The following is a 144,179-nucleotide window of genomic DNA, read 5'->3' as shown; positions in this document are numbered from 1 at the left end:
ACAAAAATTGAAGAAGAGGGAAAGGATTTGTTGAACTAGCAAATTTGAACTAGAATACAAAAAAGGGAGGTGCGAGGAAGTCAAGGAAATAAGCAAATGAAAGATAAGATATGAAATTTGGATCTGTGTTTAAATGTTTTTGTTGTATTGTTGTATTGTATCTTTTTTATTGTTGATGTATTGTCTGTTGAATCTATGTATTGTTTTTCTTTACCTTTTTTCTTTTCATAACTATAAAACATCTAATAAATATTATTTTAAAAAATAATAATAAAATGCAAAACAGCATCAAAGACAGAAGATATATTTAAAACAAAACAAAAACAAAAACAACACAAAATGGACCCACAGAGACCTATTCATCCTGCTGGGGAAAGTTTGTTGGAATAAAAATGACTTCAACTGTATCCGGAAAGTGCAGATCATAGAATCATAGAGTTTGAAGGGACTCGAGGGTCATCTAGTCCAACCCCTTGCAATGCAGGGATCTCAGCTAAAGCATCCATGACAGATGGCCATCCAACCTCTGTTTCAAAACCTCCAAGGAAGGAGAGTCCACCACCTCTCGTGGGAGTCTGTTCGACTGCTAAACAGCTCCTGCTGTCAGAGTTTTTCCAAGTGTTTAGTCGGAATCTCCTTTCTTGTAACTTGAGTGGGCTACCTGTTGTCATATCTCAACAGGAACGGTATCCCGCAAAACAGGGGCAGCCATATTGAAAGCTTTCTCTGAGTCACTGTGGAGCAGGCTTCTGAGATTTTGGAATTTAATGTTCCTGGAGGTGAGAGGGGGCTTTTCTACCAGCTCTGAAGATTTTCCAATTTTACTACAGCTTATGAGTTACTAGAGGGCAAGGAGTTGGCCTCAATACTCTGCTTCTGATCAGAACCAAATAGTCCTAATTTTGCATCTGCCATTCTTCTTTGGAAAGGGCCATAGTACTGTGGCAGCAGGACACATGCTGAGCTTCTTGGAAAAGGAAACACTGGGCTAAAAGGCTCAGTGGCCTGTCTCAACATGGGGCACTTCCATATCTTTATATAATTGCCTCCATCTTTTTCTCTGCTGCCCAGCTGGCATCCCCTGTGTAATATCGCCATCTCCCTACCTTTGGCATGTTAAATGTACTGTACACAGACCGATATGCAGCTTTTTCCCATACCAAATCTGAGATATCCAGATGCTGCTGCCAGCATGTAGTTCTAGCAACCCACACTGTATACATTGCTGCAGATTTCAGGGCACACACAGGGCATTGTGATGGTTTATATTCTATTTGCACAATCTATTAACTTTTAATTGCTTTCCAAATAGTATGCCTTTGTGATGGGGGGGGGGGGTAATGTCTGCTCATGGGAGCTATAGAATATTTTTGGCCTCAACAAAGTATTTCATGAAAAACTACGGGCTCTGTCTTTAGAATTTGTGAAATTAAATCATGAATATTGGGGGGGGGGGGGTTCTTGTAACTATAGCAGCGCAGATTACACTGTTTTACAATATGCCACAACAGATTGTTCATATGTCACTATTTTTAAAAAGAAGTTCCTTGGCAAACTTCCCCACAAGTAAACAAGTCAAGAACAAGGCTTGCAAAATGGCCGGTGGAAACCCTGCGGCCTTTTGGATAAAACCTGTCCCCAAATCCACTTTGATCAGAATCATCATGCTCTGAGGCCTACAGTTTTGAGCTGCCTGTTCCATGAGGGTGATCGGCGGCTGTGGTTCGGTGCAGCCGGAGCAGTGCTGGCCGGTCTTCCAGCTTCAGTGCAGCCAGAATGCATCCTTTGGGGGTGTGGCAGGGGGTCCAAGGCAGCTACGGGTTCAACACAAACATTTGTTGTACCACTGTATTTTAATACTTTGTTGGAAGCCGCCCAGAGTGGCGGGGTATAAATAATATATTATTATTATTATTATTATTATTATTATTATTATTATTATTATTGGATTAGCCCCGAAAACTGCAACAGCAACAACAGCACCTCCCCTGGTGCACAGGGGGCCCAGGACAAGAACCTCCTTGCAGGGTTTGGCACATGCCCTGGAGACTATAACTGGGCGTCTCCAACACAGAGAGGCTCAAAATTCTGGTGTCTCTGCGTGGCCACCCCCCCCCCCGCCCCTCCTGTAGTAGTTGAATTCTGGCATTTGTGTGTACACAAAAGAGTGTGAAAGGAGAGGAGGACTCAGAAAACACCTTATAACATAAAAACAGAGCGAACTAGATTCTAAGGCCATTGTCTATGTGCCAACAGTAAGGTAAAGGGATCCCTGACCATTAGGTCCAGTCGCGGACGACTCTGGGGTTGGGGCACTCATCTCGCTTTACTGGCCTTCCGGGTCATGTGGCCAGCATGACTAAGCCGCTTCTGGCGAACCAGAGCAGCGCACGGAAATGCCGTTTACTTTCCCACCAGAGCGGTACCTATTTATCTACTTGCACTTTGACGTGCTTTCAAACTGCTAGGTTGGAAGGAGCAGGGACCGAGGAAAGGGAGCTCACCCCGTCGCGGGGATTCGAACCGCCGACCTTCTGATCGGCAAGCCCTAGGATCTGTGGTTTAACCCACAGCGCCACCTGCGTCCCGCTATGCCAAAAGTAATTATCACTAAATGACTGGAAGGAAGACCAACATTTTGTATGTTAGCGTTGGTGGTTTACTCCTTTGTTGGGATCTTTGCAAAGGCTACATGGCTGACCCAGGCAAGATATTGACATTGTACCAGCTTTTTCAAAACTTGCTCTTCCCTTTTATCCCCTTCCTGTTTGCCCAATTAATCTCACTGTTACTTTGCATTCCACACTCTTACAAGATCCATCACGTTGCACTAAGCAACATACATCCTTTCATGACAAGCTAAACCTATCTGTCATTTCCCCAAACGCCGCTTTCCTATCCTGCAGATATAAATAGGCAGCATTTAGGTCGCAAAACACAACTGTAGATTTGTTTAACTGATAACAGCAATTGAAACTGCACCTATGATATAGCACAAAGATGATGGTGTTGAGGCAAGTGGCATAGTTTTGAAATTAAGCTCTCTTCTGAGATCCAGCCCATTTCACATCAAGCTACAGACAGGTTTAATGAAATGTTTTCTATTGACCTCCTTTTCTTCCTTTGTGGGAAAAGATGCCTACCTTCCCCACTCAGTACTAAAACAATTGCCTGGAATATCTGAACTAGGGATAGGGCAAATGTAAGTCTCAAAATCCACTCTGGTAAAGAAGGCCATCCTTGTTGAAATCTCTTTAATTCTCACATTAAGTCTAAATTAAGATAGCAACATTTGAATTGGAAAATTCAGATCTTGCCTTTCACTTCAAACTAGGCACCCACACTTTAAAAGGGTAAAAGGTAAAGGTAAAGGGACCTCTGACCATTAGGTCCAGTTGTGACTGACTCTGGGGTTGCGGCGCTCATCTCGCTTTATTGGCCAAGGGAGCCGGCGTACAGCTTCTGGGTCATGTGGCCAGCATGACTAAGCCGCTTCTGGCAAACCAGAGCAGCGCATGGAAACACCGTTTACCTTCCCGCCAGAGTGGTACCTATTTATCTGCTTGCACTTTGATGTGCTTTCAAATTGCTAGGTTGGCAGGAGCAGGGACCGAGCAACGGGAGATCACCCCATCGCGGGGATTCGAACCGCCGACCTTCTGATCGGCAAGTCCTAGGCTCTGTGGTTTAACCCACAGCGCCACCCGCATCCCATCTTTAAAAGGGTAGCTCAATGGTAATAGGCCAGGAAGGGCAAACCTGTGGTACCCCAAATGTTGTTGGACTCCAGTTTCCAACATATCTTACAATTGAACACACTGCCTAGGGCTGGCAGGAGTTACAGAGTGCAACAGAGTCTGAAGAACCAAAGTTTCTCCATCTCTGTAGTAGACTCAAGGCCTGAGGCTGTTATATCTGTTGGCTGCAGGAAGGAAGGAAGGTAGAGCCCCCCCCCTCTCCTTGACTCAAATACCCTTCCATTTCACATTTTTCAGAGGAGCAGCAACAAAGTGTCTTGCAGCTCCTTAAAGACTTAAGGTTTTTTTTCAGGCATAAGCTTCTGAGGACTCAAGCCCACTTCGTCTGCTGCAGTGTCCACAGAAACTCAGGCCATAATCAGTTTGTTAGTCTTTAAGGTGCCACAGGACTCTTTAAGGTGCCACAGGAGACAATGGGAAGATCTACACTCAAGGTTTATAACGTTAATAACGCTTTATTAAAATGTGACACTAGAAGGCGCTGCAGAGCAGCAAGGGAAAATGTGTGTTAAACATTATAGAACGTTATATCTAATATTGTTCTAGTAACGTTTAAAAGATCAGTGTAGATTCAGCCAATGCTGCTGACATCACGGAATGAAAGCAACAGGAGTAGTATATCGACGGATGGTCATTCCTAGATCAGAAGGGTTCCCTTCTGATAGATAAATGACCAATTAGAACTGCTTTTTATGTATATGTAATTTTATTATTTTAGCTTAAATTTTGTAATTGGTGATTTTATCCTAATACTGGTCATTGACCATGATAAAACAACTAAACTAAACTAAAATGTTGCTGCTGAGGCCCGCCATGTCAATCTCTCATTCTCCGTTGACTCGCCCAGCCCAGAGTTTGCATCACTTTCTGTCTCCTCCCCCCGCCCTCTGTAGCTTTGACAGAGTAGCCTGTAAGTTTGCAAAATTCAAAACTCTAACCACACCTCCAGTTAATCTATTTAGGCCCAATCCAGGTGTGGCTTTTCCTACCATAGTGAGGGGGCGCATTGGAGAAGTTGCACATGACAGAATTTTCCCTTCAACGAAACTCTTACGGGTATGGTTGAAGGTCACATTTTGCAGCCACCTTGCCAAAGCTAAGCAAGTTTGGATCTGGTAGAGGTCTGGATATGAGACCACTGGGAATATTCCATTGAGTTCTATGAAGGAAAAATGGCAGGATATCAAATATTCTCCATTAATCAGTATACCGTATTGGCCCAAATATAAGCCACACTTTTTTTCCAAATTCTGACAGTGAAAAGTTAAAGTGCGGCTTAAATTTGCAACCTTACAAAAACTGGCTTTTACGATATCGCTGTAGGATTTTCTTCCACATTTGCCATTTACGGGTGTGAGTGCCTGCGGAATTTTAAGGGAGCGGCTTATCTTCGGGTATTGTCTTTTTTTCTTTATTCCCCATGAAGGTGTGGCTTATTTGTGGGTGTGGCTTATATTTGGGCCAATAAGGTATTCTCACCAATGAAAAATAAGCAGGAGTAATGCAAAATGTGAAAATGTAAGACATGGCAGACCAATTAGAATTTGAACTGTTGTACAAAGAGACAAACAAAAAAGGAAAATCTGAAAACAGTGTTTTAAAAAATGAGAACAATGCATCAACACCTTTATCAACTCATTCCAAGCCAGAATTTATTCTCAACAAGTTGTGAGACATCACAACAAAACTGGCACACAATGTCAGGCTGGGTGAGAATGATGCGGTACTGCACCAAACCTCCCCCTTCAAACTATCAAAACCAGACTCAAAGCCCTGTTCCCAGTAGTAAGCTGCTTATTCAGAACCAGCATAAAATGCCCAGCTTTGAAGCATCCCAAACAACCAAACTGACGCCTCATAAAATAAAGTGGGAATAATGAATTATAGCACCAAACCTCCAAAGGACCTGCTTCTAGAGCCTGGATTTTCAAGGGCATTTTGGTGTCTGGAAGTACAAAAACAGAGAAATCACATTTAATAACTAACAATTTGCCTCTCTTTGACAGTTTCCAAATCTGCTGCATGACAGTGCCAGAACACTCTGTCTCGTGGTACAGCTAACTCTTTGCTCTCATGGCGGGGCTCGCCCCCCGCCTCTTTGCTCTCATGGCGTGCTATCCCTTGCCTAAATTACTTCCTCCCCCCCCAATCCGTGTATATTAGGATCACTTAGTGTCCATTCTCTGCCCCTCGAAACGTTCTGCTGCCTTAAACACTGCCCAGGTGCTTTCCACTGCTCTCAAAGGCCCAGGGCCAATTGTTTAAAAAGTCTTGCAGCACTAGTCCCCAATCCCTGCCTTCCCTCATGATGCCACCTCACCTAACTGCGTAGGCAAAGCTGTGCTTGGATTAGTTGCAGTCCCTCAGGACAGTCTTCTTCTGGACTTGCCCCTGCTGCCTGGTGATGTGGGTGGCGCTGTGGGTTAAACCACAGAGCCTAGGACTTGCCGATCAGATGGTCGGCGGTTCAAATCCCCACGACGGAGTGAGCTCCCGTTGCTCTGTCCCAGCTCCTGCCAACCTAGCAGTTCGAAAGCACGCCAGTGCAAGTCGATAAATAGGTACCGCTGCACGGCGTTTCTGTGTACTCTGGTTTCCGGCACGGCCAGAAGCGGTTTAGTCATGCTGGCCACATAACCCGGAAAGCCGTCTGGACAAACACCGACTCCCTCGGCCTGAAAAGTGAGATGTGCCCCGCACACCATAGTCGCCTTTGACTGGACTTAATCATCCAGGGGTCCTTTAACCCTTACCTTTACCTTTTCGCTCCTTGGTTCATAGAGCTGTTTTCAAAGGGAGCCCCACATAGACCATGAAACACAAATGACTGCCAATTATTTATATTGTTCTACACAGATAGTAAAGGGACGTGAGTAGCGCTGTGGGTTAAACCACAGAGCCTAGGACTTGCCAATCAGAAGGTCAGCGGTTCGAATCCCCGCAACGGGATGAACTCCCGTTGCTCGGTCCCTGCTCCTGCCAACCTAGCAATTCAAAAGCACGTCAAAGTGCAAGTAGATAAATAGGTACCACTCCGGCGGGAAGGTAAACGGCGTTTCTGTGCGCTGCTCTGGTTTCACCAGAAGTGGCTTAGTCATGCTGGCCACATGACTGGAAGCTGTACACCGGCTCCCTCGGCCAATAAAGCGAGATGAGTGCCGCAACCCCAGAATCGGTCACGACTGGACCTAATGGTCAGGGGTCCCTTTACCTTTACCCAGATAGTAAAAAAATATATCAGAGGACCTAACTAATTTTCATCTTAAGACTCAAGTTTCTGCTGATGTGTCTGCACAACCTTTCACAGTGGAGAAACCTTGGGAGGCTGTAAAACCTAGGAACCAAAGAGCCAGACTTTGACGGTGTGTTGAAGGAGTGGCGATAACCCCTGGCCATTAAAAATCCAACCCCTGTTGCTGCCTATGGCCTGTCAGGAGGGCTATATAGCTAATGGATCACTTCAATCTCTTGTAAATCTGCCATAGATATGTCAATAATCCCAGAAGCAACTTGACACAATTTGTGGCAGCAGACATGGCTATAAGTCCTTTGGACATAAGGACATTTATCCATTTGCTGGGTATGCTTCTCTTGTTTGCTTTCTTTTTCTTTCTTTCTTTCTTTTTGTCATCAGGGTAGGATACTGGGTTGTTCAGCAGTTTAAGGGAAGTTTAGAACAAAGGAAAACAGGAAAACAGGGGTGGTGAATGGTCCTGTTTCCGTTTGCTGCAGTTGTGGGTGATGGTAAGCATTCCATCATCCTCCAGAAAGTTCACACTTTCATTTTTAGCACCAGCTTTGAAGGATGTTTAATGAGAGAGAGCTCTAAATAAGATTTATTGAACCAACAACTTGCCTTCATTGTAAAGTCAGGTCATCTTTTGCTAGATTGGCTGATTAATGGGTGCAGGTTCTTTTCAGAAGGAGCACTCCAAGTACTTATGTCAAGATTTTACCTTGTATAAATATTTTTAATTAATTGGCGCCTTCATCAAACACAAGAAAAATTAAGCAGTAATGTTCACCAGAGAGCCTTACAATTAGATTGATTATCTATGACTTAATTTGATTTTCTGTCATGACTAATTCATTTTTAATAGATATCTAATTTAGTTTTATCTTCTCTCTTTTCCCCCAGACTTTTAAAACCTTTTTGTTGGGGGAGGGGGGGCGTGGGAAGGCACAAAAACACTAACAATCTAGAATCCCCCCCAAAGCAAACCAAGCTCTTCCGTAACCTTCAGATTTTCATGATGTATACTTACATTTAATTTAGTCAACGAAGGTCAAGCAAGAAAATAGATTAATCCTGAGAAGTGCCACTTGTAAGATTTAAGCTAAAATTGCTGCTGGAGAATCGCAGATTTATAAAGGACTGCATGGATCATTTACACCAACCACTACATTGGAAGGATTCACCACATAAGAACCATTAATGGAAGATTACTTTCCTAAAGAGGAATTTACCCAACCTCCTTGCGAGATTGATAATTATCCTGAGATAATTGGGACCATCTTGCCCAGAGGGGAGGAGAGAAGAAACTTGAGGAACCGAGCTTCCATAGTGGCCCCTCGCTCCCCTAGCTGGAGAAATAAGAAACTTAAAGGACAGTGGAGCTTATGAACCTGGTAACAGAGCTAATCTGCTATATATTTTGGAAGGTGATTTACCTGTCAGTCTGCCCATCCATCCATCTTTCTGTCTGCTTTCTAAGAGTTCAGATGCTTCTTGAAATATTGTCAACATTTTTGTCATGAAGGTTCCCGGGGTAAGGGTGGAAATCTTCGTCGATGTTTGGATTCCAGGCACCATTTTGAATCAAGATGGCAGACCAAAACACGATTTTGTCTGATTTTTGGAATGATAGGTCCAAACTCACAAATTACACTATCCATTTTCAAATCACAGATGTTTTCCCTACAAATTTCCAGGCAGCACCAGGCACTCCCTGATAGTAGTGAAAGTTTTCAAGCCAAAAAAAAAAATAGTGTTCTGGGCCCTTTCTCTAGTTCTCCTCCCAAAAATTATGAGGCTGAAACACTGAAACTTCAGGCTAAACCCCAAGTCGTGGAAACCCTGTTTTTGTCCCAGTTGTTCTATAGACTTGCATTTTTGTCCTGGCATTGTCTCAAATTACAGCTGCTCCAAATAATCAACATGAGCTACCCTGGCTCATGTACCCTGGCCCCCAAATATGTGCCTATATGAATAAATGCAATGCATCTGCCAGCAGACCGTGGCTGTTATCTGTAAGGACACAGAAGCCACTGCAATGTGGCTCTTCTCACGCTCCTGATGTCTGAAAGATAGTGTCACTAATATGCCATTCCAAGGTCACTAACTCCCACTTTTGGAGCAACGGGAAGTGACAACACCACGGGCCTCAGTCATGTGATTGTTGACCTCTTAACGTGATGAGTTGTGGGCACAGAAACAGCCACAACAGAAACAGCAGCTAACACCCCACTCACTGCACAAAACTACTGTTCACTTTGCAAGCCTTAATCTACAGCAGTTCACACAGGTCTACCAGTTCACCCATTAGCTTTCTCCACCTAACTTCCACACGGAGATGGAGAAATGTGTTGTGTGAATTGGCACTAAGTGATCATGTTTTGGAATACACACACACACACACACACACAAGTTTAACTTTTCACTTCTCCTGCCAAAGAAAATTTAAAACATTTTTATGTATGCAACAACGGCGGCAAGAGTCTTAATAGCACAAGGATGGAAGAATGAAGAAACCCCGACGAAAGAACTGTGGCAAGAAAAATTGATGGATTATGCGGAATTGGCAAAATTGACACACAAACTATGTGACAAGGATAACTGTGACTTTAAAGATGAATGGGAACCTTTTACGAAATATTTGAAGAAACAACAATACAAACTGGACTCTTTGACAGGTTTTGAATAAACATTCACAAAATCTTTATTGGTAATATATAGACAGATAAATTGAGGATCTTTACAACTCTATAACATGCAAATAAAAATATATGTTGAGAAAGCAGAGATAGGAGCTGAGGGAAATCAGGAGGTGGGGACGGAAGGGTGGGTTTATGTTCAGGGGAGGGGGAGGGGGGAAATGGGGGAGAAATAATGTGGATGATGTACTTTTGTTAAAATTATTGTGTTGAAATTATTAATTAAAAATGTTTTTTTAAAAAAAAAACTTTTGACTTCTTAGAAGATGGTTATCTGCTTGACCTTCATCACGAGGAAAGAGATTCTCCACCTATAAGCAGAATTCAGCTATGAGGCAAATTTTCAAGGACAAGGAAAAAGAGAGCCTCAAGCTGAAAGCAACGTTAGCTGCTCTAAGCCCTTAGTTCCACTTTGACAATCCAGATTCTCTGAGTCATGTGTAGGATAAAGCTGCCCTTGAAATGACTGTCATCTCATTGAATCAATGACAATGGATAGTATTGTTGCCCAGTGAATAAACTTTCTTTGTCAGCATGTCTTAAGTGCCAACAGAATTGGCACTTGCATAAAGAGAGAGGCAGAGATAAACAGCAACCTCTTTTTAGAGGTGACTTCTAGCACAGCAAATCTTTTATATACATCTTGTGTGATTACAGGGTATTGGCTAGAACATTGGGCTAGTTCAGATACAGTCCTAAACCATAGTTTAGTGGGACCAGACATCTCTCCACCAGCCCTCTGGGCTCATGCAGTTCCCCTTGCCATTTAGTCACAAGGAGAAGTTGAAAGCTTTCACTTCTGGTTTAGATAAACTGCTGCTTGCTATGTTGTCCAAACCAGGACAAACTGTTAAATCATGACTATAAGTCACTGGAAGGAAGCCAGCTTCAAATCGTGTTTTATAAAGCTGGTTTGATTTAACTTACAATGGGTAAGATTAACCACTGCTCAGGTTTCAAATTCCATCTTAAACCGTGGTTAGTAAAAAATGAAAATGGAGATTTCCTTGTTGTTGCGTCAAAGAACAAAAGAGGTGGGGGAGGTCTCCAATCCAGGAGGAGACTGTGCTTTTTTTAATATAGCAGTAAACCATGGTTTAGCATTATGCCCAAATACAGCCATTGTTTCAATAGCTTAAGTGTGTTATTATTATGGGGGCTTCTGTAGGACTAAAAAAATGTATAAAGCATACTTCTATTTCAGAGCATTTTATTTGTCATTTTGGGTTGTTAGATTCATGTGCTCTCAACATGCTACTTTGATTTTTATTTAAAGGGGCATTCAGTGTATATGAATGACTATAAGGACATTTTAACTGTTTTGTCATTGAACAGGGACTGCCTTATATGTGATATCTGTAATGGTAACTGATTCTCAAGAACAAAATTCACCTTGTACCAGGGTCTTGTCAGCTCCTGTCCCACAAAGGCCCATTTTCTCTTATACTTCCACATTCCAAGGTGCACAAAAAGGGAAACAGGAAAGAGGAAGACACTGAGAATTCCTAGTTGGAGGGACCTAAAATGGAGGTGTGGCTTTGGAAGGCCAACACAGTTGCTCATTGGGATCTGCCACGAGCTCCGTTTTCCTCCACTGTGTAATCTGCCTCTGCATTTGCAAATAAAGCAAGTATTAGAAAGGTGCTCTTTCACTCAAAGGAAACTAAATCTGACAGCATGCACAAAGTTCTCAACCCTTTGAAAACTGGGGACCATGTAATACTACTTTTGCATGTTAAAAGTTAAAAAAATGGATCTGACTTAGTGATAATATCAACCATATGGCTGTTAGGATATTTCCGTTCCACCTTAAAAGGGAGCAGGTTTTGAGTCACAGAGTCTGCGTATTTCCTGTTTTCACAGGATGTTTCTGTTGTGTCTTTGTTTTCGTTTCTCTCTCTCTGCCGGAAACACTGAAGCAGGCAGTCATGTTTTTCTTTGTTCTGATCAACGCTAAATAAACTTGTAAATAATGCTCTCCTGGGTGCGTCTTTCGCTGTGCATTATCTGCTGATAAGAGCGTGCATTGGCTCTGGAATGTGGGAAGCTATTTCTGGAGCTCCTGTCGCTAATTGCTGATACTGCGTGTCTACGGGAGATCAATGGATGTCTGGAGACGACGTGGAGTCATGATGGACTTTGTCTCCCTGGCAGTATCCCAACAATGGCTGGCACAGCTTTTTTATTTTTTTTTATTTTTATTTTTTTTTTTTATTTTTTTTTTTAGCTGCCCTTCACCAGAAGGTCCCAGGGCGTGATACAGCAACATTGAAAACAGTTTAAAGCAAATTACAATCACAACTAGAGTGGGTCCTAAAAACATCTCTTGAAGGGAAGCTGCATCTTCAGCATATGACAAAAGCTGCAGAATGAAGGTGCCCAATGCAGCTGTGCACGTGTTGCACCGCTACGTACAATGCATTTGTGGCGCTGCTACGTAGGGCACATGTGTGGCGTCACTATGTACAGTGCATGCGTGAGACACCGTACATGCATTGTACGTAGCGGTTTGCCACCAGCACCACCCCAGTGCCGTACGGACAGTGGCGGGATATTCTGCTTGTGGCTGCAGCCACGAACGGGGGATGCTCCACATGCGGATGCGGCAGTGCGATGGCTGCTTGCGGGGTGGCGGGGCAAGCATCCCACGGGGTGCCTTCTTGTCACCCCTCCAGACATGGCACCCAGGGCAAACTGCCCCCCTTGTGACACCACTGGTGAGCAAGGAATTCCACAACTTGGGGGCTGCAATGGAGAATGCCCTCTCTTGGAAACTTCTGAGAGCAGTGGAACTACCAAGAGGTTTGGGTTAAGGTGTGCTACTTTATTAAATGTAATTAAATATGGGTCCTGCTTTTCTACCTTCAAGGCCTTTCAAGCACCTTTGGTGCCACAATATAATAAATCTTCATATCCCTAAACTCAGCACAACCTCTGGCGTCAACAATCTTCCTTTCTCCCTCGTGAACCATCAGCCATTGGCAAGATGACTTTGAAGATGATGGACAGGCCAGCCAAGGGGGTGCTCTGGATTTGCAGTTATTCCTAAGTGTGTCATAATAGCCAATTTCCTGGGAGGGCAGCAAATGGTCTTGTACCAGAGATGGGTCGTTGAAAAGAGTTAAGAAGCATTCCCTATGTTGCCCGGAGACCCAGAGCCACTGCCAGCTTATCAGATGATTAGCAGAAAAAGACTCCAGCATAAATCTAGGGAACCATTTCGGCCCATGTGAGGAGAAAATAAAGGGGGGAAACATCAGTATTCAGGACCCTGATTCGGAGAATTTCTAATGTAAGTGAAGGATGGTGGGGAAGCCAGCTTGCTTCAGCTAAAAGTATGTCAGCAGTTCATTTCTGAATCCCATTATTCTGAGATTCATACTTTACACATAAATATCATTCACCCTGGGCTACAATATGGAATAGCAAGTCTTGGCCTGTTAGCGGTTTCCTTAAGCAGGTTCTCATAACTCTTTCCAACTATACAAATACAAGAGAAATACAAGAAGAATGTAGCCCTGGTAAAAGTGCATTTTATATTCACATGCTTCTTAGGAAAATATGCCTGTAAATGGTCTGCAGTATTTTAGTTGAATCAGGGGAAATGACCTATAATCTAAGGATAATTTTGAGTTGCTCGTGGTGGTTGCAAATGTTTCGTTCTGTTATGTGTCCATTAAGGCTGAGCTGGATATGAAATTGTTGTGTGTGTGTGACCAACACAGAATATTACATCATTTCCTGCAAGAAACCATATTGGCTGCATAATATCACATGAAGGGACAGCTCTACCAATCAGCTGAAAATAATCACCGCAAAACATTGCCACAGTCCTAGTATTGATGTGTAACTGTCAACTGTGCTGGCTACACAGAAGGGTAAAAAGTATCACCAGCAAAGCAAATTGATATGATCTTTATTCTGGGTCTGTTGATTAAGATCTAGACCACACTAACTGCTCTGAAGCCAAAATGACCGTTAGGGTATGATTCAGCAACTGCTTGCCAGTTACACCATTTGTTGCTCAATAGGAAAGTAGTTGAATGGACAAGACTGGATAGCTCAGTATTATAGTTCACTTACAGTGGTACCTCAGGTTACATACACTTCAGGTTACATACGCTTCAGGTTACAGACTCCGCTAACCCAGAAATATTACCTCGGGTTAAGAACTTTGTTTCAGGATGAGAACAGAAATTGTGCTCCAGCAGCAGCTGGAAGCCCCATTAGCTAAAGTGTGCTTCAGGTTAAGAACAGTTTCAGGTTAAGAATGGACCTCCGGAACGAATTAAGTACTTAACCCGAGGTACCACTGTATAGATCACTTTGTTCCCCTTATCAGAGAGGCAGCGGCAGAGCCTATGCCTGTGCTGGCCAGGGTGGGCGCACTCCCGAGGGGCGCGGAGGGTGCCCTCCCAGCTGCGGGATAGCCGCTCGGGTGCATGGAGCGGCACATATGCCCTGCAGTCAGGGGCGGAGCGAGCTGCCCACGGGGGCGGAATGAGCTACTGATGGCAGACATTCGGCGCACCACCCGCCCACAACTCCCAAGCCTTCCCCAGCTGTCAAAACAAAGGGGGAAGGGGGGAATGCCACCGGCAAAGTGGCGCAACTCCCCCAACGGCTCGGGGTAGGCTTGGGAGTTGTGGGTGGGCGGCGTGCCAAATGTCACACACACCCCAGCAAAGACACCCGGAGCGGTCTAGCCCCACCGCACCCCCTTCTTCCACCCCTGTAGAGAGGATGAAACATTCTTCTTGCCTCTCCATCCTATATGCAATGTTGTTTAGTCATTAAGTTGTGTCCGACTCTTCATGACCCCATGGACCAGAGCACGCCAAGCACTCCTGTCTTCCACTGCCTCCCGCAGTTTGGTCAAACTCATGCTGGTAGCTTCGAGAACACTCTCCAACCATCTCATCCTCTGTTGTCCCCTTCTCCTTGTGCCCTCCATCTTTCCCAACATCAGGGTCTTTTCCAGGGAGTCTTCTCTTCTCATGAGGTGGCCAAAGATGGAATAGTCCCCTTTAAAGTCTGTAAGATTGCAATCACATACCAGCCAGTATTGGAAAAATACAGAAGACAGAAGCACCACTTCCTACCTGCCATGACCCCACTTTGCACAAGGCCCTTTCTCAGGACAAGGGCTCATCTCCTTTGGACCCCCTACAGTGGAGGTTTTAAAAAACACAACCTAATTTGTATTTCATTGTAAAAGGTTAACTTAATCCATCACGAGTGAACTTCTTATTGGCCTCTTGGGACGTCTGTTGTTCAAATTATTTCCTTCGTGAATAAATTGTTCATTAACTTTGGCCTCAATTTCTATTTTTGAATAGCTCTTGATATTTTCAAAGGGATTAAAGGCTACTTGTGAATCATTCGCTCTAAGTCCTGCATGAGAATTTCTCGTTAATTGTGCTTGATTGGCCATCAAGCAGCGGTTATCAAGTTCTGTACACCTTCGCCCATCTGTTAATTATGACTAAGGATGGGCAAATCTGTCAATTTTGGTTTCTCTCAGTTTCTCATTTCTCCAACCCTAAATTAATTTCCCAACATTTTTGCATCAGTTAGCTATTTTTGAAAAGAATCCTTATAAAAAATTCATCAGCATTGTAGTATTATGAATTTCCCCAAGTTTGCACATTTTTTGTAAAGCAATTTCCCCTAATATGCATGTCATTTTCACTGATATACGAAGTTTTATGCCCACGACATCCCAGTATATGCTTTTTTTAATATATTACATGGCTGGAGAACTGCAGAATTCGGGGAGGTGCAAATTTCAAAAGACAACTGAGTTTCAGTTCTCATCTTTGTCATTATATGTGAACAGAATCAGATTTCTCCCCCATTCCTATTTATGACTAATGGTTAAAACATCAGAATTCAGAAAATGTACGAGACTTAGCAACAGGCAGGCTGGGGGTCAATACTCCATGGGATTCCCATCTGGGTTCAAGAATAAGCCTTCATCCCAATTCTCCCAGCACTTAACACACCTCAGGCACCTTCTCTTGTAACAGGTGAGATACAAGAGGAGGAAATCTTTAAGTTCTTCCTCTCCAGTATGACTAGTAACAGAAGTCTTGGCAAATCACCCCCTCCTTATGATAGGCTTCAAGGACACAGTCCACCATAAAGGCAAGTTGCTTGTTAATCCCTCCCCTTACAGCAATACAGGCTATGTCAGAGTCCATTTCTTATGTATCTCAACTTCTCATTTCCATCTGCCTGTGCTTTGGTGCCTACAGAGGACTAGTCAACTGCTTTGTACTTGATGATGGTTCTATCAAAGCTTCTGTTGTGCACCTAGGAAGAGCATTAGACCACTTTTTGCTTGAATTGCAGCTGGTTCAGACTGAGTCACAGGGGAGAGCAAAAGGGTTGGTTCTAATTTCAAAATTTTGACCAAGTAGGATACAGGTAGAAGTGGGCAGACCCCGTTATTCTTAAGCAGTGTTGGGGAGCCCATAGCAAGAATCCCACAAGGACATCACAATTATTTCCCACTCCTTTCATTATTATTATTATTATTATTATTATTATTATTATTATTATTATTATTATTTCAACCAACCTTCCATGTTCAGATTGAGAGATTTCTCAAGTGTATACATCCTTTACTTATAATGTAGCTCCTCCTCCCTTCCCGCTTTGCCTCTTGCTTTTGAGTAAGTTAAAACCTTCCGTTCCTATATTCCAATCATGAACCTCACCCCACCAGGTTTTGGTAATTCCATTAAATCATATTGGCCTTCCTTTAATATTGTAAATTCAGTATGCTTATTTCCCATAATCCATTGTTCTTATTTCCCATAATCCATTATGCTTATTTCCCATAATCCATATACAGTGGTACCTCAGTTTTCGAACGTAATCCATTCCGGAAAACCGTTCGAGTTTCAAGACATTCAAAAACCAAAAACTCAATACAGAAGCCTCAATGAAGAAAACTCAATACGGAAGCCGCATGGCATGTCCGACTTCCAAAAAGTGTTCGAAAACCAAAGCATTTACTTCCAGGTTTACGGCATTCAAAAACCGAAACGTTCATCAATAGAGACATTCGAAAATCGAGGTACCACTGTATTTGCATAGGGACATTGTAAACCATTGCACTCTTCCTGTTTTTAATTGCATATTAGTACATACCCAGGTCTACATCTCAGTTTCACACAGATTGCTGTCCCCACACATGATATGATGTTGTCTTCCAGAATCCCACTGCTCTCCCTTGTAGGACTTTGTGAAACTCCTGCCAAACACTATTTTCCATGTCCTCATGAGGCGACACCCATCTCTCACCAGAGGTCCTTCATCACTGACCATGATCCAAGAATCCAAACTTTTTCTGATGACAATACGGTCAGTCGCTAACTTCCAACTTTTTTGCCTCTCTTCCTAGACCACAACTTTCAATTGGAAGCAGTGATGAAAACACCACATGAGTGCCAAGGTCTGTCACCTTCATCGTCTCTTGAAATACGTTTAGAAACTGGGTTTGGAAGTATCATTTGTGGAACAGCAGGAAAGGCTTGTGGACAGTGGTCTGGATGAGTCTTGGTAAGCATTTGATCATATCCTGGGTACACTCACTAAGGAGACAATACACTTCCCATGGAAAACTATCAGGAGAACACACAGTTGCCTCTGTTCCTCTTAATTTGGAATCACCAATTACCACCAAATGTCTCCTCAACAGTTAAGTATGCAATAGTCGTTAATAGAACCTATAGGTATTTCCAACTGATGGGGGTCATGCCTTTTATTTTGCTGGACAATTCCAAGACCATCTTTAATTGCAATTAAGTGAAAACAACAACAACATCATCAACAGTAGCAACCAAGAGAAAGCTAAGCTGCAAAATGAGCTGTAGCCTAAGCACCGTAACCAATGATACAGTCATGCTATGGTTAATAATAAAATGATAATGTCATATTTCAACAAATGGCATTCTGTCTGGAACGGCTGTTGTGAAAACTCTGTGCTTGCTTTTGCAACTATATTTAGAAACGGATTGCAGATCAAAGTTAACAGCTGTATTTCAAAGTGGGGAGCATGACAGCTCGTAAAAAGAAGTGCAACAGAGCCATCTAATGGAACAAGCAGAAATCTGCCTTTCAGAGTCACTGAAACTACAAGCCTATAAACAATTCCTGGAACTGTCTCGTTAAACTCGACAGGTCTGACTTCTGAGTAGACATGCACAGGACTGCATTGCATGTATGCCAAAGGCCACTTTTGCTTTTGCTAACGTGGCTGATATATGAGTGTGTGGACTAGCTAGTTCTGTATTTCCTGGTATAAAGTTGGCACAGCCCTTCATCTGCAATTATATCTTTTGTAGCATGCTACAGGCAAACTGCAATAAAAAAGGAAAGTAAAAGTAATTCAGTGTAGCAGCACCTCCAATTTGGGACTGATATTCAAGATTGTGTCCTCACGTCCAGGTAGGCATGCCAACAAAATTAAGGTGTTATGCCTAGGATCATAGAGCTCCAATCAATTAATCGACCACCAATGAGCTATGGCATTGTTATTTAACCCGGAAGAGAACACAGCTGCATGATAGTTTCTTCCCAACTCAGTGCTTTAGTACTAAGATGAAAGACTGCAACCTGTTCTTTAAAAAAAATCTAGGGAGTAAATCCCATGCTATTTGCATTGTCCAGCCTGTACTGAATTCCACTTCCATCTATCATCACGTGAAAAGAAGGGACTGAGGACCTGGCAAAATAGGTCCTCTGAGACCCAGCTGGGTATCAGGTGCATGCATGTCCAGTCCCTTAAAAAAACAAAATAGTACAGATACACCCTTTAGTGTTTGCAGTATGGTACATGCTACACAGCAGAAAGGTGCCATGGCCTCTTACCAGCCTACCAAAGGGATGCTTCACACAGGAGAGGAATAAAGCCCTGCTGAAAAAGATGCCCATAGGAAGCCCGCAAGCAGGATCTGAATGCAACAGCATTTGCCCCATCTATAGGTAAAGGTAAAGGGACCCCTGACCGTTAGGTCCAGTTACGGACGACTCTGGGGTTGCGGCGCTCATCTCGCTTTATTGGCCAAGGGAGCCGGCGTACAGCTTCCGAGTCATGTGGCCATCATGACTAAGCCGCATCTGGCGAACCAGAGCAGTGCATGGAAACGCCATTTACCTTCCCGCCGGAGCTGTACCTATTTATCTACTTGCACTTTGGCATGCTTTCGAATGGCTAGGTTGGCAGGAGCAGGGACCAAGCAACGGGAGCTCACCCTGTTGTGGGGATTCAAACTGCCAACCTTCTGATCGGCAAGTCCTAGGCTCTATGGTTTAACCCACAGCGCCACCCGCGTCCCATTTATAGTTTCCAGCAAATGGTATTCTGCCTCTGAGATCGCGATTGTGGCATTATTCCTAGATGCATACAGTGGTACCTCGGGTTACATACGCTTCAGGTTACAGACGCTTCAGGTTACAGACTCCGCTAACCCAGAAATAGTACCCCGGGTTAAGAACTTTGCTTCAGGATGAGAACAGAAATCGCACGGCGGCGGCAGGAGGCCCCATTAGCTAAAGTGGTGCTTCAGGTTAAGCACAGACCTCCGGCACAAATTAAATTCTTAACCCGAGGTACCACTGCATAAGGAAAAAATGGGACACCATTGTGTGCCCAATTCACAAGTTTTTATTTTGCTGCATGCAGGCATGCTTAAAAGCTGCTGCACACATTATTTCCACATGGGAATGTTAGCTGCATTGCAGAACATGCTCTCCACTTATAATGGGTGACCACGCCTTATGGTTAGGCCAAGGAGAATTTAGACAAGGATTTTGAAGGAGCAAATTAATTTCACCTCTTCTGTCTGACATCCATGTATAGAAATAGCCATCCATTTGTTTCGATTCGATGGTCCTTTGCAGCGGCTTAAGCGGATACCACAATCAAAGAAACAACATGATAAGGAAACCAATAATATATCTGAAGCACTTAGCTGTGGAACAAATATTGGTTTCAGCTCCACCCCAGATGACTCAGTATCTGACTGTGGAAAGCTGCATATGTTTTGAATGGCATTTAGAGACAGCATCTGAGGAAATGTTTTCACTGCAGGCTGGCCTGCTCCTACTAAGCACATTGTTAGCTTTTGCCCCTCACAACATCATTGTATCCTATTGTTATGTTACAAGGCGCGTTCTAACCAATCGTATAAGAGTTGGTAGACGAACAGTCTAATGGCAAGTAAGCGCATGCAGTTTCAACTGTCAACGGTCAGTCCATTGCTCGGGTTTAATATTGTGTTGTCCAGTCAGTTTGGTTCTTGTGCTCCTATGAGTGAGCTGTTGTCACTGACAAATGTTGAATAAACTTAGTTGAGGAACTTATACTGCCTTGGGCTTCTGACTTTTTCCAAATATTTAACACCTATCATCCTTTTACAATCTGTTTTGGCTGCTGTGACCCAAAGCACAGAGGGAGGGAGAGTTATCCACTCTCTGTGGTGCAAAATAATGACGTTTCCATTGGTTCTTCCTTCTCTGCCAGTCCATAAACGCTGGACATTTGATTTATGGTGGGTCCCCCCTCCACTCCAATATTCCTTTTTTTATATATATAATATTTTTTATTAAGGTTTTTATGTAAAAAGAAAAAATAACAAAAAATACAAAAGTACAAAAATACAAAACGACAAAAAGAACAACACAAAAAGGAAAAGAAACAGAAAAACAGATAAAAACAATTCCATTTCATAATATTCCTTGCATTCACTTATTTCCCAGACTTCCCCACACCTCCCTTCACTGTATTCCAATTCATATATTTGATCATCAAATCCCTTCCCTCTATCTTACCTAATTTTTATCTTGATCTTAATATCTTAGTATATCTTAATCTCCTTAATATCTTAACAAATTAAAGCCTTTTAATTTTACACCTTTTAACCTTTGAATTTTCCGTACACCTTCACCACTTTATTACTAATAACCTTTTACGTTCAATCCGATGACATTCTAACATTCATTAATCTTATAATATTTCTGTAGATAGTCTTTAAATTTCTTCCAATCTTCTTCCACCGTCTCTTCTCCCTGGTCTCTGATTCTGCCGGTCATTTCTGCCAGTTCCATGTAGTCCATCACCTTCATCTGCCATTCTTCCAGAGTGGGTAGTTCTTGTGTCTTCCAAAACTGTGTGATAAGTATTCTTGCTGCTGTTGTAGCATACATAAAGTAAGTTCTATCCTTCTTTCGCACCTGTTGGCCGACCATGCCCAGGAGAAAGGCCTCTGGTTTCTTCGGGAAGGTGTATTTAAACACCTTTTTCGTTTCATTATAAATCATTTCCCAGAAGGTCAATATTCCAAGTCTTATACACAAGTATCGATGTAATAACCTACTTCTGGGAATCCCAAGCTAAAGGTAAAGGTACCCCTGACTGAGGCCGAGGGAGCTGGCGTTTGTCCGCAGACAGCTTCTACCTACCCATCAAAAGTGACAGCAAGGGGTGGACCTTGTATCCCTGACAGCTGAATCACTTGGGCAAAAGAGGTCCCTGTCTATACTACTAACTTAAACTGGTCCTGTTCAGAAGGGTTGGATGAACATGGGAGTGGGGACCTTCACATGCAAATGCCTCCTTCCTGCCAACATTTGTTCTCCTGGGTGTGCAGATTTCAGGAAACAGGGTGAGCTGATATGCATAAATTTGAGTGGTGTGCTTCGCAAAAGGTTCTGCCCATGCATTAATGCAACACATGAGCATTACTTCTAATTACTACTTGTTCATGGTAAGAGGATCAGGGATAACCTTGGGGAGATTATTCTCAGCACCCTCATCAAACTACAATTTGCAAATGATTTCTGGGAAGCCACAACAAACATGCTGATTCAAAAGCAATGTATGTTGGTAGTGCATTTTGCCTCTTCTGCAAGGCAGATTGTGCAGAGATCCTCTTATAAAGGAGTAAAAAATACTAATAAGCATGCATTAAGGTACCAGGCGTGGGACGCGGGTGGCGCTGTGGGTAAAAGCCTCAGCGCCTAGGGCTTGCCGATCGAAAGGTTGGCGGTTCGAATCCCCGCGGCGGGGTGTGCTCCCGTTGTTCGGTCCCAGCGCCTGCCAACCTAGCACTTCGAAAGCACTCCCGGGTGCAAGTAGATAAATAGGGACCGCTTACTAGCGGGAAGGTAAACGGCGTTTCCGTGTGCGGCTCTGGCTTGCCAGAGCAGCGATGTCACGCTGGCCACGTGACCCGGAAGTGTCTCCGGACAGCGCTGGCCCCTGGCCTCTTAAGTGAGATGGGCGCACAACCCTAGAGTCTGTCAAGACTGGCCCGTACGGGCAGGGGTAACTTTACCTTTACCTTTAAGGTACCAGGCAGATGCCTCATTTCTCAAAAAAATAAAATAAAATGGTCCAATGCTTTCTAGTTCTATAGATCCTCTATACCAGAGGTGGACTGGGTGGCCCTGTGGGTTAAACCGCAGAGCCTAGGGCTTGCCGATCAGAAGGTCGGCGGTTCGAATCCCCGCAATGGGGTGAGCTCCCATTGCTCGGTCCCTTCTCCTGCCAACCTAGCAGTTCAAAAGCACGTCAAAGTGCAAGTAGATAAATAGGTACCACTCCGGCGGGAAGGTAAACGGCGTTACTGTGCTCTGCTCTGATTCGCCAGAAGCAGCTTAGTCATGCTGGCCACATGACCCGGAAGCTGTACGCCGACTCCCTTGGCCAATAAAGCGAGATGAGCGTCGCAACCCCAGAGTCGCCCGTAACTGGACCTAACGGTCAGGGGTCCCTTTATCTTTACCTTTACCAGAGGTGGGAAACCTTTTTTTGCCAGAGAGGTCATACATGGCTATGGGAGGGTGCTCAGGGTTTGGGTGGCAGTGAGTGCAGCTGGCAAAGGAGATGGCCATGTGTCCCTGGTCCTGAAAGTGCTGAACAGACTGCCAGTGAGCTACTAGATTCAAGGTTTTAGTTCTAGCACACAAAGTCCTAAACGGCTCAGGGACCTAAGTACCTAAAAAAGTGCCTTCCCAGATTTCAGCCATCCTACAACCAGCATGGTGCTGTCACTGAGCTGCCCAGTTGGTGCTGACCAATAACAGGGCCTCCTAAGTGGTGGCTCCCCATTTGTGGAATGCCCTCCCTGGTGAGGTGTGTCTCTCCCACATTAGTGACTTTCAGCCTGAGGGATACTGTTCCTGGCAGCCCTGAAATCACCGGCTGAATTCCCAATGGCAACTAATATTACCCAACCCCCTCCCTGCAGAATGTTTGTAATTATTTAGCAGCAGAATGGCAGGCTGAAATTCAACTGCCGCAGAGTTTCACCTGTTGATTCTGCGCCACCCACATCTTATACAGGTGCACATCTAGATGTCTAGCTGTAGATCTATCCTGCAAAATTCTCATTATGCTATTTGAGGGATAGGAAGTTTCCTTTCCCTCGACCTCACAGCTGAAAGCCATGGATTGCAGGAAGCATCACAACTTGCTCTTGAAAGCAGTAGCTTTTTTACGAGGCATCCCAGACATCTTTAACCAGTGGTAGATGGAAATGGCATACAAGCCACCAGGTGGTGCTCATCAGGAAAGCTTAAGGGCACTGCAGAAGGGAGATAAAGAACCCCATTGTTCCCCCCAATATTTATTATACGGTAGAAAACAAAGCCGGAGTGTGTCTGATTGTTGTGATGAGAGCCGGGGCGGCAGCATTGTGTAGCTGCGCCAAGAAATGTGAATGGGGATTGTCCTTGAGCCATAAAGCAGTCACTTTGATCCTCCCTGCTTTCCTCTCCTCTGTCCATACAAGAGAACATTGGTAGATATGCAGTCTCATAACTTGCATGCAATTCCACTTGGCTTCTATACAGAAACCCCTTCATTGCTATCCTACAACCAGCAGCTTCTTCTACTAGATTCTAAACCTTACGGGATACATAATCACCAGCCTGAAAGGGACCCATCATCAAAGTTGTCCTCCCCAAATCTATAACAATAGGTTTGTAAAAAGGTAACTAATAAATAATAGTACTTCTATAATGATGGTGAAACTGATTGTAAAAAATGCCTAATGCTCTATCTTTTGTAAAGTGCCTAGGTAACTTTAGGCAGATGATTTAATATTTTTATTTTATCATTATCAGCAACAACAATAACAACAACACAGACCCTGCGCCAAGCCCTACAATCTTAAGAAAACTAGTCCAGCCCAGGTTGTCCTGGAGGGAGGGAAATGAACCTGAATATCGGACACCTGAGCCCACAAGGCTATTAAAGAGAAATCAAAGTAGAAAACATTAAAGGGCCATTCAGAAGCTCTCTCTTAAGCCCAGTGAAGTTCTTTGCGTCTTAAATTATTCCAGAAATTTCTCCAGTTAAAACATTCTACTGATACTGGTAGGTCACTTTCGTTGATGCCCACCTAACATAGGCCAGTGGCATTCAGGCAAAGCTTAAATTGCTAATAGGCTAGCATAGAAGTCAGAGGAGGTTAAAGAATATGTAAATGATTGGTTGCACTACCGCCAAGTCAATGAGATGTATAAAGAGGATTTAAAGCAAAAAGGATTTGATGATAAAAAATCAAAATTTGAAATAGAAATATTAAACAATGAATGTAAAATAATGTCCAAAATGTATAAAATACTGTTGGAATGGCATTTGAAAGATGAGGAAGTGAAATCGGTAATGATACATTGGGCAAAAGATTTTGGATATAATATACAGCTTGAAGAATGGGAAAGGTTGTAGAATGAAAGGATAAAATTTACAGCCTGTAATGATTTGAAAGAGAATATGATGAAAATGACATATAGATGGTATATTACATCAGTGAAATTAGCTAAAATGTATAAGACAAATAATAAATGTTGGAAATGTAAAGAAAAAGAAGGAACATTTCATCATATGCAGTGGGAATGTAAAAAAGTAAAGAACTTCTGGGAAATGATATATAATGAGAGGAAAATTTGTTGAAATATGCATTAAAAAAAAAAAAAAACCAGAAGCATTTTTACTTGGTATTGTAGGTCAGGACATTAATAGGCAAGATGTTAAATTGTTTTTATATGCAACAACTGCGGCAAGAGTATTGTTAGCCCAGAAACGGAAACAAGAAGAAATTCCGACGAAAGAAGAATGGCAGATGAAATTAATGGGCTATGCAGAATTGGACAAAATGACAGGAGGGATTCGAAACCTGCGGGACCAGAGATTTACAGAGGATTGGAAGAAGTATATGAATTATTTGAAGAGCAACTGTAATCAACAAATTACGCTAGTAGGACTACAAGAAGTTTTGTAAGGAGAAATATACGAAGTGTTACAAAGTAGAAAAAGATAGAGATATTGGTTATGAGTTTGAAATGTAACAGGGAAGATAAGAAATGCATACTAAGAGATTAGATTGGAAAATTTTCAGGCAGGATTGATGGAAGTCAAAAAAAATTGAATGAGATGTAAAAGTATGTTTAATTACTGTTGGAAATGATATGTTAAAAAACTAATAAAAAAATTATATATATAAAAAAAGCATAGAAATCAGAGGCGTGTCTGATATGCTTGTAAGGGTTAGAGATCCAGATGAAATAGAAACACAGAATGCAATGAAGAGGGCAGGCAACATGTTTTGGATGTGCACTTACTAAGATCCACAGTGCATGGCTCAATAGGAATCACCTTGTACCATTTCCTGGCCCTGGCCCAAAGCTCGTCTGCATTCAGCGGAATACTTATTTCTAATTAAAATTGGATTTAGCTAATGTCAGGCTTGAAATTCAGCCTCTGCAGATCAGCTCCCAGATAATCTGCAGCACTGGGGCTGCTGGCCAAAAGTGAAGAGAGTTCTAGCCAGGAAATTCAAGCAACCCAGGTCCATATTCCTGCTAGCCTGAAAACCCAAAGAATAAGGATTCTTTTATTCTTAAGTATGAAGACCAGCTAGTCTCCAGCTTTGCCCCTTCGCTGCTCTCTGGCAGCCAGCCGATTCCTGAAAGACGTCCCTTTGGGAAGAACCAAGGAGCAGGCCAAGGAAAAGGCAAGCGTCACTTCCTAAGAGGGTTAGCAGAGGGAACCAAGGGTGAAGCCTGCATCCCTGGGGCTTGGGCTCAGTGGTAAAAGGGGTGGAGAACATCAGTACGCACATGTGAGAAAAACAAAAGAATTAAATGAATGGAAAACCAGATGAGGGAACTTCCTTCTGCCTCCCTAACATGGGGCTAGAGTAGGGGTTGGCATACTAAGGCCCGGGGGCTGGATGCCGCCTGCTTTGTCAGTCCCACACGCTGCGGACGCCTCGCTGCGCGGGAACGGACTTCTGCAATGCTGGCAGTTTGGATGCGGCCTGGGTAGACCGGGTCTTCCTGTTATATACCTGCTGGGATTGACAAGGCATCTGACCCTCACCTGAATCTCACAGCTCTCCTGACAAGTACTTTGGTCTGGCCACCAGATACCAGGCACTCTACTATTCAAATTAGACCCCAGTGTTTTTGTTACAATCCCCTTCTCAATTAAGTAGCCTATACATAAATCCAGCACTGCCACCACTGCTGCTGCCAATGAGGATAACTGCCAGCTCGTTCTCTCCCCCCCCCCCCACCTCAGCAGCAACAGCGCTGGCAGGGGATCAAATCGGAAGCTGGGGTGGCTTTCGTCATTCCGGGGCTGTTCCTGGGAAAGAGTGGCACTTGAATAGTCTGCTTTTATATCTTGGGTAAACACAATGCTTGCAGATATGCTGAAAACGTTTCTATTCCAGCTGTTACAGAAATTACAGGGGGGGCACATCTTTAAAGTTGTTAAATGTTACAAATTTTATGCCTGAATGTATCCTTTCGACTTGACAGCTCAGAGAAGTTACCTAGCTTTAAAAAACATATAAAATCAACTCCTTTGCCAGTTTCCTCCATTCCAACGCTATTTTGCCCTTGAAAAAAGGACTTGAACTGATTGTTGGCCAAGGAAAGGCTAATCTCATCACCAGACTTGCCTAGGGGTCCAGACATGCAAAGGAAGTTCTATTGTACTTTGGGTGGTGGGACTTCAGAGGTGTTTGCCATGCTAATCTTATACCTGGGTCTTGAGCTGACATGTCTGCTTATGCTAATCATGAACTAAGGACTTGTCTGGACATGTTTGCCAAGGTTAAACTAGTGTAACCCCTGTCTAAAGGTAAAGGGACCCCTGACCATTAGGTCCAGTCATGACCGACTCTGGGGTTGTGGTGCTCATCTTGCTTTATTAGCCGAGGGAGCCGGCGTACAGCTTCCAGGTCATGTGGCCAGCATGACCAAGCCGCTTCTGGCAAACCAGAGCAGCACACAGAAATGCTGTTTATCTTCCCACTGGAGCGGTACCTATTTATCTACTTGCACTTCACATGCTTTCGAACTGCTAGGTTGGCAGGAGCTGGGACCGAGCAATGGGAGCTTAGCCCGTCTCGGGGATTTGAACTGCTGACCTTCTGATCAGCAAGTCCTAGGCTCTGTGGTTTAACCCACAGCACCACCCGCGTCCCTTTTAACCCCTGTCTCTCCCTTCCCTTTTGTGACATGCCAGTGATGTAAAGATAATGTATCAATGATGCCGGACGAATTGTATTCTGGAGTATTGTGGGAAGTTTTAAAAGTCAATGTCACCCATGCTCTAGGTTCTTACTGCTGTTGAACCTGTTGTGCAACAATATAGGATCTAAGCCTACTGACTGCTGTTTTGCTCCAAATTACTTGGCTGGAATTTCCTTGTTTTACTGACCACATGGACCCATGGAGGACTTGTACCTCGATGAGGTGGGCTGCTGAGTATTCTCTAAATCCAGAATTCTCCTTAACACATCAGAATGCATCTTTCCATAGTAGATGATTTCTGATTTTAGCTTTTCAACATGGTTTTTAAGGGAACCTGGTGCCTGAACGCAGTTGCAGCCCACTGTTACGGAAATTACCGGGGGGCGGGGCGAACATCTTTAAAGTTGTTAAATCTTACAAATATTATGCCTGAATGTATCCTTTCAACTTGACAGCTCAGGGAAGTTACCTAGCTTTAAAAATAAAATAAAATCAACTGCTTTGCCAGTTTCCTCCATTCCAAAGCTATTTTTCCCCTTGAAAAAGGACTCCAGGAAGTTTCCAGAGGTGACAATTGCTGGGCTCATTGTTAGCCAAGGGAAGCCAAATCTCATCACCTGACTTGCCTCAGGCTCCAGACATACAAAGGAAGTTCTATTGTACTTTTGGGTGGTGGGTACTTAAGACATATTTGTCTATGCTAATCTTATACTTGCATGTTGCCCTAACACATCTGTCTATGCTAATCATGTGTAACCCTCCCCTTTGTGACATGTCAGTGATGTAGCAATGATGTATCAATGAAGCTGTACAAACTGTGTTCTGGGATATGGTGGGAAAGTTTTAAAAGTCCTTGTCACCCCATCCTCGGGGTTCAATCTCCTTTTGAACCTGTTGCGCAATAAACTCGGATCTTCAGCAATTTGCTCCGGTTGGTGGCTGGACTCCTTCTTTATTCCGCAAGGACCCGCGAACTCTGCCCCATGTGCTGGGTGACTGAGCAGCCTCACACCTAGATTTTTCCGTAACACAGAAGAACTGATAGGTATTCCATATGGGAAGAATCCAGTTTAGCGTTTTGGAGATTATGAGTGCAGCCATTTCAGCTTGCGAGATGGAGAGATGGAATTATCTCCCCTCTCCTCCCCATGTGCTGTTCTGGGAGTTGACTTGACACACACACACACACACACCCCTTAGCCAATCCAATTTAGGGGTACATGGGTGAGGGGGGTGCCCCATTTCACTAGCAGAAGTTCTTGCGCTTGCTTTCATTAACTGAATCCAGGCTGATGTGTTTTACTGTATGTGTTTTACTGTATGATTCTCTTTGTCTGTACTGGTATAAAACGGTGATATCCATTATACAAGAAGCAAAGGTAACCATATTAACCATAAGGGGAGGACGAAAATTCATATCTTCACTGGGCCAAACAAAATGTCCGCAAAATAGAGCAAGCGAGCTTTAGAGTGCTCCATAACTCTTCATCAAGCTAGATGGTATACAAAGCAAGTCGGGGAAGGGGGAGAGGGAGTTGGCTGGTGCTGAAGCCAAGGCGTCTTGTCTTTGGTCACAGACTAAATGCAGACTCTGGATGGAATGTGGGAGGAGGTGGCAGACAATTAAATGAGGCTCCAGTGAGATTATTTGCAGGTTTCAGGTTGCACCCAGGACTGCAAGGATTAAAAAGCATAAAAACAGCGGATTCCTCATTCTTGAAAATATAAACTCCAGCTGTTACCATGTCTATCTCCTTAGGCAAAACACGCAAGTTTCCTTGGCAGGTAAAAATCAAGCGAAACTGGGCATGTGCATTATGTTCACCAGAAGAGGTCAGCATCAACCCAGTAACATTGAATTAATGTGCATTTTTCTTGTAATCCTTTTAAAAACAGACACTCAGAGACGCAAACCACTTTTTTAAAAGTCCCAACAAATCCTTGTTATTTAGACCAGAGGATTTCAACCTTTTTGGATCCACGGCTCCCTTGACCAACCACATTCTTTCTACGGCACCCCTGTGGGGCTCAGAGCCTTTGGGAGGCAGAGACGAGAGAGGGCATCGGAGGGAGGGAGAAAATGAATGAAAGAGGGACAGAGGTCAGTGTTGCCCGTGGCACCCCTGACCATCATTCAAGGCACCCCAGGGTGCCATGGCACACTGGCTGAAAACCACTGACTTAGACCGTTGGTTTTTGTTATCATTTGAAACCTTGGGGTCCTTGTGATTTAAAGGCTATGGGAAATATTTTAATCTTGGCTAATGGAATAATGTGACTTCACCACTTGATGGTAAGATGTAATGCATTTTAATCACCTGTGCTTCCACCTGCCTCTGTGATTTATGCAGCCAGGATTTCAGACTGAAGAACACTGTGTTACCTATTAATATAAGTCATCCTCAGGAAGAACCATGACTGTGCATCAGGCATCCAGTCCTGATTACCAAAATTGTGATGGGATGGTTGCCACAGGAAGTTTCAGCTGCAATTGTAGGGTAGGGTGGAACAAGGCCAGTCCTCTAGGACATTCCTGCTACAGTCATTGGGCATCATCCGTAACAAGGGGAAAGGTCAATCCTCAATTTTTTATTGACTTATCATGACAGTTGTCTTCATAAGATTCTTGTGTTTATTATAATCAGCTTGTATGGAAAGATGAGGTAGTCTCGGTCTCTTATTTATCCAAAGGAAGATAAAGTTATGAATGTGATCTTTCATAGCCATAAGTAGAAGCTGTTGGCATCTGTCTGTCTTGAGAGACAATGGAGTGCACCTCCAGGGGTGAAGCCAAACCACTGGAGAATCACAGTGCCTGCTCTGGCTACAGTGACTGTGAACTCATAACTGCTGCCTCCCAGGAAGGGACCTCTCTAGGGTGCAAGCCTGGGCAGTGTGTCTGGAGGTCCTGGGCTGCCCAGACGACAACCTCTCTCTCAGTCTCAGTGGTTCAAAGGAAAGCAGAGCAATACGTCTGGCAGCAGCTGGGCTGCAGGAGTTGCCAGGAGGAGGCACACAAGCCATCATCTAACTGTCTTAAGGACTCCACTCTGGATTTGTGTAGGGTTTATTCCATAGCCTTGAATTCATCCCTTCCTGCCTCCTGTTGAGTTGCTTCACCATCGCAGGTGACAGAGATGCCACCAGACAGCTGAAAGGAGAGAACAGCAACGGATGGCAAAGTCTTGCTCATTCAGTCAATGTGAGGAATAGCAAGAACTGTACTACTTTCACATAGGGGCGGAGACCCTCAAATGCTACATCCTTCTAGAATCTGGAGCAAGGAAAATGACGTGGCTTGTAAAAAACCTCCAAGGAAGGAGAGTCCACGACTTCCTGCAGGAGACCATTTCACTGCCAAACAGTTTACTGTATAGGCAAAATATTTCATCTATTTAAAAAAACCCTTCAAATCCGATACACATACAGACAGGTGTGTGTGTATGTGTGTGTGTGTGTCACACAACCACATGAGACAATACAGACATTTGCAGTCCTTTGTTGCATTTTTATTGTTCTTTAAATATACTGCAACCTGACTTATACCTGCAGGGTATATAAGTACTCCAAGATAACTTATAGGACAGAAAACAGAGGAAGATGGAAAGGAATCGCTGAAATAATTAATAGAAGTGGAATACAAAAAGGAAGGTGTGAGAAGGTCGCTGAAATAAGTGAATGGAAGATAAGATATTGAAATTGTTTGATGTGTTTTAAATTGTTTTTGTTTTGTTAGTTTAATGTGTTAGTGTTAGGTGTTAGTGTTAGTGTTATGTAGTGTTTTTGTATTGTATTGTCCATTTTTATTTCTTCTATGTAGTGTTTAAATTGTTGGAAAAGTAATAAATATAATATATATATATATATATATATATATATATATATATATATACTCCAAAATAAATAATAAATAACTATGTGTTGCCCTATGAAGCTGTGGAATCTAAAATACAGGGCGTCCAGCAGTAGTTATAGCTAATCATGCCAACTGTCCCTGATGGGCTTCCTGCTGATGACAACTGTCAGTGCAACATGCACGTCTTCTAGCCTGTGGGCATGAAGGAATGGGGCCAGAGATGGAACGGTGCAATTTGAGGCACAGCTTCCCCATATGGTTCCTTTCTGCTCCACTCCAAGCAAAGAGAAGAAAGGAGATGGCACCGAAAGGTCAGGGCTTTAATAATAGCAATAATAACAACAACAATAATAATAATAAGTTATACCCCGCCCATCTGGTCGGAATTCCCCAGGCACACTGGGCTGCTCCCAACCAAATATTAAAAACATAATACAGCATTAAATATTAAAAACTTCACTAAACAGGGTTGCCTTCAAATGTCTTCTAAAAGTCAGATAGTTGTTTATTTCCTTGACATCTGGTTGGAGGGCATTCCACAGGGCAGGCGCCACTACTGAGAAGGCCCTCTGCCTGGTTCCCTGTAAACTCACTTCTTGCAGTGAAGGAACCGCCAGAAGGCCCTTGGAGCTGGATGATGGTGGTGGAGATGCTCCTTCAGGAATACTGGGCTGAGGCCGTTTAGGGCTTTAAAGGTCAGCACAAACACTTTGAATTGTGCTCAGAAACATACAGGGAGCCAATGTAGGTATTTAAGGATCGGTGTTATATGGTCTCAGTGGCTGCTCCCAGTCACCAGTCTAGCTGCCATATTCTGGATTAGTTGTAGTTTCCAGGTCACCTTCAAAGGTAACCCCACACAGAGTGCATTGCAGTAGTCCAGGCAGGAGATAACCAGAGCATGCACCACTCTGGTAAGACAGTCTGTGGGCAGGTAGGGTCTCAGCCTGCCTACCAGATGGAGCTGATAAAACAGCTGCCCTGGACACAGAATTGACCTGTGCCTCCATGGACAGCTGTGAGTCCAAAACAGGACTAAGCCCAAAACCACCACACCAGGAGACATGGCAGCTCCTTCCCCAGAACTGTGATACCTTTAGCCAATGCCCCGGTCCCATGATGGCAATGGCAATGCTGTTGCTAAGCGACTAGGCTGAGGTGACCCAATGGGCTTCATGTCTGAGTATCAGGGAATGGCTGGACACTGAGGAGCGGTGTCTGGGTTCTGGATTCTGATGAATGAGTTCTGGATGGGCACTGGAAGAAGGCGGGTTGGAGACTGACTTGGAAAAAGGGAACAGTGACCTGGGGGAGCCTGTAACCTGGGAGACGAGAGGCAGAAGAAGCTGCAAGATTGGAGAGTGAAGGTGCAGGAGGAGGGGGAGAGAGGTCAGGCTGGTGTAGAGACAAGGGCTTCCACACCTTCTCCTGTCTCCACCTCTCCTGCTTCATTTTCTCCCAGGACCAGGTGAGAATTGAAGTGGGAGGAGCAGAACCAGGTTACACGCAGATGCAGTCTTCACCTGCTCAGGTGGGGCAGACACATAAGCCAAGGTCAGGGCCGGGGACTCTCTGTTGCGGCCACTGCCTCATCAGATGCACACCCAGGAGTAGCTGAGAGAGCTGAGAGACATAGGACTGAAGGGCATGCCTTTCCCTAACTTGTAAGTGTGCTTTTGACAATAAAAAGTAAGTTCCTTCCTCGGGACCTTCCTTGCCTGGCAGCACCAGGACACCGAGCCAGTAAGGGCGGCCCGTTTCGTTTTGCCACCCGAGGCAAAATGAGAATGTGCTGCCTCCTGCCCATGCACCGCCTGCTCCACCACTTCTGCCACTTCTCAGGTAGCGTTCTGCAAGGCCTTAGCACTTGTCTTCTCCACCTCAGTGGCAGGGAAGATGAGCGCCAAACCCGCCTGAGGTGGCTGCTCCACCTCATCTAATGGGTGGGCTGGCTTTGAAGCCACTCTTACTCACATGCCCCCCACCACCCCAACCCCTTGGATGCTGACCTCCAGACACTCCTCCACCCCATTGTACACATGAATGCACAGGCATGTGAATAAACAAACATCACTGCTTCTAGTTTTGCCATCACTTGACTAAGAGATGCGCTATGCTTTGAGACCAGGAAATAAACAGATTAGTTTCTCAATTAATTTGGTTTTGCCAAATCATTTTGGCTTTTGCATATCTCCTCAGGTGTTGGGTGTCCTGGGCGTGGGTGCTGGCGAGACTCAACCAAACAGCTTGGGAAGCTGAAGCCCAAGCACAGCATGCTCCCTCCAACCATGTTACTCCATTCATTTGCATGAGTGGGGCTAACCCTATAGCGCTTGAGTCATGCAGTTGCACAACTGAGGTTCATTCCATAAATGCCGAGTCAGGGGAAGCGCAGGGAGAGCGATCCAAACCACTGGGTCAATGACACCAAAGGCTGAGTTTCTCATCGTTGTTGTCAAATGAGCCTCACCAACTCGAGGAACACCCAAAGATGTTCCTGTACATGATCTCAGTGATCCAGCTGGAATATAAGGGTTCAGGCGATCCCTGGGGCACATGATTCAATACTCCACTGATCAGGTGGTGGTGGTTATTTTCCCCCTCCCCTCTTCTTGTACAGGATGTGATGGATCTTCTGGCAGTGTACCTGGCATAAACATGAGTACAGAATTGCTCTGTTTGAAAATTACACCTTTCTTCACTTTTAGAGAAACACATTAATGCAATGGTGAAGCATTAATGCTGTAGGATAGGTGCCTGTTGCACAAGAAGTTAATTTAACATTTGCCACTAATTACCATAGTGAGACGCTTAAGGTATGATTTGGTACATTTTCTGGACATGCTTTCAGCCAGACAACATTGTGCCAGAAATTTTATTGCGTTGGGTCAAGTGAAGGGATGCCCATGTTTAATATAACTTGATTCCTTGTTACGAACACTGGTGGTCGGTTTATGTTTCTTCGGAGCTACTACCTGAAGGCGTGCCGTGGTTTGTGAAGATTGCAGAGGATTATTTTAAAGAAGGGTTGCATTCATCACTTTCACACACTCCAAATACCTTGCAAAGAAACACTTGAGATTTGGAAAGGGGCCAAAAAAGAAGGCAGCAGTTGGAGCTTTGCTGCTAACTTGGAGGGGTTTGTCCTGTTTGCTTTGAGGAAGAAGTGGTGCTACTTTAAATACATGTGTTTGCCTGGTTTCTTGCCAGCTTCCTACATATATATATATATATATATATGCAGGTTTTGGTGTCCTCGGGTGTCTTCCCGTGTAAAAGTTGGGGTGTCTAGGCGACGTTTCGACGAGGTCTCACTCGTCATCTTCAGGCTGGTGCTTTCGGCTTCTTGTTACTGGAACAGAGCAGGATCTCAGTGTTTGAGTTCCTATAAATACTGTTGAGGAGGTGTGGTGTATAGCCTCCAATGTTCTGGGCAGAGAGGAGGTTCCCAGGCTGGTGTGCCTTTTCTTCTTTTGTTCCTTAATTACTTGAGGGATATCTTGAGTGATTTCTTGAGTGATTTCCTGAATCCCACTTAGGTGGGTCATTAGGTGTGGATTAGTTGCTAAAGCCTTCGTGTCTTGAACTCTTGAACTTTGTGAAGAGTTTTTCTGAGAAGATGGCTGTACTGCACTTGGTTGTGCTCTGGCTTGGCTTCGTGTATAGGGGCGAGCTGTGGTTTTGTGGCCTGTGCCAGCCAGATCTGTGTAGGGATTGCAGGGGGGTGCAGCATCCGGAGGTGCCACCCTGGTTTGGCTACTGGATGGTGTCTGTAATTTATCTGTGGAGAGGGTCTGGGTTTGGGTCTGGTGTGGTTGATTGGTGATGGCGTTCTGTGTGCCTCTGGATCTGGTGTCAGATTTTGTGGGGAGGGCTAATTTCCAGATGTCTGGCAAGCGGGATGTGTCGTCACGCTTGTTCATGTTGTGAGGGTGTTTCTCTATCTCGATGGCTTCCATGATTATTCTCTTGTGGTGATGTTCCATGTTAAAGAGCAATTTGGAATCTGCAAAATTAATTTCGTGTCCTGTTTCTTTCATGTGTTGGAAAAGAGAGGAAGTTTTTTCTTCTTTTTTGACGGCATTCTTGTGTTCTGCGATCCGTGCATTTATTCGTCTGTTTGTTTGTCCAATGTACGTGGCTGGGCAGACTTTGCAGGGTATTTCATAGACCCCTTGGTTTTCCAACTGAATTTTATCCTTGGGGTTTCTGAGGATATTGGCTATTTTTTGGTTGGTGCAAAAGGCTGTTTTGATATTGTGTTTATGGAGGATTTTGCTAATTTTATCTGTAGTGCCCTTGATATAAGGAAGGAGGGCTATGCCATTGTTTTCTTCTGTGTCTTGGTTTTTGGGGGGTGTTTCTTTTTGGATTAGCTTCGTAACCCTGTTTTGCTGGTATCCATTGGCAATTAACACATTTGAGAGATTCTGTAACTCAGTTGTCAAGTGGTCTTCGTCAGCCAGGCGTTTGGTTCTGGAGATGAGAGTCTTGGCTACGGAGTTTATTTGTGCAGGGTGGTGGTGTGATTGTGCATGTAAGTAGCGGTTGGTGTGTGTTTTTTTCCGGTAGATAGTGTGTCCTAGGGAGCCATCAGGTTTTTTGTAGATTAGGACGTCAAGGAAGGGAAGTTGGTTGTTGGTTTCTATTTCCATAGTGAATTGTATTTTGGGGTGTAGGCTGTTGAGATGTGTGAGGAAGCTATCCAGTTTTTCTTTCCCGTGTGGCCAAATTACAAAGGTGTCGTCAACATATCTGAGCCAAAGTTTGGGTTTGTGTTCTGACTTGTCTAAAGCATTGGTTTCAAAGTGTTCCATGTACAGGTTAGCGATGACCGGTGAGAGGGGTGATCCCATAGGTGCTCCTTCTATCTGTTTGTATCTTTGTCCATTGTGGATGAAGTACGTGTTGGTTAGGCAGTGGTTGGTCAGGTCCAAGATGTATTCGGGGGGATTGTATTTGTTTTGAATGGCTGTCAAGGCTTCATTAATGGGCACTTGTGTGAAGAGAGATACAACATCGAAGCTCACAAGTAGGTCATTGGGTTGTAGGTTTTGCTTCTTTATTGTTTCTATGAACTGGAAGGAGTTTGGAACGTGTGAAGAGATGGATTCTGCATAGGGCTGAAGTTGCTTGGCGAGAAATTTAGCGAGATTTTGTAGAGGTGAGCCTATGGAGCTGACTATTGGTCTGAGTGGTGTTCCTTCTTTGTGTATCTTGGGGAGGCCGTAGAGTTTGGGGCATCTGGATGATTTTTCTCTGGGGATGATTCTTAGCTGGATTTCTTCACTGATAGGAGAGGCTTTTATTTTGGATTTGGTGGTTTTTTCCAGATAGGTGGTGGGATCTGTTTTTATAGGTTGGTAGGTAGGGTCTTGGAGTAGATTTGATAGTTTTGCTTGGTAGTCCGATGTGTTCATCACAACAGTGGCATTACCTTTGTCTGCTGGGAGAATGATTATGTTGTTGTCTTTCCTCACCCCAACTTTTACACGGGAAGACACCCGAGGACACCAAAACCTGCATTCCTGTACCCGTGAAAATCTACGAAAGCAAATATCTCACCTCTACGGGGAGGAAACCTTCCAGCTGACAAGAACCTACGAGAAACTAGAAATCCGAAGAGCCACCATCTTATGTGATCTCTTGTTCCTACGCAACTGCCGAGACAACAACTTAATTCCCACATGCTTCCAACTTAAATTCCACTCTAAAACCCCAGCTACCGAAAGGATCCTGAAACGAACTGAACTATCTCTAATCAGAAACGAACTACACAAGAAAAGATACCTACTAAACCAAACCAACAAAGATCTACTCACTCTTCACCTCAAACTCTGTAACAAAATCCACCCTGCACTCTGGGACAAATGCAAACAACTAGCCGTCTGGAGAGCTGAAACGGAGACCTCACACAAGACAGACACACACACCAACAAACTCCACAAACTAGAGAAACGCCAGAAGCCCAGCCACCCTCCACAACAACCCATGAAACAAACAGTACATAACATATCAGACAGGATCCTCACCTCAACTGAAACCAAAGTACTCTCCAAAGGTTTCAACTTTGCAGTCGCCCCGAGACGCATCCCCACGGAAAACATCATATGCGGAGTCGAAGCTAGCCTAACCAAAATCAATCCAGATGAAGCCAATAAAATCAGACTTGAAGTCACCAACATCCTCTGCTCCAGCAAACCACCCAGAAGCAATTTACACAAAGAAGAACAGAAAGCACTCACCAACCTGAGGAAAGACAACAACATAATCATTCTCCCAGCAGACAAAGGTAATGCCACTGTTGTGATGAACACATCGGACTACCAAGCAAAACTATCAAATCTACTCCAAGACCCTACCTACCAACCTATAAAAACAGATCCCACCACCTATCTGGAAAAAACCACCAAATCCAAAATAAAAGCCTCTCCTATCAGTGAAGAAATCCAGCTAAGAATCATCCCCAGAGAAAAATCATCCAGATGCCCCAAACTCTACGGCCTCCCCAAGATACACAAAGAAGGAACACCACTCAGACCAATAGTCAGCTCCATAGGCTCACCTCTACAAAATCTCGCTAAATTTCTCGCCAAGCAACTTCAGCCCTATGCAGAATCCATCTCTTCACACGTTCCAAACTCCTTCCAGTTCATAGAAACAATAAAGAAGCAAAACCTACAACCCAATGACCTACTTGTGAGCTTCGATGTTGTATCTCTCTTCACACAAGTGCCCATTAATGAAGCCTTGACAGCCATTCAAAACAAATACAATCCCCCCGAATACATCTTGGACCTGACCAACCACTGCCTAACCAACACGTACTTCATCCACAATGGACAAAGATACAAACAGATAGAAGGAGCACCTATGGGATCACCCCTCTCACCGGTCATCGCTAACCTGTACATGGAACACTTTGAAACCAATGCTTTAGACAAGTCAGAACACAAACCCAAACTTTGGCTCAGATATGTTGACGACACCTTTGTAATTTGGCCACACGGGAAAGAAAAACTGGATAGCTTCCTCACACATCTCAACAGCCTACACCCCAAAATACAATTCACTATGGAAATAGAAACCAACAACCAACTTCCCTTCCTTGACGTCCTAATCTACAAAAAACCTGATGGCTCCCTAGGACACACTATCTACCGGAAAAAAACACACACCAACCGCTACTTACATGCACAATCACACCACCACCCTGCACAAATAAACTCCGTAGCCAAGACTCTCATCTCCAGAACCAAACGCCTGGCTGACGAAGACCACTTGACAACTGAGTTACAGAATCTCTCAAATGTGTTAATTGCCAATGGATACCAGCAAAACAGGGTTACGAAGCTAATCCAAAAAGAAACACCCCCCAAAAACCAAGACACAGAAGAAAACAATGGCATAGCCCTCCTTCCTTATATCAAGGGCACTACAGATAAAATTAGCAAAATCCTCCATAAACACAATATCAAAACAGCCTTTTGCACCAACCAAAAAATAGCCAATATCCTCAGAAACCCCAAGGATAAAATTCAGTTGGAAAACCAAGGGGTCTATGAAATACCCTGCAAAGTCTGCCCAGCCACGTACATTGGACAAACAAACAGACGAATAAATGCACGGATCGCAGAACACAAGAATGCCGTCAAAAAAGAAGAAAAAACTTCCTCTCTTTTCCAACACATGAAAGAAACAGGACACGAAATTAATTTTGCAGATTCCAAATTGCTCTTTAACATGGAACATCACCACAAGAGAATAATCATGGAAGCCATCGAGATAGAGAAACACCCTCACAACATGAACAAGCGTGACGACACATCCCGCTTGCCAGACATCTGGAAATTAGCCCTCCCCACAAAATCTGACACCAGATCCAGAGGCACACAGAACGCCATCACCAATCAACCACACCAGACCCAAACCCAGACCCTCTCCACAGATAAATTACAGACACCATCCAGTAGCCAAACCAGGGTGGCACCTCCGGATGCTGCACCCCCCTGCAATCCCTACACAGATCTGGCTGGCACAGGCCACAAAACCACAGCTCGCCCCTATACACGAAGCCAAGCCAGAGCACAACCAAGTGCAGTACAGCCATCTTCTCAGAAAAACTCTTCACAAAGTTCAAGAGTTCAAGACACGAAGGCTTTAGCAACTAATCCACACCTAATGACCCACCTAAGTGGGATTCAGGAAATCACTCAAGAAATCACTCAAGATATCCCTCAAGTAATTAAGGAACAAAAGAAGAAAAGGCACACCAGCCTGGGAACCTCCTCTCTGCCCAGAACATTGGAGGCTATACACCACACCTCCTCAACAGTATTTATAGGAACTCAAACACTGAGATCCTGCTCTGTTCCAGTAACAAGAAGCCGAAAGCACCAGCCTGAAGATGACGAGTGAGACCTCGTCGAAACGTCGCCTAGACACCCCAACTTTTACACGGGAAGACACCCGAGGACACCAAAACCTGCATTCCTGTACCCGTGAAAATCTACGAAAGCAAATATATATATATATATATATATATATATATATATATAGTTATGATTTTTGGGGTGTCATGACAGTATGCCAAGACCCTTCTAATCCCTGTATCCAGCAAGTGTGAAAATTTAAATAAGGCTTCTAATCCTTGGAATAGTCAGGTGAGGTGATAGCCTGGGTGTTGGGACATTAAGAAGAATAAAGGAGACAGCAAATGGGTGGGAGGTCCTCTCTCAACTCCTGGTAGTTAGAAAGACAAAGCCAGAGTTGAGAGCAGAGTGGCCATGATGTGAGCCAGAAGCAAAGCAGCAATTTGAGAACCGAGAGAGACAAGAGGAATGTTTGATTTCTGTTTGAATCCAAGGCTGTGGCTGTGCAAGAAACAAAACCCTTTTGGGGTGTTGATGCAGTGAACCTTTCCATTGTAGGCTCAGGCTGTAAATACTGTATGAGTAAATAAACAATATATCATGTGGACACCATAGTCTCCACTGTGCCTCATTCCAAAAGGAGACACAGACCTTAGGGATCTGGCATCTCACAGAGATTGGGGTGGTATGCAACAATATTTACATGTATCATGATAATGTAGATGATGACAGGCTTCCAGTTTTTCTCTCTTCACAAGACAACCAACCCCACAACCTGGGTGAAAAGTTGCCCAAGAACTTCCCACCACCCAGAAAAGTGGGGCCTATGTGCAAGGCAGCATATTTCTTGCATTTCCCAAATCCCCAAGCTGTAGGAAATCCCCAAGCAGCACTTCACAGGGAGGTTCCTCTGCAAGGACAGACCACTGCAGATTTATGGTGTCACTTCTACTGTCTGTTGCTTTACAGCGTGGGTCGGCAAACTAAGGGCCACGGGCCAGATCAGACCCAATGGCTTTCTGGATCCGGCCCACGGATGGTCCGGGAATTGCCGCGTGGATCGCCAGTGTACACGTTCTTTCCCTCTCCCTCCCTCACACAGCGGCAGTGGGACCTCCCCCTCCCTCCTCCTGGCTTCTCCCTGCCCTGCCTAGAGGAGGAAGGGGGCTGGGCTTTGTTGGTGCCAGCAGCAGCAGCGCTTGAGCAGCCACCATTTTAAGCAGCCCCTCTCTGGAGCCCTTTTGTGCGCTGCTCATTGTCCCCCCGCCGCCAGACCCTGCCACTCGCAAGACACAGATAAGCAGCCACCGGGGCTTGTGGTGCTCTTGCATTATTATTATTTTCAAAATATAGTCCAGCCCCCCCACAAGGTATGAGGGGCAGTGGACCGGCCCCCTGCTGAAAAAGTATGCTGTCCCCTGCTTTAAAGACAGGTCATTTGAGCAGGGGAGGGTCCAATAAGCACCAAGCGGCTCATGTCCTGAAAAACTATCATTCTCCCCCAAAGCAGTGGCATAGACTTAAATCTCTTCAAGGCTGCTTCTTGACTGCTATCTGCAAACCTCAAGCACCTTTCTCATTCTTCTGGTCAAATTTAGAATGAAAAAATTGTTTACTTCGGCCCCTGCCTGGGTGTCTACAGGTCCTGGAACACAAGTGTTTGGTTCTGGCTGCAGCTACTCCATATTGCTGGGCCACCAAACAGGATGCTGCAGCAGTGAGATACTGTCAGGTGCTGGGACTGCCCACCCAGGCTGGGTCCTGGGTCATTCTGAAGGAGCAGAAGAGGGCTTTTTCTTCCCGTTGAGCCTTAACTGCGAAACACAACCTTGCCAAGCTTTGGCATGCTCTTATATTGCCTGGTTGCTCTTTGGTCCTGACTTCTTTCTGCCTTTGACTCAAGTCCTAGCTCCTGGTTTCTCTGCTGCTTCTGACTTACTCTGTGGCCCCAACTCCTGGCTTTATCTTCTCACTCTGATCCACTATTGCAACTCCTGGCTTCTGGCTCACCCAGACTTCTGCCTAGAGATATATTGCTGCCTATTTCTCTTAGTGTGACATAATTTTCATGGTGCCAAGGAAGCCAGCAGGCAAACACTTTCTGCTACCAAATTAAACTGCGGCTCTCCTCCAGATGTTGTTGAAGCATCGACTCCCATGATCCCTAACCTCTGGTCTCACTGGCTAGAATATCTTTAGGGCCTAAAACGGTGCCCCTTTTTTACGTAAGCCAAAGAACAGTTTGACAGCAGACCTGTAGCTTGCACAAATCCTTATGAATGCTACATGGTGTTTGCACAGTGTGCAAGGGATTAAGCTAGGCTTAAGCGGGATGAAATGATAGAATAATGAGGCTGTATTGACAAACATGAAACTGGACAGGGTGCCTGCACTTTTAATTAGTAGTAAAGGTAAAGGTAAAGGGACCCCTGACCGTTAGGTCCAATTGTGGACGACTCTGGGGTTGCAGCGCTCATCTCGTTTTACTGGCCGAGGGAGCCAACGTACATTTTCCAGGTAATGTGGCCAGCATGACTAAGCCACTTCTGGTGAACCAGAGCAGCACACGGAAATGCCGTTTACCTTCCCACCAGAGTGGTACCTATTTATCTACTTGCACTACATGTTTTCGAACTGTTTTTATTATATATTTTGTGTTTTTATCTTGTATTTTTATGTTGTGAACCACCCTGAGATCTACGGATGAAGAGCAGCTTGCAGATTTTAATAAGATTAATAATAACCAGCAATTAATATCACTTTCTACTGATATCTACCCCATCTCTGCTAAATTCTTTGCCACAGCATTTTCCAGCAAGGAGTTCTGTAGCTCAGCTTTCCTCAAGCTAAGTACAGACATTTGCTCTGGAGGTAAAACGTGACTCCTGATTTTAGGCAGAATTTGCCGGCCCAGGGGCACTAACTGGAGGCTTTTTCTTTTATATTTTCCCTTCCTGTTTCCATATGTCTTTCTTTCTATATATCTATCTCTTGCACTTTCTTTTCCCAATCTCCTTTCACACTCAACATGTATCATGTTCACCACACACCACTAAAACTTAAAGTTTCTTTCGTCCCTTCTCCCTGGACCTCTTTTACATTATATTTTTGTCCTATAAGCGCTATCCTCTCCTGTTCCTCTCCTCTCCTGTTCCTTTCCATTTCCATATTTACTTTGGCTAAAAGAAAAAGAAGAAAAAAATAGACCCCCCTGGATATCAAAGGATTATCTGCTTCCCCAAAGAGGTATTTGCACACTGGGATTAATAGTTCCTTCACCAGAGCTCAGAAAATGATTTCTCTAAGGAACACACAGGACACCAACTTAACATGTCAAATGTAAAACGGCATAAAACATATCGTTTAAAAAGAAAGGGACTGGAAGCAGAGATGAAAGACAAGAAGGCGTGTCTGTGTGTTGACATACCAGATGTGAAGGTCACAGTCACGTGATCTGGGGATGATCTCACTTTCTCGACTGAAAAAGACAAAAACCTAAGTGTTGTGTTTTGAAACTAAACAGCACTAAAACCATCACAATTGCCCGCTAATGATGGGAAACACCAGCTCTGCAGACGCTCTCCATTAGTATGATTCATCCAACCCAAGTTTAAGTACTTTTAACTTGGGTTGGATGAATCATACTAATGGAGAGCGTCTGCAGAGCTGGTGTTTCCCATCATTAGCGGGCAATACAACTCTCATGTATTTCAATTGTTAGAAAGCTGAAATAATCGACAGACACAAGTGTTTTTTAACTGTGGTTCAATTGTGATCTTTCACCAAGGTTTTTTTCTTTTCTTTTTGGGTGTTTTTTTAAAGGCATTTTCCTGATCAGGAAACTCCAAAGACTCTAGAGACCAGGAGCTGAGGCAGCTGACAGCATAGATATTTTGTGGGTTTGCAATCATTTGAAGTGGAAGGGTTCCAAAAAGTGTATGAAAACTGTGCTGCAGCCCCCAAAACAATGCTTTGTGCTGAATTGTTTGTTTGTTTGCTATGTCAAGCTTTTGCATTAACCTTCGCAGGGATTTTTTTCAGCCGGAACTCAGTTCCGGCCCCTCTCAGGTGGGCGCCATTGTCGTTATAAGAGCACAAAGGAGGTGTTCATGGTGAGTCCCAGTACCACTTTTTCTAGAAAAACACTGACCTTCAGACTGATGTTGTCACTTTAAAACTGCTGTTGTCAATCACTGCACTTCATAGTAGGCCAAGCTACTTCCCAGATTCAAGAGTTCCTGGACAGCATGTAAGCTGTGTTGCTTACTGCTATTGCATTTCAAAATTCTGCTGTCTTGGGTTGCATGTTTATGAGCATGTGCAAGAGTTCCTTCCTGGTGGCGCTGTGGTCTAAACCACTGAGCCTCTTGGGCTTGCCAATCAGAAGGTTGGCATTGAAGGTTCCAGTGTGCACTCAAATTACAAAATACTGACAGTCTGGAGACGCCCCTATTTACAGCAGAGATTGATTTATTTACAAAATGTGCATACCACTTAATTTCAAATAAAATCTTGAAGCAGTTTACAAAAAACGTACAGTGGTACCTCAGGTTAAGTACTTAATTCGTTCCGGAGGTCCGTTCTTAACCTGAAATTGTTCTTAACCTGAAGTACCACTTTAGCTAATGGGGCTTCCTGATGCCGCTGTGCCGCCGCTGCACAATTTGTGTTCTCATCCTGAAGCAAAGTTCTTAACTCAAGGTAATATTTCTGGGTTAGTGGAGTCTGTAACCTGAAGCGTATGCAACCTGAGGTACCAATGTACCTTAAAACTGTCAATAAAATTTGAAGTTAAATACATTTTTAACAAATCAAAATATTAATAGAATCAACAGTTAAAAATATACATTGTAAGCTAATGCACTTTTTTCTAGGGCAGTAGATGATTTTTTGCATCCTCATTGCCATCCTTCTACATGAGAGGGCAGAGTTCCTGCATTTAAAACACTTAAAGCAGAACTCCAGTTCCCATGAAAAGCCCAGCAAAATGAGGAGGAGGAAAGGGTGAGGAAGTGAATCAGCATATCCTCCCATTGCTCCTGTTACATTCCTGCACTTACAAAAGTTATAGCACTTATTTCTTCATCCTGCATACTGGTTGACGGCCTGTGTTAGTGAATAAGTAGACAACCCTAGAGATGTGGCTGTGAAGCTGACATCCTAGCAGGACAAACTTTCTGATGGCAACAGTGGAATGGACACCCTCAGACGTTGGTGGGCTCTCCTTCCTTGGAGGTTTTTAAGCACAGGTTAGATGGCCATCTGTCATGGATGATTAGTTGAGATTCCTGCATTGCAGGGGGTTAGACTAGATGACCCGCGGGGTCCCTTCCAACTCTACAACTCCATGAATTCAGCACCTCCACCCTCCCATTGTCAGTCCTCCTGTTGCTGTTCTCCCGACTATCTTCTGTGCTTAAAACTCTATGCTTCATGCTATATTTTAAAGGAAAACTATATGAAAATGTTCTATAGGTGGTATCTAACGCCAAGTAAGCTGGCGAAGATGTATAAGTCAGAAACGGATATTTGTTGGAAATCTAAAGAACAGGAAGGGACTTTGCAGGTGGACGTGCAAAGTAGCTTAAGACTTCTGGGAGATGATTTATAATGAAATGGAAAAAATGTTTAAACAAACTTTTAAGGGGAAAAAACCCAGAAGCCTTTCTTTTAGGAATATTGGGTACAGATATAGCTATAGAACAGATAAACTTATTTATGTATGGAACTACAGTGGCCTGGATGGTATATTCCCAGAAATGGAAGGATAATATAGCTCCTACAGTGGAGGACTGGCAGACTAAATTAATGGAATATGCCAAGATGACTAACTTAACAAACAGATTTCGAGATCAGGAAGAAGTGTTTAAGAAAGAACGGGGAAAATCTGTGGATTATTTGAAATTTAATTGCAAACAGCTAAAAATGTTAGGATTAGAATAATTGCAGGGGGGAATGGTAAATGAGTTATAAATTGGAAAGATTAAATATGGAGTAACTAGAATACATAGCAATAAAAGATAAAACAACACTAAACCATGGAAGGGGGGAAAGGGAATTTTGTGAATTTGTTGTAATATTGAAAATGATAAATAACATAATAATTTAAAAAACTCCATGCTTTGGAATAATCAAAGGGCCACAGGCCAAAGGAGCAGCCAGCCGTTTTGCTTCTCCTTAGTCCTTTTTGCCACTGAGCTGAGCTACACCAAAGTTAGACTGGAGAGATCTTAACCATGAGCCTGGGTTCAGACGACAAGCATAATTAAGCAAACCTTGGTTTGGTGCATCGCAAAAGCAGACTTGGGAGGACAAAGCAATTGCAAACTCCTCTCTGGAAGCCTGCCCGTTTGCCCTAAGTTTGGCTTAGCATGATGTGCAAACTGGGGCAGAAACAGGTCTCCTTGCCTGGACTGGGCAAGGAAGCATCAGTGGGGACGGAGAAAGAGATTTAAAAATAATTATCATATTTTAATTGCCCTCTTTCTTTTTCATTGTGGACTGAATATAAGTGACAAAGGCTGAGTAAAACACACACGCTAGGAAGCTGTACGTCTAGTGTACACTTTAAATAAATGTGCAAATAAATACACATTATGGGCTACAGGAAAATGGAGATTTGGGAATTAATACAGTGGTGCCTCGCAAGACGAAATTAATTTGTTCTGCGAATTTTTTCGTCTTGTGAATTTTTTGTCTTGCGAAGCACGGTTTCCCATAGGAATGCATTGACGGTTTTAAGAAAAAGGCGCAAGTCTTGCGAAGCAAGCCCATAGGGAAATTCGTCTTGCGAAGCAACTCAAAAAACAAAAAACTCTTTCGTCTTGCGAGTTTTTCGTCTTGCGAGGCATTCGTCTTGCGAGGTACCACTGTATTTCAAAAATTATTCAATGGAGCATTGTATTAGAACACGAAGAAATGACTCAGTCATTTGGATTGCTGGCTGTCATCTGGTGAACCCATTATTTAAAGACAAAACATGCGTCTCCCATTTTCCCCGAAGTGTTGATGGGTACAAATCTGTAATTGTACAAATCAATTCACCGGAAATCACTCAGCTAGACACCTCATCTTGCACACACAGGAGCCAAATAGTCATGCAGTTTGTAATCCTGTGCTTTTCATTGATCAACACTAAGAAGCAGAGGAACCTGGAGACCAGGAAGCTGCCTCTTGTCCCATGCATAGAAAGCACGGGTCAAAGAGGTTTTCCGCTTGTCCCGCCACTTTGCCCAGCAAAACCAACTCTTTGCTGCTGCATCAGAGCAAACATGAATCTGCAGAAAACCCAACTGATGTTTGCTCCGATTCAACAGTAAATAGCGTGTTTTCCTGGACAAGCGGAAGCGTGGACGAGCTCTAAGTCAAAGCATTAGGTCAAGCATTAGTTAGCTTGGATAACTTAGTAGAGAATAAGACTCTTAATCTCAGGGTTGTGGGTTTGAGCCCCACATTGCGCCAAAGATTCCTGCACTGCTATTGGACTAAATGATGCTTGTGGTCCTTTCCAACTCTACAATTCTATGATCTAGCTATGTATTGGGGTTTCAGACTGAGGCCTCTCCCAGCCGCACCTCAGGACACCAGGGACTGAACCTGAATTTTCTCCACATGAGGCTGATGCATAGCTGTCAACCGTCCCTTATTTGGCAAGAAAGTCCCTTATCCCAGCACTGGGTCCCGCTGTTGTCCCTTATTGATGATGTCCCTTAAATTTCCCAGGTTTCAAAGGAAGCAGCTCCTCTCCCTCCCTCCCTGCCGGCCAGGGAGGAGGGAGGCTCCAACTGTGTTGCTTGGCTGCGTTGCTCACCCAATAAGGAGTCTAAGAACGACTGGGGGGTGGAGCCTGCATGCCTTGTGCCAAACAAATCGGCCATGTTGCCTAGGGACTCACTTTTGCTCAGCGCTTCCCAGTGGAGAGGTGACGTGGTTTTCCTTGCTGCATCCCCTTTGCCGGGTTGCTGTGTTATGGGAACCACCGCTTGAGGCTTCATTTGGCTGCTGGCTGGGCTTTCTGCCTTTGGCTCGGAGGGCTCAGAAGTTGAACATACCTCTGCTCTGAAAATCCCTTATTTTGGCTGCTGATTCCTTATTTTCGAGGTTTCTGGCCCCTTATTTTCAAATCTGTAAGTTGACAGCTATGGGCTCATGCTCTACTGCCAAGCTAAGGTATCTTTCCAAGAAGGGCTGGGCCTGGACACAGTTGGCCTCTTGTAACCTTTCGACGAATGAATTTTCCATATCACCCCATAAGCATATTATTAAACATGCTAATGAGAGAATAAATATTGGTCCAGGACAATTATCAACTGTGTCACTAATCTACGATGCCCAAAGTTGCTTAGAGTGACATGAGCATAAAGGAATGTGCAGCGCAACCAATGTGTCACAGGAAATGGCCTTGCAAGAGGAGTCACAGGTAGCGGTTCTACCCTCCTTTGGCGTAACAAGTTTACTGGAAGAGAATATGCCATTTTGATGAAAGCTTGAGACACAAAATATTTGCAAACCAGCTAAGGAAACAAAAGCTTGGGGAGGAATTAAGACTACCACGCCAACAGAGAGTTAATATTTAAACCACTACTCTCTCTTCATGCCCCAACTCAGATTAGTAACTAAGGTGGTAAACTTTAACACACTTACCTGGGAGTAACTGAGCAAATATGCACCGGCGTGAGCTGTTGTGTTACAGTCATACGGCCTACGCACACTGGGAATAACCCTCCACAGGGACACTTACTTCCAAGTAAACATGCATAGAGTTCTGTTTAATGGCTTCAGCTTTTATGAATGCTTACCTGGGAGTAAGTCCCAATTATTCACAGGGCTTCTCAGTAAACATGCATATAGGATTGGGTTGAGGCTCCCATCCATGCAAGAATTTCCATGTGCAGAATGGGACAAGCCCCCCCTCCTCCCATGAGATAGTCTCTGGAGCAGGGGTCAGTAAACATTTTCAGCAGGGGGCCGGTCCACTGTCCCTCAGACCTTGTGGGGGGCCGGACCATATTTTGGAGAAAGAAATGAACGAATTCCTTAGCCCCACAAATAACACAGAGATACGTTTTAAAGAAAAGCACACATTCTACTAATGTAAAAACACCAGGCAGGCCCCACAAATAACCCAGACATGCATTTTAAATAAAAGGGCACATTCTACTCATGCAAAAAACACGATGATTCCTGGACCATCCACGTGTTGGATTTAGAAGGCAATTGGGCCGGATCCGGCCCCCGGGCCTTAGTTGGCCTACCCCTGCTCTGGAGGGTTGGCAAAACCCCTAGAACGGTTAGGGAGCTGGGAGGAGAATGAGGGGAGTCCCATTGCGCATGCATAAATCCTTGTGCTGAGAGGACCCTGACTTTGTGCTATGCTGGATGTATCCCACAGCTTTGCTATGTATCCCTGGCTCAAATAGAGTGGCGTTGGAACGCAACGATAGTGGGGACTGGGACAGCTTCCACATTCCATTGGTGTGAAGGGTATATTTGGGGGAAGAGGTGAGATATCTGAAAGAAAAGTTAACATTAGATACATTTCTGTTGGGAAGGTTTTACTTTCTTCATAGAACATCGAAGGCCTGAAAATACTGTATTCATTTTTCCTCTGAGGTTTTGTTTTCAGATTTTTGGGTGCTGTGAGATCTTGGGAGAGTATGCGCAGGCTTTTTTTTAAAAAAAAGTTATTTATTTATTAAGAAAATTGTATACACTGGTACATCGGTTCTCAGACGGAATCCGTTCTGGAAGCTCGTTCAGCTTCCAAAATGTTCGAAAACCGAGGTGCAGCTTCCCATTGGTTGCAAGAGCTCCTTGCACTTAGTGGAAGCTGCGTCGCACGTTCGGGTTCCCAAAAAAGTTCGAAAGCAGAAACATTTACTTCCGGGTTTTCGGCATTCAAGAACCAAAACGTACGCCAACGGAGGCGTTTGGGAACCAAGGTACCACATTACTTGGAAAATGCAGCTTTAAGGGAGGAATTACACAAAATGCACAACATTTGAGAAACAAACGTGCATTTATTGCAGCATAAATTCATATTGCAGAATGATGCGTGATTTTCCATGATCTCCCTCTTTTTTTAAAAAAATGAATATAACTTGTAGCGGTGGAAATGTAGACATTTTAAATCATGTTTGAGACGTCATTTCTTTGATAAAGGTTGTAGCTAAGCCAAAGGCAACAGGTGTAGTAAAGAGAGCTGTAGGGTAACCTAAGTCACCTTTTGAGACAGGTAGGAAAACCGAGAAATCCTACACAGTCAGGGACTGGTGAACTAAAGTGGCAGCATGGAAACTTGTGCAAGGAGTGTAAACATTCAAGCCTGAGCTTGCTTCACATAGTTTCTCAACAAACCATCCTCAAGTCATCAAACCGCAGCCCACAAAACTAATAAAAAGTCTGCAGGTACATGGAATGGCAATGGGCTATTGGCATTTCCCAGCTTATCTAAAGCAAATAGCCTTTTACGATCCTTCCTGTGCCTGGCCAAAGAAAAGCGAAACACCGTTTTCTCTGCAACAGCTTCTCTCCAGTCTAGGCACTGCGGTGCTCAGCGCAACAGTTATGACACACCTTGCTGGATATGTGGCCTAGAACTGGCTCTGCCTCTGTGATAAAAATCAGCGTCATTTCCCTGGGCTTTTGCGGCTGCTGCAATGAGCAGGAATGTCCACCAGTCCTGTATCATGAGTAATAAATAGCATGGGAGCAGAGGAAGCAGCCTTATACTGAATTCTGATGGGTCCATCTAGTTTAGTATTGTCGGCACTGACTGGCAGAAGCTCTCAAGAGTGCCGGGCGAGAGTTTCTCGCAACCCAACCTGGAGCTGTCAGGAACGGAACCTGGGATCTTCAGCTTGTGAGGCAGATGCTCCACCACTGATCTATGGGCCTTTCCTCCCAAAAACGAAAAAGCTAAATACCAGGAGAGCAATTAGGATGGTGCAAGTGATGTCCCAACACTGGGTGCAAGGTCTTGGGGGTGGAGCACAAGACCGGATGCTGTCAATGGTGCGCAGCTTAAAATCATTATAACAGGATGAGCCTAACACTTTTGACAGTTCGTTTGCGGGTTTGTTTAGTCACCACAAAATCAGAATTACCCATGTGTAATTACCGGTAATAAAACCATTATAAACAGTGAATGTTAGTTATATTAATCCCTTGCAGGTATCTTTGATTTAATAAAAGGAAAAGGTTCATTTAATATGAAAAGCATCTTCAAATGTCTGGATTGTGTTCATGGGTGTTATTCAACTAATTATTATTTTTTTGCACTAGTGCAAGGATTATCACTAGTGCAAGGCGATTCCCTCCTCTTCCTGTGCCGTCCTCAAATCTTATCCAGAGGATTTAGGGGGTGCATAAGGAAGAACATTCACCTTAACATTGAATTGAATACAAGGCAATAATTTTTAGCTAATCTTTACTGTTGGTTAGTAAACTGCATCAGTGTGATATTGTGAAATTGGTATTGTCAGAGCTGGCTCCTGGTCCCAGCTCACAAAGGACCAACGCTAGCCGGTAGTAAAGTATCAAAGTCTTTATTGAAGAATAGTTTCCATTTCCAAGCCTCAGCGCCCCAGCTCTACGTCTAGAGTCTAGACCGGCGAAGCTCCGTCTGAATCTCCGCCCCCTGTACACCAGTTTAAGACTCTAATCTTACTCCACCTCTCCCTTCTCTCCTTTCTCCTCTGGGTCCTGCTGCCCCCCGGGGTCTCCTCCCTCCTGGACTCCTCTGACGCAGACGTTGACCCTCCTGACTCCTCCCGCTCTCTTCGGCGGGCTTTAGGACTTGGCTCCCTACCCGGGCTGCCAACTGTGCCGCCTTCCTGTACATTTGAACTTGGCGCGCGCGTTTAACCTTCCTCTTTACCGTTTCCTCGCTCCCTGACGGAGGCGTGGTCAATCCTGCCTCATGTTCTCCCGCTGGTAGCGCGCCGCCTGATCCCGATGCCTGGGACTCCTCCCCCCTACTTCCCTCTGGTGTGGACGCTGGTCCAGATTTCCAGCTGCTGCTCTCTGAGTCCCCTTTGGCCCCTTCTCCCTGAAGTGCCCCCCTGGGTACTCCCCTTGCCCTGACCATGGGAGCCCCTTTTTGTGAATCCTCTGATTCACTGGACAGACTCAGAGACCTCGGATCGCTGTCATCGCTGACATTTCCTTCGGACTCCTCCCCTTCGCTCTCCATTTCCTCCCTCTCCTGTGCCTCTGCTCCTGAACCCCTGACAGGTATGTTTATCGGCGCTTCAGTTTAATTAGACCAAACTAACTGGCCAAAAACAATAGCTGGATATTGCAACCAGTGCAGGCTCTTCCACTACGGCACATCCCTCTTAATGAGAATACCAAGCAATTTTTTAAACATCCCTTCTCCTTCTCCCACCGTAAAAATCTCAAAGCTACACACCAAGGGTGCCAACTTGAATAAAATATTGGGGGCACGTAAGCCGTGCCCCCCATAACTGACCACATGTCGCAGTGGCTCACACATCATTTGAATGGCAATGCCCATCGGCTTTGGGGGGGGGGACAGCCCCCTCAACTATTTTATGGGGTGGGCCGAAGGGGCCTCAGCTCCTAGGAGTTGGCTCAGTGTAAATTTTATACTTCCATGAAGTTGCAGAGGCTTGTGAATGCATTTCTGTGCAACTTGAGAGTATTTCCAGTAAAGGTGTGTGGATCTGCTTCCAACAAGTGCCGTCCCCTAGCATAAATTCAGAATATCTTAGACAGAATAACGTAGACTGATGAGGCAAATGTTGCTGCTATTATTGCTTGCTTGCTTGCTTGCTTACTGGTTCGTGAGCTAGTCAGGAATATTTTAAACAAAAAAGTTGAGCTCTCTGCCACATTGACTGGCTCCACATCCTTTCCCAAATCTGGAAGATATTCTCCCCAGTCTCAGGTATAAGAAGCTGATTATGATTACTCTGGTGTGATGCACATGGGCAGGTATTATTATTATTGCACATTTTCAGCACTGAGTCATGCTGACATGGCCTGGATTAAATGAAACAGACTGGAGGCGGCCAAATGTCGTCCCCATCTTCAAAAAGGGGCAAAGGAAGACCCGACCAGTGAGCTTGACATCGATACCAGGGAAGGTACTAGAACAGAGAATTCCACAGTCAGTCTGTGAGTATTTAGAAAAGGATGGTGTAATTACTAAGACTCAGCATGGGTTTCTCAAAAATAAGTCATGCCAGACCAATCTGATTTCTTTTTCTGATGGAATTGCAAACTTGGGGGATCAGGGAAATGCTGTGGACATAGTGTATCTTGATTTCAGTAAGGCTTTTGATAAAGTCCCCCATGATATTCTTGTGAGGAAGCTGGTAAAATGTGGGGTGAATGGGGTAACTGTTAGGTGGATTTGTAGCTGGTTGACTGACCAACCCCAAAGGGTACTCATTAATGGTTCCTCATCATCCTGGGAAAAAGGGGCAAGTGGGGTGCCACAAGGTTCTGCCCTGGGCCTGTTGTTGTTCAACATCTTTATAAATGACTTGGATGAAGGAATTGAGGAGATGCTTATCAAATTTGCAGATGACAGCAAACTGGCAGGGGTAGCTAATGCCACAAAAGGCAGAATCAAAGTTCAAAATGACATTAACGGATTGGAGAACTGGGCACAAGCTAACAAAATGAATTTCAGCAGGGACAAATGTATGGTTTTACACTTAGGCAGGAAGAACCAGATGCACAAATATAGGAGGGGTGGCATCTGGCTTACTAGCAGTACATGTGAAAAGGATCTAGGGGTCTTGGTGGACCACAAGCTTAACATGAGCTAACAGTGTGATGCAGCAGCAAAAAAACCTAATGCTATTCCAGGCTGCATCAACAGAAGTATAGTGTCCAGATCAAGGGAAATGATAGTACCACTCTATTCTGCCTTAGTCAGACCACACTAGGAATACTGTGTCCAATTCTGGGCACCACAATTTAAGAAGGATGTTGACAAGCTGGAATGTGTGCAGAGGAGGGCAACCAAGATGATCAAGGGTCTGAAAACGAAGCCTTATGAGCAGCGGTTTAAGGACTGGGTATGTTTAGCCTGGAAAAGAGGAGACAGGAAGGAGATATGATAGCCATCTTCAAATATCTTAAGGGCTGTCACATGCAGGAGGGAAGGTGCTTGTTTTCTCTTGCTCTGGAGGGTAGGACTCAAACCAATGGCTTCAAGTTGCAAGAAATAAGATTCCAACTAAACATTCAGAAAAACTTTCTGACAGTAAGAGCTGTTCAGCAGTGGAACAAACTCCCTTGAGAGATGATGGACTCTCCTTGGAGGTTTTTAAACAGAGGTTGGATGCTTTAGCTCAGGGACGAAGGGAGGCACCGTGACACCTGGGGCGAGCATAACGACGTAGGACGCATGTGCTGTATGTAGCGACGCCACACATGCACTGTATAGCAGTTTGCCACTGGCGCCACTCCAGCGCCATACAGTGCCGGGATCCCTCCGGCGCTGCTACAGCAGCGAACGGAGGGTCCCAGCACTATCCGTACAGCGCTGGAGCAGCGCCAGCGGCAAACCGCTATACAACGCATGTGCGGCGTTACTATGTACAGTGCATGCATGCGAAGCTGCACATGCGCTGTACTTAGCAGTTTGCTGCCGGGATCATCGGCTCGCAGCTGCAGCTGTGAATGGAGGATCCTTCAAAGGCGGCTGCGGCGGAGCAATGGCTGCTCACGCCGCCGCAAGCCCCTGCGGGGTGACTTCTTGTCACCCCCGCAGGCATGGAACCCGAGGCATACCGACCCCTGACCCCCATTGCGATGCCACTGCTTTAGCTGAAATTCCTGCATTGCCGGGGGTTGGACCAGGTGACCCTTGCTGTCCCTTCCAAGATTCTATTACAGTGGTACCTCGGGTTACAGGTGCTTCAGGTTACAGACTCTGCTAACCCAGAAATAGTACCTCGGGATAAGATCTTTGCTTCAGGATGAGAACAGAAATCGCACGGCGGCAGCCGGAGTCCCCATTAGCGGAAGTGGTACCTCAGGTTAAGAACAGTTTTAGGACCTCCAGAACAAATTAAGTTCTTAACCTGAGGTTTACTATTTCTCCAATGAAAATAGGGACGTCCTAAGGAAAAGTGGGTCATTCTGGGATCAAATCAGCAACTAGGATGGCTTCTATAAATCCGGAAGTGCCCTGGAAACCAGAGACACTTGGAGGGTCTGAATATATGGTTCACACTGGACACAGTTATGGTTAGTTCAGCGCTGCTAAGTGGAGAGACTCGGGACCTAGAAAGGGTACAGAAGTGACAAGTCAGGAAGTCAAATGCTCTCCCTTCAACTTCTCCAAAGCAAAGAGTGTTCGTGACCCCACACAGAACTCAGCAGAGATCTTACCTCTCATGTAAAACCTGCAGGTGCTTTCTCTTAATGAAACAAGCCTGGCAGGAATGTCAAGTATATGCTTTTGCTCCACCACACCAGCAGTGTCTCAATACGCAAGGAATGGGATACGTCGACATACTTTTTCTGGCCCAGAAGGAAGGGGCTGGCTCTGAACAAACAAGTGTGACTCCCTGCAAGAGTGCGTATTATCAGGTTAGGTAAGCACGAAGGTGACAAACGAGAGTTTCTGCTAAAACTCATCGCAGCGCGTGTGTGATGCAATTCTGAGAAGATACACTTATGTATGCTGTGCTTCACCAGGCAGACCTGAAGTTTTCGTTTTGTTTTCCCGGATCAATTTCTCAAGGAATGTCACTGTGGATTCCAGCCTAGCTCATTCCAGTCTCAGATAAGGTTGCCAACTCCCCCCCCCCCCAACCTCTGGCAAAGTCCTTGTCCTTTTTAACAGTTGCCAACAGTTGAAGCTTTCCTGACTGGAAAATATCTGTGAATGGCACAGAAAGCCCGTCGGGAAAACAAAGCTGGTGGAACTGAGATGCAAGCCAGCTTTTGCTGAGCAAGTCCTTGCCTACTTGGACCTAATGTACCTCAGCGTACTGTGAAAAAATAGAGGGAAAAGAATTGTGAAATACCAAAGAGAGCTGTAAAGTGGATAGTTAGTAAGAACAGTTGAATAACAAGTAACAGTGCAAGCTTGGCGTTTGGGTACACACCGTATTTTTAAACACACACCCTAAGAACTGTAGTTTATCCCTCACTGAACTTCCATTCCCAGCATCCTTAACAAACTACAGTTCCCAGAAGTCTTTGGGGCCAGGGGTGTCCAGATCCTAAGTATGTAACTAAGGGGTTTACTTCCTATATGTCCATCTCTCCCTTGCTTTTTTATTGGGCCAGCTGCTAGAAGAGTGAAATTGCATTCTAAATCCATACTGTTACTTTTTAAATGGTGGTAAGTGGTGGTGGGTTCTGTTTTTTTAATGTTGTTTTAGACCCATCTCATATGGTCCACACTGACTGGCAGCCACTCTCCAGAATTTTAGGCACATGTCTCTCTCATCGCTACCTAGATGCGCTGCGGCTGAGCCTGGGATGTTTTGCATGAGAAGCAGGTGCACACAGCTACAGCCCTTCCTAAAAATGCTTCCTGGGAAATTCCAGGAGAGCTTTATAGTTTAAAATAAATAAATGGAGGAGGAGGAGGAACAGGTGCTCCTGAACTGTTTTCCGCTTGTCTCGTGGTGCTTTCTAGGCATGGGTGTGAGCAGCTTTTTGTTTGTCCCACCACTTTTTCCAGGAAAACCTGCTGAAAATAATAATTGATCCCCCCCTGGTGGGTTTTCTGGGGCAGGGGAAGCGGCAAGTCAAGCAAAAGTGTGGCTGAGCCCTTTGTTAGGGCATGAAGGTACTTTGTGGCATCATCTAGCTAGCAGCTCCCAAGGCATGGGCTTTCCATTTTGCATTTCTAATAACCCAATGCCATTCAGTAAGAATACACCTAGACCAGGGTTTCCCGAACTTGGGTCTCCAGCTGTTTTTTTGGACTACAACTCCCATCACGCCTAGTTAGCAGGACCAGTGGTCAAGATGATGGGAATTGTGGTCCAAAAAACAGCTGGGGGGGGGGGAGTGGTAGCATGAGGAAGCCTTCCCATTAATCCCAAGCAGAAGGTAAACATTTTCCACCGCTAGTTTCATCATTTAATTGTGCAAACCTTAATTTCTGGTACACGCTTTAATTCCTCCTACATTTCTGGAGGCAGCCTTTGTCAGCCAATGATGACAACGACAACGGCATTTTCAGGAGCCATTAGGAATTTCCAAAGGCATGTAACATCTCTCTGAATATGGCAACTCCAGGTGTAATTATTTTCTTAGTATTCATAGTTGATTTTTAAGATGATCTATGAGAAATAATAACAGAAATCAGAAAGAAGAGTAACAAAAATCAAGAGGAAAAACTTGAAACATTTTGAGTGGGGACCCGGATAAATCGTCCCTTTACGTAATACAAAACAACTGGGAAGTACATGAGTTTCCAGTAATTAAACTGTGTCTCCGTTGTTGAAGACCTTGGACTTCTGAGGAACCATTAAAAATCCAGACTTCTGTTATATTTATTCTCTATGTTAATTCATTTAGATGGATACAAATTTACCGTAGTATATGTCTGTCACATGAATAATAATAATAATAATAATAATTATACTCTGTCCATCTGGCTGCGTTTCCCCAGCCACTCTTGGCAGCTTATAGCATACATAAAAGATAGTAAAATATCAAACATTAAAAACTTCCTGATATAGGTCTGCCTTCAGATGTCTTCTGAAAGTTATGTAGTTCTTTATCTCCTTTACATCTGAAGGGAGGGCGTTCCACAGGGAGGGTGCCAGTACCAAGAAAGCATTCTCCTGAAAACACAGGATGCAACCCTGCACTTAACTTTGCATACTTAAGCTTAAGGGTAAATCCCACTAGGATCAGCAGGAAGGATATGAGACACATGTATAGGATCGTGGCACACATCTCATTTGTTCAAATGAGTAAGAATGTTCGTATAACTGTTAAGTGCTGAATTAACATACTGAGGCTTGGGGCACCTGTTCGTTTCCTCAGAAGTGGGTAATTTCATTCTGTGAAGGCGTTCCCCAAGGTGCTGGTGAGGACAAAGTTGCGCTTGCCAGAATCTCGACCCAGGAACACCCTATTGCCAGGCTGGTAGCATTGAAGAAACATAGGGAAATGATGTCCCTGGGACATCATGCTTCAAAGAAATGAATAAAAATGTTGCCTATTGACAGCTTAGGGGTGAGGGAAAGGCCTCACTCAACAGCACTTGCTGACTGTTTATTTGTATTTATTTACTGCGTTTACACGCCACCTTTATCTTCCAAGGAGCTCAAGGTGGTGCAAATGGTTCCCCTCCATACACACACTTCACAACATTTCATCTTCACAACAACCCTGTGAGGTAACTTAAGGTTAGGTGACGCAAAGTTAGGCACTCCAGGCCAAACTTGGGCCTACGAGGGAAGCCTGAAATGCCGCCTGGAGAGTTCAAGCCTGGTTAAAAAAAAAAAATAGGCACAACGAGCTCTTTGCAAGCAACTCGAACCCAACTTCGCTCCCTGCCATCCGAATTAACATCGAAATCGAGCTAAGCCTATTGTTTAGCAGCTCTGCCATGACCCGAAACTGACCTACTATTCCTAGGCTTTAAAAGGGGGCGCGGTGCTCAGTGGAAGCTTTTGAGGTGTTTACTTCTTGCAAATAAACTTATCGAAGTAGGTTTCTCCTTTTCCCTCTTTCTTTCTCTCTCTCTCTCGGTGGGGGGACAGAAAAGCGAAGAAACCCAACTGTGCAGATTAGGGGCCAAGAGAAATGGGGGGTAACCAAGGATTTCGGGTGTCACCTTTGGATGTGACCTCCTTGGTGTCTCTTCCCAAAAGAAAGGGCTGGTTTCCAAACGCGTAAACCTGACGCTGAAGCGGCATAATCCTGATCGCGCAGATAAAAGAGAGAGAGAGAAACAATCACTGTGCTCCCCTGCTTTTTTTAAAAAATAAATAAGTAAACTCGGATCTTGCACGCCCTCCTGGCGCGCGATCAAAAGGCGCGCACAGGTTGCGCTTTGCTCAACGCGGAGCAGGGCGTGTGCGTTTGGAGCGTTCCCGCCTTCTTCTCCACCCCCTTTCCTTCTCCTCTTTCTTCTCCTCCTTTTCTGAATCGTTGGTACGATCTTCGCGACTCCAACTGAGTCACGCAACTCTGGTGCCCTGGAGGACCCAGCATGGGATTTGTGTCTTGCTCCCTGATTTCGGGAACAGCAACTGCTCCGCTCCGCTCCGGCCCCGCGCGATCCGAGGCAACCAGCACCACCACCACCACCACCGCTCGCCTCTCGGTCGCTGCGACTTCGCTGAAGCGATAGCTATCTCCTCGAAAAGCCAGCCAGACCAGTTGGATGCCTTCTTGCGCTGCAGGTCCCTCTAGTCGGAAACTTTCGCCTGCTGCTCATCCCCGCTCCGGCTTGCTCGACTTCGAAAGCGCCCCGGACCCTCCGCACGGCTCGGCGGCCGGCTCTCCTGCCAAGCAAATGGCTAACCCTAACGCGCTCTCCAATGGACACCTGCACTGCCGCCAGAACGGGCACAGCTTATCCAAACGGGACGTTCGCAAGAAAAACGGGGTGGTTAAAGAGACCAAGGTGAGCTTTGCATTTCCGGTCCTACTCTGGGACCCTTGGCTAACCAAACTAAGCCATATACTTTTAAGCGTTTTACTTGTGTGTAGTGGGGCGATTTAGCTGTCTCCCCCCCCCCCTAAAAATAATACACTGTACATGGGAATGGGGTCAACTCATCTTTTCTAACGCCCCAGCATCTTCAGGGCAGAAAGGCTTGATTTGCATCTGTTTTAGGCCCATCTCCCCTTCCCTGCCCTCCTCTTTCTGATTACTTTTTGGCATGGCATATAGCTGTTATACACGTTTTAAATATATGGTTATTCTCCTAGAAGCTCATATGGGGGTAGCGCATGAGACTCTTAATCTCAGAGTTGTGGGTTCGGGCCCCCACATTGGGCGAAAGATTCCTGCAATGCAGATGACTCTGGAGGTCCCTTCCAACTCTACAAATCTACGATTATTAGTAGCTTGAAACACTGCTTTTGATTAAAAAAAAAACAAAACTGAAACATCTCTTCTCCTGTCCCCAGCATATGAATGCAGGATGGTCTTATTGTTTTGATTGTTGCATACAAAAACGAGGGGCAACTTGTTTGTGATACGTATTTGTCCCAGTGTAAGGTTCACAGCTGGACTCCAGGTCAGGGTTTTTGTTAAACTATACTGTCCTCATTTGATGTCTCGTTGAGTTGCCTCCTTTGCTTTATCTTCCTCTGATTCAGCTGTCACACCTCCAAAGTTTTCTAACAGGTTGCCGGGTGTCAGCTTGCAAAACAGGTCTTTGCTGAAGTTTGAGAAGCAGGTGTGGGTGGGTTGGAGGGAGGGAGGGCTCTTCCCCATATAAGAAAAAAAAGAAGAACACAATGCTTGTGTGGTTGTGGTAAACATGAAAGTGGGACATGGGGAAGTTTCCTATGTCTGACCGCTGGTCCACCTAGCAGAGGCGGATTTAAAGCAGTGTGACCGGTTCCGCCACACTGGGGGCCGAGCCTAGGGGGCGTCACAACTATGACGTCGCAAATTGAACAGAATGGAAGGCTGGGGGCATGTGTGCCGAATTTTGGCATCGCACAGGGCCGAAGTTGCCCCTGCATCAAGCTTAGTGTGGTCTACGTGATTGGTCTTCAACCAGTGTGTTTGGAGTCACTAATGCGTGGCAGCGACCTACTGCCATACAAATAAATGGTGTGTGCATATTTGTGTGTGTGTGGTCTCCAAACACATGTTTGGGTTAACAGTGGGCCCCAGATCTGAAAAGGCTGAAGACTACTGCTGCAATGATGGTTAGTACCTCTTCAGAGCTTCAGACACACGTCTTTCCCACCTGGAATTGGATGGGAACTTCATGCCCTTCCTATGCAAAAACTTGCTCTTAACACTGAACTACAAACGTAGCCCTTGTGATGCTCTTGGGCTGCAACTCCCAGCATCTTCAGCCAGACTGCTCTATGGTCAGGGATGATGTGATGGGAGTTCCAGTTCAAAATCTGGAGGGCCTAAGGTGAAAACCGAGTTTCTTTATAATAAGTCAAAGCTTCAAGAGGTAAGAAATAGATTGTATATGAGACTTCAAGTGCTGTGGTTTTGTTCAGTGAAAGGTGTTGGTTCATACGATAGTGTTGCTTGTTGAATAGTATCTTGTTTCTTACTTGCGAAGAAGCAAAATACCATGGTGGTAGAACAGCTGTTGATTGGATTGCTTTCCAAACTTGGAGGCTTTCCAAACACAAACTTCCTATCTAGAGTCTCTTCCTACTGTGAACTGCATACATGGCTATGCTTATTAAGTAGACACACCCAATGCCTTGTCCAAGGAGTGTCTATGGGTGTCTCCTGCTTGCTTGGCATAAAACCTTAGTGTGAAGATGGGAGGGAAGAATACTTGTGCAACTTATGTGGAGGGATGTTCTGGGTGACTTCCATTCAGTCTGAGAGGTTCAGGATTTTGATACTGGGCTCAGCCAACAGCAGAACAATGGGAGATGACTCTATGGAAAGAAATCATTCAGCAAATCTATTGATCTGCCTTAAGGGAGATACAGGCAGCCAATCAAATTTAACATACACCCCTGGATATTTTCTTGGCTTAATGGAAGTTTGTTGGGGATGTATTGTGAGCATGTACTGGATATTTCCAGTATAATAGAAGTTTGTTGGGGATGTATTGTGAGCATGTACTGGATATTTCCAGTATAATATAATCATCACTGCCTATACCTTTCTGCATTTCATTTCCTTCTGTCCTCATTGCTTGCTGCTCCTGCCCCAGTTGTGTATATTGCGCGTGAGTAATCTGTGGTCCTCCATATATTGCCAAACTAGAACTCTCATGAACCCCAGCCAGTATGGCCAGTGACCAATGAGGATAGGAGTTGGTGTTATTGGGTTCCCCATCTTTGGTGTGCGTGCGTGTTATCTGAAACTCAGGATAACACTTCATGTGTTTGACAACGTGGACTGTAGTTCATTCAAGCTTACGTCACAATGTGTTAGTCTTTAAGTTTCCGTCTGTTGTAGCAAAAACAACTTTGGATATTCCCTGTAACTTTTTACTAGTAATGTGTGGCACAACTCTTCATCTACCTCCTGATAAGCCTAGAACACCTTCTGAACTCTTCTTTGCCCCTTTGCTATTCTGTGAGCCTTTAGGAGAACAAATTTTTGACTCAATTGTTTCTGGAGTCTAGTAACTTCCCATTTCCTGTTACGAAGCATGGTTTCAGATGAGAGCAGGGTCACCTGCAGACCATACCTTTAAAGCACATGGCTTTCCCCCAAAGAATCATGGGAACTGTAGTTTGTTAAGGGTTCTGGGAATTGTAGCTTGAAGAGGGGTAAACAGTTGTTCCCAGGATTATTTTTGAAAAGCCATGAGCTTTAGATGTACAGTATGCGGTGATTACAAATCGCAATGAAATTCTCCCTTCCCATCAGAATTCTGTGTGTATGCTTCAAGTGTGAGTGACACTTGTTAGAGCGTTGCGTAAAGGAAAATGTGTTGTTAAAGCACAGGTGGTTTGATGAAGGTTGTAATGGTGCATTCCTTATAGCACTGAACTGACATTTTTATAGTATTGGGCTAGACTGAAAGTCTGTTCTCAACGGTTTTGCCCATTGTTTGCTCTGAGACACTGAACCAATACCATTTTAAGTGATGCAGCAGTCACATCAACTGGAATGCTAGCCTCAAACCAGTCAAGGATCTGCTGCTCTCTTTTGCCAAAAGAGGACATAGCTGTGTTGTAGGATGCCTCTTTGATGTAGTTCCACCTTGCTTCAACGCTGTCTCTGGGGCAGTTCAATAGTGCTTGTTTGAAGGAATCAGAGAAGCGTTCACAAAGTTCAGATATGACTGATGGGTAGTGTTGATTTGAGGCCTCGCTTTGGGCTATGGGTCTTCTGTGGCTGGAGAAGGATCTTACTCATCTCTGGGGAATGATCCATGTCACAGTCTGCATCATGGTAGTTCCACGTAACAGTGCCAATCACCTGGTGACAAGTCCAGCCCACGGTGTGACCTGGGATGTCTCCAGGACAATCACTGCTTTGCCTTGATAGAGGAGAGCATGCTTGTGATGCAAAGGCTGTGAAAGCAGCACAGTTCAAACAGCCTTTGTCCTTTCTCGTTCATGCTGTCAATACCAAAGTGGCCTACAGAGTTGTCTCATATGTGATGATCGTTCTCAACTCTGCCACTGAAATCTCCTAGCAGGAGTAGGCGCGACCAGCCTGGTCTAGTTCCTTGTGTAATAGGTCTCTGGACTGTATGTCAGAGCACATATTGGGAGCATAAATACTCAAGATGTTAACTGGACTGGAAGTGATTGAGAGATGAATGGAAAGCAAGCATTCTGAACCCTCAGCTGGCAGTTCTGTTGCAGACAGGAAGTTCATTACTGCTAATTGTATGCCATGAATATGTGGTACTTCAGGATGTTCTCCTTGCCAGAAAAAGGTATAGCTCTCCTCTCACAGCCTGCCATTCAAAGAAAGTCTGGTCTCCTGTAAAGCGTTGATGAAAGAGTTGAACATTTTCGTCTTACAGTCAATGATGGCCATCTGTATGTTGTTTCTTTTCTTTCTTTATTGCCTCGTGCAGTTTTTCAGGTAGATAGTGGCGGGTCAACATTAAGGCTGCCTGGCTTAAGCCAGGCAGTAGCTGACACTGAGACATGATGAGCTCTCTCACTGCCCAAAGCAACCTATAGCACTCGTACCTTATGCCAATCAGATAGCGCTTATAATTTGTGGCGGCTGCCTCCCACATTGCTTTTGCTGCGTTAGCAGCACCAAAGTGACCTTTCTGGGGTGCAAGCCTGGGCAGTGTATATGGAGGTCCTGGGCTGCCTAGACAACAAGACTCCTCTCTCAGCCTCACTGATGTGGTCCAGAGGGAAGCAGAGCAATACGTTTGGCACCAGCTTGGCTGCAGGAGTTGCCAGAAGGAGGCACACATGGCACCATCCAACCACCTTAGGGACTCTACTCTGGATCTGCATAGAGTTTACTCCTTAGCCTTTTCTTCTCCCGAAGATGTCCCGCAAGGCAGCAGATATTATTACTCAGAATTTACTCCCAAAGCCTTTCTCGCAAATGTGTACAGTGGTACCTCGGGTTACAGACACTTCAGGTTACAGACGCTTCAGGTTACAGACTCCACTAACCCAGAAATAGTACCTTGGGTTAAGAACTTTGCTTCAGGATGAGAACAGAAATTGTGTGGCGGCGGCGTGGCAGCAGCAGGAGGCCCCATTAGCTAAAGTGGTGCTTCAGGTTAAGAACAGTAAGAATGGACTTCCAGAATGAATTAAATTCTTAACCCGAGGTACCACTGTATAGCTGCAAGGCAGCAGAGGTTTAGGATCAGAATTTTCTTTCTCCAAAATGGGTTATCTTCCCAGGTCGGCGAGCCCCATCTGCCACCCACTTCCCTCTACAGCACTGCAGAAACTACCTTCTTGACAATTGGACTATAATTGGTTTCATGTGCTCAATCCACTGGGGCCCGTCTACTCATGCAGGGGAAGTCCCTAACTAAATGATGGTTTGAGGCCTATCGTCTACCCTCACATGGTTTAGCCAGCCAGTTGAAGTTGTTTCCTGTGGTGTGGCCACTGTCAAATGCTGGCTGCTTCTAGGATCCACAGGTGAGAGCTGAATGCAGGATGGGGACCAAAGGTGGGCAAATTACCCCAGAAGAAGCATGATGTGTGATCCCCCCTCCCACCAGAGGTACTAACCCTACCCTAAAACCCCTTACACCCCAGGAGAGGATTAGGGTTTGGGGAATGTGGGCTGTGAGGAGTGTGTGTTTCTAAAAGGTTGCTCTGGACACAGGTGTTTCTTGAGGAAAGAGCCAAAAGACACCCCTCACCCCCCTCTGCTCCTTTGCCCACACTGCAGAATACGCACACATCACTTACTTATGTAGCTTTCAAGTTGTCAGTGGTTTGGAGTGTACAGTTCCACTGTAAACCAGCCGGTGCTATAGGAAGCTTGTAGGAAGCTTGTTTTTGTTAGATTAAGTTATTGGTTCTCAAGCTTTTCCCCCCTCTGAACCATACTTTCAGAATAAAAATAGGCTTGTGCCACACCAAAGTTTTTATTGATAGGAAAGACACTGAAAATCAAAAATAAACAGTGCTTCACAGTGCTTGATTCTTAATGTAGAACACAACTGAGCTTATCATATGATAAGTGCAGCTATGTAAGGACATGAATCATTCCCCAAATATAATATTGATTCAAGTGTGCCCTTGAATCTTCCTGCCACACCCTTTGAGAACCACTGGATTAAGTGCTGCCAGGACCTTGGTTTGAAAGAGACCTGGAGATCCCCTGCTGAAGAAGGCATGCTTGCAGACAAGAGTTGCCATATTTTGATTTCATAAATATTGTTTGAGACCAGCAGGTTTTCCTCGCTTGACAGGCTTTGGGAAGGGAGTAAAGGGCTCTGACAGCATCCCAGAGCTCTCACACCACCTTCCCAGACCCCAGTAAACAGCCTCATGGGGAGGGCAGTTTGGGGGTTCCTGGCTTTGTGCAATGTTGCCTTTGTGCAAAAACCCCAGAGCCGAACCCTTGCACACATGGCAGGCCCACTGTACTCCTTTTCTCCTCCCATTATTTTTAGTTGCTGTTTTTTGCCTTTTTGTGCACATGCAACAATGGACATGTTCAGTTCAGATGGTGGCGCCTTTAAATACGACAGGTGTCTTTGTCTCCCTTTTTGCCTAATGCAATTACGGGTGGAACCTGCCCCCACAAGAGATCATTTTGTCATGAGGGCTTGGCAAAGCAGAAGGAGGGACTAGCTATTTATGTAGGGCATCTACAGTTATACAACCAATTTTTATGACTCCGCAAACTGCGGGGAAGAAGGTTTGAAGAAACCTTCGCAACCACTTAGTTTTCTTTTCGCAAGAGCTATGTGCAAAAATAAAAGTGTAACGTGATCACTGCCCAGAGGGCTGATAGCCTTCGTGAGATATGAAGAGGCCCAGCAATTGCCTTATGTACAGTCAGTCCTTCCAACTCTCTGCTTATGGCTCTTCTTGTTAAGGATTATCTTAATGTTGAAACAAGGTGAGTTTAAAATGCATATGATAGTTTTTAATTGATGTTATCTCTGCTTACCTGTGAGGAGCAGACTGTGTTTGGAAACTGAAATGGATTAACGGAATGAGCCAGAGCCTACTGTTTTTCTCCATGCACCCTGTTTTTCCATTTGTTTCTTTATGATTGGCTTCTTGGTGGCCTGCCTTCTTTTTTTGTGCAGGTATACTCTGCCTCTCAAAGAAAGTAGATTTCATGATCTAATTGTCATTGTCTGCTCCCTCGATGGCTTTACGCAGGGACACATGAATCCATTGAATCCATTTGCCAAGTTCACCACCACCATCACTTCTCTCTGGCAAACGCCACAGGTCACCAGCACTCATTCACTGAGCTACAGGCTGCTACTTTCTCCCGTGACCCAGTGTTAGAAACTCAGATATATAAGCTAGGTGCCAAATGGCTCCTTAAACCAGGGTTACAGTCACCAAAATGGAATGCCTAGTGGCTATTTTGGGGGCAGATGACTCGAAAGCCTTATACAGTCGTACCTTAGTTCTTCAACACCTTGGTACTCGTATGTTTTGGCTCCTGAATGCCAAAAACCCAGAAGTAAGTGTTCCGGTTTTTGAACGTTTTTTGGAAGCCGGACATCCAACGTGGTTTCTGCTTCAATGCAGGAAGCTCCTGCAGCCAAACGGAAGCTGTGCCTTGGTTTTTGAATGTTTTGGAAGTCAAACGGACTTCCCGAACAGATTACGTTCGAGAACCAAGGTATGACTGTATTTCAATACGAATTTTTGGGTTCTGAAATTCTTTTCGGTAATAGGATGTGGAATTAGTGTGTGAAAACAGTCAAGATCCAAGGATCCCCAGGCATACACTCCAGATGGTAGAGATGTGAGGCACCATCCTGGTGCCCAGTCATCTTAAGTTGGTCATAAGTGGCCAATAGCCAGATGCAAAATGCACTGGCAAATTTTGAACACTGCTCCTGGCACCACCATCGGGGCTCAGCATGTGTTGCATGCTTTCTTGGGAACTCGTGGATAACAGTAGCGTTATTAAATCCGCCTTGCTGTGCCCCTGAGCTCAAGCTTCCCTACGCTGGAGTGCAGCCCTTTGAGTGCAGAGGCAGAGAAAGCATCTGTTTCTCTGCACTCTCTCCGGCTTAGAAGTATTATGGGATGACACCTTTTTCTCTGATCCCATCATCCACTATCCCAGCTATAGAGCCTGAGAGACGATCAGATCTACACCCCACAAAAAAAAAAAAAAAACAACGCCTCCTGTTACATCTCAGAGATGAGGCATGAGGCCTATGGAGTAAAAGGTCATGGTAACAACCTTTTTTGTTGTTTTTTTTAATAAATATTTTATTAAGTTTTACATGAAAGATGAAACAACAAAGGATGAACAACAACAAAAACAAAAAAAGAAATACAATGTTACACAAACACAAAACAGCAAAAAGTATCAAAGAAAAAAGACAAAAATAAAAACAATTTTATCTTCATTATATTCCTTGCATTAACTTATTTCTCCGACTTCCCCAGACCTCCCTTCTCTGTATTCGAAATCATATATTCAGACAACAAATCCCTTCCCTCTGTCTTAATTAATTTTAATCTTAATTTTAGTATCTTAATATAACTTGATCTTCTTGTATCTTAGAATATTAGATCTTTTAATTTTTAAACTTTTTACTAATTACCTTTTACATTCAATCTGATGTCTTCTAACATTCATTAATCTTATAATATTTCTGTAGATAATCTTTAAACTTCCTCCAATCTTCTTTCACCGTCTCTTCTCCCTGGTCTCTGATTCTGCCGGTCATTTCAGCCAATTCCATATAGTCCATTACTTTCATCTGCCATTCTTCCAGAGTGAGTAGCTCTTGTGTCTTCCAATACTGTGCGATGAGTATTCTTGCTGCTGTTGTTGCATACATAAAGAAAGTCCTATCCTTCTTGTAACAACCTTTTTTTGGGTTGTGAGGGACAGAGGCAAACCCAGGTGTCAGGCACAGAGGCAGGTTAGTAACAGTGCAGCATCAACCGCCCCCTTCCATTTCTGTGGCGTAATGGTTAGAGTGATGGACTCTGACCTGAGAGAGCAGGGTTTGAACCCCCACTCAGCCATGAAGCTCACTGGGTGACCTTGGGCCAGTCACCATCTCTTAGCCTAACCTGCCTCACCAGGGCTGTCGTGAGGATGAAACGGGGAGAAGAAAAACCATGTACACCACCTTGAGCTCCTTGGAAGAAAAGGCAGCATAGAAACCTAATTTTGAAAAACGGAGAGGGTTGTTATTATAATCTGTCTTGCTTTCCTCACTGTGAGCTGCAGAAGGTATATATTTGCCTTTTCCCCTTGATATAGCAGGGCTTTGTCATGAAGTCCATTGAGCGCGTTTGCTTCTGTATCTAAGTATTCAAATGGCTCAAGAGAAGAGACACTGTGCCTTCAAAAATATTGGAAACAAATAGATAAGTGAATAGTCAATCACTGCCTATTGAAGATGAGAAGGTGAAGCACTAGGATTTGGAGTGATATTTGTACGACAATAAGGGTGGTGGGAGAGGGGAGGAAGTCATAGATGTCAACTTTCCCCTTTTCTTGCGAGGAATCCTATTCAGAATAAGGGAATTTCCCTTTTAAAAAGGGAAACGTTGACAGCTATGGAGGAAATGAGACCCCTTCCATTGGCCTGCCTGGGACCAGCTTGAATATGGCTTTTCTTTTCCCATGGCTGTTCTACCGGGTCACCATAATAATTTCTGTAACATTATTTAAATACAGTGGTACCTCGGGTTAAGAACTTAATTCGTTCTGGAAGTCCGTTCTTAACCTGAAACTGCTCTTAACCTGAGGTACCACTTTAGCTAATGGGGCCTCCCGCTGCTGCCGCGTGATTTCTGTTCTCATCCTGAAGCAAAGTTCTTAACCCAAGGTACTATTTTTGGGTTAGAGGAGTCTGTAACCTAAAGCATCTGTAACCCAAGGTACCGCTGTATTAGTAGCTAAATTGCCTCTATTTTCCCATGACTCAGGCATCTTTTCTTCTTTTTGCATCATGGGTAAGCCTCTGCCTATGTTTTGTTTTTATATTAGTTTATAAAGAGTACACCTTGTATTCTCCAAGCCATACTGTATTAGTAGCTAAATTGACTCTATTTTCCCATGACTCCGGCATCTTTTCACATCATGGGTAAGCCTCTCCCTGTGATGTTTTTTTATATTAGTTTATAAAGAGTACACCTTTTAGTCTTAAATTATTAATTAATTAGTTTCTTAATCAATTAATTCTTACTTAATTAGAGTTTATGGACTGCTTGTATCAAAAGACTTGTATACTACAGTACCTAGTGTGCCAAGCCAGCTTCGTCATTAAACTTGAATGAGTCGGTTAGGTTTTTATCTCTATCTCCTAAACACTTCCTGCTGCACTGGATATACTATCAGGAATCTGTGTCCATGCTTTTACTGACACAAATGTGAGTTGCAACACCCTTTCGCCGCTGACTTTTCCGTAAGTTGGTGTGGGTGTTGTGAGCTATGAAGGAACCAGGCAGTGTTGAACCCCAAGACATGGGACCTTTCATGAGAAGCAAAAGGGAGAATACCGTCTTAAAACAATGGGTTTTTCTAGGTGTTTACTGCCTTTGTCAGGTATGACAAAACTGGATGGCAGTAGGGCTTTATCCTAAAACATGGAGCACTGCAATGTCACATCTTCAAGGGATTGCCTCCACTTAAAATATGTCTACTGAAACGCACACAAGGCAGTTTTACACTTGTGATGTTTGAAAACTTCTTAATGTATCGGACTACATGTCTCTCTTATGGCTTTGCTTCTTCATATTCAGTTTCCATGGTACACTGGATCACCAGTTGAATTAAGTGGAACAGGAATTCTTTATGCTCGGTAGCCATAAAACTTGTAGAGCAACTGGTAAGGGTGGCTTAACAAATGCTTGCATAATTTGTCAGCTGTATTTTTTATTAGATGATATTGTCAGTTTGTCCCTTACCTGGTCCCCACCTTCGCCTAATGTTTTTTGTACTGAAATCCATTGAACTGAACAATACTAGGTAGTACTTCAATGAGCTTGTGACAACTCTCATCACATTCTCAATAAAGGTTTGTGTGGTTGTATTCTTTGTTTCTGAACATGGTACAGGGTACTCAATATTCGTATAACAAACAGAATCATGCCGTGTATGTGTGTGTAGATAGATAGATAGATAGATAGATAGGTCATTTGACTTCTACCCTTCAAATACTTTTAGTTTATGAGATATCTTTTTAAGAAGAGCAATTTGTCAAACCCTACATTACCAGCAATTCAAATTATTAAGGCTAAAGTTCTTCCAGGATTTCGCAATACAATCCCTGGCTGTTGTTAAACAATGAGAAATAAGTTCTTTACTTTTCATATCCTGTTATGTTTCCATAAAAAGATTCAAAACTGCCAGGTAGAAAGATGGAATAATAGTTAGAATAGAATAGAATTTATTAATTTCGGTCACAGACCAGTTGCAGCTCACATTCAATATCAGGGAAGTCATAAAACACGATAGGGATACATTTGAATTTGCAATTGGGTATAACGTGGCAATACAGATATAGCAGCAGTTTAAAATATGTAAGTTAAATCTTAATCACTAAAATATAACCTAACATTTTCATTTAAGGCCTTAGTCATTATGGTAGCACAGCTTGTTCCCTAAGTTTTATGGCAGTCGCACAGAATTTGGTCACCTTTGGCGTGATCTCTGGAACCTTGTCCTCTACCAGGGATTTTAGACATTGAAGTTTGAACCCATTTGGAGATTTTTGTATAGCACGGGTGATAAATGCCGAGCGTATATCCCCATAGAAACGACAGCGTAACAAGGCATGAGAGACAGTTTCTACCTTCATCAAGACACAGGGGCAGACTCGTTCCACATATGGTTTACCCTTGAATCTGCCCTGCAGTAAGGCAGATAGCAGCACGTTGAATCTAGCGAGGCTAAACGACTGCCTGTATTTAGGTATTTGTAATTTTGACAGATATTTTGCTGAGGTGAACCCTCTCTCCCATTGTCTGTTATTGCTGGGTGTTTATTCATCTCACTCACGTGACATTGCAGTTCCACATCCCAAATTCATTGGTGGATTATTGCTCTGGCTTTCTCATCACCTACAGCTATTGGGGCCTGTGGGGAAAACCCCAAGCCTCTTAGCTTTTCGTGCAGAAATAATAGTTTATTTAAGTTATCCAAGAGATCTCAGTGTCTACATTCCAAAATACAGCCATCTTTGAGCAGTCCTGGCACATGTGTTTATACATACCCACTACATGGCAGCCCCTCCAACACCGTGAAGATGCACCCGGATACACAAAGGAGGGCTGTTGTGGAGTAAGGTACCAGCCACGTACAAACGTTAGAGAGAGGTCTTGAGTTTGACTTGACAAAGACTTGTATGGGTTCATGGTCTGCAGACCATTCCACTGCTCGTCTCCCTGTACGTCCCACCCTGACTTTTGACTCGGGCCCCAAAGGAGGCGTTAATAAGAAGTTCACCTTCAAGGTAGAGACCAGTGAAAATTTCCGTAACTCTTTCTTCAGGACCACTGCCGACTGCATGGGACTAGTTGCAAAAATTAGCATGTCATGAGCGTAAAGCCCCAAATCAGTATAAAGCTCCAATCTTGACTTCTATAGTTCCCTCAAGCATATGGCTAGTGGTTGCACAGTTAAAGCAAACAGTGGGAGCTGGGGACAGCCCTGCCTTGTCAACTTTGAGGATTTGTGATAATTTCGCTGTATTTATCAAAGAATAGCACGTTACCTACCTAACAATAGTTGCAAGATCACACTTGGAACATGTGATGTGTTGTGCCAGTGCCATCTCAATGTTAGAAAATTTTATTTATTTATTTGCTTGTTCTGTATTGTGAGTGCTTCTTAATTTGGTGGAATTGCATGCCTCGTTTATTTTAAAATTTTAAAATAATTACCACCTATGTAAAGCAAAGTTCCCTGGCACTTTTAGGCCCAGGGGAACCTTTTGAAATTCAAGTAACTCTGGTGAGCACTACAAAATACACATTTTATCACAGAAAACCTACAACAACTGGTGATGCTCAGAAACACACACCTCTCCCTACCAAAAAAACAGGTAACACACTCACACACACACCAAAAAAACAAATAGACAAAAAAGTAGGCAACCCATCTCCCCAGCAAAAATAAAAATATAAATTAAGTAAATATAAAAAATGGGTGATGAGCCTTGGTGAGTGGGTGAAGGTGACATAATGGCCACAAGCACCAGCTTTGGGATTTCAAACTTATGACAACAATAACCTAAAAGCTAGTGCATAGTATTCTTGTCAAAAGCCTATACCACCATTGTGACCAGACAGTATTTGAATGCATTTCATTACCCACTAATAAAACATACAAGGATGAAAGGGTTTTGTGTATGTTCATCTTGCAACACAATGCATTACAACATTACCAGCCATACAAGTTAATTTACAGCTGGCATCTGTGGCGTTTGCTCATTTATTACAATGCATGTACATAGTTTATATGCTCTGGTAACCTCAAGGTTGGAGACTCCTTTGGTGCACTCTGTGGGGAAAGTGTTTGGAAACTCAGCACTGCGGAATGCAGTGGCAAGGCTATTAAACTGGTATCTGCTCAGGAGACTATATAACTTGGGTTATTTGGTTAGACAACCAGTACTTTCTACTAGCCTGGTGTCAGGTTTCACCATAATACTGCCTTGGAGTTCTTTATGAGCACCCACCGCTTGCAGCATTCTGCTTACTGACCAAGTTTCTATAATCCCACCCTGGCCATGGAGAAAAGGGGAGTTAGTCTTTGGCCATCAAGATGTATCAAAGGCTTCTTCCAAACCTAGAGCCAGAAAGGAGATGAACCCTACTCCGTCTTCATCTCTGTGATCATAGAGTTGGAAGATGCCACGAGGGAATGCAGCAATCTTTTACCCAATGTGGAGCTCAAACCTATGACCCTGGGATTAAGAGTCTCATGCTGTACCAACTGAGCTATCCAACTGAAGCCTGGATTGGTCTTGGCTCTGTGCTTATTAACAGCCATAACAGTGTCTGTCTTGGATCTCAAGCTTCAGAGATAGATGGAGGAGGCAAGGCATTCACTGACTTCATCTGGCATGTGCTCCACACCCAAAATGCCCGCTGGACACAGAGACAAGACAATAAGGCAGTGCACCTCCCCCTTCCATTTCAAAGTGAAAAGGAAGAGGTGTGTGGATTTGCCCCCGAGTCTCACAGTTGCTCCTAGATTTGAGTGTCCAGGGATGTAGGGGCAGAAGAAACTGATGTCTCTCTAGTTCTCCCTTCCAAGTTAAGGTGGAGGTGTGTGGATTTGCTCCACCTCTGCACCCAAGCATTCTCATGTTGGAATTCCCTTGACTGCAGAGGCAGAGAAAGCATCTGTTCTCCACCCTGCTACAGCTTTTGAAATGTTATGGGGTGGGAGCTTTTTTCTGACCCACTCCCCTTTCTAGCCCCAAGCCTAGGGCCTAAAAAGAGACCAGGAGAACTTCCTCTCATCTCTTGTTGTATTTCAGAGTTGTAGTACAAGATCAGGAACAAACCTGGGAGTGGGAAGAGCCATCCTGGCCCTGACAAATATTTGGTTGGGAAGTGTGGTTAGCAAAAATGTGTTGACCCTGTGATGAAGCAAAAAATGTGAAGTACAGAAAGCCTACCCAATTGCAGATACCAAGCAAATAACAGACATCTCTACTCATTGAATTTATGGCTACGAGTCGATATTTATAAACTGCTTCCCAACATGTTTCCGAAGTGGTTCATATTCACTTCTGAAAATCCTACTGAATATAGCAGGGCTTGTTAGTGAAACTTGTGCTGGTTATGGGAGAGGAAGCAGGAAACAGCAGTGAAAACTCCTTGATTGCACATCCAGAGTTAAAGTTACATCACCTGTTAACAAGCAGCGCTCATTATATTATTAGGGACATATAGAAAGCATAAAACATAATGCAAGTGCCCTGACAGCTCCATCTCACGGCCCAACATCCAAGCAGCACACTCAATTTCATTGGTGCACAGCTCCCATGTTATGGGATGGTACCACTAAATGGCATAGAAATACATTTGCCCCGATTGAGGTGATACGCCAAAACGTATATTGTATTGTTGTGTGTATTGCATTTTCTGACCCATTTTTGTATTTTCAGCATTATTTTGAAACTTGGCTTTGAGTTTTCAGAGTGCTGCCCTTCTCTTTTATTTTGAGCTTTACTTGCCTTTGAATTATCTGGGCACTGGATGTCAGAATGTCTGAAAGAGTACCACTTAATATGTATACCACCACCGCCCCCAGCGTTGGGGTCTGGCAGCTTGAGGTTTTCTGTAGATGCTCAGAATTGAGCCCGAACCATTTCCTTACTTGCAACTTCCCTTTGAAACTCCTTTTTGAAATAGGAATGTCTTCCAGGAGAAAGGTTAAGTCTTTTTTGTTTTTGTTTCTTATAAAAAATATTATATAGATTGATGCTGGTGCTGATTTTATTTATCTATTTTGTTAGTTTTGTTCAATTGAACTTTAAATGTTTTGTGGGTTGGGTTGTGGAAAAACAGAATAAAAAGATCTGTCTTGTGCTTCTGTAACCATCTATAGGTTAGCTTCCTCATTTGGTTTTATGTCGGTTTAACGTCCTATTTGTGTCTTTAGTCAGCTGATTACACGTTATGTGACTACATCAGTCTCTCTCCCATGGCTTTTTCCAGAACCCATGAATGTGTGGTTTCTGTCAACAACAGTATTCCTGTGTTGTGTTCATTTGTATGTCTTGAACCCTTTTAGGAGCCTCTGCTTTGCTTTGTTTTGTTTTGTTTTGCTTTGCTTTTTTTTCTTAAACCCTAATTTGTGTAGTTCTAGGATCCTATAGCAAATAAATAGGGTGACATTGCCAACAAATACAGTAAATGATCACCCTCATGTCATTCTAAAGTTTGTGTAGAATGGGGCCAAGATGCATAATGCAGCCTGTTCATAAGACATGCTGTTTGATCACACTCTGCCGACCCATTCAAAGGTGAGAGCAGGATACTGAGAAACGTGTGCTCTTTCAATAAGTGTTGTAGGTTTTCCATGAAAAAACGTTGCATTTCAAAATATTATTTTCAGTCACTGACATGTTTACATGATGGATTTCAACCGTATTGAGTAATGCAAGTATGCCACATGGTTGATTAAACATCTCAATATCTAAAACCAGCTGAACTACTAACATGATTTAATTAACGAATTGCCATTTGCTCCAATTGAGGGCTAAAGAGCAGTTTTCACTGAGAAAAAAGCAGCGGGACTAAGAGGAATTGTGGATAAGCCCTGTGTGGGAGCACATATAGTAGAAAACTTTCTGCTACACATCATCCTTTGGACCTTTCTAGGACAGTAAAACACTTTTCCATGACCATACAGAATATCCAGATAGCATGCAAACTTTTTTCTAGTCCCTTTTCTAGTTAATGCACACATACACTTATTTCAAGACTGTCCCTAGACCTGGATTATGTTAAACATAGTCAGAAAACAAATAAAAGATACGAGTATGTGTATAACTGAAATCGCCACCCAAGTCTATTTAAAGTTTGTCAACATGCACGGGCTAAACTATCTCTACAGTGCTGGTCCATGAATGTATTGCCTCTGCGTTCATAACTTTAAAAAAAAAAAAAAAAAGTGTGCAAGTCTCTAATCGTGTTTTTTTATATGTCTTTGAATTAAAACATGTCTCTGTTTCACATCAGGCCTGCATATATTATCATATAAAGATAGGCGTATTGGATGTATGTTAATAGCCCAGCAAATTTAATAACGCCTTCCAAGTACAATGGTACCTCGGGTTACAGACATTTCGGGTTACAGACTCTGCTAACCCAGAAATAGTACCTTGAGTTAAGAACTTTGCTTCAGGATGAGAACAGAAATCGTGCAGTGGCAGCGGGAGGGCACATTAGCTAAAGTGGTACCTCAGGTTAAGAACAGTTTCGGGTTAAGAACGGACCTCCAGAACAAATTAAGTTCTTAACCTGAGGTACCACTATATGTACACCTGACCAACAGTCCTGCATTTCTCTGTGGAAATGTGTGATCAGGGTTGATTTAACAATGAACAGTGCTGCATGATGGGCCAAAGCTAGTAGAATCTTTTCTGAGCAAACTTCAAGCGTACATTTCATCTGAAGTAAGTGCAGTGTTCCGTCTTTCTGAAGGGTTAATGTATCCACTAGCAGCTACTATTTAATATTACTATTATTTATTAAATTTGCATACGGCCCATCATCTATAGTAGCGCTCAGGGCGGTTGGCAACAAGCCACTAGGCCTGTTACTATGGGAACAGGCGGGCCTTCCTATTTACCCCTCAGCGAATCCTCACAGTTTATCACAGGCTTTTGTAGGTTTCCCACCAAAAAAAGGGGTGCTGTGAATTTGACGTCTCGCCTCCCAAGAGACAGTTCTTCTAACACCGCTCAGAAGATGAAGGGAGCCTTAAGCGTCCCTTTATATTGTGTATAGAACTAAGTTATTTTTTAAAAAGGCTGAAGGGGTGAGAAGATTCAAAAGAGCCTTCCCCCCCTCTTGCCATCGCCTTTCCTTTTAATGAGCCATTTTTTAGTGAGGGTCCTTCGTTTCTAATGAAGGAGCTTCTTTGAATCCTGGAAGAGCTTGGAGGAAAGGCTGTGAAGGAGGAAAGGCTTGAGGAAGGTGAAGAAGAGAGCCCGAAGGCGCCAGTTCCTTCAAGAAACACATTTCTCGATGGGGTTGAGAGGACTGGAGAAATGGATGGGCCGTCTCCCCAGGGAGACATGGAGGGAGATCATGGCCTACGTGGAAGGAGGGCACACGCCTTCGCGGCAGGGAGGAGAACGCCAAGAGGCGCCCAGGCGGCACGGGGCAGAGCTGGTGATCAACGTTTCGAAAGAGAAGAGCGGGCCGAGCTCGCCGAGGAGAGGCGACGAAAAGGAGCAGCCCCGAGACGGGGGAGAGGGACGACCCAACAGCCAGAGCGGAATAGCATTGTCTTTGGAGGGATCCGCGGAGGTAACCCGTGGTCCCAAAGGGTTTTAACGGGGGTCTTCTCAACGTGCCACGTTAATGGCTTCCGTGGTGCCCAGAATAAGGTTCCCATCGCACACCGTCCTGTTTGCAGGCTTTCCTTCATCATCCTGTGAGGACAGGATGCTGGGCTAGGTGGGCCTTGGGCCGGATCCAGCCAGGCTCTCTTCACGTTCTTAATGCGCCATTTGGGGGCACCAAATCTGGAGAGTAGTATGGGGAAGTGCCTTTCAGCGCCTTGACAGCTAAATTACATGGTCTGCAGGGCACTGTCTCCCTCTGCCCCCCCCCCCAGTGCCATCTAATATCTATATGAAACCTCTGGGAGTGATCATTAGGATCATTGCCATGGGTATGCTATGTCTCCTTAGCGTCTTAATTGAGAAAGGTTGCACGGCCCCTGGGGCATTGCTTGGTGATATGGATGAAGAAGAATATGCTGAGCTTAAATCCTGGCAGAACAGAGGCACTGTGGGTGAGCACTTCCCACATCCAATAAATTGGTCAATTGCTTGCTCTGGGCACTGCTCCTTGAAGGAGCAGGTTTGCAGTCTGGCAAGTGCTCTGTCACTGGAGGTGCAGGTAGTTTCTGTAGCTAGGAGTGCCTTTTACCAACTGCAGTTGGTATGGCAAATACAACCATTCCTGGACCAGCAAAGTCTCACCGTAGTAGTTTATGCATTTGTTATGTCAAGAACGGAATAGTGGAATGTGCTTTATGTGGCACCTGATCCGGAAGCTGCCGTTCAGTCAGATTGTTGCAGTGTGATTGCTGACAAAAGTGAGGCCTTGTCAGCATATAACACCTGCGCTCAGAGATATGCACTGGTTGCCAATTTGCTGCTGGGCCAGGTTTAAGTGCGTTAGTATTTTTAAAGCCCTTAACAACTTGGGACCAGTTTCTTTATCAGACTGCCTTACCCCATATATGCCCACTTTGACAGCTTTGATCTGTAGAATTGGCCCCGTTAAAGGTGCCACATAATACCTGTTGCACATTTGTAAGAAATTGATATTTAGTTGTGGCAGCACCTACTCTCCGGAACTCCCTTCCTATTGACACCAGGCAGGTGCCTTCTAGAAATGCTTTTATTTAGACAAGCCTACCCAGACATGTAGGGATGTGGGTGGCGCTGTGGGTTAAACCACAGAGCCTAGGACTTGCTGAACAGAAGGTCGGTGGTTTGAATCCCCGTGCTGGGGTGAGCTCCCGTTGCTCGGTCCCTGCTCCTGCCAACCTAGCAGTTCGAAAGCACGTCAAAGTGCAAGTAGATAAATAGGTACCGCTCCCCCCGGAAGGTAAACGGCGTTTCCATGCTCTGCTCTGGTTTGCCAGAAGCGGCTTAGTCATGCTGGCCACATGTCTCAGAAGCTGTAAGCCAGCTCCCTTGGCCAATAAAGCGAGATGAGCGCCACAACCCCAGAGTCGGCCACGACTGGACCTAATGGTCAGGGGTCCCTTTACCTTTACTTTACCCAGACATGTAGCATGTTGATGTATGCTTTACTCCAGGCATCCCCAACCTGCTGCCCTCCAGATGTTTTGGCCTACAACTCCCATGATCCCTAGCGAACAGGACCAGTGGTCAGGGGTGATGGGAATTGTAGTCCAAAACATCTGGAGGGCTGAAGGTTGGAGATGCCTGCTTTAATCTGTTTATAATTTATTGCTGGTTCTAATTTTTTTTCGATGTTTTAAACAGTTGGTTTCTACTGATACTTTTGTTGTTTTATTCTCTTTGTCAACTGCTTTGAGGTTTTGGAGCTTTATTTTACAATCAAGCAGTGTATAAACTTTATGAAATAAATAAAGTAGCACATGTTCCTGGGCATCAGGGAATAAAATGCAACATTTAAATACAAGGCAGAAATTAAAAGCATCAACAAGAGCAATAAAATGCAGCATAAAACACCATTTTTGGGCATATAGAAATACAATTGGTAGCCCAATAAAATAAAACCAAAAGTGAATCTTAGAGAACAATTTTATTTTAAAGTTGGCTGTTTTTAAAAAAAGATATCTGCCTGGCACTGAAAAGATAACAAAAGAGCATTAGGCAAGCCTTTTGGGAGACGCTCTTTTCATGGCTAGTATTGCCAGCACTGAGAGGACTCCCCCACCCCAGTACTTTTTCATGTTTCGCTGTTACTCCCCTTGGCTGGCAACTGTATGTTGAGAAATGTGCCTGTTGCAGCAAACACTGGTAATACCTGTGTAACCTTAGTAAACCCAGTTACATTAAGGAAGTGCCTCAGGGCAGTTCAATGATTTTTTGTGTTCTATATAATGGAAGAATCTTCAAAGCACAGTACTAGGGTGAGGGAAGGAAAAAATGCATAATAAGGAATTTGAATATGAAGATAGCAGAGAAGACGATGCAGAGTACAATAGGCAAAAAGTAAGACAAATGGAAGGTCCCCTTGAAAAAAAGGAGACATTCACCCAGTGAGATCATGTCATAATCAATGCCCACTTAATTATTATTATTATTTATTTATTTCTAACCCACTTATCTGGCTGGGTTTCCCCAGGCACTCTGGGCAGCTCCCAGCAGAATATTAAAAACACGATAAAGCATCAAACATTAAAACCTCCCTAAACAGGGCTGCCTTCAGGTGTCTTCTAAAAGTCAGATAGTTGTTTATTTCCTTAGCATCTGATGGGAGGGCGTTCCACAGGGCGGGTGCCACTACCGAGAAGGACCTCTGCCTGGTTCCCTGTAGTTTCACTTCTTACAGTGAGGGATCTGCCAGAAGGTCCTTCAGTGTCCAGGCTGAACCATGGGGGTGAAGATGCTCCTTCAGGTATACTAGGTATATTCCTTCAGGTATATTCCAGCCTTGATACAACTTTGCTAATATGGTACATTTCTATGACTAGGGGATATTGTATTTATATATTTTGAAATGGAAAAAAAACCGCTCTTCGCTTGTAATCTTTCTGATTAGGATCAAAACATGATATTTATTTATTCATAGATGGTGAGGGTTCGATCTTTCCTGACCTAAACCAGACAATTGCAAAGTACATGTTGGCACTTCCAGTTGAAGGCAAAGTAAGGTGACTCCCTCTGTGTGCGGCTGGGGCAACATCTGAACCTTTCTGGGGCCCTGTTCTGGCCTGCTGCTTCAGATTCAGTGAAGGACACTATCCTGTCACCAGTGTTCAGCCCAGCGCGTTTTTGTGCACCGTGTTGTCATTTAGGCCTGGAAACGATGCCTTATGAGGAACGGCTAAGGGAGCTGGGCATGTTTAGCCTGGAGAAGAGGAGGTTAAGGGGTGATATGATAGCCATGTTCAAATATATAAAAGGATGTCACATAGAGGAGGGAGAAAGGTTGTTTTCTGCTGCTCCAGAGAAGCGGACACGGAGCAATGGATCCAAACTACAAGAAAGAAGATTCCACCTAAACATTAGGAAGAACTTCCTGACAGTAAGAGCTGTTTGACAGTGGAATTTGCTGCCAAGGAGTGTGGTGGAGTCTCCTTCTTTGGAGGTCTTTAAGCAGAGGCTTGACAACCATATGTCAGGAGTGCTCTGATGGTGTTTCCTGCTTGGCAGGGGGTTGGACTCGATGGCCCTTGTGATCTCTTCCAACTCTATGATTCTATGATTTAGCTTTGAGCAGTGAAAACAGGATGGACCAGGTGGGTTATTAGCCTGATCCAGTACATTTCTCCTTAGACTCTATTTAGATACCAGGTATTGTTAGATACCAGGTATTGTTTCCAAATACTAAATTGAACACAGAAACTCCTGGCATGCAGGGCTGGCCCAAAGCATTCTCACAGTGACCAACTAGGTGCTGATGGGAAGCACCAACGCATGAGTTCAACAAGGTTAACATACGCAAGACTTATACATGCAGCTATGCTCTTGTTTCTTCATGTTCTTTATTCTTGTTGTTCCTGGTATCTCTTTCGGGCATCTAGTTCTCAACTTTCATGGTGGTAAATGAAAAAGATCCGCTGGTCCAAGTTGCAGGCTGTCAAACTTACCTCTTGCTTAAGAATTGTCGGGAAAACATTTTTGTGCAGATCAGCTTATCTAAATTCAGAGTCTCCCTTTTATCATGGTGAAGCTAAATTAAAAGTCCATTCCATCTTATTGTCAGTAAGTGGTATTTTGCTGTTCCTAAACATCAGGCAGCAATGCCGTACTTTTCTCTAATGTTGGAAAGATTTCAATATCTGGATACCTGGGTCTATTTTTTGGTATACAAGGGGGCAGCATCCATCAATGTACAGTATATGAAAAAAGGACACCACCAGGACTATTGGTGTATTTCGGCCAAGCCTAGCGTACTCCTTCAAGAGAGAGTGTTTCAACCCAACTTGATAGATACCATATTTTTCGCCCTATAGGACACACGTTTTCCCCTCCAAAAATGAAGGGGAAATCTGTGTGCGTCCTATGGGGTGAATGCAGGCTTTCACTGAAGCTTGGAGAGCGAGAGGAGTCAGTGCGCAGCGACCCCTCTCGCTCTCCAGGCTTCAGGAAGCACTTCGGGCAGATATCCGCAGCCTAGGGAGCCCTGCGGGAGTTCCCACAGGGCTCCCTAGGCTGCGGATAGTAGCCTGCTGCACGGAGCTCCCCGCGCTTCAGGCAGATATCCTTTTCTCCTCTAAAAACTATGGTAGGTGCGATTTTAAAAGCTCGGGCTTCCCCCGCGGCTGGGGGTGGGAAATAATTTTTTTCCCCTTTATTTCCCCCCCCCCTAAAAAAAACAACTAGGTGCGTCCTATGGGCCGTTGCATCCTATAGGGCGAAAAATACGGTAATGTGAAGCATTTGTTTTGTTATGCCATCAACAATTTCATGTATGGCCTAATGATCTAACAAGTGATTTCCTGGGAAGAACAGTGAAAGGAGAAAAGCATTGTGATGTAGGAATTCATTGAGAAAGACAATGACATGAAAGTGGATGCCAAGTGGATGGGTGCATGGTGATTTTGAATCTGTAAAAGCTGGGGTTTTTTACTAGACAAAGCTTGTGCAATTTGTGATTAGGGTTGCCAGATTCTGAGTTCAAAAATTCCAGGTTTTATCCCCAGGGTATCTCGAGACTTGACTAGTGAAGGTGGGTCTAATAGCACAAACTTTTAATTTTGTGCTTGGTCTAGTTCTTGAAATTGAATTCTGATGGACAAGTTGGGCCAGCAACAAATGGTTGTAGTGTTTGGAATGCTCCTATTCAGAATTCCTTCTGGCTATCTCTGCTCTTTTCCTCAGTAGTCTATACCACTTAGTACTTCGCTTCCTCAGTTTTCTATTTCCTTCCTTCTTCCCCAATAGATGGTCAATATTCTGAAACTATTGACCATGTTTAGTCTTCCTTGTGTTGTTTTGGGGTATCCCCCTGCATTGGGTTTTTTTCACCCTAAAGAAGTTTGTACTACTGTAAACATTTGGGTTCCCCCCACCTTCCCTATTGTGCATGGATGGATCCACACTCAGAAGTGAGTTTTCTGTTAATATAAAAGACAGAGGGACATCCAGGGAGGTGAGCATTAGATTCAAGTAAATACGGTACTTCAGAGTAATAAAACATAGGTAAGAATTGCGTTGCATAACAGGCACTTTTGCATCAAAATCCAAAATGACTTTTCAGAGACCTGTTCTAACAAGAGCCGTGAAAAGCGCGAATCTATTCTTGCAAATAAGACACTTGTATGACATTTTTTAATTTGCCACGGCCATCTGTCAACAAGTAATAAGGTTTACTTTTACAGACTTGAATATTGAGAAACGTACTAAATAATCTGGCAAAAGTAATTGCAAAATGTAATAGGAATAGAAACTTGTGTTTGAAAGCATCCATTTGTCTTTTATAGCTATGTGGCCAAGTCTTAATAAGTTGCAAAAAAAAAAAAAAAGGAAAAGGGAAAAAAGAGGTTTATAGCTCCTTTTCTGGTCAAAAGCCTTGAACTTAAATAAAGGGGCCTAAATATGCCTAAAATAGAGTCAAGCTTGAAAGCTGACCACCAGAAGGCCCTGTACCAAAGACTATTTTGTTGCATACTGGGCCCTCTAGTTTACTGATAATCTCAAATTTTTGCAAGAAGGTGCTTAATTAGGGGATTAATACAATCATATCCAGCCAAATAATTCCATGTGCATGTATAATAATGGTTCATTTTTAAATGATACTGGAACAGAGTAGACCAAGAGCAAATTAATAAATTGCCAGTGTTTCCTTCACTGAATTGAAGGTGCTGGCCTGTTGTATTTTTTCAGGAAGGCAAGTTGCTGAATTGGGGTTATACAAATTCTCTTACAAGGGAGAGAAAGGCATGTAGAGTTTTGCTGCTTTCAGGTTGTTCCATAAGCATTTTTAGGGTTTCTGGTTAACTTTGGAAGAGAACAAAACTAGAGAAGAATCCTACACTGGCCAGTGATTTCATCTTGTCTTGGCCGCTGGCTGCTCTTCAGGGAGATGGGTGTGTGTGACCTCCAACCGTTTGTAAAAATATGGAGGAATCTAGATCTTCCTGAACAAACCTCAGAGCCCTCACAATTAATTTGCCCATTGCTTCATGTGGAAAGTTTTAAACAGCTCGTAAATCATTTTAGTTTAATACTGAAACAATACTAGAAAAATGCTTACTCCAGAAAGATTTGGGTAATGTTGAAGATATATGTTAATTTCATAAACTTGTTTAGGTGTGTATGGGCTCATTTGCCCAATGGGCAAGTCTAAAAATAGCTAGCCAAATACCAAATGAGCACAAAACCAAGCTCATTTTAATGTATGTTGAACACAATTACTTACCTTGAAGATCAACCACTAAAGGCCTCTTAAGGTTCACCTGAAGAGACCCCTTGTTCTTACGAACTTGGTGCTAATATGCAGCTTGGGGGAATATGTAATCTACCTGGTTAAGCAAGATTCCTGCCACACCTGTAGTTGTTACTTTTCATTGGAGTTCTTCTATAAATTAGTTTTTGTCCTAAGCTACATGGCATTATTTATAAATTACCCGTGTTGCTCAAAAACAGAGTGCACTCAACAAAACACTCTCACCCCACATATATCGCCTTTCTGGCAAAGTGCATTTATGGAAATAAGCTATCTGACAGGGCAACAGGTGGAATGTACCCCAAGTTTGGGGCTGCTAACCCATTTCAGAGAAAAGCAACAAAGAATTAACCACTTTTCTTCTGTTGGCAGTACACATATTAGTAGCACATAACTGGAAAGGATTGGAACATTTGCAGATATCTCACTGGAAACAGAATGTGTGGACAGTTGCTATATCAGGGGTGGAAACGAAGACTGCAAGCACAGAACAATACAAGAGACACAGATGATGTTATTGAAATTTGGCATCCTCTTTTAAAATATTCCATTGATAATCCTGAAGAATGGCATCCACCCAAATCACAAACTGGACTTTGCCAAAACTTAATGGACTGATTTACCCTGAGGGAAGGAGTGGGGTAGATTGTGATTGGGGAATTCTTTGGAATTGTTTTTACACACTGAAAATCAATAAAACCTATTGCAAAAAACAGAAAAGAGTGCACTTGTGTATTTATCTGCATTAATTTACATAAATTTTAGATTATTGGTAGTCACTTGCACTAATAATGCATAAATATTAAGCAGTACTTATTAATATTTATCATTACTATTGCGAGTTTTTCATGGAAGTTGGTCATTTCACTACCAAATGCTGTTGCCCACGGTACAAATGGTGGTTGTAAGCATGTGTTTCCAAATACTGGAATACTGTGACAGCTCTGCTCTGCAGTTTGATATGAAGAGGAAGAATGTTCCCAAGCTGCAGTCGTTGGTCATTGGATGCCAGTGTCAATGAACCATTTCCTTGGGCTGATGTATTAAATCCTGCCTTCATTAATAATCATAAAGCAGTACAATAATAATGCTTCAAGGTAGATCTGATTTCTGAGATTACAACATGCTAATAATTATTTCCGAAAGCTTTAGAATCCTCATTCTCCCACCCCTTCCCCTTTTGCGCTTATCTCCTTAGTGTAAATGCTAGCTTAAGGCAATACTGCTCTCCTGTGTCCATTAGGCTTTTTCTCACATTATATCTATCAACATAAATAGTAATGCTAGCTGTTTTCCTGGCTAATTATTATGAAAATGTGCTTGATACTGAGGCAGGCCAGTGGTGCATCCAACTCAGGGCTCATCTAGACTTCCTTTTGCATTGGGATTTCCAGATAAGTGTCCAGGCGGTTCTTTTTTTAATATATCCTGTCAATTTCGCCGGAAAACCTGGTGTTTAATGCTGAATCAGTACAAATCACAATCTGCAGAAAACTTGTTTGGCATTTATTCCAATTCAGCAGTAAACAGTGGGTTTTCGTTGAGGAAAGCGGTGGGACTTGTTCCTGGAAAGCACACAAGTCTTGATGAGACCTCAGCATTGCCTCTCTGATAGAACGGGCAGTAGCTATTCAGAGTTGGATGCAGGGCTTTCTCAGCACTGTTTTGAGATGCTGGGAATCAGACCTGGGACCCCTCTGCGTGTTAGGATATTTCCGTTCCACCTTAAAAGGGAGCAGGATGTTTGTGTCACAGCCTGCGTATTTCCTGTTTTCACAGGATGTTTCTGTTGTGTCTTTGCTTTCGTCTCTCTCTCTCTGTGCCGGAACACTGAAGCAGGCAGTCATGTTTTTCTTTGTTCTGATCAACGCAGAAATAAACTTGTAAATAATGCTCTCCTGAGTGCATCTTTCGCTGTGCATTATCTGCTGATAGAGTGTGCATCAGCTCTGGAATGTGGCGAGCTATTTCTGGAGCTCGTGTCGCTAATTGCTGATACTGCGTGTCTGCGGGAGATGGATGGACGTCCGGAGACAACGTGGAGTCATGATGGACTTTGTCTCCCTGGCAGTATCCCAACACTGCGTGTTAAGCAGATGTTCTACCACTGAACTTTGGCCTATCCATGATTAACATATTTGCATATTCATAGACCCTTTATATTTGGGGGGAAAGACAATGCTGATAGAAGGCAAAGGAAGAGTGGGGCAGAGCAATATAGAGTAAAGTTTCACCAGATTCCATACAGTAAATAAAGGCACATTAACTAGAATATTTGTTTTCACTGAGATGGAGCAACTCCTAAGGAACCCACTCCAGGATGAGTCAGTAAATGTTTAGAACAGTGTGCTCTTTCCTACAGACATGCTATTTTAAACCAACAGAATCAGATTGATAGATTGTTCCTCCTGATTCAGACCGCAAGCGCAAATGAAGAGGCAAGCATCAAGTTGGTTCTAGGAAGCAGTAATTTTGTTCCATGCATTTCCATCCGTGTTTTTTGGTACAGCAAAATGGCTCACTCAAGAAGTATACCAACACGCTCAGTCCCATCTAAGTATCTACTTATATTCCAGCCAAGACTCTTAATTTCAAATGGAGGGCAGGCATAGTTAGACACAGGACAACCAGTGATGTGGCTGAGACTCAGACAATTGATGTATTACTGTGTTTAGAGCAAGATTTGTTTAAGGAACACTGCCCAAGTGAAATAATTATTGCTATAACTTGCTTTATTTCCATTTTCAGGAAAATGGCGTCTCAAATGGAGGCATCTACAAACGAACATTTAATGAGTCCTTTGAACAAGCACCAATGTATGTGTCTATCCTTACGTATGCGGGTTTTGTCGTAGCAACGTCATTTGGCTACCTGCGAGACTTCTTGAGAGCTTGTGGACTCCAAAAAACTATTGTTGCTGTAGAGCGGGAAGAACAAAAGGTATATAGAATCAAAAACTGGTGAATGCTCTGATTCCTTCCCAAGCAGGAAGGGAATGTCCAGAACAGGGTGGTAGGTGGAGGATTCGACTGTCACTTGCCCTTTGGATCTCAGGTTCACATACTGCTTTCCATCCATCCCCCGACATAGGATGTCTCAAGACACATCTGTGGCAGAAGTCTGCATGTGTCAGGCCACAGTTGGAGAGAGATCCCTTACTGACAGTACTGTTTTAGATGCCTGCCTTTTTCATTTTGGAATTTCTATCTAAAATATCCAAGTCATCTGACTAGTGTACTAAATAATGTGGAGCAAGATATAAATGGGTGCAGCCTGCTCTCCACCTTCCCCTGCAAAACAACAACAACCTTAATAGTATTTCAGATTTAGCACATGTGATGTGAATATAATGCTTTTTTCTTTAAAATAAAATCTTCCTTAAATTGGATCTTATGAAGGATACAGCTGTGTGCTTGCAAGTTTCCATAAGAATCAGGTGGCACCAAAGTGAAATATTTTCTTGCACTGGTCGATAATTCTGGTGAGGTTCATTCAGAGGTGTTTGGAATCTGGAGGATGGGGAACGATACCTTGGCCTCTGCCAAGTGAGCGCAGACAGTACTGAGTTGGATGAACCAGTGTCCTGAGTCTATATAAAAGCAGCTACTGATGTTCCTCTCACAGGTAGGTAGCCGTGTCGGTCTGCCATAGCCAAAACAAAATTTAAAAAATCCTTCCAGTAGCACCTTAAGGACCAACTAAGTTTGCTATTGGTATGAGCTTTTGTGTGCATGCACACTTCTCAAGATACCAATGATGTTCCTCTGTGATAGGAAAAAACTCTGGCAAAGGTCCTGGAGAGCTGCTTCCAGTTAGAATAAATAATACTTGCTGACTTGGACAAATAGTCTGATCTGGTATATGCAACTTTTTTCCAGTATCCATTCTGCAGTCTGCGAATTGAGTTAATTTGCATCTATCAAGTTCTAGGGGAAAGGCTGTTCAGACATAGACATAAATAAATATGAATGATCAGACTTGTCTTTTGAGTGCCACCCTGTGAATGCATATTCATAGCTACATGACTTGCAGATGGATGGTCTCACATGCAGTTTTCAAGAGGTTCTGAATCTCTCAGCAAATAACTTTTTAAGGGCTGGGGATAATTGACAGATTTTACGAGAATCTCGCCTCTCACCATGATGAAAATGTAGGTGTGAACCAGTCCTGGAGATGTGTCTGAAAAGCATAGGGTGTATTCCTATTATGCATGTGCTCTTTTCTGTTCTTACCCTTCCTACGCTCACTGACCTCAACCTGAGAAACTGTGTGTTGTCACCTCCAGTTACAGATAGTAAGGATGATCTCTTCTAAAAGACGGCAGAGCATGTTGCATTTTCTTCTGTTTATGTAAGAAAAATGCAACTTAGCATCACTGTCTGAAGCATTATGTTTTTCCTTTTGCAAATTGGTGGATCTGGCAGGGAATGCTTCCAGCACAGGGGGGAAATGCAGTGTTGAAGTAGTTTGGTTTCAGGGGGCAGGTATATTATGCAAGGAAGCGGACTTCTTACCAAACATCAAATGCCTGGTTCGAAGTTCATTGTTAATTTGCTTATGAGTCTTCAAATCCCTTGTCAGGTAAATGGAATGGCAACCCACTTGATCTACAGATAGCTTATTTTTCAGTGCAAAAGCTTCCCTTTTAAGTACCACATGGCTGGCTGGCTGGCTGGCAGACACAGAAGTACACTGTCCCTAAGGTATGGTGTTACAATCTCACAAGAAACACAGAATTGTAGAATTAGAAGGGACCATGAAGACCATCTGGTCCATCCCCCTGCAATTCAGGAGTCCTCCCCACAGCCATCCCTGAGTGGTCTCAAACCACCAACCTTCTGATTAACAGCCAGACAAACTGACCCATTGTGCCACTACTAGTGTGCTAAGTCTCCTTTTAATTTTACAAAGTGCTTTTCAGTCTTACCTGTTTTGATAGAGATATACATACATACATACATACATACATACATACATACATACCAGAACACCAACAATGAAAGTCTACCTCTTGCCAGTCTAGATCGCACTATATTTATCTTACTAAGACTTACAGCCTTCTCTAGTGTGGCAGACTTGGGGGTCGGTGACAGGCCTAAAACCCCTCCATATAACAACTAAAATGTGCCCATCTTTAATCTCCAACCCCAAAGGCCAAGGAGGTAGGTCTTAGAATGCTTCAGAGATGTCAAATTTTTAACTCTGTAGCAGGATGGAATGCTATAACTGGAGGACAATATCAGTTGTGCAGGGTTTTTTTTTTAATCCCACCTTTCATCTAAAGAACTTAGAACCACTGTTCTCTTATCATTGTTTTCCCCATCCCCATTTTATCTGTGCAGCAGCCCTGTAAGGTGGGTTAGGCAAAGAAAGTGACTATCTGGCCCGACAATATTTGGGAAGCTTCGTGGCAGAGTAGGGATTTGAATCTAGACTTCCTACTCTTACCTTACCTGTAACTAGCAGACCACATGCAGTCATGTGTACATCTGTTTTTTTATATATAATAAAAAAAACCTTAATGATGCATATATCCTTGAGATGTAACTTTGCACACTTCTTTTCCCTTTAAAAAACCTAGGATTTTGTACCACTTTATCAAGATTTTGAAAACTTTTTTACAAGAAACCTCTACGTGAGAATAAGAGACAATTGGAACCGCCCTATCTGCAGCGTTCCTGGACCAAAGTTTGATCTGATGGAACGTGTTTCAGATGATTACAACTGGACATTTAGGTGGGTCAGGCTAGTAAATACAGGTGATGATCAATGAAGAAAAATGTGTCTCTCACTCTCTTTCCATAGCTATCAGTGGAATTTTGTAATTACCTATTTTGTGATACCACAGAAATCATAGAATCACAGAATTGTAGAGTCTGGGCAGATCTGTTTGGGAAGTCTTTTTATAAAGATTGTGTGCTTGAATTGTGACTCAAACCTAAAATTATTAATGGTTTCAACATAAGCCCTGTTCCTGTGTTAACTCACTTGCACAGAACTTGCATCTTGAAGCAGGGTTGCATTTCTGCCCTTGATGGAAGCCTGGCTGGCACATTACACAGTGGCCCAGGGCTTATTCCCACCTCCATTTGACCCCCAACTTTTGTCTGCGGGAAACCTGACATTTAGTTCTGAATTGGAACAAACTGCAACTGAGTTTTCCACGGATTGTTGTTTGCTCCGATTTAGCACTAAAGAGTGGGTTTTCAGGGGGAAAGCGGCAGGGCAAAGGCAAAACTGCTCAGACTTGTGCCTAGAAAGCATGGGACAAGCAGAAAACCACTTGGACCCTTTCTTTATAGGCACCGGATAATCAGAAGAGTGGACAAGCCCTTAGTGTAAGCATACACGCTCCCAAATAAGAAATTGCAATCATTTTGCTGCTGCTTCCCGTTTGTTCTGCTGCTAATTGTGATGTCCAAACCAGGACTAATCAATTAGATCTCCTGGACAACCATGAGTTTTAAAACAAATAACAAACCTTCTGCTGACCCCGCCGATCTCTCTAGGGAGCACAGTCAGATACATGTAAAAGCTGGAGGGGGAGAGCTTCTATTTCATTAGCAAGTGAATGTATCATGTATATTGCTGAACACCATACCAGCCAGATTAGAGTATCAGGATTGAACTCTGAGCTACCACAAACTTCAAACATAAACGCTATAGGAAATCCATGTTGTTAATCTGGAATTAATCCGAATTCTTTATTTTGATCGCAACAGAGAAAGGAACAGAGTACAAAGGGTATTGATCCTGGTGGCCAATTGCACTGGCTGCCAATTAGCTTCCAGGCCCAATTCAAAGCGCTGTTTTTCACCTATAAAGCCTTAAATGGCTCAGGACCGCAATACCTCAAGGACTGTCTCTTCCCATATAAACCGCCCCAGAGTCTGTGTTCATCATCTGAGGCCCTTCTTCATGTGCCTCCTCCACTTGAGGTCTGGAGGATGGCAACATGAGAACGGGCCTTTTCTGCAGTGGCTCCCCATTTGTGAAATACTCTCCCAAGAGAGGTCCGCCTATATATTTTTAGGTGACAGGCGAAAACGTTCCTCTTAAACAGGCCTTTGGCTGATTGATATTCTACAACCTTTTAAATGTGTCTGTGGGAAGGGAGGGGTTTTTGGTTGTTGTTGTTTGCTGTTTTGTTTTCATTATTTACTTGTTTTTATCCTGTATTTTGTTTTGTGAACCACCCTGAGATCTTATGATGAAGGGCAATATATAATTCTAATAAATAACAACAACAATAAGGGAAGTAAGAATTGCTTTTGAAAAAAGGTTGTAACTTTTATAAATTACTTTTCAAATTTGAGGAACTGTCACTGCTCAAGAAAATAAATTTTGCAAAATCCTCTCCAGAATACATTATTCAAATAAATTGACTGAGAGAAAAACACCCATGGAGCTGCTTGTGTGTTTGATGCAGGTGAAAAAGGACTTCATTTGTTGGCTGAAATGTAGTTCCTTGTGCAGAGTTTGCCACTCGCACATATGCTTTACCAATGACCAGATCTATTAAATAAAAGGAAACAAGGGCAAGGTTTATAGGGTCACTTCCATCATATAGTTTTTTTCATGTTGGCCTAACTCAGATCTTCAATTCAGGAGGTTTTAATAATGCCATTTATGTTTTATTACATCAACATGTAATATGCCTGGCGTGCTCTGGTCCATGGGGTCACGAAGAGTCGGACACGACTGAACGACTAAACAACAACAAAACATCAACATTGTGATTTAAATATTGAAATAAGTTTGTTTCCCCCCTTGGCTGTAGGTTCACTGGAAAGATAATGAAGAATGTAATCAACATGGGTTCATATAACTACCTCGGCTTTGCAGAAACCGATCCTAACGCTTTGAAAACTGTGGGCACTATGCTGCATAAATACGGCACAGGAGTATGTAGCACCAGACAGGAAATGGGTAAGGAACAGTTTTTCAGTTACTACCACGATCTTTAGCATTGGGAGCTCTTTTTTGGAAATGGCTAAAAATCCTATTGAGAATACATTTCTGGCTCCATTTCAAACCATGAAACCATTTTTAAAAGTAGCCGTCATGCAAATTTATTGTACTTATAAGCTCCTTTAAAAAATCATTCTCATAAACTCAGCTGACAGGATCAGTCTGGAAGATAACGTATTTTATATTAGTCACACGCAACATTGGGCAACGGGATCCAGGATTAGTTTATCTGCTCTGGATCAGTTATAATGCCTTCTGTGACGCTGAGGCTTAAGTCTTTCAATATCTCTAAGGAGTATTTGAATATTATGCAAATGCTTCACTGGAGGTATAAAAGTGCAACGGGCACGAAACCAGACAAGGAGGGGCACCATTATCCTGGAACATTATCTCAAGAAAAAGCACAGTGACACCAACATAATTTTTTTTCCCCATTTGGCGACTGAAGTCTGACCCATACATCAGAATTAATAATAATAATATTTATACCCTGCCCATCTGGCTGGGTTTCCCTAGCCACTCTGGGCAGCTCCCAACAGAATATTAAAAACACAATAAAACATCTTCTCAAAGTCAGATAGTAGTTTATTTCCTTGGCATCTGATGGGAGGGCATTCCACAGGGAGGGCACCACTACTGAGAAGTCCCTGTGCCTGGTTCCCTGTAACCTCACTTCTCACAGGGAGGGAACCACCAGAAGGCCCTCAGAGCTGGACTTCAGGGCCGAGGCCATTTAGGGCTTTAAAGGTCAGCACCAACACTTTGAAATGTGCTAGAAAACGTACTGGGAGCCAATGTAGGTCTTTCAGGACTGGTGTTATATGGTCTCAGAAGCCACTCCCAGTCACCAGTCTAGCTGCTGCATTCTGGATTAGTTGTAGTTTCTGGGTCGCCTTCAAAGATAGCCCCACATAGAGCACATTGCAGTAGTCCAAACTGGAGATAACCAGAGCACGCACCACCTTCACAATACTAAGAAAGTACTCTTGAGACAAGAAATTAAGTTTATTCATCTTCTTAATACAATCACACCGCATGGGTTGAATACATCTTTTGATTTGGGCTGTTTCTTGTAGTACCTCCTTAAGAAATCCTCGGTGTTTCAGTCTCTACTAATAAATGTCTACTAGTGGGCTTCCTCTGTGCTCTGCTAGCCAGCAAGCAGCAGTTGTCTCTACTTGTACCCAATGTGGGACCTTATTAACTTCACACGGTGAGTCGGCCTGCTCATGGTCTGGAATAGTTTACACTACAGCGGAACCTTGGTTGTCCAACACTTCGGAAGCTGAATGCCGACAACCCAGAAATGAATGCTTCAGTTTTCGAACGAGCCTCGGAAGTCGAACGGCTTCCTAGGCGCGTTTCTCCATTTTTAAAAAGGAATTTGCCGACCGGCAGTTGCGCCTCGGTTGTTGAACATTTTGGAAGTTGAACAGTCTTCCGGAATGGATTACGTTCAACAACGAGGTTGTACTGCATATAGTCTGGCTTGGGTTGCTACCATATTCTTCTATATTGTCAGCTGAAGAAGGAGTTTCTCTTCAAAACTGGGATCACCAGCCTCCAGTCCTGTTTGCTACAGCTGCTCCACCATTCCCAATAACTCCCTTGCGTCGAAGATAATGAGAATATATCATTAATTGTAATATTGTACTTATTTTGACGATTCTGGAGTACTGCCTGCATGTACTGTATGCCTTGTAATAGCGGGTACATTGTGACAAATACATTCGTGGTACTTTGCTTGCCATATATTGTGTCTTTGTATGCTGGCCTGAACCCCTGTGTTTTCTGTTTGTGTGTGTTCCTATACAGTGGGATCCTTATTTTTGTGCTTGGAGTAAGGAAGAGGCAGAGTTTCTCCAAACTTTAGCTTTCTGGAATTCCTGACATCCCAAAGAACCTTAGGGGAAAGCTGGTTGAACTTGTTCTGAGCTCTAGTAGATAGTTTTTCTACGCATTACCAACAACAGCACCAGTGAACACTTGCTTTATAGCAGTCATACCATTGGTCCATTGTGCTCATTATTGTCAATGTTGACTGTGTGCCACTGTCTAGGATTTCAGGCAGGAGTCCTTTCACAACTGTACCTGGAGAATCTAATGTCAAACCTGAGATTTTTTTCGCTTGCAAAGCATGCACTCTGCTAGTGAGCTATGACCCTTCCAGTAAGCACAGTGTTGGTCGATGTAACAATATTTGTGCCTGCCAGCCTAAGCATGTAAATCCCTGCCTAGATTGAGTTAGTTCTATCCTTTTTGCATTGAAAGTTGGGCTTAGAAACATGTTGAAACTGAACTGGGTATTTCATCCCCACCCTGTGTATCTTGTCACAAACCTCCCAGTGATAAGATCTGGTAGGTGCCTCATGGTTTTTCTTGAATACCTCACCTACCACCCACAGAGGTTCCACTCTAATTAGAAATGTGCAAAGCAAAGGGCTGGTCTTGCACACCCTTGCCAGTCAGGTTTGACTTATGCAAAGATGAATCAGGAATTAGTTCTCGTTATGTTCTGGGAGCCATTGACATGCAGATGTAGCTGCATGTTAATATAGCCTGAAACATATCTGTCACACTGGTTTTTGCCTGTAACATAGACAAGGATGCTTTTGCAACATCATGGAGGTGACCTTGCTAATTGCCGGAAATTGTATTTGGTTAGTTCAGTTGAACAGCCAAGAGTGTTCCATTATCTGATTATTTGTCATAGAGTAATCCGATAGCCATGTCATAATTTCCAATTTATAGTGGTCACCTGTAAAAAATTGGAAGCTATTGTGGGGAGGTGGGAGTCTTAACAGTAAACTTGTGTTACCTGTTTTAAGAACACATTGGTCTGAATCTAGAGTAGCACTTCTGCAAATGGGCTGCAGTCCCAGAATTTTCTCCTTGCTGTTCCAGAGGGTCCTTCAATCCTCTAGAGCAGATTTTCAGACAGGGGAAATGGGGAATCAGAAAAAACTGACACCGCATCCTGTGAGCAGAACCTTGCACCTGGGATCTCTGGATCCAACTGGACCTAGTAACTGTGTGTGTTATATTTCATGAAAGTACAAAGGTAGAAATACTGTTTGTTTGCTTTTTATTCAAACAATAATTACCAATATTTGGTGATGTTAGCCCACATATACCTTGGCTTTTGTCACTTGAAAAGATTTTTTTAAAAAAATTAACTTTACAATACTTCTGTGCCACTTAGCAGCTAGAGCTCACCAGACAGTTCAGAAAACAAAGGTTCAAATTATAAAATACAAGAACATAACAATAAATGTAACATAACATCTAAAAACCAGTCAAGACAGCCACAGAATAAAACCAACAGCAGAAACCAGTAGCAGTGCAAGAATCTAAAAATCATCAAAATATATTTAAACCTGAAGGATTAAAATTTTGAGAGGAGAGTGACCTCAGCGTTATCTCAGAAACTTGCATTTTTTTTGGTGTTTGTATGTGTTGGACATGGTGGAACAGCTCAGCAAAGCCTAATCATGTTTAGAATACTGACTGACAGTTGGGGGGGGGCAGGGGAGAAACCAGTTGAAAACCAGGCAAGGGAATGAAATGGAGTATCCTGTCAAAGGGCATAGGGCTGGTTTTCAAAAACCTGGAAGAGGAGCACCCCACGTATTGCAACAGGCTTTTTGTAGGTACATTAGGACTGGCATTTAGGGTAAATCCACAATGCCTTCTAGATCAACCACAGGAATGAACTAAAAGTCTTTGCTGTTAGGTCCCAGCCACTCCCAATAATTTCCATAAATAGATAAATAAAATTGAGGAGGGATTCCTGAGGGTGGGAAGAGGAGGGTCTAAAACCATCCAAACCTTTTTGTGGATATTTGCACTCAGCACATGGATAGATCTACTGACTTTCTGGGTAGAGTAGGGCTGTGGGCAGGGACATGTATTTAGCCCCGCCCCCAGAGCCACATGACTCCTCTGGTCCCTTTGTATGTTTTTAGTGAACTTTTGCAGCGGGGAAGGAGCCATGGATTAGTTAATCAGAGCTGGTCCAACTCCATCATCAGATCTTTGGCTTTGTTGGCCTTTTATAGCTCCTACTTCACCTAAGTAAGGAAAAACCACACTTGAGATTGAACACTTAGTTAGGTCAGCATATGGGATCTTTTAAATAAAAACATTACGTACGTTTATTCATTTATTTCTCTCTAGAAATTTTTATATGCCAGTACATCACAATAATATGTCATAGCTCTCTGCAACAGTCGAAAGAAAACCATACAACAGAAATATATAAGAAGCTCAAAACCATTCTCATGTAAGATTCGGAGTAATCTGCTGGGTATATCCACTTCTTGCAAACTGTCTGCTTTGATTTTCTTGGGAAGTACTAATGTGATCTGTAAAACTATTTTTAATTGTTTCCAACAGGCAACCTTGACAAACATGTTGAGTTAGAAAATCTGGTGGCAGAATTCCTGGGCGTTGAAGCGGCTATGGCATTTGGCATGGGCTTTGCTACAAATTCTATGAACATCCCTGCATTGGTTGGGAAGGTGAGTGAACGTCTTTAGGAATGTCCATATCCCAGGAAACCTATGGACCTTGTGGAAGGTGATGCCCGGGAAAATGTACCTGAGTCAGCCTTGCCAGTTTTATGTGCCAGGCTAAGACATTTTAATTTATCCAGGCTTTTGATAGTTAAGTTAGCCGCTATTATGCTACTAATCTTTCAGTGTGCTGAGGTAGACTCCATCCTTCTTAATTTATTGTTGGATGAGCATTTCAGGAATTTTCTACTGTATGGTGTTTTTAATTTGACTGTTAGTTTATTTTACCTGTCTGTCTTTTATATTATTAACTCGCTATAGTACACTTTTTATGAAATGAATAACAAATGCAATTAACAGTGATAGAGATAATTTTGGGGTGTATGACTCCCTCAGGAAGGAAACATTAGCAGTGATAGTGAACCTTTTAGAACCTTTTAGAAAGTAACACCCACCCTTTTTAAGAATGAGTGGTTGGAACAAGATGGCTAAACGTTTCTGTGTTCCATTTGTCAGAAAGAAAAATAAACACCTTAGTCCACAAAGACGAAATGCAAAACCAAAGTTGTATGCTTCAGTTCAGTCACACGACGGTCCGAAGATTAAAGTGTTGCTTCCATAAAGAATCATGTTCAGAGCAGGCTTCCCTTGAACCTACTAAAGACCCTTCTTACAATATTTCTCAATCAATAAACGTTACAATAAAAGTAAAAAATTGGACATTGATGACAATTACCAAGACCAAATAACATATTGTGATTCGTTATTTACTTCCACAGGGAAGTCTTATTTTAAGTGATGAACTGAACCATTCTTCACTTGTTCTCGGTGCAAGGCTCTCAGGTGCTACAATTAGAGTCTTCAGACACAACAGTAAGTATTAATACTAGGTATGTTGGGTAAAAGTGGGAAAGTGTTCAAGTGGAATTAAACTGACTTGTGTACACGCAAGGAAACTTCTGTCAATTGACACATGAGACTATTTCACTGGAGATAATGCATGTTAAAACGTGTTTGTACTTCTCATTCATTTAAAAAGAAACACAGCTTTCTGTTTTGCACAAAAGCCCTTGAATTACCCAGGTTGATCTGTGGTATTCAGAACTTTTGGAGGAAACTTTACTGACTCTCTTTGTTGTGAAACAATTCGCATGATCCTTAGTTATTAGAAAAACTGTACAAATGAGTAACTAAAAATGGCCCATACTTCAGTTGGTGCATCAGTTAAACTTTTATGAGCACACTATATACTATATAGCAAATTACTTGCCTGACTGACATTGTTTAGGAAAAAGAAGCTACCCATATTAGTCTGTTGCGACAAAAAAAAAAAAAGTCTTGTGGCACCATTTTAAAGAATAATGAATTTTATCATGGTGTAAGCTTTTGTGGATTTGAATCCATGTCATCAGATGTATGGAATGCTACCACAATCTGGGAGAATATACATGGGTGTTTGTGTTATGAGCAAGCACTGATCTCAACATTTTATATCAAACATGGAATGGTTGGGAAGACAAAATCCAGCCTCTGTATAAAAGATCACCATTAAGATACTTGGTTTACTGAAAATTTAATATGGTTGTATGATAAACTAAAAGTATCTTCTACCCCACTGCTCACTCAAGGTAAAATGCACCTCTCACTAATGTGATGCAACGTGTTTTGGTTGTTAAATGGAGTTGCTTCTCAGGGTCATGTAAAGCAGCAGGCTTATTAGGCAGTAGAGAGCTTGGAAGTTTGTAAAACATAATAAGACCAACTCACAACTTAACTTGTACGAATTCATCTGTACATGCTTGGCTGAATTTATTTATTTTTAAAGGTGGGCGTCTGGGGGGAAAACATTAGCAGTCTTACCTGCCATTGCACTCGGCTTGGGAGAGCATTCAGAGTGTTTTAACCATAAGCAATTTTGGCTTTATGCACTATCCCCCACATAAGTTGAGAGCTGACTGTGTGTTACAAGAAGACACCCATAAAAACACACACCACCATGAACAGTATTCCAAATGTTGAAATTCTTGTTCAGGAAAGAAGTCACTCAGTTGTGTCCTTGAACAATTAAATTGTTCAAATATTTAAAAGGATGAATCCGCTGCTGGTCTCCAGTTTTTGAAAAGCACAGACTTTTGTTACCCAGAGCATGACAGGATTACAGTCTTCCTTATTAGAAGGAGGGATATAAAGGTTCTGCAAAGAAATTACATGAATAAATATCTGATGCACTGCTTTCTTGTGTTTTTGTAACCAGATATGCAAAGCTTAGAAAAGCTTTTGAAGGAAGCAGTAATACATGGACAACCTCGAAGTCGGAGAGCATGGAAAAAGATTCTGATTCTTGTGGAAGGCATTTACAGGTATGCAGAAATTGCAACTCCAATGCAAGCTCAAGTTGGCTTTCTTCCAACAAACCATAGGTGATGCTGACCACTGTTTAACAGTTCAAGCAGCCAAGAGAATACTGTATCTGAGTGGAAGAATGGTAAGCAAAGAGGCTGTGTAAGGTTCTGCTTCCCACCGTCATTTTTCAGATCATATTTGGTATCCCGAAGCAGCGTTTTTGTCAGTTTGGGTCACAAGGAACGTGGTGCTTATATTCTCCCTACAGGCCAAAAATCAATGGTGGGGGCAGGGGCAATTTTGATCTGTAAAATTTAAGGAGGAAGACTTAAGAAGCCTCTTCCCAACCAACATTCTGCTGCACAAGTGCAGTCTGCCCCAGCTTGCTTTGTGGATTGCTTGTTTTAAAAAAAGAGAGAATATGAGGGGACGTGGGTGGCGCGGTGGGTTAAACCCCAGAGCCTAGGGCTTGCCAATCAGAAGGTCAGCAGTTCGAATCCCAGCAACGGGGTGAGTTCCCGTTGCTCGGTCTCTGCTCCTGCCTACGTAGCAGTTCAAAAGCACGTCAAAGTGCAAGTAGATAAATAGGTACCGCTCTGGCAGGAAGGTAAACGGCGTTTCCGTGCACTGCTCTGGTTTGCCAGAAGCAGCTTAGTCATGCTGGCCACATGACCCAGAAGCTGTATGCAGGCTCCCTCGGCCAATAAAGCGAGATGAGCGTCGCAACCCCAGAGTCGGCCACAACTAGACTTAATGGTCAGGGGTCCCTTTACCTTTAATGAGCCATTACCTTCTGTTTTTTCTTTGGTTAGTGGCTGGTCACCATAACGCCAAAGCCTTATTCAGCTGTTAAAAGTAATTTGGAAGCGGAATGTGGAAATGAGGACTAGAACCCTGACTCTGCCTCCTTGTCCCCATTCTCTTTCACTCCCTGCCATGATTTGGAAGACAATGGGTCTGTAGCTTCTAATTCCATAGGCTCCTTGCATTGTGTAGAACCCCCATCTCACAAGAAGCCTCCATGAACGTGAAAGGCTCCCCACTGCAGACATGGGAGAGCTGAGCTGGCACCTTTCTTCCTACTCGTGCATTCTAGTTCCAGATTATGGCAATACAGCTCAGGATCTTAAGGGCTGCCTTCCCCCATTCGATCCAACCTGGACCCTGTGCTTGTCATCTGAGGCCCTTCTCTTTGTCCCCCCTCCCTAAGAGGTTTGGAGGATGACAACACAAGAACAGGCCTGTTCTTTGGTGGCTTCCCATCTGTGGAATGCTCTCCCCAGGTATGCATGGTTCATTCATTCATTCATTCATTCAGCCTTTGTTGGCCTAACGCGTGCCTGGTGTCATTATTACATCATTATGTTAGGATATTTCCGTTCCTCCTTAAAAGGAAACAGGCTGTTGTGTGTCACATGCCTGTTTACTTCCTGCTCACTGGGAGTTTCCGTTTTGTATATAGCTTTTGTTTCTGGCTGTTTTCCTCGACACGGATGCAAGCAGTCATGTTTTTTCCTTTGTTCTGATCGACGTTGAATAAAGCTGTAAATATGCTCTCCGGGGTGAATCTTCCATTGTGGAAATTCTGCAGAAAGGGTGTGCACGAGTCTTGGAATATCTCTGAGGCTCGTGTCGCTAATTGACTGATGCTGTTCCAACGGGAGACCAGAGATCATCCGAAGACGACGTGGCTGCCTGATTGCCCATGTCTCCCTGGCAGTATCCCAACACATTACACTATCATTTGGATAACAGATGGTATAATAATAATAATAATAATAATAATAATAATAATAATATGCATATGAATAGGGATCATGTAGCATGATTCTTAAAACAATAAAGAATATAAATCTGTGAGAAAGACACAGATTGCTTTTGGCATTTTTGGAAGGCTTTTCTTTTTTATAACATGTCATGGATGAAAATCTCTAGAGATCTTTTGTTTGCATAATGAATTGCACTTGGTCTGAATGTTGTGTGGCATTCCAAACTGGTCAGTGTTGTAATATTTCCGCAAGGTGTTGGAACTCTTCATCAAAGCAATCATGTTATCTGAATTTAGCAAGTAGATGGGTGGATGGGAAATAATAGAGCAATGAAATCATGAGTACACCCACACTTCCTGCTTAATGACATCTAGAAGGTGTCTTCGCTGTACTCTTTTCAGTTCCTACAAAAAACATGTTTTAGACCAGCCTATGTGTAATGTTGACATGTTTTAACTAATTATTTTAATTGTTTTTGACCGGATCAAGGAGTCTGTGCAAGATGAAAAATGAGTGGAGACACACACCCCCTCAACAGATAAAGCCAGAGTTTAGAGTAGAGAGGTTAGGGAGTGATATGATGCAAAAACAGCAGGCTGGAAAAGCAGAGAGAGAGAGAGAGAGAGAGAGAGAGAGAGCGCCATGCTGGATCTCTGGCTGAATCCAGGGCTGTGGCTATGGGAGAAACAAAACCCTTTTGGGGTGTTGACGCAGTGAACCTTTCCATCACAGGCTCAGGTTATATACAGGGTGGCCCAAAAGTAGGTATACTGCTTTAGAATCCACTTTCTTTGTTCTTTGACTCAAGAAGTTCTCATCATTCACAATATCGGTAAAGAAAAATAATTGTTTCTTTGTTTGCTTGTTTTCAAAAGTATATCTACTTTTGGACCACCCTGTATGTGTGTAAATAAACTATATATCCTAAAGACAGCACAGTCTCCACTTCCCTTTTGGGACACTCCTTTGTTGACACCTAAGGAATAAACAAGAGTCCACAGCTAAGCTACTTTTGGTTTGTTGATCTCTAGTTCTTCTTTGTCTCTTGCTGGTAGCTGCTCGCGAGTACAAACATGTATACTTAGGTTTTTCTCCGCTGTGTCTTGAGCTGCTTGGATGCAATCAATAGCATTATGTCCATATTATGCAACAATAGCTACAGCTGAATCAATTAAGTGCTCATTTCTCAGCTGTTTTCTTTTGTTTCCCACAGTATGGAAGGCTCCATTGTACGCTTGCCGGAGATAATTGCCTTGAAGAGAAAATACAAAGCCTATGTCTACTTGGACGAAGCTCACAGCATAGGTGCCGTTGGCCCAACAGGAAGAGGAGTTGTGGAATACTTTGGAATGGATCCCAACGATGTTGATGTACTGATGGGAACATTCACCAAAAGCTTTGGAGCAGCAGGGGGATACATAGCAGGCAAAAAGGTATTGTCAGCATTTGTAGGTGTGTAAAAACTCAAATGCCAGTGATTGCTAACCATTTCAAAAATGGAATAATACCTGGGTTGCTATAGCAGTCAGGAAGCAGATATCCTATTCTGGCACCTAGAAAATCCTGCCAATGCTCATGTTTTTGCAAGAGTTTTTGCTCCCTTGTGTGTATATTTGCCCTAGGTTTGAAGGGCTTCATGTGGTTCCGTCTGCATCCACGGAACAGAATATTCCAGTTTTGAGGTCCCTCTCTACATGGTTTTACAGAGTTCACATATTTCTGAATGAATATCATGTCACAAATATACAGCTCTTTGGATTCTCCTGTTGACAGTAAACATTGTTTCTGCTGCATTTGATAACTGTGCCAATATTTCATCCCACTATTTGCATGCAGGTTGTTCATAGTAAGCACTTTCTAATTAATGTCATTGAATATGATGATGTAACGGGGAAATGCAGCAACAATTTGCACACTGGTAACTGAGTTCTCAAATGGTTTTTTGGAATGCCTCTGAATTCCTTTTGCTTTTTGATCTTAAGAAAGTTTTAATGATTTCTCTGTACTGGGCACATTACATGTCTTCAGAAGTCATGTGCTTGCTGCAAAAATTGCTCTTTGCTTGAGTAATATTGGGGAAAGGTGCAGTTGCATACAGCTTATATGCAAGTCCTGCCAAAGGATTGTAGCTAAACATGAATGAATTTTACATTGACTGCATAGTTTCCTTAGGGTTGTGAACTTTCAAGTCTTATGTTGCTTGAGTATAAACAAGTAAAACTGTGAGCATGTTCTGTTTTTGTCTGCAGGGGAAACTGTAGTCAGATTTTTCACTTGAGTCAGCTTAAATTGGCTTCTGTGCTACTCTTTGCATCAGATCCCTATTAGCACTGTTTAATAACCTCTCACCTCTGAGACCAGAGGTGTGCTCAGTCAGACACGCCTTTGAAAAAGATCCAGGTTGCAGGTATTGAATTGCAGATCATTTAATTAGGCATTGCTACTGTGCCAGGCCTAATTTAGCATTAAACTAATTTGAAACACTGTTGAAAAATAAATTTCCTGATGTACTTTCCCCTTCAAATATTGTGGGTCTAGGCTGAATAACCTTTTTCTGAATGAGAGAGCTCCGTGCCTCCTTTTAAGGGATTGCAATAGAACAAAACACTGAACCCATAAAAAGAGATAGAATAGCAGTTTATTTCTTCTGGGTACAAGGTCCATGGGAAGGACTATCAATAGTGATAGTGCATTAAAATATCATCCTCTGCTGTCTATCTGTTCTCTCATTACATGGAAATTTGGAAGCATGATGCTTCATGCCATGCACTGACTTTTTAAAAGTGTGCCCTTTTGACAGTTGCTATAAGAGTACTTGAGGGAATCGGTGAAACAAATAGTTGATTTAGCCATTGGTTCAAAAGTGAGGTATGTTTCTAAAAGTTTTGCATTTCGGCTTACAGTTGAGTGTGCAGCCAATTCTGGATCTGATTGCTCTTGCCACCTGCAAACTTCTGTTCCAACAGACATAAGGAGGTTTTGGTGTCTGCGCTAAAACTTTATTCTGTTTTTATTCCAGGAACTAGTAGACTACTTACGGGTTCACTCCCATAGTGCTGCATATGCTTCATCTATGGCTGCTCCAATAGTGGAACAAATCATAAGAGCAATGAGATGTGTCATGGGACTAGATGGAACCACAAAAGGTAGGATATTGTGCTGACTGAGAAGATTTCCTTTTAGAGTTGTTTGAAATGGGAGGGGAAATGACAGCATTTCACCTTAAGAAAGGCATGCTTGTGGATGAATGCAACTGATCATTTGTGGTCAATGTATGAGCAAAACATAGCATTTGGGGGACTTAATTCCTGGCCTTCATACACCTGCAAGCACACTTTGCTTGGAGGATGTTGTTAGACCAATAGTGATGCAGTGATTCTGACTTGGTAGGTGTATGAAGCCAGGAACAAGCATCAGAGAGCATGTGCTTCTTCACTCTTGCTGTCTCAAGATCTTGGTTGTAAACCTAAACTGACACTGAGTTACATTTCCCCATTTTAGATGTAAAGGGAAACTGATTTATTTCATCAGAACTGAAGTGCTGACACTTCAGTGTGCAAGAAGACAAGCACACAGGTCCAACACCCTATTCCTCACTTCATAAAACATGTCTCACTGTGTTGGGCTGTTTGTAAGGCATAATAATTACCTCCTTACATGGTGGAAATATTAGTCTGAATAAAAGAGTCACTGAACTGTTTCCCATAAACTTCTACATAACATAGAACAGACCATGGTCAGCAGTGCATGGGATGGCAGTGACCCAAATGTCCAAGTGATTAAAAATTAAATGTTATATTTATGAGTAATCCTGTTAAAAGGAATGTTCTTGCAGAATTTTGGATTTGTTTCCTGTCTTGGATGAAAAAAAGGGCAGTTATGACAAAGGTCTTATCTGCTTATGTGAAATGATGCCCAGGTGGTTTGGGGCCAACAATAAATTAAGTTTTTTTCTGATGTGGTTGAATTTGGCCGACATGTTTGGTGGAGCTTCATATAAATGTATCAAGAGGTGCCTACATAATTCATATGAGCTTCTCAGTGGCAACCACAACCAGCATACTGAGAAGCAGGCACAAGTGGCCAGTACTAAAGAACAGTGCCTATGAGATGCTAGCACAGAATGGGTGTACTTTGTCTCTATAGCATTTTTATGCCATAGTGTGTAGAATTGTTATACAGTTTCTAAAGTGGTGTGAAAGAGGGTATGCTTCATCTATAGCAATACGTAAGAGCACACATGTAAAATTCAATTTATGGACTGCTTTTTTGCAAATATTCTTGCCAGTGGAGGGCAACATTGCACTGTAGTTTTCCAAGATGATAGTATTCTTTCTGGCTGTAAGAAAGAAACATAAAAGGCTCCATCTGCACTTTTTCTCTTCTTACCTTTTTCAGCTAGTACAGATCCACAGATGCAGAAGTTCTCAGAACCTGCAGGTTCAAGGGTTGTTGTATTGCAAGCAGGATAGCAAGGGGAAACTAACTGCAGTGGCTTTGATGCACACTAGTACATTGGGCAGGGGACGCGGGTGGCGCTGTGGGTAAAACCTCAGTGCCTAGGACTTGCCGATCGTATGGTCGGCGGTTCGAATCCCCGCGGCGGGGTGAGCTCCCGTCTTTCGGTCCCAGCTCCTGCCCACCTAGCAGTTCGAAAGCACCCCTAAGTGCAAGTAGATAAATAGGTACCGCTTTATAGCAGGAAGGTAAACGGCGTTTCCGTGTGCTGTACTGGTGCTGGCTCGCCAGAGCAGCTTCATCACGCTGGCCACGTGACCCGGAAGTGTCTCTGGACAGCGCTGGCCCCCGGCCTCTTAAGTGAGATGGGCGCACAACCCTAGAGTCGGGCACGACTGGCCCGTACGGGCAGGGGTACCTTTACCTTTACCTTTAGTACATTGGGCATCCACTCAAGATACAAGCTTCTACTTTCAGTTGAACTGACTTAACTATAGAGTGTGCTTTTGTTTCCCTCCCTGCTTCTTAAAAGGATCGCGTTAAAAGCATTTTTAAGGAGTGATTGTTTAAAAACTGCCTTATTTAGCACTTGCACCTGGTGTAGCATAGTGACAGGCCTGTTTATCAGTAAGGTGGGAAAACGTCAGTCTTGAATATACTACCGGTACTTCTCATAAGGGAATACAGTGGTGGAAGAGATACAAACATGACAAACTAGTATATTGGAGAGACTAGGCTAGGACATTTACGGTATATCCAAATGAGCTTCAAGGGACCCTTTTAAAGGAGTGAGGAAATTGTGCTTCTCCTTTAAGCAGGAAGGTGGCAGCTGTGGCATTCCCTCCCACCCAGCCCCAAAGCTAAATGATCTGAAAGGGCATCATGCTCAATAGCATTAAAGGCCTTTTGAGATAATCTGCTGGCAATTGATAAGTACCTGAGATAAGGAAATAGGATGAAGCTCTTCATCTAAGCCTACGCACCTAAAGCTGATTCAGCAGCTTCTTTCTGATCTGCTCAGAAAGCCGCTGCATAAAGAAGACTTCCCACTTCACTAGAATAGAATTGCCCCTTCCATATAAGTGAATGGAGAAGCCTGTTTTGCAAAAGTTCCATGTCCATGCTGGAGTTTCAGTAGAATTCCTCTTTGAAGCCTTGAAAAGGGAACACTGTGAGCAGGTTCCTGTTTTTTATAAATCAATAGAACTTCTGGTGTTAGGTAAAGGGACCTCTGACCATTAGGTCTAGTCATGGCCGACTCTAGAGTTGCGGTGCTCATCTCGCTTTATTGGCCGAGGGAGCCGGCGTTCAGCTTCCGGGTCATGTGGCCAACATGACTAAGCCGCTTCTGGCAAACCAGAGCAGCACATGGAAACGCCATTTACCTTCCCGCCAGAGAAGGTATCTATTTATCTACTTTGACGTGCTTTCAAACTGCTAGGTTGGCAGGAGCAGGGACCAAGCAACAGGAGCTCACCCCGTCGCGGGGATTCGAACCACCGACCTTCTGATTAGCAAGCCCTAGGCTCTGTGGTTTAACCCACAGCGCCACCTGCGTCCCACTTCTGGTGTTAGTCCATTGCAAATTATTCTGTTTTAGTGTGCTAAAACAAAACCTGGATGCAGCAGGCTATTTCAAAGCCTCTGGCTGGTAAAGATTTAACGTCTTAGTGTACTGAATTCTGCAATATCTAGTAGGTTCAGAAATGAGGTGGAAAGTGGGCTTCTTCCATCAGTGTCAATGGAATGATTTATTGGACTTTGTCTTCCTTCAGTTTACAGAAAGAGAAGACTTTTAGACAGGGAATGATGAGCTGTGTGGATTTGCTTCCAGATTTTATGTAAAGTTCATAAGCTGTTGTGAATGGAACTGAGGGAAGAGCCAAACTCACTTAGGTTGCTTTTTACCCTAAGATCAAATACAAATAATCATTCATTAAAGCTTCAAAATAATCAGTTAGCTTACGGGGGGCGGGGGGCAATTCCCAACCCCGTGTAGCTGGTTCACTAACATTTGGGCTCTAGCTTCCATGGTTAAACTAGCCAAAATGATCCAAGTCAGAGAGGGGAAATAGTGTTATTACCATTTTTCTAAAAATACGACTTTTTATCATGTATTGGTGTAACAAGCCAAAGAAAAGAGAAATCCATATTTGGATTTGTTGGGAATATTGTGAGATTTTGATTTATGAATTTGGCAAATTTCCTGCAATATTAGATATTTACCTAGCTAAATGTACTAGTTTTTTAAAATTTCTATTGAATCATTTTTCCATCTATCTTTCTTTGTACATTGTTTTAAATATAAAAAATGTGTGAACCAAAATTGTCCACTAGCCTCACCTACGATAGAAAGATTGAAAAAGGATTTAATTTCTGTTTGCTATTAAGGCTCAGTTTGTAATTTTGTGTCGGGGCAAGATAATGTTTCTTCTTTGAAGAAAAAAAGTTCTGTCTGAATAGAGATCTTGTGTCAGTATAGGCCTAGTTTTCATTGTGGAGAAAAACGGTATATATGTGCTGCACTACTTCAGATTGCAGGGGTTGGGGGGGTCCTCTATTGGGGTAGGGGGGTTCTCTGTACATAGAAAACAAGAATATTCAGGAGTAAGAAGCCTAGGCAAAACTCGTCCTCCCTGACCAGCTAGTCTTTTGTGCGTGCTTTATTTTTTAATATTGAGGACCTTTCCATCATGTGTGCACATACAGGCGCACACACAACAACAGCAACAACAGTCGGAAGGGATAATGCCCGAGCACAGATTTCACCACCTGAGTGAGAATTGTGTCCCACAAAAATGCTTAAGATTCTTAGTGAAAATCTGTGCCAACAATGAGGAAATCCCCATTGCAAATCTACCTGTGCTGATCTACAAAGCATGGGTGCTGTAAAGCTTATTCAGAACCACCCAGAGTGCTATATTGCTAAGTCTATATTACAATATTCAGAAATATTCAAATAAAAATTAAGTGCAATTCTGGGGCAGTAATTGTAGGTCCCTGGGATCATTGTTCCCCTCTGTGCCCCTCTCCAGGCTATCATTATACTTGCCATTGCTTAGGTCAGTAGTAAGCGGCGTTTCATGCTGGTCACATGACCCGGAAACTGTACGCCAGCTCCCTCGGCCAGTAAAGTGAGATGAGCGCCGCAACCCCAGAGTAGTTCGCGACTGGACCTAACGGTCAGGGGTCCCTTTACCTTTACCTTAAACATTGAATTTAGCACCATCTAGCCTCTGTGTAAGAGGGACACGGTTGGCGCTATGGGTTAAACCACAGAGCCTAGGACTTGCTGATCAGAAGGTCGGTGGTTCAAATCCCCACGATGGGGTGAGTTCCCGTTGCTCGGTCCCTGCTCCTGCCAACCTAGCAGTTTGAAAGCACATCAAAGTGCAAGTAGATAAATAGGTACCGCTCCGGCGGGAAGGTAAACGGCGTTTCCATGCGCTGCTCTGGTTTGCCAAAAGCGGCTTAGTCATGCTGGCCACATGACCCAGAAGCTGTACGCCAGCTCCCTCAGCCAATAAAGTGAGCGCCGCAACCCCAGAGTCGGCCATGACTGGACCTAATGGTCAGGGGTCCCTTTACCTTTACCTTTACTAGCCTCTGTGTAAGGCTCTTACTGCGGCTGGATTATTGTGTTTAGTAATGGGAATCTTTCATTTTAACAGTCATCCACTCCACCACCATGCTGCTTTTTTTTTTGCACATCTATTTAGGCTTTTCAACAACAGCAAAAAGTATGAGAATGAGTTGAAAGGTCAAAAGATCTGTAGTGGATGAAAGTTGCCAAAGCGTCTACCCTGATCTGGAGTGCTGACTTAAATTACATGTGCTACAAATTCCTTAGAAAGCTATCTCCTCCTAGTGGTGCAGCAGTAAAACTGCTAGCACCTTTGCAAAGCCAAGCAGTCTCTGGTATTATTTCAGGTTGGATGGGAGCCTGTTTGTTGAGATTCCTACATTGCAGAGGGTTGGTCTAGATTGACCCTCAGGGTCCCTTCTGACTCTACAACTCTGTTACTCTGTAGCTAAGAAATTAAAACAAGACATCCTGCTTAACTACTGAAAGTCACACTTTCACAATTTGGTTTAGACAAAACAGTCTTAACCATTTTTGTCCTTTAGAAAGTTACCTTGATTTGATGGTTGAGGAGCCGCATCAATCTGCGAGTCTGTAATTGTGTTCAAGCACTGAGGTTTCCCCAAAGTACCTATCACCATAATATCTGTCCTTGTGTGTTAAAATAGCTTGGCAGAACATGTACACAAGGGTTGGGGAGGCAGTCATGCTAGTGTGTGGTCTCCGACCACAAAACACATCATCAGAAATGACAGGAAAGTGCTGAGGCTTGGTAAAGAACAGCTTACACCCTTTCTGTCATCCACTCGAAGTAGGTTTGATACAGCCCAAGACATGCAGATGTGGGTAATGGGACATTTTTATATCTTAAAAGTCAGAATGCAACCCATGACTAAACTCTGGAACATAGGAAGTAAGCTAGCACATGGGACAAAATGATGGGCTGGTTGTGAGTTCTGTTCATGTACACAAATCAGCTTTTGAGGTTTTCCCATTACAGTGGTACCTCGGATTACATACGCTTGAGGTTACATACACTTCAGGTTACAGACTCTGCTAACCCAGAAATAGTGCTTCAGGTTAAGAACTTTGCTTCAGGATGAGAACAGAAATCATGCTCCGGCGGCGCGGTGGCAACAGGAGGCCCCATTGGCTAAAGTGGTGCTTCAGGTTAAGAACTTTGCTTCAGGTTAAGTACGGACCTCCGGAACGAATTAAGTACTTAACCCGAGGTACCACTGTACAGCCAGGAAAAGGGATCTGTGCTTGAACTAACAATTTTTCTTTTCTTGGATCCTGGTAGAAAACTGGGGGTATTTATATTTTTTACAGAAAAAAACCTTTTTTTTTAATCTGTGCATTAAAAATGGATAGTCCCTAGTTTAATATTAATCATGCTAAACAATGCATTAAGCCTCTAAAAATTTCCTGCAAGCTATTCAAGCCCCCCCCCTCCCCCATTTTCTTCCGAGTTCTTTTAAAATCTGTTGTGCCAAAAATATTTCTGGAAGTACCCCCAGACTATTGTTTTTATTAGCAACTGGAAAGCTTTGTAGTAAGATGCTTTTTTGTGTTTTTGATACTCTGGCACAGCTGTTTTTGTTTTAGTGCCACTGGAGAGATGGTTAAGCTATTTGTCGTCCTTCTAACCCAACGGATTTGTCAAATGGAAACTGAATGGCAAACCCAAAGAATAACAGCCAGAATGCCTGTGTGAGCAGATCTGTGTATAAAAGATACTTACAGACTGTACTAGGCTTTTTGTTCCCTTCCCATTCATTCAGCAGGGCACAGGTCATCTCCAAAGCATCTTTTTCTATAAGAAAATTTCTTACTTGGGAAGTCCATGAGCTCCAAATTACCCTTTATTATGAAGGACAGTCACTGTTCTGGTACTGCCTCCTGGTAAATCACCACTCCTAGTTTTGTTCAATTTTTTTCCTCTGAAGAATCCCTTGTTAAAATTTTGTTAAGGTAGATTTCTGTCACTTTTCAGGGTTTAGCTCCCACCCCAAGGCGTCTGGAACTTAAACACCAAGAGCCCCACACAATACCTTGCATGCCACTTCGCATTTTTCAGTCTAGTATAGTGCATTTTGAACTGTTGCTAACAAGTTGTGTGTGTTTTAGGATTGTTGTTGTTTGTCAAGAATAGCAAATTTTTGGCTTTCAAATTCAGTGGAAGACCACTGACTTCTGAGAGTGAAGGGCGGATGGTGATCATCATCAACAACAACAATAATAATACTGCAGGATACATGGGTCTAGTGTGTAACTGTGATGGCTAAGGGGGATGGCTTGGACAGGGTTCCTTGGTAGAAAAACTGAGCTGTTAGAAGCCAACCCTGTTTTCATCTGTAAATTGTGGAGATCTGTTCCAAGTGCCATATTTTTTGCTCTATAAGACGCACTAGACCATAAGACGCACCTAGTTTTTGGAAGAGGAAAACAAGGGAGTGAAATTCTGAATCCCAGAAGCCAGGACAGCAAGCGGGATCGCTGCACAGCGATCTTGCTTGCTGTCCTGGCTTATGGGATAGCCGCGCGCAGCTTCTCCTGGGCAAGGGGAGCCTTCATCCCCCTGCCCCGGAGCGGCTGTGAGTAGCTAAGGCTCCCCCAAGAGCTGCACTCCCTTTAAAGAGCGCGCGGAATGTGTGTGCGGCTCTTGGGGGCTTTTCCCCGAGGAAGAAGAAGGGTAGCCCTTCTCCCTCCTTGGGGAAAAACCCCAAAGAGCCCCACGCACGCTCCACGTGGCTCTTTAAAGGGAGCGCTGAGCAGAGCCTCCCGCCTGCATTCTCTCCATAAGACGCACACACATTTCCCCTTACTTTTTAGGAGGGGGGAAATGCGTCTTATAGAGCGAAAAATACAGTATATTAGGCTCCTTCATGTGCTATCTTAGGAAGACCCGTACTTTTCTCTTCATATTTTGGGGGACAGGAGGACAGAGGTCCAGAGCCATTCACCACCCTCTTTCCTCTCATATAGGTTCTTTTTACAATCAAGCTGCATATAAGTTTTATGAAATTAAATAAATAAATATGTATCTATAAATATGTGTGTTGATAGCTTTGACTTCCCACTCGTATTTGTCGGAGAGCATACCATCAAACATAGCTCATTTTTTATAAAAAAAAATAAAAAAAGAAATGAGATGGTGATAGAGAAGGAAGCAGCTTTGCTGTCTCTCTTTTTAAAAGAAAGATATGACTAGATAAGTATGCTAAAGGTGCCTTAGTTCTCAGACGCTGAAGAAAGTAATGGTTAGATGTATTTTTTAAAGTCTAGAGTGTCACAAATGAGGTGCTTATGTAACTGCTGGTCTTTCATGATGTCACAGATAAGTTCCTGTAATTTCCACGCAATCACATTTCTCAGGACAATCACACTAATCACCAAGGGGCTACCTGAGGAAAGCATTGTATTTTATTTCCGTGAAAGAAATAGGACAGCCAGCTCCTGGAAATCCTTCCAATAATTTTTCAAAATCCTTTGCCAGCTATGTCAGGTATAACAGAGCATACCCAATAAATTCACCTGCGTGGTTCTTTCAAAACTGATGGTATGGAAAGTTCCTAAACAGCTGGTCAGAAAAAGAAATCCTGCAAGGAGACCAAGGTTAGCCCAAAACAGGTTGCCGCCTGAAGCAAAGGACAACATGGTGCCTGCCCACTTTCCCACCTGCTGTGTTGCATCTCCCAAAGCTCCCTGGATTGACAGTTGATTCTTATTTTAACACTGGCACTAGGAAACTTGAGGGCAACGTACGATATTCGCTTAAGGAATACTGGACGTACTGTGCAAACTGCTCTGTTTGCCCGCACCTTCCAACATCTGCCTTCTGAGGTGGCTGCCTCACTCTGCCTAATGGTATGGCCATCTCTGAAGGAGACAGTCTTCTGAGATCCAGCGGGGGCAATCTGTGAGAGCAGGCTTCAGCATGAGGATCCTCTCTTCATATTTTGAGTGGGGTTTCATGTTTTGAGTGGGGCGTTAAACAGTCTTCTGTCCCACCATATCGCTTCATCAGCTACATGGCACAAGAGGTTCTTCTTAACAGCTGTGTGTGTGGATATATCTGTTTGAGATATATTGTCAACATAACATAAAGGATAGAAATAAGCACCAAGAGTTAAATCTATTTGCAGTCCTGTAAGTTCCAACTGTGTGCCAACATAGCGTTCTTTGGGACTCCAAAGAACTGAAATGCCTCATTTCTCAAACCAAATGGGATGAAGGGAAGAATCTCAGGATTATGGTAATTACTGATTTATTTTTTTTGAATATAGGGAAATGCAAAATAGTTCGGCTTGAAGTGGTGCCTAAGAGAAGTGCTAATTACAAAGAACTCCAGAGACATTGTAAAATAATAATAATTCTCGGCGGGGTGGAGCAGGATGTGCCGTAGATAGAATTTCTGGAAAGAGTGAAATGCTGTAATGACAATTGTGATGGTGGCCTCCTTAAAAAAGAAATATGGTGGAGCAGTTAGGCTGTTAAAAAGATCAGAGACGCCACAAGATCTGCTACATTGTGATGTACAAAGATTTGCAAACATGTGCTTTGTGTCTGTCTCTTACCAACTAACATTAGAAGTAATCCAGCGAATACTCCCTTGGCTATTGGGAGATTAAAGAGATAGCAAGGTTATTGCATCATCAGTAAAGACAAGATGTAACAGTCTTGAGTCGGTGAAATATAGAAATGACTTTGGGCCAACCAGTTTAAATTTTGTTTTGTTCTGTCCGCTCTAAGTTTGCTCTAGATTCTGAACTGTGTTTTTAACTTTTAGTTAAAAAGTGGTTAACTTGTAGTGCTGCAGAAGATGCGGGACTCCAATTCCCATTAGCTCCAACCAAAATGAACTATGGTCAAGGATGATGGAAGTTGGAGTCCAACAACATCTGGAAGGTCAAATGCTCTGGAGACTGCAAAGTACTGTGTATTGAAGTGGGTGAAATGTATCTCCACTTTGCCTTCAAACTCCTCTCTAGCACTCCAAAGAATAGTATTATAATGAGCCCATGGCTATTATCACCTGATTTATTGTTGTTTGTGATCCAGATACAAACCCATTATCTTGACTTAGGAGGAATTTTTGGCAGGTGGAGTGAGGACTTGTGTGTCCTTGCACCAGAAAACAGTCCTGGATGTCGTTCTCTTTAAACCTATATTGAATGGAGTCCGGGTGGGTTTGCATGTGAGAACAACATTGTACTGTATAACTGTGTTTGTTTATTATACTAAGCAGGGGAGAACAAATGTATTGTAGTTAATCATGGTGTCTTATTGTTCCTCCCAGACACTTGAATCATAATACCTCCGCTATGCCTTGTTAATGTAACTGAGAAGCTGTGAGTGTTTTGCTTAGAAAGCAAAGAGGGGAGTACAGTGTGTATGGGTCAAACTAAGCATCATCCACATAGCCTCCCTGTTCAGATATTCGGGGGGTGGGCATCTGTTTTTAAACAGTATTAAAAAAATTGGGAGGGGGGAGGGTACTGAACGTCCTTGCCCCTCTCTTCCCCGCCCCAGTTGTTGCTCCAAGCACTTTTATTCCCTTCTGACTCCAAAACCAGAAGTAGAGAATGAAGAAGAGTGCCTTGAGCAATGGACTAGTGGGAGGTAATGCCTGAGATGTGTGGGTTGGGGGAATGCTTAGTGGTGCTCCTTTTACCACTGGTGTAAGAACCTCCTCCACGTGAATGCATGTCTCATTTGGCCCTGTGGCATATCTTCATAATGCTATTATGTACAGTGGTACCTTGGTAGTCAAACGGCTTGGCTCCTGAACAAATCAGCTCTCGAACGCCGCAAACCCAGAAGTGAGTGTTCCGGTTTGCGAACATTTTTCAGAAGCCGAACGTCAAACATGGCTTCCGATTGAGTGCAGGAAGCTCCTGCAGCCAATCAGAAGCCACGCCTTGGTTTTTGAACCGTTCCAGGAGTCGAATGGACTCCCAGAACAGATTAAATTCAAGAACCAAGGTACCACTGTATCAGAAATAATCAGCTGGGGACACATTAAGGTTTGAATGTATGTTTGAGGATGTATCGGCTTCTGAAGCCATCTCAGTTAGCTGTTTTACGTGCTGATCAGTCTCTGCAACATTAAAGCTCTAGATCTTTGTTTTGGTCCTGAGGCAGCAGTTGTGTGATGTTCCTGCCTTCACTGCTTTTCTGGTTCTTATTCCAGGACTTCAGAGAGTCCGCACGCTAGCAGAGAATACAAGGTACTTCAGACGAAGATTGCATCAACTAGGTTTCATTATTTATGGCAATGAAGATTCTCCTGTTGTCCCTTTGCTCCTTTACATACCAGGCAAAATTGGGTAAGTTAAGCTCCTCTGCCCCAGGCAGCTATGCAGAGTTTTCAGAAATTTGCTGGTAAACTCGAAAGATTTTATTTCAGAAATGTCTTTTTTTATATTTCTACATTGGGGGACATATTTTGACTTGACTTCTATGGCAGCTTCCTTCTATGGCAGCTTCCCTTCTAGTGCTGTCTACTCTGACTGACAATTGTTCTCCGGGCTTATAGGGAAAAGTATGGCCATAAGTACTTAAGAGTGTGAAACTGGTGGATGCTTCCACTCTATGGTGTAATAGTCTTAAAAATTGTGCCTGTAAATTTTTTTTAGATTTTAGATTTTTTTTAGATTTTTTAAAAAAAAATCATTTCTGGTCTTAATTGAATTTTAGAGGCTCTTGGGTTTAAGCAGCCCCCTCCTCTCAATTTTATCAGACATGTATAAAAGACAAGCAGTGCCGTCCTTTATACAAGGAAGTCCTGTTTTATCAGTAGGCCTTATTCCCAATCATTGATGTGGGTTTTCGGGGGGGGGGGGGGAATCCCATGCAAATTAGAGTAATCTGTATTGGAAAATTTTCTCAAGCCCTAAAGTGATCCAATTTAGCATGTTTCATTTTTCTTGTATATAATCAACAAAGAAAAAAATGAAACTGCCAATCTTACCTAATTCTGCATTTGCAATTCACATCCATTCATTGTTACTAATGAACTGATTAAGTAGAAAGTTTTCCATGGAAAAATGAAGCACTGGAACAGTTTTGTTGTTTTTTTGGGGGGGGGATTCTCCCCCCACCCTGGCCAAAATCACTGCTACCAACTTAATTAAGGTAGGATTCAGCGAAAGTCCTGTCAGCAGAAGCACTGAATATGAGCTTCCACTTCTGCGATGGGGTCTTGTGTTTACTTCTTTTCTATTTAAACATTGTGCAGTGTGTCAGCAATAATTTCAGTTTTGCCTCATTTTCTTACCCAGGGCTTTTGCAAGACGCATGCTAGCCAGAAATATCGGGGTGGTTGTGGTCGGCTTTCCAGCTACTCCGATCACAGAATCCAGAGCTCGGTTTTGTGTGTCAGCTGCTCATACACGGGAGATGTTAGATGCGGTAAGCACAGCAAGCTTGCTTGCAATATCGACTTGACATTGAATGGGAAGGTTCTAGAAGAAGCCTCACACTGTCTCTTCTATTATTATTATTATTATTATTATTATTATTATTAACTCTTTGCCTTCCTTGATTGCCCTCACATTATTGCAGAAGGTTTGATTTTGAAAATAAGTAAATACAGTGGATGCTCAGGTTGCGAACATGATCCGTGCGGGATGCACGTTCGCAACCCGCAGCGGCGCATCTGGGTTTCGATTCAGTGCTTCTGCACATGCGCAAAGCGCGATTTAGCGCTTCTGCGCATGCGCGATCGCCGAAACCCAGAAGTAACCCGTTCCTGTACTTCCGGGTTTTGGCACTCCACAACCCAAAAAAACGCAACCTGAAGCGTCTGTAACCCAAGGTATGACTGTACTTATGTCTACATGAGAAACATGTTGGCAAATTAATATATTTTACTGGGCCAACTTAGAAGTATGCAAACTTTTGAGTTTCATAGAACTCTTCACTGAACAAAGTGGAAAAGCAGCAAAATGTTGGTTGCAATCATATTTTCGGGTTGAGGGCTACGTTGGCACAAGATGATCACTAACTAAATCTAGACTTTTGATTCTGAAATCAAACAAGGGAATTGACCCGGATGGTAAGACAGCAGTATGCCAAGTTATATCCCCCATGCTGTTGCAAACCTGGGTGAGAAATTGCATCTGTGTTTTGCTTTAATTTTGTATAACTTTGATCTTGTGACAGTGTTAGGGTCCTAACACTGCAACCCATGTTCTGTGCAAAATAGAATGATGGGCTTCAAATACTTGGTTGAACTCTCCTATTCGGCCATGCCTTTTGAATACTGCTTGCTTCTCAAAGCACCACTCCCTTGTGGTATTTGGTGGACTTGAGAAATAATGGGGAGTTATAGTTTCCTAGGGACGCGGGTGGCGCTGTGGGTTAAAGCCTCAGTGCCTAGGGCTTGCCGATCGAAAGGTCAGCGGTTCGAATCCCCGCGGTGGGGTGCGCTCCCGCTGTTCGGTCCCAGCGCCTGCCAACCTAGCAGTTCGAAAGCACCCCTGGGTGCAAGTAGATAAATAGGGATCGCTTACTAGCGGGAAGGTAAACGGCGTTTCCGTGTGCGGCTCTGGCTCGCCAGAGCAGCGATGTCACGCTGGCCACGTGACCCGGAAGTGTCTTCGGACAGCGCTGGCCCTTGGCCTCTTTGAGTGAGATGGGCGCACAACCCTAGAGTCTGTCAAGACTGGCCCGTACGGGCAGGGGTACCTTTACCTTATTATAGTTTAATTTAATTTCTGGACAAATTAACACAGCAGTGGGAAAGAGTTACAATACCTGCTCAAGGAAAAGGCCATGTGGTGTTAAGACAGGAGAGTGAAGCTTGCTGATTGCAGCTGTATTTTGATAACCTAATATCTGCAGCATCCATAAAGGAAAGTTTGCTGGTAACTAGTTTTTTCCTATATGGTGTTATGGTTTGACACAAAACAAACAGGAAGGAAGGAAGGAAGGAAGGGGCTGTAATACCACACAAACCAATATGTTGAATGTCCTGATTTGGTTATGTTTCAACCTATTCTTGAAATGGAAAGACATCCCATTACCTTAATCCCAATGACTTTTGTAAGACGTGAAAGCATAATAATATATAATAATAATATTCTGTATAATAATAATAATATATAATAACCAAAAATCTAGAATAGTGCAAATAAACAAGTGCCATACACTACAAGACCACATAAGAAATGCACTAAGAATTTTACTGTTGCTGGAGACATTTCAGGCTTGTTTCCTCTGGTAAAAAAACAACAACCCATAGTTATTTGATAACAAAAGCCATCTGGTTCTTATGCAGATGCTATTTCAATTTAAAATTAATAGCAATATCATCTCACCTTCACACTTACACTCGGCTAATACTAAATACTGTTTGTGGAGGAGAAATGCGTGCTCTTTGAGACACTTTTTAAAATAGGCACTTGAGCTTCTTGCAGGCATGAAAAATTGTTCCTTTTGTCAAAGGAAGGTGTAGTGGGTAGTGGCAAGACCTGGCCTAGAACTGGATGCAAATTGGTGGTGGTAACATCTTTAAATATGTTCAGGCAATTGCCATTGCACAAATGCACGTCAAGCAGGGGAATGATAAAAAAAAAGTTAGGATGAAACCCATTGTAAAACTGGAGTCTAAAATGGAAGAATATACTGAAGTATATGCAGACCAGAAATAAAATAGACAGGACCACACCAGAATAGAGAGTGGTTTGCAGTCTAACAGTCATGATGACAAACTAGAGAAGCAATGGAAGCAGGAAAGGAAAATGAAATTTGGAGTTCAGATGACTTCATGTTTTAAAATGACCAGGGAGAGGAAATTTGTCTTCAGTTGGGAGGTGCAAAAGAGCAGATGGTCTTCAACTATAAAAGAGCCTGCCTCCTTCTGACAAGCATTTGGTGGAAATGTATACACTGGATTAACTATTTGGACAAAACATCAGAAACAGAAACAATACAAGATGCAGAGTCTGTGACTTTTACATTCATAATAGTGTTATGAATATGGAATAACACTGGATTCCACCTGGATTCACCAGTGGTCTTAATTCCTTTTTTTTTTTTTTTTTTTTTTAATGTGAAAACATACATTTGTGTGACTCTTTGTTCTTGATGCTAAGCAGAAGTGAGCGGCGTTTTATATCTTTCTGATATCGTACAATTGTATTTACAGGTCCTGGATGCTCTAGATGAACTGGGAGATTTTTTGCAGCTGAAATATTCCCAGCGCTCCAAGTCATCTCGTCCTGAACTATATGATGAAACATGCTTTGAACTTGAAGATTAAGCTTCCCTCCCATGGAGAAACCATTACGATGTTACAAGAGGGGGGGAGGGAACCTAAACAATAGGAATGTGTTTCTTCTTTTCTAAGGACAGTTTTTGCTTCACAGCTAATTGAACCAAGAAAAGCACTGTGTGTGTTTCACCGGATTGGAATCTGTGTGCAAGAGACTGAAATATGGTTGCTACAGAGCCCTACCAAGAAATACGAGTATTATTATTATTATTATTAATATTATTATTATTTGATGCAAAAGACTTTGTCCCATTAAGTCGATTGCAACTGTGCAGCCTTTGTTTTGAGCCTTTTTATGAGCAGGCTTTTCATAGTTCTTAATTATGATTACAATAAACTTTTCAAAAGAGTGAATTGGAATGTAGTATGTTGGTTGAAGGAAAAAATTCACTTGTTAAACTGGCTTTCACTTGCAGAACGGCATACTTCCATTTCAACTTATGTGAATTTTGGCAAAGGAAATTACAGGCAGACGTTTCTTTGATTAACAGGTGTCTTAGTAGGAGACAGTGGTCATTCAGTGCCTTACTTAACATTAACTATTACTGCCAAAAGTTTTTTGGGGAGGGGAAAGCTACAACTTCTGTTTGCCAGTTGGTTTTTTTGGCAAAAAAAATAAGTTTTAAGGTTTTTCATCAAACGTGGCAAGAAAGGGTAAGCCACAAAAATGTCTGTTTTTATTCTTACATTGTTGATGCATTGAATACTTAAAATTAATGGTAGAAATTCTTTTCTTTTTTTTACTTGTTTGGTCAGAAAGCAGGTTTATAGGCTTTTCATGCACAATTTTCATAACTAACATTTCTGTTACTCTTGCATACTTTCACATGCATACCTTCCCTTGTGGTGCACAAAATATAACTGACATTCAGAAGCCTATTTTCTGTTCTTGAAGTGCCTTGCAGGCTTGATAAGCATACTTGGGAGTAAAGAACACTTTGGTTGTGTGTTTCACAGAATAAGGAACTTGCTGTTTCAGACTCCTGAAACCTCTTTATAGTGCTGTTTCTATGAGGTATAACACAGTTGGAGATAAGTTGGTCAACATTCTTGGTTTTGCTGTGAGAGTTACAGATCTGTGTTTTTTATTACATGTTTACAGTTTTTAACTGGTGTTAGAACATGACCAATGATCTGGAAAGGATAATAGGAGAATAGGTGGATATAGTCCCACTTGCATTGCACCAAATGAATGAAGCCAGAACTAATGGGAAGATATCATCCACTTCCAACTGGGCTGCATGTGAAATGAAGTTCTCCAGTCTCAGCAGTTAAGGAAGGTCTTTGTAGTTTTATGTAGTTTTTTTATATAAAAATAAAATAACTGGTTGAAAGTTGTTTCTGTAGCTTTGAGGGAGCTGCAAACCATTCTGGACTATCTGATGGCACTGTAAACACATCCGATCAAGAGATGGTTAGCTTTCTGTTGCACAGATGTACTTTGCTTTCATGTTCTTGAAAGCTGTGGTATCCACTTAACCCACAGCTGCAAAATTAGATTTAAGAACAGAACAATTAAATTGTGGAATAGCAATTACAGTATATGACTCCCCTGCTTGTTAAAGCAGCTTTGAGGATGAAGCAAGGCTGATTAGTTATGAGGTCCCTTTTTGTTGTTCAAGTTAATAAAATTCAATGCTGCTATAATGTTAAAAACGGACCGCAACGCATTCCACAATATCAAATGTCTGCTTCAGAAGTATATTGTGGAGGGGAGTGATTTGTACAGTGTTGTATGATTGTTCACTTTGGCAGATGAACTTGAGAAACACTATAGGGGCCATGTTTGTGCATTATACTAAAACTACTGTATAAAGATTAAAGGATGTTTTTGTTTTTATAATTTTTGAAGTGGACTCCTTTCTTGTTCAGGTAACTTTAATTTCCATTTACAGATTTGCATGGAGGGGCATTTGTCCATTGAAGAATGATGGTGGGTTATAGAGGAAGCATCTTAAGCCATGATCCACAATTCACAGGATCCACAGAACATCCTGGTTTCAGTGGTCATTTTAGGGGGGGGGGGAGAGATATGGCTTCATACCCCCGGGGGGGCGCTGCCAAATTGATGCTCTGGCGAAAGGGCTTTCTCTAAAGATGCTGCTAGTTCTGCTCTTGCAAATAAAGTAATTCCTTGCATCTCCATCTCCTCCCCTTCATCATTCCCTTAACAGATGCATTGTTTAGGTAGTATGGTATGGAATGGTACCATATCCTGTGTGCTTCCTCTGCTGCAGAGCTGGATACCTGTTAGTAGCAGAGCACTGGATCCAGGTCCCACATTGGTCTGTTCATTGGAATAGAAACATAAGAGTCTTTGGAACTGAAGCTACCATTCCGCATCATAGATCCCCTGCTGGCGGCTAATAACATCCATATAGAATAATAGTCTCAATGGTATCTTCCAAATTGTATCCAGTCCAAACCATCCCTGCCCACAGGCAAAGTATTCCTCTTTATTCCTCCCATACATCTCCCATGCACAGTTTTGGTTAGTTTTGTAATCGGGGGGGGGGGGGGGGGCCGGGATCCTGTATGGTAGGTTAATATTTTCCTATAGTGCATAATCAGCAAAAAGAGACTAGAAGGCCTTACCCTTTAAAGTACTTTGGAGTTTATGACATAGGAATGATTTGACCTTTGCACTTCATATGTTACTGATTGTCATTGTACCTATACAGAAATGTAAGCCATATGTAAGGACTGGGCTTAGAGCAGAGTAGGTCTCAATAATACTGTGGTGTTAGTTTGTGCCATTAGCCAGTGAGTTGAAAGTTTTGCCTTCTTTTGGTAAGGCAATGTCTGTAAAAGGGCTGTGAACAACTATATTTACTTTATTTAAGAAGTGAATATTTTCTCTTCCTAAATTCTTGTTGCAGTTCTCATTTCCAGCATACTATCACCCTCAGAGTGGGGTGGAGAGTAAGAGGCTTGAGGAAGGGGATGTAGAGCCTGGGGAGGAACAAATTACATAAAATGGAACAGCAGTAAACAATGACTGATTTTATATTGTTAAAATGGCATGCCTTTAAAAAAACCAAAACACTTTGGGAGCCATTGAACCTTGATGGAAGCAGGGCCGGCCCACTCATGAGGCAACCGCCTCAGGCGGCAGAATCCACGGGGGCAGCAAATCCCTCTGTAGAACTTGTTGTTGTTTAGTCGTGTCCGACTCTTCGTGACCCCATGGACCAGAATACGCCAGGCACTCCTGTCTTCCACTGCCTCCCACACTTTGGTCAAACTCATGCTGGTAGCTTCAAGAACACTATCCAACCATCTCGTTCTATGTCGTCCCCATCTCCTTGTGCCCTCCATCTTTCCCAACATCAGGATCTTTTCCAGGGAGTCTTCTCATGAGGTGGCCAAAGTATTGGAGCCTTAGCTTCAGGATCTGTCCTTCCAGTGAGCACTCAGGGCTGTTTTCCTTAAGAATGGATATGTTTGATCTTCTTGCAGTCCATGGGACTCTCAAGAGTCTCCTCCAGCACCATAATTCAAAAGCATCAATTCTTTGGCGATCAGCCTTCTTTATGGTCCAGTTCTCACTTCCATACATCACTACTTGGGAAAACCATAGCTTTAACTATACGGACCTTTGTTGACAAGGTGATGTCTCTGCTTTTTAAGATGCTGTCTAGGTTTGTCATTGCTTTCCTCCCAAGAAGCAGGCGTCTTTTAATTTCGTGACTGCTGTCACCATCTGCAGTGATCATGGAGCCCAAGAAATAAAATCTCTTACTGCCTCCATTTCTTCCCCTTTGCCAGGAGGTTGAACTTCAGACCATATTTTGCACTCTCCTCTTTCACCCTCATTAAAAGGTTCTTTAATTCCTCCTCACTTTCTCCCATCAAGGTTGTGTCATCTGCATATCTGAGGTTGTTGATATTTCTTCCGGCAATCTTAATTCCGGCTAGGGGTTCATCCAGCCCAGCCTTTCACATGATGAATTCTGCATATAAGTTAAATAAGCAGGGAGACAATATACAGCCTTGTCGTACTCCTTTCCCAATTTTGAACCAATCAGTTGTTCCATATCCAGTTCTAACTGTAGCTTCTTGTCCCACATAGAGATTTCTCAGGAGACAGATGAGGTGATCAGGCACTCCCATTTCTTTAAGAACTTGCCATAGTTTGCTGTGGTCGACACAGTCAAAGGCTTTTGCATAGTCAATGAAGCAGAAGTAGATGTCTTTCTGGAACTCTCTACCTTTCTCCATAATCCAGCGCATGTTTGCAATTTGGTCTCTGGTTCCTCTGCCCCTTTGAAATCCAGCTTGCACTTCTGGGAGTTCTCGGTCCACATACTGCTTAAGCCTGCCTTGTAGAATTTTAAGCATAGCCTTGCTAGCATGTGAAATGAGTGCAATTGTGCGGTAGTTGGAGCATTTTTTGGCACTGCCCTTCTTTGGGATTGGGATGTAGGCTAATCTTCTCCAATCCTCTGGCCACTGCTGAGTTTTCCAAACTTGCTGGCATATTGAGTGTAGCACCTTAACAGCAGAACTTAATTCCCCCTTATTCCTGATGTAGAAAGCAGCCCTCACTTTTTAATTTTACATTTATTACAAACATCTTGATTTTCCTGCAGTCTTGCAATAGTTTCCAATTGATCCAGGGTGTGTGTGTGTGTGTTAGTTAATATTATTTAGCAGGCAGCATCTGGACCTTATATTTGCCAGGCTGTGTGGCAGAAAGTATTCTAATGGGCTTCTTTAAGAGCAGAAGCAGTCAGAACTCCTGCGCAAGGCGGCAGCAGCAGCAGCAAAGCAAAGCAAATAATCTATTCCAAAACCATTCCAACCCACCCAAACTTCCCTGTTTCCCAGGTTTTGCCAATAATATATATCCTCTTACTTAACAAGGACCTGTTCATCTGCAGATTCCAGAACAAGTCTATTATTATACATATGCAGTTTTTTGACAGCACAATCGTGGTGGTCACTTAGACCATAAATACTGTGCAAAGTGTAGTTGAGAGATGGCAAGGGGCGGGGAGCCCTCTCTTTGATATTAAAAGTATAAGTGTTATAAATGTCTTGGTACCTGATGCCAGCTGGATTGTGAGAGTTCCCCCCCACACACACACACACACATAAAGGACTTTTTTTGCAAAGCAATTTCTCTCTTAAAGATTCCGTGCCTAACCAACCCACTACTTAAAATGTAATATTTTTCTTAGTTGGAATGGAAGTATATATCCACAATTCACTAGTACGTTTAGATCCCCTACTTAATCAGATGCTCTAGAACGAGTGATGTGTGCTGATTTGTTGGTGCCATCTATTGACTTTAAGAAATAATAATGATGATGATAATAATAATAGTAATAGTAATAGTAATAATTTATTTACACCACACCCATCTGGCTGAGTTTCCCCAGCCACTCTGGGCAGCTCCCAATCACGTATTAAAAACAATACAGCGTTAAATGTTAAAAACTTCCCTGAACAGGGCTGCCATCAGATGTTTTTTAAAGATAGGATAGCTACTTATTTCCTTCACATCTGAAGGGAGGGTGTTCCACAGGGTGGGCGCCACTACCGAGAAGGCCCTCTGTCTGGCTCCCTGTAACCTTACTTCTCGCAATGAGGGAACCGCCAGAAAGCCCTCGGCGCTGGATCTCTGTGTCTGGGCTGAACAATGGAGGTGGAGACGCTCCTTCAGGTATACAGGACCGAGGCTGTTTAGGGCTTTAAACCAACACTTTGAATTGTGCTCGGAAACGTACTGGGAGCCAATGCAGATCTCTCAGAACCGGTGTTATGTGGTCCCGGTGGCCACTCCCAGTCACCATCTAGCTGCAGCATTCTGGATTATTTGCAGTTTCCGGGTCACCTTCAAAAGTCACCCCATGTAGAGCGCGTTGCAGTAGTCCAAGCGGGAGATAACTAGAGCATGCACCACTCTGGTGAGACAGTCCGCGGGCAGGTAGGGTCTTAGCCTGCGTACCAGGTGGAGCTAGATAAATAGGTACCGCTCCAGCAGTAAGGTAAACGGCGTTTCTGTGCGCTGTTCTGGTTTCGCCAGAAGCGGCTTACTCATGCTGGCCACAAGAGCTGGAAAAACTGTCTGCAGACAAACATCGGCTCCCTCGGCCAGTAAAGCGAAATGAGCGCCGCAACCCCAGAGTCGTTCACGACTGAACTTAACTGTCAGGGCTTCTTTACCTTTTTACATTCACGAAAGCATTTTACATTGGTTAATCACTCCAATTAAAAGAGCCACAAATGCTAAGTAAAACACACACACCCTTCCTAAATGGCTAAAACTGTTCTTGAAGCACAATGGTTTAAAAAGTAAGAAGGTAGTTTATGGTGGGATGCACACTTTGGGATGCAGAAACTTGTTTTAAAATAATTGCAATGCTTCAGTTACCTGGCTCAACTTACAAATTTAAGTCCAGTTGCTTTCTGGATGGTTTATGATGAATGTTACATAGATCTCAAATAGCATTTATTCCCTAAGATTTCTTTACAGATTTTTGCAGAAGGATTGGCCAGGCCTTTTGCAAGTGTTAAGATGCTAAATACCTTCTGATTTCTGTCCAGTTACATCAATTCATACCAGCTGGGAATGAAACTGTCCTACTGTATTCAGGTGGTAGATAACAGTTTTAAGACAATTGCAGGCTAAGCTGCATGACCCAGAAATGCTTACTAGGAAAAAGGCTTATAGAAGTCACAAATGAAGACTGCTTATGCAATGCACTTTTTGTAACAAACAAATGAAAAAGCAATAAAATAGTATTGTAATCAGTCTTAAATAACGCCAGATAGAAATGCAGTTTGGTAGAACTGTGGCTTGTTAGTTTTGGGCCTTTACATCTTAAGTTCTCCCATGATCTCCCAGTTTGATCGTAAAAGAATCCCGCCCTCTTCTTGGCTGCCCTATGTTTTAAAGAGGGATTGCATTATGTATTTGCCCTACCAAGATGTTTGTGAGCAGTGCGGGTGACAGGAAACGCTGCTTTGCAAGCGGTGGTCAGCCGGGGGCTGGATTTGGGCAAAAATGGCCAGCACTCTCAGGAATAGGAGCCTCCAGCCTGCCTGTAATCAGCATTCTGGTGACCTTGGAAAGCCATTTCCAAAACCTGCGGGACACTTACGGTTGGCCTGTTCATTTTCGCCCAAGTGACAATGCACTGTGTGTGTGTGCACTCCATGTGTGACCTTTAAATGTGCTTGTGGGGCAGAGCTGTGTGTTAAAGGCTTGTAAAGAGTTCAGAACCCAGGAACTGACAACGACAAGAATTCAGGTTGAAATAGTAAAGCATTTATTTATTTGTTACAGCAGGCTGGAAGAGATATTCAACTAATTAATGAAAGTGCAGCATTATAAACATAAACTCACAGGTGTATTTAATCTAATTCCCTGTGACATTCACAACCTCAAAGCCTAAAAGTAAGTTCTTAAAAGGAGAAAGAGATCACTGTGCTGACAAAATGAAAGTACAGTGGTACCTCAGGTTACATATGCTTCAGGTTACAGACTCCGCTAACCCAGAAATAGTGCTTCAGGTTAAGAACTTTGCTTCAGGATGAGAACAGAAATCATGCTCCGGCGGCTCAGCAGCAGCAGGAGGCCCCATTAGCTAAAGTGGTGCTTCAGGTTAAGAACAGTTTCAAGTTAAGTACGGACCTCCGGAATGAAGTAAGTACTTAACCTGAGGTACCACTGTAAAAAGTAGGAGCATTCAGTACCCCAAGGGGCTCCTGCATATCTCTCTCTCTCTCTCTCTCTCTCTCTCTAAGTCTAAAACATGGGTAGGCAAACTAAGGCACGGGGGCCAGATCCGGTCCTATCGCCTTCTAAATCCAGCCCGCAGACAGTCCGGGAATCAGTGTGTTTTTACATGAGTAGAACGTGTGCTTTTATTTAAGATGCATCTCTGGGTCATTTGTGGGGCATAGGAATTGGTTCATTTCCTCCCCCCTCCCCCAAAAATAGTCCAGCCCCCCACATGGTCTGAGGGACAGTGGACCGGCCCCCTGCTGAAAAAGTTTGCTGACCCCTGCTCTAAGACTAGAAACATTATGCATTGGGATTTCAGCTTTTTGGACTCACAAGCTCTACAAGACGATTGCTGTGAGTTAGGATTGCATCAAGCAACAGAATTGCTAACCTAAAAATATCTTGGTCTGTTGCAGTGCGCTGAGATGCTCTTGAAATGTGAAGAGGCGGAGGGGAGTATATGAAGGGCCAACACATACCCCTTTTCTAGGGTTTTGGTACCCAGAAGGGAGGGGCAAAGCTTAAACCGGGAGGGTTAAGGAGAAGTTTTCTCCAACTTTCTAAAAATGAGGTAGAGTCTTCACTAGAAGTTAAAGATTGACTTTACTTATTACTTATTACAATCATGTCTCGGCAAGGTGTTTCTTTGTTAATTCCTGGTTTATCAGGAAGTTTCAGGGTAAACAAGTATTTTCCTGTTTGATCAGGTATGTCAGAACCTACATCATAGTGAGTCCTGTATTTGGTGAGAGACGTAAACCCCATTTCAAGAGATTACGAACTTGCCTTTGGAAAGGTCTGAACCCAGTAATCCTTTGTGTCTGCCAATCACTGTCACTTCCAGTTTTATTGCAACAAAGCTGAGTAAGGAGCCTGACGATCTGGTCTTAAGCTCATGTCAGAAGGTAAAGGTAAAAGGTGAAGGAAAAGGAAAAGGTACTTTCCCAGCATTCCTCACTGCTTTCCCCAACTATCCTGACCAATATTAGCTCAAAGTTCAGTCTGCCACAGGGAGCTCCTGGCAACAGGGCATTCATGGTGGTCGCATCCCAACAGCAGAGTAGTCTCCCTAGAAAAACTCATCAGGCATCTACTTTAATGTCATTTCCGTTCCAGCTCAGTGTTATTATCGGGGGGGTTTTAATTTCCCCAGCTTGTTATATTGAACTATTTTTTATTTCTACTGAGGATTCTATTGCGGCATTGTGTGTGTATCTCATCACCTTTTTCCAAGCTGCTTTTGGAAAACAGTTGACATTTTAATTTGCATTTACTGTCATCATGCCTCTTTTGTAAGCTGCCCTTGGAACTTGTTGGAAGGGCAGAGCATAAATTCCTAAAATAAGAAAGACATACGATAGGTGAAAATGAGCACACGTGGCTGGAGGCTGTGGGGAAAATATATGGAATTAGAGAGAGAAGGTTTGAATTCTAGAACCTTCCTAAGATGGAGAGGCACATACTGAGACTCTTTTGAAGGGATGTATATAAATCAAATAAATAAATACATTTAGGATTAGAATCTCCCTTCAGACCTTTTTGCTGAAAGAGCAAACTTCAGGAATGAAGGGTGCTGGTGATATGCAAGATTATGGGGTCAGGACTGACAGATGTAGCCCCTGTTTATGTCCTCACATGTTCAGCCGAAGTTGCATAATGGATACAAACAGTGGAAAGAACCGTGTTCTTCAAAAGGGGGCAGGGGAGAAAACCTACAAAAACTTGGATGTGTTATTAGTCAGTGCTATGATGTCCACATCTTGGCTTCAGACACTGACAAGCATGCCCAGAAATTTCCACCAGTGGAAAAAAGCCAAATCAGGAAGGAAGTATGGCCAAGCGACTTTTGGTTGCGAAAATAAGAAACTGCTGTTTGACTTGAGTGGATTTACTAGGAAAACTGGTCCAACCAGAATGAACCTTCTTCCAGGGGTGTTGCTGTGGGTCCTTTAAAAGACTTTGGGCACATGCAAATTTGCAAGTGTGTAGACACAGATTTAGACTGATTTTCAGAGAGAAAGACACTCTATAAGCAACATTCAGTTTTTGAAAGGGTTTTTAAAGGAGGCCAAGCATTGCAAAACACATTGCCCCTACTTTCTCCTAATCCACTTCCCATTCTGAAGATCTTGGATAGTCTTCCCTTCTGGCTCCCTACAAATTAATATTTTCATTGACACCAGATGTCTGGGGGGCCACAATGGAGACTTAGGGACCAGTGACTTCTACCATGTGAGTAATGGGAAGAACAGACTGGAGGAACGAGGGTAACTCCAGTCCAAAAAGAACGTCTGTGTCAAACTGTTGGGCTGTTGCCCAATCTTAAAGGTAAAGGTAAAGGGACCCCTGACCATTAGGTCCAGTCGTGACCGACTCTGGGATTGTGGCCCTCCTCTCGCTTTATTGGCCAAGGGAGCTGGCGTTTGTCCGCAGACAGCTGTGGTCATGTGGCCAGCATGACTAAGCCGCTTCTGGCGAACCAGAGCAGCACACGGAAACACCGTTTACCTTCCCGCTGGAGCGGTACCTATTTATCTACTTGCACTTTGTGCTTTCGAACTGCTAGGTTGGCAGGAGCTGGGACTGAACAACAGGAGCTCACCCTGTTGCGGGGATTCGAACCGCCGACCTTCTGATCAGCAAGTCCTAGGCTCTGTGGTTTAACCCACAGCACCACCCGTGTCCTCGTTGCCCAATCTTACATAAAGGAATAATAAGAGAAATGGTGCTTTTGAACATGTCCAGAGTGCATTTCCCCGCAGCCCGGCAATCCAAGCCAGTCCTTGTTTCCGTACCTCTGCATATGGATATGTCCTTTGCTGGGATGTGATGGGGGAGATGAAGGAATGCTCCCTTTCCACATATTTTCGCAAGGCTGTCCTCACGACACGGTCCCTTTCACACAAGCAGATGACAACAGCCAAGCTCGTTTGGCCTCTTAATTAGTTTTGCACACACCCGCGACTGCTCTGCCAGCGGAGCCCTTTCTTGTTGGAAGCCCTTTATGGGACTGTCTGTCGCCCAAAGCGCTTCTCCCCCAGCTGCAGTTCTTGTGTTCCCCAGGCAGGAAAGGACTCTGCACCGCCTTTCATTGTGGGATCCACATCAGTTAGCATCCAGTCAGGAGGTCTGCTGGGGATGAAAAGAATATTGGATTGTGCGAGTTTCATTTCTTTCAAGAGAGGGAAACGTCTTTCTTTTCAAAGTGCTTCTACTTAGCTTTCGTTTCCTGTGCACAGACTAGCTTTGTCTTGAGCAGGATAATTAAGTTGTTGACCTTCCGCAGAGGTCAGACAGAGCTTCCTCTAGGAAAAAGATTTTTTTAAAAAATCAAAAAACTGTGCTCTAGATAGGTGACATTGTCATAATTTGCAATGAATGCATCTTCTTCTTCAGGCAATGTGAATGAGTCTCCAACAAGCCAGCTCGCAAATTGTGATACAGAGTTTTCATTTAGGATAAAATCCCACCCGGTTTTGGTTTGTCCCTCCCCCCTTCCCCCTGACAAGTCTCCTCTCATTGTAACATGATTAGGGGGCTTGCTTGAGAAGTGAGATTTTAATCTTCCACAATTCAATTGTCTGTTTGCAGGGCATTTTATATATATATATCTATATAGTCAAAGAATTGGCCAGAGCTGAAATGCTATTGCAAAGGTTCCAAACACTTTTCCTAAGTGGGAACTTTTCGATTTCTTGAATAATTAGTCCCAACGCGTTGAAAATCAAAGTTACAACTGCATCTGAGAGCCAATGTATTGCACTTGATCTTTCTCAAGTGTGTGTGTTTTTTCTTTAAAAAAATCCACTTAAAATCTTCAGCCATGATTTATCTTTTGGCATTTACTCTTTCCAAACAATAGCTTAGGGTATATTTATTTATTTATTTTGACATTTTTATAGGCCATCCATTAACCAAGTTCACAAAACCCTATCAAAATGACACTTTTTTTTCCACTCAGCTCATGGCTACACTTTGCCCCACTCTTGTGAGTGGAAAATAAATAGTTTTTGGATGTGACTACAAGAAAATCAAATGATCATAAGGAGAAGGAAACGCCAGATGTGATGGGTGTTGCTGACTGCTAAATATCCAGGGAATGGGTGCATTGCAGACCCCAAATCTTCACTGGCAAGACAAAAATCTTCTAAGAATCCATCACACTAGGGTTATCCCATACCTGGAGCTTGGTTCTTCAGCCAGCACCTTATCCTTCATGATCTGTTGGTTGTGACCGTTTTTTCTGAGGAACGACCTACCTGATGGGTCTAACATTGACACAAACTGGCCTTCATGCAAGCCCTTTTGATTTCACATGGGTTAAGGGTCACCAAACTTATTAAGCCCATAGGCATGTTTGAATTTTTGAGCAAATACCTCCTCTTTGCCACCGCATTAAAGTCCAAACATGTGTACGCACACACTTTGATTTACCCAAGAGATCTGTGTAAAAGTCATATACAGTAGAACTGTTCTGAGCCTTGAAAAGGTGTATAGAGATGGAAGAGGAAGTGGGAAAGAAGGGCAGTCTTCCAACTTCCTCCTTCAGCCTGATGTTCTTTTCAAGGGTGAAATAGGCAATAATTTGTTGCACCTCCCAACCTTTTGGATTCTTTACCGCAGCCAGCATGGTCAAGTGGATGAGAGATGTGTAGTGCAAAATGTTGGGATGTTAGGAGAAGTCCCTGCAGAGACTTGGGTGCTGTTGTATAAAAAAAGAATCAAATGACAGGCAATTGTATGGCACGCTAGCTGTAAGAGTTCTCTGGGTTTTCAGTCAAACTTGGTCAAGCAGATGAAGGAGTTCTGTTTCCAATAAAGCTTTAAAATATTTCTGAATGACCCTCCATGTGCTTTCCTATTAAATGGCATTAAGCTTCAAAAATCCAGCCAAATAGAGACCTTTTCAACATTCCACTATTTTATATTCTCCCACTCTTAAACCCACCACTGAATTCAAAAGGGAGGGGGAAATCCCTTTATATGTTACCAAACATCCTCTTGAGCCATCTATAATCCCAACGCAGCCCACAAAACGATTTAAGCAGTTCAAGCTGAGTGTTTTGGTATGTTCCTGGCAGGAGTGCATGTTGTCAAAAGCACTCTTAAACAGGAACTCATCAAAAGTCAATATGAAGAGGATGGTGGAAAGATTTGGGTACAAATTAGAGAAGGAAAGGGGAGAAGTTACTGGTGAATTTTCATACAAAAAAATTAATGCACCACTCAGTACTGGTGATTTAATTCACCAACTAAAATTGGAGAATGGTGGGGAGGAACAATATGTGTATACAAGCTGGACCTGCAACAAAATGTTGCTGAATGGAGATCTCCTGCTCTGAATAGCCCATTCCATTCCCCTCCCTCCTAGTTTTCATTTCCTCACAAACCCAGTCAGCCAGCATTCTGTGCCTACCAAGCATGCCTGGTCCTCCTTTGGCTGTTTGGAGGAAAAGCTCCCCTCTGCCTTTTTCGTTTAATGTTTTCTTATTCTTCTGCACCACTTGAGGCTCCTGCTAGCCTGCTGATACCTCCCTGGTGCATGGATGGTGCAATTTAAAGCTATGGAAGTGAGGGCTGGACCATAAAGAAGGCTGATTGCCGAAGAATTGATGCTTTTGAATTCTGGTGCTGGAGGAGACTCTTGAGGGTCCCATGCACTGCAAGAAGATCAAACCTATCCATTCTGAAGGAAATTGGCCCTGAGTGCTCACTGGAAGGACAGATCCTGAAGCTGAGACTCCAATACTTTGGCCACCTCATGAGAAGAGAAGACTCCCTGGAAAAGACCCTGAATTTGGGAAAGATGGAGGGCACAAGGAGAAGGGGACGACAGAGGACAAGATGGTTGGATAGTGTTCTCGAAGCTACCAGCATGAGTTTGACCAAACTGCAGGAGGCAGTGGAAGACAGGAATGCCTGGCATGCTCTGGTCCATGGGGTCACGAAGAGTCGGACACTACTAAACGACTAAACAACAACAACAAAGGCACTTTGAGTTTGTTATAAGTATGCATGATCTCCTGAATATCTAAAAAAGGGTCTTGCAGCACTTCAAAGACTAACTAAGTCATTACGGCATAAGTTTTCAAAGACTGGACTTGTGCTATATGTGTGGAAGCTAGTTTGGTGACATGTCAGTAAGGCAGGGGCGGCGGGCAGGGAACCAGCAAAGAATAAGATGCACGTCATCTCATACCCAGAAACAAATATCTTTTCATCTCCTTTCCCACTGACTTCAGATGTCTTTGAGAGACCCAGGGACTTAGCATTCATCAGTGATCCTGGAAGTTATTTTGAAAGCCTGGCGTCAAAAGCACTTCTTAGTTCAATTCAACGTTTTTGCTTTGACTTTTAAAGCCTTTGCCGTAAAAGCTCTCCTCATACTGTCACACTTGGGCATAGCTGTCAGCTTTTCCCTGTTCTTGCGAGGAATCCTATTCAGAATAAGGGAATTTCCCTTTAAAAAGGGGAAACGTTGACAGCTATGCCCTTGGGCCTTGTGATCATCCACAGAGACCTTATCAGCAATACCATCAGCAGGTGAGATTCCTGGTTTTGTAGCTCACAGGAAAGCCGCCTCAGCTGCAACATTCCCTCTTTTGAACAGCTCCCTCCTGAGGTTCAGTTTGTACCAACATTTTGCACCTTTTTGACCTTCCCTCCAGTCTTTGGGTTATTTTAAGACCTGTACAGTAAAATACAGAGAGATGGATCACCTTGAAATCTTTATGAAATTGTCGAGATTGACTTGTACAGTCCTGTTTTTATACCTTGGTTTTATGTATTTTGAATGTTGTTATCAGCTCCAAGGTCTCTTGATGAAGGACTGGCTATAACTCTTATGAGTAAATTGAAATTAAAACATAAACGAATGATAGGCATGTCACTTCATTTTGCATAGACATGTTTGATTATAAGCCCCAGCGGGTAGACAAGCACTACCGAATTTGCCATTTTTATTTTGTAATAAAGATCATGCTTTTGTGGTCTAGGACATTGTATTGCTCACCTTCTGGTTTCTAAGCACCTGTCGCCATGGCATTTCCCCATCGAGCTCTTCAGCCAGGAGGGCTAAACATGTGTTTGCCTCGAATGAAACCCGAAAGCCTTGCTGTGTGGATTTGGCCTTGCTGCAGGTTAGAGCCAGCAAGTCAAACAGAGCTATACATCTCTGCCCAACACGTCAAGACTGATCTCCCCCACTAAGATGCTGAACGCTGGGTAAAAAGCATGCCTAGCCCACAATGCAGTGACATAGCCCTGGGGTTTGGCTGCTCGTGGAATGATTACATGATGCCACTCCTACAGATCCATAGGTTATTCAAGGCCTAGTTTCCATTCAGCAAGCAAGGCCAATGGCCAGGGATGATGGAGGTTGGAGTTCAGCACCATCTCAAGAGCCAAAGGTTGGCCACACCTGCTCTACAGTGACTGTTCTGCAGGGTTTGAGTTGGAGGATCTCAACTAGCCCCACCTAGAGTTGAACCTAGGAGCTTTTGTGTGCAAAGAAGATGCTGTACCAATTGAGCTACTGTAGGAGAAGGTTGGGCATTCAGTTACATGATCTCCCACTGGAAGATGAACAGGGTATCATGTAGGCACAGATCTACTACCTTAGTGAGAATAAACTCAAGACTTACCATCTTCATGCAGCAAAAGAGGACTGGAGTTTAACAGAATGGGAGGAAATAGCCAGACTGGTCTAATAAAAGGTATCGTCTCACTTGCTGTGTGTTTTTCATTCTGTGGGACCAATGCAACTACGAAACCCTCTGATCTTTAGGCAGAAAGAATTCCACAAATCGTTAAGACTTCAAACAAGCAAAGGAAAATATTTACAAAACAACACTGGAACTTTGCACACTTCAAAACTTCCCAAACCACTTTCCTCGAATGCTCTTAACACCCATTGTTCTCTTTTTCCTTATAACACTTTCATCATTTTCCTTCATTTTAAGAAGCGGAATCTCTTCATTCCAAACATCTGGTGCACAAATGAAGCACTTTAAAACAATATTAGAGGCTTTATTGTTGCAAAAATCTCCCAGCCAGGACCTGCTCCTTGAGAGGAAAGCATTTTAGTCCATTTTCAAGAGGCTGGCAGACATACACTTTGCCTTGAACGTTATTGTTGCATGCTATATGTTGTGGTGAAGCAACTCATTGTAATAAATAATAATAATTTTTTTAAAAAAACATTTATGCAGCAACTTTGGTTACTTGTAATTTCTCCACAGAAAGTAGCACCTTGGGGGGTTCTATTTAAAGGGTTGTTTCACATACACAGCAATTAAACAGTGCCAGTTCTCTCACTGTATTGAATCCAATATAAGGCTAAGCATCTGTTACTGCAAGGATTTACGATTGTGCAACAGAACTCTCCCCCTACCTCTCATCCCCCTACAGGCCCCCTTAATCTGTTCTGGGGTTCCCCCAACCCTCTGGAGCAGATTTGGGGAGGGCACAAGGAGAGAAAATGGGGCAAACCTCTACTGCACAATAATAAATCCTTGCAGTAACAGAACAAATACCCAGCATACTGCCCATAGTCAGGGCCAGATTTAGGTTTGATGAGGCCCTAAGCTACTGAAGGTAATGGGACCCTTTATATGTCCAGCTGTCCTTTGTCAATAACAAATTGTCACTGTTTTTTGTGTTGAATATATGCTATATGGTAATTTATGGACCTAATAGGTATCTAAAGCCATTTGCACATAACAAAATATGTATTTCATCAAAGTAATTGTTGAACTGAAATACAATTAAGAAGAAGTATATTAATAATGAAATACAATTAAGAAGAAGTATATTAACCAAGTGTGCCTTGGTTTTGGAATGCTTTGGTTTTGGAAAAGACTTCCAGAACGGATTAAGTTTGGGAACCAATGTACCACTGTGGTTTTTAACTCCAGGGCAGGAGGTTAATGCGATCGGATAGCTGAACTGTGTGCCACCTTTAATGAACAACATTGCACAGCAAAAGAGTGCACTTCTTACGCTTTTGAATTGTGTTAATCATGTGACCGGAGCTACATCTGATGGAAGGGGCTGTGGCACCTCCCTGCCTCTGAAGTCCATGCATGAAGCATGAGCATCTTCGGGGGGAGCTATAAGATGTGCAGGGACCCCTACGTGAGTTGGAACGATCTTGATCACACAGCTGATCCACCTGGGTCTCTCTCTGTCCCACACCTGATGTCACATACAATGTCATGTAATTGAGGAAACAGACTCACCGGCCGTATTAGCCAAATTTGTCCCACAAGCTGGAGGTTCCCTACTCCTGTAAATCACTGCAATCAAAGAGCAAAGTCTGAAGTTTAATGGATAACATTTGCCTCTGCTGATACCAACGTATGGGAGAAACAAGGACAAGACTGAACGATTTTTACTGACAGGATATCTGTTTCAAAGTTTTATAGAATTACTTTTGAACTGCTCTTTCTATGCAATATTTCATACAGGCAAGACTTAGCAAGAAGACATGGCATATTAAATAGTTATTGACAATAGCTTTTAAGAAAATAAAAAATCCTTTGCAAAATGGAAGACCAAAGGCCTGTCTAAGGATGGGCAAATCTGCCGGTTTTTGTTCCTCTCAGTTTATCACTTTTCCAATCAAGTCCAGGTCTCCACATTACCACATCAGTGTGCAATTTTTTAAAGTCGTCATGAGAATTCAATGGTTTTGTTTGTTTTTTTGCAAAATTTTCCTAATCTTTTTTTAATGAAATTTTGCCTAATATCCAGATTTTGCAAAGCAATTTTCCTCAATACATTCTTGTATGTTCTTTTAAAAATAATAAATACAATTTTATACATATATGCAGTGCTTTTTTCCCTTTTCCTTTTTTAAAAAAAGTTTGGGGGTATTTTCATTTTCCTACTCATATTGAATGACTCCCCCTCACTGAAGCCAAACTTATGTTTAGGGGTTTGCGTCCTCCTGCACCCCCCTAGAAAAAAGCACTGCATATATGTATTTTTGTCTGGGTTATTTGGCTTACTAGAAAACTGCACTGAATAACCCAGAAAAGTGGTTATTTTGAAGGATGGCTCTGTTGTGTGTTGTTTCAGAAAGTGTGCATTAGGCTGGTTCACCTTCAAAAGTGAACTAAATCAAATTCACCATCCCTAGGCCTGTCTAATCCATTACTCTGTTTACTGTAGCCGTGGCCAGCCATGTCTGCAGATGCAGGGGATGGTGGTGATCTCTCCCCTCTGTTGTTTGCTTAATAATAATAATAAAATAATAATAATAATATTTATTTATATCCCGCCCTCCCCAGCCGAAGCCGGGCTCAGAGCGGCTAACAACAATAATGAGGTTGTAGTGAGGTTGAAATGTGGAGGAGGAGTTCCATGAGGTTATTGGAAAACGAAGATGCTATATAAATGTTAATAACAACAACAACAACAACAACAATAATAAGCACCTGCAATGTGCCTGGACAGGAGCCCTGTAGACCTATTCAGTCATCACTCCATCATTATTATTTTATGTGTGCACAATTGCACACCTTGCAAACTGCAGCAGGGTCCCCCCCCCTCCACTGCCCACTTTCCTCAGTGTGCATCCTGCCTTATGCTGTCCAAATCATTGGATGGAGCACAACAGGATGCAGCCAGGTTTCATTCGGATTATCCCGTCCCTCACTGCAAAGTAGACAGGAGCATCCCTGCACATGTATTGTGTGTGTGTGTGTGTGTCTGTGTCTGTTTGTCTGTCTGTCTGTGTCTGTCTGTCATGTGTGTGTGTGTGTGTGAACCATCTCAAGGACTACACCTTTGCTGTTTTGTGCACAACACTAAGTGCTCCCTGTGCTAAAATTCTGCATTGAAGTATTGCCTGTTTAAGCTCAACTGGCTGAGGTACTGCACCTCTCTTGCATTCCATAAGGTGACAGAAGAGAAGACAACTGATAAATGGAATAATTCAGGGCCACATAGTGAGGCTTAATTATGTAATCCATAGATGCGGGTGCGCTGTGGTGTAAACCACTGAGCCTCTTGGACATGGGTAGGCAAACTATGGCCCAGGGGCCGGATCCGGCTGAATCGCCTTCTAAATCCGGCCCGCGGACGGTTCAGGAATCAGCATGTTTTTACATGAGTAGAATGTGTCCTTTTATTTAAAATGCAGCTCTGGGTTATTTGTGGGGCCTGCCTGGTGTTTTTTACATGAGTAGAATGTGTCCTTTTATTTAAAATGCATTTCTGGGTTATTTGTGAGGCATAGGAATTCGTTCATTTTTCCCCCCAGAATATAGTCCAGCCCCCCACAAGGTCTGAGGGAAATACATTGAAAAGTGTGGGATGAACGAATGATTAACAGGAATATGTAGAAACACCCCACAACCATATCAGCATGAATCTTCCATAGACAGCTTGTCTGGAATAATTCTTACCTCCCGAGGGTTAAGTGAGGGTTAAAACTAGGTACTTTCCAAGGATGAATAGACTCAGCAGTTGTTTTCCCCCGGATTGGGGGGGGGGGAGAGAAAATGCTAATTTTATTTGGTTTGATTGGATTGACTTGATGGGTTTTTGATTTAATGATGAGAGAGTCAGCAATTATTTCCTGAGGGGGGAAACTTTGTTAGCTTTTAAGGTCTTGGCTTGACATGGAACTGGTGACTGGTGGACTGAACTTTATTTTGACATCTGGGTGATATAAAGACACTCATACTTTTCTTTAACGAATGACATATCCGTGCATCTCCAGAATTCTGCCCACCACCAAAAAAAAAAAAATCCCACCCCCCAAAAAACCAAGAAGCTGAATAAGCACCCCAGTTTAATTTGTATGCAAAGAATAGCATATTTGTATACCTTTTATCAGCTTGCACAATTTATTTCTCTTATAAACATCCAAGAATACTCTAGAATCTAGAGTATTGTCCATACGATTTGAGGCCGTAGTTCACAGAGGCAGCCATATCACAGCGGAGGAGAGAGGAGTCAAAAAGACTGGTAATAATGAAATGAGGAAGCATAAAGTGAGCTTTGTTGCCTTCAGATTCAGATTACTTTCAAGTCCCTGTGTGTCTGCCTGTTATGTTTGTGTACACTTTTGTATGTCAACAGCTATACAGCTTGACGTTAATCTGTCCTTCTGTTTCCTATCTGCTAGAGGGAGATGAGGAGACAGCAGGCATTAAGTTCCACACATGGGATTCAGACAGATAGTATTTTGTGGTGATAAGCGTCCGAAACAATAAGATGAACACAAAGGAGAAGGAATAAAGGACGAGTAAGGAATAAGAAAGGAAGAAATAGAGGAGGAGGAGAGGTTAAACCTTCTGTTTCACTGTATATGTGTTGTCCACCAAAATCTCAGACACAACTGGAAAGAAACAAAAACAAAATTGTCATCCCTTCAGAACATGGGGATTCATCAGGGGGATTTTCAGCGCCCCACAAAATGCACAGCTCCCTAGTTTCTTCAAAGAAGGCATTACAGTTAAAATCAATTTAAAATTGAGACAGACACATTTGCTTGGGTGTTGCACAATTTTATTCTATGTATAAATCATACACCAGGTCTTATGTGCACCTCTGGGCAGCATGAACATTATGGAGTACTGGTGTTCTCATTTTCATTGCAGCCAGCTTCCTAGTTTGAACACTAGGAAAACAGAACAAAGGAATAATGAACAAGAAGTAATAATTCTACAACTTTCAGTTGCTTACCAGAATCGCCTCACTACTTAACCTTTGCTGCCTGAGATCATTCCTGCTTAAAACCTCACCCCTGCTATACTTTTAGTATAATTGTGCTTTTGGAAAATTTTGTTTGCTGGTTTTGCATTTTATTTAATTTAGTCAGTGGTGTGCACGTTTGGTTCTGTTGCAAAATCACCTGTATTTGAGCTATGAAATGTTGTAGGTTTATTTTTTAAAAAGAAAGAAAGAAATTACATGAAGTTGGTTGAAAACTTAAGAGCTGGTCCTGGTGCTAGATTTTCCTTCCTTAACTAATAGTACTTTCAAGAAAGATCTGCAAGTGGGAAACAGTTCCCACTCATTATTCTTCCTATGAAGTCCATTTTATCTATATTCCATCAATAAATGTTTTTCCTGTATAGTCGTCTATAGGAGATATCTGTAGTGTAAGAGGAAAGACTGATGTCACGAGGTGAGGAAGAAATATTCTTGATGGCTACTTGGAGCCTACCATTCAGAAGGAAAACGCAGTTAACCTGTAATACATTTTCAAGCTCTGTTTATTTTATTATAGCAGGATTAAAACGTGCTTAACTTTATCTGAATTGCATCTTCCTTCTCGAAGTCTGCATGCCTGTAGGGGCACTTACCCAAGAAGATCCGTCTGCAGACAGATTAGTTACCCCTTTGGTGCTGACCTTCTAGTCCAGATGTTCAAAATGCTCTTCCCCATGCGGTGTTATCAGAAAGTGACTCAGTCACATGGAGAATGTGAACTGAGCTGCCCCCCCCCAACCCTTTCTGGAGTTCCAGCTTTATCTTCAACCTCCTTGAGTAGCTTTTCATTAGTCTACGTTTTGTAGCTTGCTTTGCACTTCAGATACGTTCAGCTCAAAGCACCCAGTTCAAGTGTAACTTAAGTGCACGTACTGAGTTTATCCAAGCATTCACTTAGCTATCCATGTGTTTTGGATGTCTCAGTTCCACTCAGTTAAATGACTCATACACTTAAGTAATCATAGAGAGAGAAAATAAACAAAGAGTTTTATAGTCAACAATAATATTGCTTTCATCATCCTCCTTCTCTCGGGGCTAGGTTCCAAAAACATTTACTTCTGTCTTCTTTCAGCGAGGAGAGGGGAGCAAAATGCGAGCTTTCCTGGTAAGATACATTTATGAATCCATTGCAGAAGGATATTCACCTGAGTGGGGATTTCCCCGCTCTCTGTGAAGTCTTAGAGCCACTTCATGCATTATACAAAATGATAAACTGTGGTAACAATGTCTTTAGAGTGTACTGCTTCAGATTGCAGATGGGAGAGTATGTCGCATATTTCAACAGCATTTAGTTAGAAACTCCTTGCGTATATTTAAAAAAGGTAAAGGACCCCTGGACGGTTAAGTTTAGTCAAAGGTGACTATGGGGTGTGGCGCTCATCTCGCTTTCAAGTCAAGGGAGCCAGCATTTGTCCACAGACAGCTTTCCGGGTCATGTGGCCAGCATGACTAAACCACTTCTGGCGCAAAGGAACGCCATGATGGAAACCAGAGCGCACAGAAACGCCATTTACCTTCCCGCCACAGTGGTACCTATTTATCTACTTGCACTGGTGAACTTTCGAACTGCAAAGTTGGCAGAAGCTGGGACAGAGCAATGGGAGATCACCCCATTACATGGATTTGAACTGCTAACCTTCCGATCAGCAAGCACAAGAGGCTCAGAGGTTTAGACCACAGCGCCACCCACTCCCATATTAAACTAGCACAAAAGGGGAGGTGGCATTCACAAACATAGGCCTGGTCTAAACTCAGAGCAGGGGCTCTCATCCACACTTCTGCTTGCTCCTCTGAGGAAAGCTGCTGTTTACCACTGAATCGGATCAAACATCAATCAGGTTTTCTCCAGATTGACGTTTGCTCTGATTGAGTGCTAAAGAGTGGGTTTTCGGGGGGGAAACAGCAGGGCAAAGGCAGAAACGCTCAGACCCATACCTAGAAGCACACAACAAGTGGAAAACTGCCCAGACTCGTGCTTTCCAGGCACGGAACAAGAGGAAGTGTGGACAAGTCCCAAAATGAGGTGGAAATGACCAAAGCACTTTCTGCCCCTTCTCTCTGCCACCCATCTCACACATAGTACCCAATATGTTTTTAATGTGTTAAAACATTTTTTTCAAAAAATGGTGCTTCCGCATCTGTAATCTCAACTGGCACAGTCCACCTGACTACTTCATACTTTCCTCACTTCATTTGGCTCCAGATTTAACCTAGGCCATATTACAGAACAATTGCAAATGAAGGTCATGCTGGCTTGTATGATTTAATTATTCTAATCCAAAGAGAATGTCTTCCCACCTTTTAACTTAAACCAGTTCCTGCTCACCCACCCCCAAGTAATAGATGAACACAAACCAAAACTTCTTCTCCTTCTTCTTCTACTTCTTAGAATTTATATACCGCTGTATACCCAGAGGTCTCAGGCCACTTCACAGAACAAATTCAAAATATAAAACCACAAAATATGAGTGGCTGAGGAAACCCAGCCAGATGGGCAGGCTACAAATAAGTTGTTGTTGTTGTTGTAACATATATGAACATGATCTAGATCCTCTGCAAATATTTGTGGTGACACAAGCATAGCCTCTCTCTTAATTAAGGATCACATTTTTGCACAGAAAGAATATTCAAGAGGCATCTTTCACTGAAATGATGGTGTGGGTTGCTGATGCAACAAGCTGCTGTATTTGCAGGTATTTTGTTGCTACAGGCTATAGCCTGGTTCAGACGTCATGGAAAACCATACTTCCCCACTCTGTGAATGAGCTGCAGCTGGCCGTGGCTTGCCCCCCACTCTTTTGCAGCTTTGAGCAAGGAAGCTTTGGCATTTGCTTTGAAACAAATGATTGTTCCCTATAACATCCAAAATGGGGAAACCGTGGTTTGTTTAAAACAGGGGTAGCCTATATGATGCCCTCCAAATGTCATTGGACTCCACCTCCCATCAGCCTCAGTCAGCATGGTCAATAGTGAGGAATGATGGGAGCTGGAGTTCAACAACATCAGGGGGTTGGTAGGGAACCAGGTTGGCTGTCCCTTGTTTGAGCAATGGATTCATAGGAAGCCATAATCTGACACCATGCTTTGATCATGGTGGCGGCATGAAATGTGTAAAATGTGTAAAATGTGTAAACCTCTTTAATCTAGAAGGCTCACAGTTTAGCATGTCCAAAAGTAATACAGGCAGTGTAACCAGGGACATTAGAACACGTGGATTTATCTTAATTTAATCCAAGGTGCTGGACTACAACTCCCATCACCTCTGGCCATTGCACATGCCTGCTGGAGCTGATGGGAGTTGGAGTCCCACAGCATTTGGAGAGCAGCAGACCCCTCATCCCCTTACTCCCATTGCTTTAAGAGTCAAATGAAAGGTGACGTTAAGCAAGTCTTTGGATCCTGTGCTTGGGATTCCTCTGCTCAAACAAATAAGTAAAGTAACAGGAGCCGCAGAGAGCCATTGCGGATCAAGGCTGCTACACCAGGGGACGTTTACTCATCCCTGAACTGGTATTAACTGCAAAACCGCTTCAATCCAATACTCCACTTTAACTGGCACACAGATTGCAGCTAAACTAAAATGGAGTGTCTCTTGGTTTTCGTTTTGTTTTGGGGTTGTTGTCCCCACCCCCACACGCCAGGAGCAAAGGGGCACAACTCCTTTAAACAACAGTCTCTGGTCCATCGATTTGTGTCAATGAACTCATCTTGTGTGTGGCTTTTGATTCCGAGTCAAAAGCCACCATGTGTGGGCTTCGCAATCGGCAACAGAGCAGGCTTTGACTGTTTATGCTGTGTCTTGTTGCCTAAGTGCTTTTCCATTTCTCCCCAGTCAACCTTGCAACGCCGCTGGCACTGCTCTACAAGAGAACTCTTTTTTTAAAAACCATATATGCATATAATAACAATAATGCTTTTGAAACAATGTGAAGTCATTCTTTTTCCGATAATAAGAGAATCCCGTTTCAAACTGCCTGCTTGTCTCTGCCAACAGTAGGGCTCTACAGCTCCTTTACTGCTGTTGCACAACATCTTGACACATAAAAGTTAATGTTGCATCCGGAAGTGCATGCCAAATACAGGCCTGCCTCAGATGGATTAAAGATTTTATTTTTTAAAAAAACCAACCATGGCATCATGGTGAACTTACATTACCCAGAACCCAGCTGCAGCTCATATGTGTGAGGTTTCTTTCTTTTTATTTCACCATGCTGTCACTTAAGCTGGTGTGCATTAGGCTCTTTCCATCATCCTTACCCACCAATTTGTAGCCTTAAAATAAAACGTAACACATACCGAATTGTTTCCCCTCCCCGCCCCAGAACTCAAAAAAACCTACCTTTTACACTTTCAGAAAAGACCTTCCTCAAGGGTTCCTTTCTGGCATGGTCTGTTTCACGGCTAAAGTACAGCTATTTTGCCACTCCACAAAATTATGGAGAGCTCAGTTGGCTACAGTGTGGCGCTCATAATGCCAAGGTTGAAGGTTCAATCCCTGTATGGGACAACTCTAGAATTCTACGGTTCTATGATCTCGGAGCCCTTTGGCACTAAATTCAGGAGTTGGCACTTTTGCTTCATTGCACAATGTTCAGAAGTTCCACACTCTAGCCCAGCCTTTCTAAACCTGTGAGTCCCCAGATGTTGTTGAACTACAACTCCATCACCCCTAGCTAGAAAGGCCAGAGCTCAGGGATGATGGGAGTTGTAGTCCAACAGCATCTGAGGACCCACAGGTTGAGAACCGCTGCTAGTCTAAAGTAGAGGTGGGAAGCCTTTTTGAGGGCTGTATTCAATTGGGGAAAGGTGATCTGGGGCTGCATATTGGTGGTGGATGGGACCCAAAGCAAAACATGGGCAAGGCTAAAGTGAAAGGTGGACAGAGTCTCTCTCTCTCTCTCTCATACATCCAGTGCACTTTTTCTGGGGGACATACCATGCATACCCCTAACCAATTTGTGAATCTAAGTTTGGCCTCATTGAGTGGCAGTATTTCAATATGAGTAGGAAAATGAGAGTACCCATAACATTTTTTTAGAAAAAAGCACTGCATATATCCATCCTCTCTCTTAGTCTCTCTCACACACTAGCTAGCTAGCCTCCCTCTGAGACCCTCAACATGTTTTTCCTTTATTCATCTATCACCCATATTTGTATAATTCATATTCTTTGTGTCACTCACAGACACACACACACAGAGAGATTCACACAAGAACAGATACATGGGGTTCTCTCCCCAGCCAGCCAGCTCC

The 144,179-nt window shown here is 43.2% G+C and overlaps 2 protein-coding genes across 4 annotated transcripts; both read left to right on the top strand.

The window, feature by feature from the left end:
• Positions 1–36,402: 36,402 nt before the first annotated feature.
• Positions 36,403–41,289, top strand: LOC310673726 (uncharacterized protein; the record flags this gene model as incomplete). The annotated part of the gene is made up of 3 exons (XM_083432318.1): positions 36,403–36,469; positions 37,197–39,351; positions 41,125–41,289. The coding sequence occupies exons 2-3, from the start codon at positions 37,420–37,422 to the stop codon at positions 41,287–41,289; spliced, it is 2,097 nt and encodes a 698-aa protein (XP_083288444.1). The 5' UTR covers positions 36,403–36,469; positions 37,197–37,419.
• A 17,286-nt stretch (positions 41,290–58,575) lies between these two features.
• On the top strand, positions 58,576–120,309 carry SPTLC3 (serine palmitoyltransferase long chain base subunit 3). 3 transcript variants are annotated; one of them, XM_083431970.1, is made up of 12 exons: positions 58,576–59,070; positions 86,295–86,486; positions 89,128–89,282; positions 91,327–91,475; positions 95,913–96,037; positions 96,811–96,904; positions 98,286–98,391; positions 101,357–101,576; positions 103,163–103,289; positions 114,381–114,516; positions 115,471–115,600; positions 118,341–120,309. In XM_083431970.1, the coding sequence occupies exons 1-12, from the start codon at positions 58,828–58,830 to the stop codon at positions 118,452–118,454; spliced, it is 1,791 nt and encodes a 596-aa protein (XP_083288096.1). In that variant the 5' UTR covers positions 58,576–58,827; the 3' UTR covers positions 118,455–120,309. The 3 variants fall into 3 exon arrangements, with proteins under 3 accessions (XP_083288096.1, XP_083288098.1, XP_083288097.1); XM_083431972.1 differs by lacking the exon at positions 58,576–59,070 and adding an exon at positions 75,785–75,871; XM_083431971.1 differs by lacking the exon at positions 58,576–59,070 and adding an exon at positions 75,980–76,730.
• The last annotated feature ends 23,870 nt before the right edge of the window (positions 120,310–144,179 follow it).

This window comes from Podarcis tiliguerta, assembly GCF_965153285.1.
Source record: "Podarcis tiliguerta genome assembly, chromosome: 3".
Lineage (NCBI taxonomy): Eukaryota > Metazoa > Chordata > Lepidosauria > Squamata > Lacertidae > Podarcis > Podarcis tiliguerta.
This window is presented reverse-complemented; position numbering and strand designations above follow the sequence as displayed.

Excerpts from the sequence above, each read along its gene's own strand:
- SPTLC3 (XM_083431971.1), top strand. The coding sequence starts at position 76,446 with ATGGGGTTGAGAGGACTGGAGAAATGGATGGGCCGTCTCCCCAGGGAG. Across the intron at positions 96,905-98,285 it reads TAGAGTCTTCAGACACAACA|ATATGCAAAGCTTAGAAAAG; the intron begins GTAAGTATTAAT and ends TTTTGTAACCAG. Across the intron at positions 103,290-114,380 it reads ACTAGATGGAACCACAAAAG|GACTTCAGAGAGTCCGCACG; the intron begins GTAGGATATTGT and ends TTCTTATTCCAG.